This window comes from Armigeres subalbatus, chromosome 3 (assembly GCF_024139115.2).
Source record: "Armigeres subalbatus isolate Guangzhou_Male chromosome 3, GZ_Asu_2, whole genome shotgun sequence".
Taxonomy (NCBI): domain Eukaryota; kingdom Metazoa; phylum Arthropoda; class Insecta; order Diptera; family Culicidae; genus Armigeres; species Armigeres subalbatus.
Window position 1 is genome coordinate 188,307,644 of NC_085141.1, and position 136,700 is coordinate 188,444,343.

General features: G+C 40.8%; 3 protein-coding genes across 4 annotated transcripts; 2 read left to right on the forward strand and 1 right to left on the reverse strand.

Annotated features, from left to right (window-relative positions):
* The first annotated feature begins 10,547 nt into the window (after positions 1-10,547).
* On the forward strand, positions 10,548-23,003 carry LOC134227239 (major facilitator superfamily domain-containing protein 6). The gene is made up of 11 exons (XM_062708588.1): positions 10,548-11,106; positions 11,234-11,497; positions 17,635-17,868; positions 17,942-18,077; positions 18,137-18,472; positions 18,535-18,693; positions 18,768-19,037; positions 19,209-19,305; positions 19,368-19,451; positions 19,508-19,716; positions 19,781-23,003. The coding sequence occupies exons 1-11, from the start codon at positions 10,964-10,966 to the stop codon at positions 20,000-20,002; spliced, it is 2,154 nt and encodes a 717-aa protein (XP_062564572.1). The 5' UTR covers positions 10,548-10,963; the 3' UTR covers positions 20,003-23,003.
* Positions 23,004-23,449: 446 nt separating this feature from the next.
* Positions 23,450-71,173, forward strand: LOC134225872 (glycerol-3-phosphate acyltransferase 3). 2 transcript variants are annotated; one of them, XM_062706291.1, is made up of 7 exons: positions 23,450-23,986; positions 56,509-56,802; positions 56,866-57,114; positions 60,193-60,429; positions 61,731-61,846; positions 61,920-62,060; positions 69,853-71,173. In XM_062706291.1, exons 1-7 carry the CDS (start codon positions 23,834-23,836, stop codon positions 70,148-70,150), a joined length of 1,488 nt encoding a protein of 495 aa, XP_062562275.1. In that variant the 5' UTR covers positions 23,450-23,833; the 3' UTR covers positions 70,151-71,173. The 2 variants fall into 2 exon arrangements, with proteins under 2 accessions (XP_062562275.1, XP_062562276.1); XM_062706292.1 differs by lacking the exon at positions 60,193-60,429 and adding an exon at positions 61,317-61,550 and having other exon boundaries at positions 23,455-23,986.
* A 7,430-nt stretch (positions 71,174-78,603) lies between these two features.
* LOC134228074 (uncharacterized) lies at positions 78,604-107,976 on the reverse strand. Its single transcript, XM_062709851.1, has 4 exons — positions 107,796-107,976; positions 107,500-107,659; positions 81,917-82,037; positions 78,604-79,247 (listed from the first exon to the last, which is right to left on the reverse strand). The coding sequence occupies exons 2-4, from the start codon at positions 107,642-107,644 to the stop codon at positions 79,049-79,051; spliced, it is 465 nt and encodes a 154-aa protein (XP_062565835.1). The 5' UTR covers positions 107,645-107,659; positions 107,796-107,976; the 3' UTR covers positions 78,604-79,048.
* Between the last annotated feature and the right edge of the window lie 28,724 nt (positions 107,977-136,700).

Sequence of the window (136,700 nt, forward strand, 5' to 3'; positions counted from 1 at the left end):
TTTCTTCGAAAATCCCTCGAAATTTTTTAAAAATTTCCTAAGAAAAACCTTCGGAATTTACTCAGATTTTCGGGAACATTTCGGAATTTCCTCGAAAAATCATTCGAGATTTCTTCTGGAAATTTTTCGAAATTCCCTTGGGAAATACTTCGCTAGTTTATCGGAGCGGTTCGAAATTTTCTCGGGATTTTTTCCAAAAATTCCTCGGAAAATGCTTCGGAATTTTCTTGGAAAACTCATCGGTATTTCCTTGAGAAACTTTTCGGAATTTCCTCGGAAAGTATTTCGGAATTTCCTTGGAAAATTCATCGGAATTTCCTCGGTAAATTTCTCAGAAGTTCATCGATAAATGCTTCGGAATTTCTACGGGAAGTTCTTTGGATGTTCGTCGGCAATTCTGCGGACAATTCTATGAAATAACGTCAACGAATTCCTCGAAGTTTCCTCATTACATTATTGCATGGTAAATTCTTCAGAGATTCCACAGGAAAATAATTGTTAATTGTTCGGAATTTCTGTATATTATCAACAGGAAATTTCTAATCCAGCGTTGTGATAATGTAAGTTTTACTCGTAGCTTTCTTCCAGTAAAAGCTCAACCATGATGCGAACGAACAAACTAAAAAGATTGACCAGCAGCATGTTTTTTTTTATCTGGTCAAAAGCCGCTATGTAGATACCACAGACTGATTCTGGGTGTCTGTGTAGATAACATCTACTTAAGTCTTGCTTTCTATAGCATACACGCATGTGCTCGTAAAAAACCGACCGGTCTTCCTAGCATAACACCATGCTTATCGGTTGAGATGTAGTTCATCGATTTATTAAGAATCACTTGCAACTTGGACGCAGCTGATAAGCTAGTAACTAGAGATTTAATGATTTCATTATCATTTAGTATTCAGCCAATAGCTCATTGCATAATTTGGAAATGTGTTGTTTTTAATTTTTGCTTCTTTAATGGTTCTAAATTCCAACCTGGACCTAACCCGAATTTCAACCTAGTGTTCCAACCACATTTGCACAGTTATTAACTGAAAGCATTGTTATGCCCACCAATTGCATGAGTATGTATGTACATCCAAGAATTGAGGTACAGGCCTTACAGTCGATAAGCGTTACAAAAAGTCTATTAGCTCTTTTTAGATATGAAACATGCTCGTAGTAATCATTTGAACCAAATTGTACTTGAATTGAATGCATGTTCCATTCCAGGCCACCCAAGATTTTCTAGAATTGGAGTACAGGTCTCAAGGTCAATACGCATAACGAAAGATCTATTAACTCCTTTCAGAAATTAACATGCTGTTAGTAATCTGCCTTTTCTTATTGGCAAAACATCACTCACTGGGACATAACCGCCTCGCAGTTTGATGTTCATTATGCACTTTCACAGTTATTAACTGCTAGGTTTCTAAGCCAAACCTAGTAACCATTTTGGCATTCGTACATCATGATGTTTACTCATGCAATGGCGGGCATAGACAAGTTTTCAATTAAAAACTGAGGAAATGCTAATAGAAAAAGTTGAAAAGCAGGCCAAGTTCCAATTGGAATATAGAGCCATTGAAGAAGAAGAAGAAGAAGAAGAAGAAGAAGAAGAAGAAGAAGAAGAAGAAGATATCATGAGGCTGACACGATGATACTTTTACGTCCAGGGAAGTCGAGAAAATTTCCAATCTAAAAATTTCCTAGATCGGACCGGACCGGACCGAGAATCAAACCTTCAACATGGTCTTGTCACGTCTTGCTTTGTACCTAACCGCACGGCAAAGGAAGGACCCGCTGTTAGTGATCATTTGAATCAAATTCTTCTTTAAGGCTTTTGATTATATGGATCACATAGAGCATGAAGATCTAACAGCCAACAGTATACTCAAAGAAATTTTCGGAAGACCAGGAATAACATAATTTGTAAGGACGTATCGCTTTTGAGTTCTATGGATTACAAAGCGCATTATCCTTTTTGAAAAAGAGATAACAGTCGTTTGGGGTCAACCTTGCGAGCAAAGGCGTAGGATTTCCAATCCGGAGATGCATTTGATGAACTTATTGATAATAAAAAAATCCATGATAATATAGATAAAAAAATCCGGAGATGGCGAGTACGATTCTTGGTCCGGTCCAGGGCTCGGTTCGGGTGGGAAACATTTTCGACTTTCTGAGCATAGGTATCCATTGTAGTTGATACATACATAGCTTTCAATTAATAACTAAGGAAAAGCAAATAGATTACTAAGTTGAAAATCAGGCCAAATTTCAGTTGCAATGTAGTGGCATAGAAGAAGAAGCCGTTTGAGTACGCGTGCAGACCTTAAGGCCTAATCTCCAGGGAATTCTTGAATGAACTGAAATAGAACAATTGTTGAACGCCTATCCAATTCAATTATATGGACCACAATCAGCATATAAAAATTGCTAGCAGCTCTCAAGGAGATCAAGGGCTAAATTAAAGTTAGGGAGGATTGATAGATGTTTTTAAAAAGAACCAGTATTTGATTTGAAGAAACCTATCTTAGCTAAAGAAACCTATAGGACCCTAGTTAGCCCCTGTTAGCCCTAAAAGTCCTAACCAAGGACCGATGCCCACATAGCGCCTTTTCAACGCCATGCTGCTTAATCGCTGGTTTATCACTTTGTTCCGATGCACATTTGCGTTTTTTTAACGCAGCGTTGAAATGATGCTACGTAGGTGTCAAGCCCAAGCATTTTATGGCCTGCGTCAATGCTGCGTCAGCTGTCCTGATGCTCGTTGCATTCATGGTGTCTGGTCTGCAACGTCTACATCTTTGCTGTTGTGGGTTCGCAAGTGCGGGAACGGTGTTGAAGTCCGTAATGTAACTTCGTCGTCTTCTATATTACAGGGAATTCTTGTATGAACTCGTAGAAACGCGTAGAGGGTTACGGCAAGGTGATGGTCTTTCGTGTCTGCTATTCAACATCGCTTTGGAGGGAGTAATACGAAGGGCAGGGTTTGACGCGAGTGGTACGATTTTCACGAAGTCCGTCCAGTTATATGGTTTCGCCGACGACATTGATATCATGGCACGTAACTTTGAGAGGATGGAGGAAGCCTACATCAGACTGAAAAGCGAAGCTAAACGGATTGGACTAGTCATCAACACGTCGAAGACGAAGTACATGATAGGAAGAGGCTCAAGAGAGGTCAATGTAAGCCACCCACCACGAGTTTCTATCGGTGGTGACGAAATCGAGGTGGTTGAAGAATTCGTGTACTTGGGCTCACTGGTGACCGCCGATAACGATACCAGCAGAGAAATTCGAAGGCACATAGTGGCTAGAAATCGCACGTACTTTGGACTCCGCAAGACGCTCCGATCGAATAGAGTTCGCCGCCGTACCAAACTGACTATCTACAAAACGCTTATAAGACCGGTAGTTCTCTACGGACACGAGACCTGGACAATGCTCGTGGAGGACCAACGCGCACTGGGAGTTTTTGAAAGGAAAGTGTTGCGTACCATCTATGGTGGAGTGCAGATGGCGGACGGTCGGAAAGACTGCGGTGGGCCGGGCACGTAGCCAGAATGTCGGACAGTAACCCAGTGAAAATGGTTCTCGACAACGATCCGACGGGAACAAGAAGGCGAAGTGCACAGTGGGCAAGGTGGATCGATCAGGTTGAGGACGATTTGCGGACCCTCCACAGACTGCGTGGTTGGCGAAGTGCAGCCATGGACCGAGCTGAATGGAGAAGACTTTTATGTGCAGCACAGGCCACTCCGGCCTTAGTCTGATAATAAATAAATAAATCTTGTATGAACTGGGATGCAATAAATGTTGAAGGAATATCCATTTTTTCTAATTATTCATGAAAATTGGATTACGATCCGTTGCGTTTATTATTTGTCTTGCTCGAAAGAAGCTTAGGAAACGAAAAGATTCTGGATCACTGTATTTGAGCGACGCGGAACACAGAGTCGGGCAAAAGTCTACCCCACCCTCCCCCCTCTCCCACAACAAAATTTTATTGCTACCCCACTGATTTACCGGCATGTTATCTTTTTTTAAGGAAATTAGATTTTATTATTGGTGACAAACATTTCACATAAAATCACAAATTGAACCATTTGACACATTACTGGTACCAAACCAGGAAATTCTCCTCAGTGTTGAACCTGATTTCTAAATCGACAATAAAGATGTAAAAAAGGAAATCCTTCTGGTTCCACTTTAAGGATACCGTTTCAGAAAATTTTCTTCTCCCGGAATCCTGAAAAATTCATATTTGGGATTCTGGGAATTCCGCCATCGGAGATTCTTTCTGCAGGAATTTTGGGGGATTACACTTCCAAGAATTCTGTAGAACTCTCACTCAGAGTAATTTGAGGATTGCTCATTTGCAACAAGGGCTTGGCGATCCCTCCCCCGGCCATCTGCGAGTTGTGGGGCTTGCCTAGGATGTGCTGGGGTTTGACAGTGGGCCCTGTTAAATTCCCATAAAAAGCTGTATGTATCCGAAAGTAGGCACCACCAAAGTGACCGTGTGCCGCTTAAAGCGCACAAGCCCAAGTCCTGGTGTCAGATGGGACACAAAATAGACCTGACACGACGGCCCTCCGACGGGACAGGAGGTTTCCGCAGGTCCAATAAGCCGCCTGTAAAACCAATAATTACGAGAAATATAAGAGATAATTCGACTCGATATAATCGGCAAAGATCTAGGGGACGAATAAAGGATCACGATTGGAAGTTTGAAACATGGAACTGCAAGTCGCTAGGTTTCGCAGGTTGCGACAGGATGATCTACGATGAACTACATCCCCGTAACTTCGACGTCGTGGCACTGCAGGATATTTGCTTGATAGGACAGAAAGTGTGGAAAAGCGGGCATCAAGTGGCTACCTTCTACCAAAGCTGTGGCCAACGAGCCAACCAACGAGCTGGGAACCGGCTTCATAGTTTTGGGTAAGATTATGTGGAACTCCCCACACGATACACGGTGTAAAAAAATGAATTATTATCGAAGTTTCATGTATCTCTGATTTTTGCCACAGAAAGCCAGGCAAGGTCATTAGAAATGACGTACAGGGTGTTTTAAAATATTTCATCGGCGATTTTTTGAAAAAAGTGATTTTTATTGTTTTCTTCTCTAATATACCGTACAAAAAGACAATTGATAACCCAGCATTGGATCAATCATTGTAATTAATCCTCAAAATTGAAAATGTACACATTTGTAGACTAAATATTTGAAAAATATCAATTTCTGTAATTCAAGCCTTCCTAAACTATGTTTTTATTAATTATTTTGTTTTATTTTTGCGTTATTTTCAATTTTTTTTAGCAACTATCATCTTTTTCAAGCCCAAATATGGTTCTTTATTGAATGTTGTAATCACATTTCTTTCATCCGACATTCGCACTATGCAACCAGCCCATTGTTAGTCTGCCATATTTTAAAGGGTTCATATTTTCCTCTAGATACAGTGTCTCATCATTTGTGGGGTACATACCATGTACAATAACCTTACCGAATATTGTTCGCAGCACATTTTGCTTGAAAACCACAAAACCTTACTGGCCTGCTTCTTATAATTACCACGCTTCATGTCCGAAATAGGCTATTGGATGGAGTTATACAGAGCAAACTCCATTTCCGGTTGCATGTTGCGAAAGCTATATTGTTGCTACAAGCATATCTGTCTCACATTTGTTTGATTCCATATTTGTGTGGGTCATTCATACTTTTATGAGCAGTAATCTGGTAAGCTGTAAAAAACCATTTTTGCACCCAAGTAATAATTATGATATTATAATGTTTTTGAAGATAACGATTTACTCTTAAGGTGTGCTATGAAACCGTTATACATAAGTAGCTACTACAATGTTACTAGGGATCATTATCCCATTTCACAAGCATTCCAATGTGAAGTATTTCTTCAACGCTTCCAATCATCTCCTGTACATCCTCTTATTTTTATTTCTATACGTAACAATGTACTACATACTGGTATGAGAGTGGATATGTCCTTATCATCTCTATCTTCAGTGAAACAAAAGTCTCCACCACTACTCTGCGATCGTTTCACAAGTAGCAGATTTCATCTGCAAAACCTAGGAGCATATGCATAAGCTCTACCAAGATGAAGTACATGGTTACATGCAGAGACAGAGATAAGCTTAGTATTGTTTGTGCTAAGAAAGTAAAGGGGATATGTTTGAAGATGTATACACAAAATTAACCTTTGAAATGCTGAAAACACTGACACACACTAACAATATTGTAAACACTGGCAATGACGTCTGTTTTAAGACTAAGTTAGGTCTCGTACAATACAGGTGAAGAAAAATAATTCAGATGGAAACTACATTCGCTTTTTATAATTTCTCAATTCTTCGTGTGGGCAATTACGGACATGAAACGTTAAAAGCAGCCTAGGATACTGTCAGATTTTTCTAGCGAAAGAAGCAGCGTGCAATACTCGGTGAGAGACCAAAAAAAGACATGTGGCTCATACGCATGAATTCCAAGCAAAATCCATCATCAAAGGAGAAAACATTCTGAATCTCATATATTACGGCGCACTCCAGTGGGCAGGTCATCTGATAAAAGTGTCAGAAGATAGAATTACAAAACCAATATTCATGAGAGAATAATATAGATGCCAAAGATAGATTATTGTTTCAGCAAAAATTTCAAATCATAAAAAATAACACTAAAAATACTTTAGGAACGCTTGAACTTTAAAAATGTTTTTCAATATTTTATACTCGTGTCAAGATAGGTTAACTATATAGATACGAGATAGGCAAAAAGTCTTCAAAATGTGTATATAATAAATTTTGAGGGGTGAATTACAATGACTGATCCAATGTTGGGTTAACAATTGACTTTTTGTACGGTAGATTAGAGAAGAAAACAATAATAATCACTTTTTTCAAAAAATCGCCGATGAAATATTTTAAAACACCCCGTACTTCATTTCAAATGGCCTTGCCTAACTTTCTGTGAAAAAAAATCAGAGGTACATGAAACTTCGATAATAATCCATTTTTTTACACCGTGCGATAGGAGACCCGACGACGAGAAAGAAGTGTTCTACGCACAGCTGGAGCAGACATACGAAGCAAGGGAGGAAATGTGAGACCGGTCATCGGACTGGATAGTCTGCACACCGTATCGAATGATAACGGCCAACGATGCATAAACTTTGCAGCCTCCCGCGGAATGGTGGTCCGAAGCACCTTCTTTCACCGCAAAAACATCCACAAGGCCACATGGAAATCACCTAACCAAGAAACGGAAAACCAAATCGACCACGGCAGTACCAGGCGGGTTTTATGGGCGAACGCTCCACCACGGACCAGGTGTTCGCCAAGTATTGGAGAAATGCCGCGAATACATTCATCGACTTCCAAGCCGCATATGATACAATCGATCGGGACCAGCTATGGCAGCTAATGCACGGACATGGATTTCCGGATTATATTACTTGGTTGATCAAGGCGACGATGGATCGGGTGATGTGCGTAGTTCGAGTTTCAGGGGCATCCTCGAGTCCCTTTGAAATGCGCAGAGGGTAACGGCAAGGTGATGGTCTTTCGTGTCGTGCCGACGATATAGATATTATGGCAAGTAACTTTGAGAAGATGGAGGAAGCCTACGTCAGACTGAAGAGGGAAACTAAGCGGATCGGACTAGTCATCAACACGTCGAAGACGAAGTACATGATAGAAAAAGGTTCAAGAGAAGACAATGTGAGCCACCCACCGCGAGTTTGCATCGGTGGTGACGAAATCGAGGTGGTAGAAGAATTTGTGTACTTGGACTCACTGGCGAATGGCGACTGCCGAAAATTATACAAGAAGAGAAATTCGGAGACGCATAGTGGCTGGAAATCGTACGTACTTTGGGCTCCGCAAGACACTTCGATCGAATAGAGTTCGCCGCCGTACAATCTACAAAACGTTCATTAGACCGGTAGTTCTCTACGGACACGAGACCTGGACGATCCTCGTGGAGGTCCAACGCGCACTGGGAGTTTTTGAAAGGAAAGTGCTTGGTACCATCTATAATGGGGTGCAGATAGCGGACGGTGCGTAGAGGAGGCGAATGAGCCACGAGTTGCATGAGCTGCTGGGAAAACCATCCATCGTTCACACCGCGAAAATCGGACGACTGCGGTGGGCCGGGTGCGTAGCCAGAATGTCGGACAGTAACCCAGTGACAATGGTTCTCGACAACGATCCGACGGGGACAAGACTCTTATGTATCGCACAGGCCACTTCGGCCTTAGCCTGAATAAATAATAATAATCATTTAAGAATTTAGGGGACTTCCTATTTCTTAAATTCTGAGAAAATCCTCCCCAGGAATTCTGCAAAATTCGTTCTCCAGGAATTCTTCTAAACTCATTAATTACAGAGTTTCAGAAAGATCTCAAGGAAAAATTATAGAGTTATTCCTTCCCTAGGAATTCTGGGGAATTCTTTCCTAGCATCTCTGAGTACTTACCCCTTCAGAAATTATGAAGAATTCTTCCTCCAAGGATTTTCGGAACTTTGGCCCTTGTAGACTGTCATTTTTCTTGAATGCTGAACAAGTTGTTCCTCAGGAATTCTAGGAAATTCTTGCTCCATGAACTTTATGAAACTCATTTTCCAATTAATATTTAAATTCCACCAAATTATTACTGCAGAACTGCAGCTCACCCGTCCATTCAACCCAGGTATTCCTGTTTTTTTGGAATTCTTTTAAAATACTCTCCTCAGATATTTTGGGGAAATTTATATTCAGGAATTCTGGGAACTCGTTATACAAGAATTGAGAAATATTCTTACTTTGCTCCTCCAGAAACTCTGGGAAATTCCTCCTACAAGAATTCCTTCTACAGAAATTCTCTGAAACACCTATTCTGGAATTTTGGGGAATTGCTTTTCCAAAAGATCAGGGTAACTCCTCTTTCACGAATTTAGAGAATCCAAGAATTAAGAGGAATTCCTCTTTCATGAATCTGGAGGAATTCATCCTTCGATGATCCGGACGAATTACTCACCTCAGCTCAGAAATTCTAGATAATTCTTCTCTCTGACAACTCTTGAGAATTTCTCTTTCTCGAATTATGAGGAAAACTTTTCCCATGAATTATAGGAGATTTCTTTTATTTCTATTCTGAGGATTTCTTTCAACCGGACTTCTAAAACAATTCTTGTGAAATTCTTTCCCAAGAGTTCTGAGAGGAGGGCGGGGCTATTCTCCCAGATTTTTAATTCACTCTAAGAACTCCTTATCTAGGAGCTATAGGATGCCCTTAGCCAGAAGTTCTGAGGAATAAACAATACGTGTCCCAGAAAGTACCAACAATAACCTAGACCGTACCATGAATTGAATCCAGTCATGGCCTTGCTTTGTAGCCGCCAGTCTGAGGAAGGCATAAGACTGAATTTTGGCTAGTATTTTCCCTAGGAATTACCCACCCTCCCGGATAAACTATAGAAGAAATTCATGAAGAAATTTCAAGAAAATTTTTTGGAGGAATCACTGTAAAAGATCTATTTTCAGAATTAACTCTGTCTCATGAGTTCTGAACATAGTTAGATTGCGAGAGATCGGCTTTGTGCCTGGTGCTTGGAATTTTTGCATGAGTCGCGTGTCGCGTCGAATACCACGTCGCGCTCACTCTGTCGGGCACCTAAGCAGGACGACGGAGGTCCTTCGTACAGCTTAGTAGGGAAAGCACCTGTTTAGCGTACTGGGGACGTGGGATCAATCCACACAGAAGGAAGTGGTTACCATCCAATACATTTTTTGCATAAATTGAGTTTCAGACATAATAATTAATAACCACTTCGGTTGGCTTAATACCCGAAATATGGGCAATTAACTTTGATTGAATTATACATTATACAGACATACATTATACATTATAAAAAACATTATACTGTTCTCAACCAACACTTATCCTTAAATCCACCATAAATTAACGGTTCTGTCCTACCTTTGAAAACCCCAGAATATCTCCGGATTCCAAAGACTATACGTTCCATAGACATATCGTTGCACTACATAAAATTCGTGTTCAGGCATCCATTTGAATCGGATGATAAAGGACAGAGTTACAACATATCTAATTTCACCCAGAATGTATCTATCCCAGTTTTTTTGTGCATTCCAGGACATAAAACATGATGCAGGTTGCAGGACATAAAACATGATAGTTATTTCACTCTGTTATATATTTCACTAGCAGACCCGACAAACTTCGTTTCGCCTAAAATTGATTTATTCTCTGAATATTTTTCAAGTTATGAAGACATAGTAATAATTGTGCTTATTCTATGTCTCGTGTGATATGAGGCGTTTCGAATGAAGTGACAACTGTCGATACTTCTTTTCATATGCGTCTCCATCAAATTGATAACCGCCAATATCCTTCTCACGTGTGTACCTAACATGCTTTTAACGGAAGCCTCGCCGAAAACGGTGGAGCGATTCCTAGGCATGCGCGGGCCAAACGATAAGATGTAGGTTTTTATCGATTACGGGAAGCTTTTTCTCGTATTATATTGTGCTTATTGATCCTGTTCACTCGTATTTAGTGCGGTTCGGTTTTTCACTAGCTTCACGGAACAAATTCGCTACAGTCTCGAGAAAATTGGTGTTCTACCCCATCGAGCACATCGAAAAAAGGTCTTTCGATTAAAATAACGAGTGGGGCGTGTAAATTCGTTGTATTTCATATATAAAAGTAAGGTGTTCCTGGTAGAAATCGCATATGTTATGTCACTGTGGTGAATGAAATTAAGAGTGATTCTTTCCACCAATGAATGCACTCTAGGATAATGATCGGTTCTTACAGTATGAAATAAAAGGTTGGCTGAAAAATTCATACGTCTCGAAACTAACGTGCATCGGTACAAAAAAAAACTTTTTGGTTGAGTTCAATAAAAGTAAATTCGCGAAAGGCCGAACTGAAAATATTGATTGTCGTTCATCAAAATGCAGCAATTCTCGAACAACGACTACGGGGGGAATGAGTATGGAAATTATGACCAACAGGAGCAGAACATTCCGATGCGTCCGCAAGGCGTCGCCAGACCTATGGTCGACCCAGAGGCGTTGGGAGAAGTCGATCCAAATCTGTGAGTGTTTTCAAGTGTCTTCTAGCATTGCGTAGCAAAATGAAGATAGCTTTACCAAGGGATGAAAAAATATTGATTGAATTAATGTGTGTTTTTTTTTGTTTGCCTTCTATGTCAACCCCCACAGCTATCCTCAGGCTAAAGAATCAACGCACAAAATTAGAGGCAAATCTGATATTTTGGAAATGCTGTGCGGATCGGTGGATCAAGAACTGCTACCCGTGAAGACGTTCTATTTCTTTTTCTATGCAGCATTCGGGTCTCTTTTTCCGCTGATGGGAGTTTACTTCAAGCAAATGGGCATGAACCCTGGCCAGTGTGGATTACTGATTGGTACCAGACCGTTTGTCGAGTTTCTATCCGCACCGTTTTGGGGAAGCTATGCTGATCGGTAAGTTTTTTTATTACTAAGGAATTAAAAATTTTCACAAAATTCCCAAGAAAGAGAAACAAAGCGATTTGTGCTTCAGTTCTTTGTTTTCGATTGTAATTGATTTGAGTACATTTTATGAATCAAGGAGCGGTTACTCTACTTGACGAACATAGATACTTAACTTTTTTTGGAAAAGATGTTTAATTTTGAAACACATAGTTAAGTTTGCCATTTTAAGGTGTTTTTATGAGATATTGCGAAAAAAGATTCGGCTGCCGGTGGGACTTGAAACCACACCATTCCATTAAGTACACTGACGTATTACCAATTATACATCAGCTGCCCTTGCAAGAAGTTGTTCCATAACCAGCTAATAACTATGGGATATCAGTCAATTCCCCGTATCCATGGAATCTACTTTGGCAACATTTCACACCCTTTTCTCTCTACCCAACTATGTGTATCATAATTGAACAACAGTCGGTTGCGTTTGATTCGCAATATCTTATAAAAACACCCTAAAATGGCAAACTTAACTATGTGTATCAAAATTAAACATCTTTTGCAAAAAAAGAAAAAATCTGACTTCCCTCACAAGTCATCAATCAAGAAAAAGAGAAACGATGATACCCTGCAGTATCACACACCGCAGCTGGTCGGACGCTCGGTGGCAAGCGATCCTCTATTGTCGTTACAGAAGCAAACTCGCCTCAATACGACAAATAGAAACTCATGTTTGTGAAAACGCGAGAAGTGGGGAATGAGCAAGGAAATGAGATAATTCTCAGATCTAATAAACAATATAACGTGAGAAGTGAGAAGGGAGAAATGAAAAGGGAGAAGTGAGAAGTAAAAAGGGAGATGAAATGAGTAAGAAGTGAGAAGTAAGAAGTAAGAAGTGAGTAATGAAAAATGAGAAATGAGAAGGGGGAAGTGAGAAGTGAGTAATGAGTAATTGTGAAATTATTATTCCTCCCAACTCCTTTTTTCCTTCTAATTTCTCCCTTCTTCCTTCTTTTTCTTCCTTCTTACTTTACTTTTATCTTTCTATTTTCTATTCTTTCCTCTTTCTTTTACTTTCTTCCTTTTTCCTATTTCTTTTTCTTTTTTTCCTTTTTTCTGTTTCCATCTTCCTTCTTCCTTTTATCTTTATATGTAATGTTTCATGATTCATGAGCCATAGAAGAAGAAGAAGACGAAGAAGACGCACTTCTCTTCACTCACTTCCCATTATTCACTTCTCACTTGCTACTGCACACATCAGTGAGATTCAGTACTTACTTCCATTTTTTGGAACTCACTTCGAACATCTCTTTTCTCACTTCTTATTTTTCACTTTGCACTATGTATTCACATCGAACGTCTCACTTCTTACTTCACTTAATAAGGAAACAAATTTTAATTTGGCATTCAGCCAAACAACCCTAAACCATATTTATACATGCTATAAAAATTGTTTGATATTGTGTTCCCTAACTCGATGGTCCTTCCAACACAGAGAACAGACGTTCATCTTCATTCGCGTAGTTGTGTAAAAGTGGCAAACGTGTGTACTGGGAATTTTTAAGTATGTCATTACGCCTCCGTTGCGCGGTGCTAGTGTGCTGATGAATATAGATGAATATGGGTAAAAATTGCCGTATTTTACTTTTTAGCGCTAGTGTTCATTCCGAATCGCTCCTAGGTGGCAGCACTACATTGTTTATGTAGTGTATGCCAACGCCATCACTTAGTGATATTATATTATGTTATGAGTTTTTATGTCGGGCAGCCTGCGTTGGCGGCGCTGAGGTGCGATTTAATTCTTTACACACGAGCTTCCATGTCTGTTCTCTGTGCCGTAGCTGCCATATAGGACACTGCACGGACTGCTTTGTCTCTTTCTCGCTGCAAAGAAATTAGAAAACAACAAGGCCAGTAAACGTCAAAATTTATGAGGAACGAAAGAGAAAGAGATGTTTCCGTGCAGTGCCCTATTGCAGAAACTTTTAGGATTAGAGCGATTAGTAATCACCTGACCGAACACCACGCAGTCGAGATCATTCCCAAGATTTCCGGAGTGATTTGCGATTTGGCCGAACATGTTTTTATAAACAAACGTTTAGAATGTAAATTTCTGCCAAAGCAATCATTAGGTATCTGTGAAAATCACGGTATGTATCCGACAAATTAAGCTTTCCTTTATTAGATACGGAAATTGATTCCGGAAAAAACGTTACCATAACCCAATGTTTACAAACGCAGGTACGTCCAAATCGCAAATCACTCCGGATATATTTCATTGCCGGTGTTAAAGAACGCAAAGAAATGCTGAATCTTGAGAATCAAGTCAACCACCTTGAAGTTGAACAAAGCTGGATCCGCTAGTTGCACGGCTTGTGGAATCTTCCTTTGAATGCTTGTCGTTGGGAAGGCTTGTCACGAACTCGAGAAAATCAAAATTTGACAGCCTTGTGTTTGATCCGCATATTGAGATGTCCTATGCTAAACGCCTTCGTTGGAAATTCAAGGTAACACAATTTCTCCGTTATAAGTTTGGTGTTTGCCTATGACTAAGGATGCAGACTTACCTGAATATCATCCCAGGGATTGCCTAACCTACAGGTTCTGCCAATAAGCCGGTCCCTAGCTACAGGATGGTGAACTCCGGGTTCACCCTGACCTTCCGAGCTGCACTGACACACACTGCACTCACGGAAGGTCGAGAAATTCCGTTTTGGGAATTTTTTTTAGACACAGATGTTACTAATTAAGAGTTCCACACTAAGTGACTCAATATTACTGCCTCATTATGTGATTGAATACCGCACTAGGAGTCCTGGCTGTCACTCTCGTTTATCGCCAATTCACCTCGGTCAACGTGGTGAGGCTTACAAGAGGCCTTCATTTGTTCACACGCGGAACATCATAGACCTTCGGGCTTCGCGGTTACCGGCAATCGACGTCGTACTTGCGGTATTTGATTCATCCTATGTTGATGTCTTCGATGGGGTGCAGCTCCATCACCCCTGTCCGACAAGCAAAGCATTTCATTTCCTACAAACGAAGTGTGAGAAGCACTCGGAAACTTTATGTCCACTACGAAGGCAATTACGGCACGGCAGCGAGTTATTGGTTTATATCGACCCGACAAAGTAAGACGTTGCAAAGTTGGATATTGGTACAGCTGTTGAGACTCTGGGCAAGCCACCAGATGCTTGAACCGCGCTATGACTTGTTCGCGGGACTACAAACATCTTCTTGGAAAGACCTGCCGATTATCCCTCGGGACTAACAGGTTTAAAAGGTAGTGAACCTAGCACACGAACTTGTTTTTGAAGGAACTCCGTTGAACCCTTGATGGAATGATGTTCTTTAGAGGCTTAATACTTTTCCCACTCTCGACGTGTGACCGGATCTAGGTGGGAACCGAGGATGTTCAGCTATAACAAATCCTTGTAATCCTGGTGTTGATAAGCTGATCCAGGTTCTGAACGACCTGTTCAAAGCTTTTCAGCAAGGACTGAAGCTCCTAGCCTAACTCTTCAGTCAACACTACCCAGCCAACACAATGTCGCATGGTAGCAAATATGGTGGAGGTGGAGGTGATATAGACGCATGCCTCCATTTGACTGCATGCAAAGTGTACGTATATGGCCTCCACTTTGTACATTTATTCGCTAAGATATACGATCTTGTGTTTGTTAAATAGTATCTCTAGGAAAGCTTGAACATGTCGACACCTCAGGAGGTTGGTGCCATTATACTGTTTCTTCGAAGTGTCCAATCTGGGTGTTTGCCTTAGTTTTGAACCGCGGCTCTTTGAGAACCTTGGATAAACCTATGCGACATCCATTCAGGTAATGAAATGTCTCGACGTCCGGGAGACCGGTCTTCTACTAAATTAACGACATGTACAACGAGGAGTTAACGTGCATACTGGTGTACTGAAGGTTTGTAATTGGATTTGTGGGAGGCGGACATGTTCCAAAGTAGGCTGCTACTGCGACATCTAAAATGTCCCAAAAAACGCGTCTGGTCAATGTGGCGTTATCTAGCTACGTTGCCTTCTCCATCAATGACGTCTTGAACAAAACATACCGCGTCACAAACTGATTTTACCACATTACTCTTCCTTTTTACTAGATAATCCAGTAATTGAACTGCTTCATAAGTTAGTAGACATAATATTAAACAAATTCGTATGGGAACTAGTTCTACAAAAAGTCGCCAATTCGTGGGCACGTAGTTATTTTGATACCAGGGGTTGGGTATTACGACAGTTTTAGACACCGGCTTAAAAAGTGATGTGCCAAAGTCCTGAAGCGACGTCTGGCGGCATCTTGTAAAACCCCACAAAATCAGCCTCGTACGCTACGTTCCTCGATCGTCTGCGACGAGTGGTTAAATTAAGGACGGAAAAAGTGAACTTGACCAGTAAGCTTTCAAAAAGTGGTAAGTTGTCTTGTGAAATTGAATGAAAATTAAATGAAATATTTTTGTTTTGACCAAACTATCTGCTCATTCTGATGTAGCGCTTCAATTTCCGGACGCTGTATATGTGTCATGCGATCCTACCTCGTCTATAGGCTCTCTAATCGTTTCGCATAGCTCCTCTAACTTATAAATTCTAAATGACACCTAAATTTATGGGAAAACTTGAGAATATCCTCAACTACGCTATTCCACAGGAATATATGTCTGCAATCGATCAGCGGAAGCTAGGTTTACGCGTATGCAATCTCATTCAAAAGATGTTCATTCCATCATCGCAGTGAGGAAAAAACATTTATGTAGTAAACAATAGAATCCCTCGCATCTGACCATATTTTAGACTCATAAATTTTGTATTCTTATCTGGATTTGCAGAAATCGCTCTCAATAGATAATGAACAAATGTAAAAGCAAGGTCAAAAACTATTCCGAATCATAACAAGCCATGATAACAAATATATCTAACTTGTATACCTACCTGGATACCTGGTTGGTTATAGCGTCGATACACCTATGCCTGGCGTATTGTAGAGCTCCATAATCGTCGGTCTTGGGCGATGTTCCTCCAGTTTCCTCGAACGTTCAGGGTCCCCAGGTCCAATTCCACCGCATGCAGCCAGCGTGTTCGTGGCCTTCCACGAAGTCGCCGACCCCTATCTGGTTCTCTGTTGAATATTGTTTTCGCTATTCTTTCTTCCGACATTTGCACTAAATGACCAGCCCACTGAAGTCTGCAGTATTTTATACGATTACGATTCGAACTTGTATACAAGCGCGAAAAACAAAATCGGATAGGCAGCCTCCACAGAGAAGTGATGATTCTCGCTTTGTTCTCGCTCATTTTGTGTTGGGAACCGTACGGCTGTGTAGAACAGATTGAAATGCATCATCGGAACCAGTGCTCTCCGCGTTTAGAACTTTTCAACATTTCTGTTATGGACTAGCCCTGCATAAGCCATAACATACTCAGTTATTAAATTGAATTTCAATACCAAATGCATAGCCAATTATTATTCGTTTGGTATTAAAATACCTAAGCATGTTATGCCTCAAGTATTCTGCATATAAGTTTTTGGTATTATTTCTTGGTATTTTACCTCTTATGCAAGGCTACTTCATACCAAATTCTGTTATCGAGGTCGTCGCTCCTGCTTGGGAAGGGTCATTTGTTATGGAAAATGCAGCCCGAATGCGGCTGAAAAATGCATTAGCTGCGTTCGACGGTTGCTAATCAGCTGCGCCCGTATGTACTTCCGCAATCAGTTGAGTAGATGGCAGTAGTGGGCCAACGTATATCAATTCAAAAGTTTTCACAGGATTTTCAACAAAATTTGTTCTAGCCTAAATATCTGTTATCTGTGGACAACCCATCGCTCAATTACTTTACCACCACTTCACGTGCATACACTGCTTAAAATAAAGTTTAGTACGACAATGTCAACGGACGGCGTGTGAGTATCAAACATTGAATTTAAAACGACGTATGTTTGTCTGGGAGGATATATAACGACACGTTGTTGGTTTAGTCTCCTACGTATTGACCCTTGACGTTGACCTTCCTCAGGGATTTCAGGGCTGCTGATAAATCCCAGAAAAATTCCAATACTACGTTAAGCACACAGTCTGTGCTTCAAGATACTATGCCCTTCGACATATTTCTTGAGATCCAACTTTCTTTGCAGATGTAAAAAGGGAAAAATGCTGCTGCTTGCCTCATTAGCTGCCTGGATTATCTTCACTTTGCCACTCGGATTCATCCAGCCACCGGCCACGAGCTGTATTGAACGAAAAAATGCGACCGATTTCGAGCTGCGTACGCCGCAAGTTCCTCGCATTCTGAAACGCTCTATCGACCCAAGCCTGCTGGAAGAGGTATCCTTCGGGAAACACACCGTACCTGAGAATCATTTTGTTAGGTACGCCGAAGACATTTCGTATTTGTGAAGCTATGAGTTTACTGTTTATAATCATTGATCGAATACATTCCAGAGTCGAACGATCTGCCAGACCGATTTCTGCAGCCGGACAATCCCCACTAGGTGTTAGTTATGCGAATAACTTCAACGAGAAGTTGCACAGTGATTGGGTGTCGCCATTGTTCTCGTCCATCGTTTACAGGACTGCGGTAATTTCATTTATTGAATATTAACAAATAGTGGCTCAAGTTGGTTCTGTCTGTTTTAGGATATTCAAAAAGCCTTCTTCCTACTTTTACTACTGGTTGTGATCGGAGAATTCTTCAGTGCTCCGGCTATTACGTTAGCAGACTCGGCGGTTATTACCATTTTAGGAGAAGATGCAGATCGCTACGGCCACCAGAGAATGTTCGGATCGTTGGGATGGGGCTTGGCCATGTTCTTCGTGGGCATTGCGTTGGATCATTCAACCGCCTTCCCAGATCACCCGTGTGGACCTGAACAGCAAGAGAAGAATTATTCAATATGTTTCGCGACATTCTCAGTTTTGATGGGTGCAGCTTTGATTTCAGCAACTCAAATAACCTTCAAGTACGACTTTTCGGTATGTTATAACGTTTTTGGTATCTCGTTTGTGCATGATATCCTGAAGTCCATATTCAATAGGAACCACAAGAGCCTCAGATACAGGTCGTACAACAAGCTCCAACCAAGGAAGAGCAGATGCAGAATCAACTGGCTGAACAGCTTCAACTGCCCGCATTGGCTGCTAGTGGTGGAGGTATAGGTGGTGCAGCTCCTCCACCTCAAGCTCTGGGGGCACAGGTACGCCTAAACACTATTTGAAGATCGTGTGATCAATGAATAGATAACATGATATTTACTTTATCGCTTTACAGACGAAAATCTTCGCCCAGACAACCCGCGAGATGCCGGAATGGGTAACGGTGCTGAGACAATTCAAGGACATCAAATGTGCCTCGTTCCTATTTGTGGCCTGGTTCATGGGCTTCGGCATCGGGTTGATCTTCACTTTCCTGTTCTGGCATCTGCAAGACTACGGAGGATCACCGACACTGTTCGGCGTAGCTTCAGTGATAAACCACATATCAGAGATTTTTGCCTACTTTTTCAGCTTTCGACTAATCACCCAGATTGGTCATGTAAAGGTGAGTTAATATGAGAACGGAAATAAATGTTTGCTTCGCTTTTGGCTGATCTTATTATATGTAACAAGTTTTAATTACGGGTTAGGGTATTCCTTTGGGTCAAAAGCACCAATGTTTTTTTTTATTTATTTTTTCGCCGCGTACTTAATCCTATTTTTTCATGTATTACAGGTTCTCTGTCTTGGATTAGTTGGCAACATTCTACGGTTCTTGTACATCTCGTATTTGAAAAACCCGTGGTGGGTCCTTCCATTTGAATTTATGCAAGGTAAACATCCGCATCAAGCAAATAAAACATTATAAAACTATACAAACGCAAATGTGTTTTAGGGATCACTCATGCTGCCGTCTGGGCTGCCTGTTGCTCATACATTGCCCATAATACTCCACAACACCTAAGGTCTTCAGCTCAAGGTAATTTTGAAGTCTGTTTCACAGTTCAAAGTATTTAATATTTATTATCGTAACAGGCGTCCTACAAGGCTTACATCACGGATTGGGCAGAGGTTGCGGAGCAGTGATTGGAGGCATGTTTGTCAACTACTTCGGAACGACGGCCACCTTCCGCGGATACGGCATTACCTGCATTTTGGTCCTAGGTGGATTCATATTCATTAACTTCTATCGAAAAGAGCAAGGATTCATCTCGGAGATTCCCACCACGGAGGATCCTCATCAAGTATGATAACGCGGGGATGAGCATTACAAATTTTTTGAACTAATACAATAATGTTCAATTTTAGGTTGCAGAGGAAACAGCTCATTTGGCCCCTCACGGCGTTCCGAGTAATCCCATACCGCGGGCGTTATCCAGCACACGTCTCAACGAGATCGGCACTCAGAATGGCGACAACGGTTATGGAACCTATCAAACTACCGGAGGAGCGCTGGATGTTCCCGGTGGAGCTCCGCGGAATCCTTTCGCTGCTCCGCAGAATAACGGATACAGTGGCAATCAGTACTAGATGGTTCAATTTCGGTAGTCAAGCCACGTGGTAGGATAGGTCAGGGCATTATTAATACGTGGTTTTCATAGTTCTACTAGCAGACAAACGTTACACTCTTGTATGACATTCAACGCAATGTACGAAAACCATGAACAACGCATTTCAGTCGAAGAAGTGACATTCAAGGTAGCCGCAAAATGTAAACTTCACTGGATTTGGGTGCTAATGGTAAGCATCATGCTGCTTGGAATGAATTTATGACTTTATGAGGAAACTTCCAGGCAGCTGTTTCGTTCAACTCGATTTTTAGCTCGATGTGCAGCTTCAGGCTCTTTTCCCAGAATGTTGGCGACATCTCAAATGGAGAAGTCTATTTGAAGCAGCTGGAAATCTTTCTGATTTCAGACAAGTGTTCCAAAAACAGTTAACTTTGTCACAACTATCGATCACATCATATTGGTAAGCAAGGAGTCCATATTTTTCGATACGCGATCAACATTTTGATGCATTACCCCTGTTACCACGACACCATTGTGAGCAAATGCTACACGCACACTTACCTATTCCAAGAGGTGTCCAGATTTTTTAATGCACGATAAGAAGTGCGCCAGGTCTGCAATCAAAATACTTGAATTCATACCATCAAGTTTTATCAATCTCGCCGGAAAGCCATTTTCGGATATCAGATCTCTTTAATTAAACTGCTGGTTTGTCACGCTCTGGTTAACATATACTCTTCTCTCCTCTGCCCTTACCAGATTGCACCGTTTTCTGTTAAGCATGGTACTATTCGACTCCTAGCAGCATTCTGGTTGTCCGTAAGTGGTACTATTCGTTAAACCAACTATTTTGTTGGCGTCGTTGTGCAGTGCCTAACGCTTTTGCTCTGCTGTAGTCACTGTTTCATAGATAATCTCTCATTTATAAATAATCTCCCGTACTTCCTGACCTCTTTTCGTGATAATCCCAAATTTGAAACTTTGGAATGACCCCCCTATCTTACCGAAGGACGTAATTCTACGTCAAAAATGGAATACGCCAGGGCTCGTTTAGGTAGATCTTACTCCGCAACAAACTACGCAAAAGTGATCTACCCTGCATTACGAGGAGGCCTTTAGGTTTATTCAAAAATTGAGTTGATTCCACAAAAAAAAATCACACAGAAATCGTAGGAACTTCAGGGGGGTTTTAAAAAGCAGTGGAAATCATAAGGTTGACCGAGAAATTGATAGAATCTAACCGCGTAAAAAGGGACCCCAGTGTAGGTACACAAAAAAAATGTTCCAAGTCAATGTTCGTCAATGTCAATGCGCTTTGTGCTGCAGCGGCGCGCAATATTTTAACAGATTGAAACGACGTTTGAAAGATTCAAAAATCGTGCTATTAATTGAATTTATTTAATCAGGTTATAAAAACATAACTCCGTGACAATTGCGTAGTATTAAGAAAAAAAATACGATTTCATACAAACAGTTTACGAAATATACCAATTAAAGATATTCAATTAAAAATAACTGTTAGATCTGAGTATCTCTTTAAGTTTATAGCAAGATTCATATGATCAAGACGAAAATTTAGAAGATCCTTTATTTATTTATTTAACTGAATGCACTTTGTATTTCACTGGTTCGACTGAAATAATCGTTTTCATAACCGCTAACCATTAGTTGTACCCCACCTACATTGACTTTCTAGTTCATATGACTGCGAACTTCACTCTCTAAGCAACCAAGCATATTTTACTATTTGTTTCCAGCAATATATCGAAATTTATCGAGCAAATATGAGAAATAACGCTAGCTCTAAGCACGCTTATTATTCCATGGATAAAAAATATCAATCTTAGTATTAAGCCTATACTTCTTAACTCTCAAGGTAAACCGTGGAAAAATATTGGACATTCTGGATGAGTATTACTTTTGACATTATTGGCACAAATTAATTTTATGTATTTGATTTTTGCCCATATAATATAGCTGTATGTGTGTTAAATTTAATATTGTTTCAATATTTATAAAATTAGTTGAAGTCTTTAAAACTTAATGGCCATTTTGAACTGTTAAAATTATGTTAATAGATTCGTTAACTGTTGTAGTCTATTTTCTACCTATTGCACTGAACCGTTTCAATCGCATGCACAACGAAAACTATCGTCCGCCTAAATGGCATGTTAAAAGTTTTATTTCCGTCAGCATAGGTTTCTTTTAGCGGATTAATTCAAACAAGTTTTAAATTAATACAATGTAGATGGCTAATTGTTTAGCAATGCCTGCAGAAGCTTTATTAAAGAAAATCGTACCGCATATCAGTTTTAACTACAAATTTTACGAACGAAGACATAAGATTATTTAAAATATTTATGCAGATGTGATGTTAAGTACTATTTACCGTATTTACGAACATTGAAAATGTTGAAAGGCACCACATGATAAGAAAAAACAAACAAGCTGAAAACTGCTCTTGAAACAATCTTCTCCTATTGTTCTTAGGAACATAATGCTAAACTATCATTATTATTGTTGTTTTTTTGTAATGTATACATTAATTTCCACATTCGTCGTTATTAAACTCTTGCTTAATCGTGAAATTTAGACAAACTGGATACAACTATGTGTAAAACAAAAAAATAGCTAAAAACCATTTAATAATGCATGCATCGTTGTCATCTTTTGTTATTATAGTGTTATAATCGACTGATTGAAACAAAAACAGAGGTTTTAAGTATCCAAATATAGCTCTAGCAGCAGAAGGTAATTCTATTACAAAAAGACAAAAAAGTAAGTATTGATGTCATTAAAATGACCTGAATGGATATAGTATAGGAAAATAAAGATCGTATATGATACATAGTGAAACACATCAGTATGCAGATAAAAGATAACCGAGGAAACTGTACAGCACTGATATTAATGTAAATGATAAGTTCACGACTATACTAAAATATTTGCACTACTGAAATGGAGTACATTAAAAACGAAGATCGTCGGTGAAATAAAAAGACATAAAAAAGAAACAAAAACATTGTTTCGTTTAATTTAAACAGAAATGCAAAAACAATATCACCTCTTTGGTTGTCATGTTTTTTATTCATCTTACCCATAGTGTAAGCAAAACTTGATGAGCTTTCGTACAGCTTTTCTCTTGTTAACCCCCCGAAGGGTATAGTCTTTTTCAAAACCGTTATGTTGACGGTTATGCTGTGCAGGGGGCATATCGATGAGCAGCGAATGTAGCATAAATTTGTTTGATATTTTCAATCATGATATTTTCAATAGATAACAATGCGTACTGTAGTATATATAAATTGCCAAATTATATGAAAATTAAAAACAACTTTTTCCTAAACATCAAAAGTAACATTAGAGGAGCTTTATTTACATATAAATCAAAAAACTCTGTTTTCATTTTGTTGATGGTTTTAGGTTTCGAGTCAATAATGAGCCACCCCTCGGCGCACCCAACGACAGCTGGTCGCGGTTGGTGACGAAACTCGCTTCGCCTTTGTCGCGAGTGCGAGTCAGCAGCCGAGCAACAGCAACGCAAAAAGTTCTGCTTCTGTCAATTTGTTGATTGCGCTTGTGATTAGTGGATCTCGTTTCGGTCGGTCTCGTCGGGAATTTTAATAAACGCTGCCGCGGTCATTTTTGGCGTAGTGAAGGATACACTCGACGGATTTATGGAGTGCACAAACCGCGTAGTGCTGGTGATGGTGGTGAAGTGATTATTCTCGGTGGAGAAATATAATTATTTTCTAGTGACGCTCAAAGGTGTAGTTCAGGTGAATCCCGGAATCTAATACATTACTGCTTGGAACGGGCACCTTTACCGAAAAGGTGAAAAGAAACCAGAATGGTCCTGCTGGCTTCGGTTAGTGCCGTCCTGTCGATGATTACATTGGCACCGATTCTGTCGTTGATGTTTTTCATCATCTTCTTGGCCTCGATGGGCAAATCCTTGGGCGTCCGTCGAATGTACGTGGAGCTGCTGGTGAAAATTTTCGAGGTATGTGCCCTTCTCCAGAGCTCTTTCTGTGTTTAGTTACCGAGGAAGATTATGCCTGCGTGTCAGGAAAGGTCAGTGTCAGTCAGCCGTCTGGGAGGAAAAATCAATATCATCTATAACCTCAAATGGGACGTTTCCGGATTCCTCTGGGAGAGTTTGAACCAAAACCCTAATGGAATGTATCAGCCTCAAACTTTTAGGAGTTCATGTGCCGGTTTAACTAATTTACATAATCGCTTCAAGAGAATAACATTCCGTTCAAGTAGTGGTCAGTCGCATTTCTTGTTATGCAATAAAATCATATTTTCACTCGGCCAGAACATTCCACACCGGTCAGAAGATTTACATTCATTCATAAAATAAATAGTAAAGAGGCCAATCATGCTTCTCAGAGGGCCACACTGCACATGTACGCATATTTACCTTTCGTTTGGTTCGCAGATCGACGATAATATAATAGGGTGAACCAAAATCGGTAGAAAAAAATTATATGATGGGAAGTTTATCAAACAAACTTGAATGAAAAACACCGCATTGAACGTAGGAAGATGTAGTAAAATATTTAGTTACAATCAAACCTTCACAAGTCGATATTAAAGATAGCATCGATTCATGAAAATATCGATATGTGGAATAAAATACTTAAAATGCAGCTCAATCGGGTTGTACGGAAAGGTGACGTAGGACTACGTAACTGGATGTAATGGATTTTATTAGTACATAGTAGCACAGCGGACCCTGCATTTCTTAAGGGTCTGCAGTAAATGTTACCTACCTGGATACATGAATAGCTAACAGCGTCTGTTGTAGTCTAGCAAACCCGATTTCTTTGGAAAAATTCTTTAAGCTGTTGGGTATTATTTAATAATTTTATGCACTACGATTTCGCAGTTGATTCATTCTTAAAACTTATCTGCTCTTGATCTCGGCGTTGAATTGCTTTGTTCATTAGTAGGCTGACCATACGTACCGTATTTAACGGGACAGTCCCGTTTCTTAAACCCAATTGTGCTGTCCTGTCGTTATCTAAAACATTTTCAATTTGTTTCGGTTTTTCATTGATTTTTCCAAAGAGCTCCGAAATATTATTCAAACAAATTCAGTATTTTAGGCAGGAATCTAAAATCAAAGACATATTGTTTTTTGTGTCTCTATTAGAGAAATTACCGAGCAAAGCTTGAGAGCAAATCGATAACTTGTTTTGATGTTGTGAAATCGCCGATTATGACTGATTATGATTAGTGTAAACTTTTTAATAAAGCAAAAAGAACCTCGAATTGGACTCCGTATAGGAGTGCACTTACTGAGTACAATAACGAAATAAGAAAATCCAAAAGAAGATCTTGGGTTGAAACGTATGAAAATATTAGCAATACTCCAGAAGTCGCGAGACTTCAGAGGGCACTTGCAAAAATCATGCTAATGAACTAGGGAATCTGAAAAAAAGGATGGATTTTCCACAATAACTTCTGGTGAAACATTAAAGTTGATTATGGAAACCCATTTTCCAGGATCGATTATGTGTGAAGGCCCAACAACAAGTGGTTCGTTTGAAAGTCAAAGATGTTCAGCAAGAACAACTAAAATGTGTGATGATGCGAAAAATGTTGCACAAGCCTTGGCTGACGATATCTTTACGTAAGCCAGGGTAGAGAATGCAGTGAGATCTTTTGAGCCTTATAAATCTGCCGGACCGGACGGAATAATTCCAGCAATGCTTCAAAATGGAGAATCAGTGCTGATTCCGCCGGTAATTGAGATTTTCAAGGCAAGTCTAAGACTCAATTATATTGCATCTTCATGGAAGAAAGTAAAAGTTATCTTCATACCAAAGGTAGGAAAGCGAGATAAGACGCATCCTAAATCATTCAGGCCCATTAGTCTTTCATCAGTTCTGTTGAAAACTATGGAAAAGGTGTTGAGTGATTATATCAACTCAAATTACATGATTAAACATCCACTGTCTAAGTTCCAATTTGCTTACCAGTCCGGTAAGTCAACAATTACGGCACTTCATACAGTGGTAACTAAAGTGGAAAAAGCGTTTCGGTAAAAGAAATAGCACTTTGTTCTTTCTTGGACATTGAAGGAGCTTTCGATAACGCTTCTTATTCGTCAATGGATCGTGCCATGAAGAAAAGAAACTTCGACACGAACATTATCAAATGGATTCACACCATGCTTGCAAAAAGAGAAATCTCTTCAGAGCTGGAAAGTTCGTCTCTTACAGTATGGGCAACAAAAGGTTGCCCTCAAGGGGGGGTCCTCTCACGACTAATGTGGTCCTTAGTTGTAGACGATCTTCTAGGAAGCTTAGAAGAACAAGGATGTTATCGATCATTTAGTAATCTGCGTTCGATCATTTAGTATTTTGTCAATAACTCATTCCAGAGGCCTAATTTCAAAATGTATTGTATGGTGGACTTTTAGTTCAAAGGTTTTTCTACAAATCTTATTAACAGGTCGATGTTCGAATTCCATTATTAAAGGAGTTACGGTGCTAGTTGCTATACTTATACTAAATGATAACAAAATGTGTATTCAAAGGCAACTAGTGTCTTCTGGATATGCTCTAAAACATTTGGAAGAAAATGGGGCTTAAGACCAAAAATGATGAAGTGGATTTATACTTCCATTATTCGTCCAAAACTGACATATGCTGCTCTTGTATGGTGGCCAAAAACAAAAGAGGCTACTGCACAGAAGAAGCTGACAAAACTGCAAAGGTTAGTGTCCATTGCTATAACGGGAGCGATGCGTAGCACTCGTTAGATGCAATTCTAAATCTGCTACCATTGTATGAATTCGTGCAGTTAGAAGCGGAAAAGAATATGCAAAAACTTAAACGATTGAAGTTATTCAAGTCAAGCGATTTAGTGGGCCACTTGAGTATCTCACAAAAATTTCAATATGGGCCAGTGATGAATATGAGTGGAGACTAGATGAAACCTGTGGAGAACTATGATATTCCTTATAACATACGTGAGCCATCACGTATGGACTGGGAAGTCGGAGGTCCCACTGTTCGGGACGGTCCAATAAAATTCTACACAGATGGCTCAAAAATAGGAACAAAAACGGGAGCAGGAATCTTCGGCCCTGGGATATCGATCTCAGTGGCAATGGGAAACTATCCAACGGTGTTCCAAGCGGAAATTTTTGCTATAATGAAATGTGCTAATATCTGAAAAATGCATTTTGAAAAGTAGTACCGTGCACGCACCCAACTTTGCGCAGCTCCTAACTTTGCGCATTTTGCGGTTATTTTTGTAATAGAATGCGTTTAAATTGAATTTCGAAATATAATTATAACTTGTCAGCACAATATACATGGTATCATAACAGTACCTGCATTTTTTTCGCTGTTAAATGACACATTTTTCATTTTAATAGTCGAAACTTGTACTGACAACAGTGGCGTGTTCTTAGCACAAATAACAAGTGACGGTCTACCCGAAAAACTGTATTTTATGTAAATTTTTACATTCGCTGACAACTGATTACACATGGACTCAATAATTATAATATTGTTGAAGCCATCTCATTAGAATTTGGTTTGTTATTTACATTTTTCGTTAAAATATATAATGCGCAATGTTAGGAACAATTTTTCAATACAGTGTACCTAATTTTGCGCACAACTCGTATTTCTTCGATATTTTCAACATTTATGATATACCTCGTCGGAATAGGGTTTACGCAACAAGAACTTTTGTTAGCTGTGGCCAATGTACATAAATGAGGCTGTACATACACCAACAGACGTGAAAACATACTAAGTATGTCAAATCATAAGAAAATAATGCTGGGCATCCTCATATTCTCAAATATGCTCAAATATGCCTACAAATGGAATGAACATGAATTGTAATAGCAGTATTAACTGAAAAAAAAAATTGGATGAAAAATTGTATGATAGACGCTTGCTTCGTGTTAGAAATTTTCCAAGTTATGTGCGCAAAGTTAGGATTATTATAAGGGGTCTGCTTTGAAGTTCAATTTACTATTTCTCGCGCTTAGTTTTATAGGGGCGTAACTGTATTGATCGATTTCTTTTCGTCGATGTTTTCTTTTTATTATTGTAGCGAATTGCGCTAGTTTGTCGATGATTTATTGGTTTGGTGCAATAAAGGATGAATGTATTTTGCACCAGAATCGATAATCACGGTTGCAGCTTTTGAAACAATTGAGTTATTAATAAAATATAAAATCGATTAAGAGAAATCGATCAATACAGTTACGCCCCTAGCGCGAGATTTATTTCAAATTTTTGTACCAAATTTAGTTCTTAAACAATAATATGATAATAATGCTACAGCATGGAAACTATTTCAGGCAGATAGCTAATTTCTGTAAGTTGTACGAGTTGATTCAATTTTGCATTTCCTTAACTGCACAAAGTATGGTGCGTGCACGGTATTAAGCATTGATTGAATCAGAATGTCATCTGTTTCAGCTTCTTCCACATAAAAAATATTCACGTTTCCTTACATGTGCAAATGCAAAAAATGACGAACATGGTATTGTTTGTCAAAATGTTAGCGTTTTTATTTTACTTCATTAGGGGACAGCTTTTAGGCATTACTGTTTAAATAAAATAACGTGGTGATGGATATTTAAAATAAAATGAGGTTTGAACTTGAAATTATGTTCCCGAAAAAAATGATCAAAAGGTTCGGCATTCGAGCTACAATTAATATTTGTTCTGCGCGACCCACCAACAATCCGCTCGCGACGCCCCTGGGGGTCAGGACCCACAGTTTGGGAAACCATGGTCTAGAGAGAAAATATAGATATGCAAATATTTGTATCTCCACAGATAGTCAAGCAGCACTCAAAGCATTGAGTAGCTTTAAATGTACATCAAAACTTGTCTGGGACTGCATTCTTTCATTGCGAAAAGTGTGCCAAGAGAACTCCGTAAATCTGTACTGGGTTCCAGGACACTGTGGCATTGAAGGTAATGAAAAGGCAGACGAGCTTGCAAAACGAGGTTCAAACACACAGTTTATTGGTCTAGAACCTTTCTGCGGTATATCATACTGTACTATAAAAATGGAATTGAAATCCTGGGAAGCACAAAGGTTGATGACCAACTGGTTGGTTGCCGAAAAGTGTGCTCAATCAAAGAGATTTATAATTCCCAATGTTAAAGTAACCGAAAAGCTCTTGGAGCTCAGCAAGAGAGCTATTTGCACCTTCGCTGGCCTGATGTCCGGTTATCAACTGCCCGAGCAGATATCACTTGAAAAATATTGGCCAGATTCAGAATGATATCTGTTGTTTCTGTAACATGAAACGCGAAACCTCGGAACATCTGCTTTGCAGTTGTGATGCATTGTACAAGGGTAGATCTAAATTTCTAAATAGTGGCTTTATGCAACCAGGAGATATTTGGACTGCAAATCCTGGAAAGGTAGTGGGTTTTATTAACTCAATTATACCGAACTGGGAAAAGACGCGTCTTAGGTTGTTTACTTGACAAATGGTGATCAACCTACAAGATGCGAATACATAGTTAAGGGTAATCAGGGGTATACAGCAAAAGTTCATCTCAATTTACGCAGTGGTTCTACGCCTCAAAAAAAAAAAAGAAAAAAAATCACTAGTGTCCAATCTACGAAGTACACCGTAACTAATAACTATAACTATAACTAACCTAAGTAACATTTTTTTCATGAATTAATTTGAATAGCGCAATCAACAGAACAACATGAAAGCTTTTGATTGCAGTACTCCAATTCATTCATGAAAAAATGTTACTTAGGTCCTTTTGAAAAGTTAAGCGAGATTTGATTCTTTTCGAAATCATCTACTGAAAAAAACGACGGAATGAAAAAAATAATTTATAGGGGAACGGTTCGCCACTTCATCTCATAGCTCCTATTTCCATCCCATCAAAAACAAAGCAATGGAAAGGAATTTGGTTTGTTTATTATTTTTGTGATTTTTTTCAGCAGTGAGCACGCATGTTGACAAAAAGAAGCGACAAATTTAGTGCCGTATTTCTTTGTTTAGCGATGAGATGGATATATGTACAGTGAGATGGAGATCGGAACATTTCCCCTACATCAACTAAACAAAATCGAGTTTAAGGCAGTTTCAAACCGGGGAAAAATTTGGTCGGATTAAAGGCTAGATATAAGATCCTCACGTTCTTCGAGACTAGTTTACACATCAGGAGCTTGTCCGCAAATTTCGCTCCCATGTATGTGAACGGGATTTATGTGATTCCGTTATGAAAAATTAGAAATTCGACTCGTTTCAAAATACAATCCGGCGGAAATCTCCGATAGTCCGAGCTGTAAATCAGACTTCGCCAGAATTTTTTTTAACTTTCGCGCCGAAATTGCATAAGTCCTGCTTTTTTGGGAGCACATGGAACAAATTAATGTACAAGATTCCCGAAGTGTGAGGCTACTTTTATCGTCATTTAAATCAATTTCGATCAAAAAAGACTGTGAATTGATTAGATTTATCATCTGTTCTCATGCACCAACTTTATTCATGAAAATAATTTAAATTACATTTTATTAAAGTTCTTTATTTATTTCCAGAAAAAAATATATTAAGCTCTTTTAGTGGAATGTATTCAACCGTCTAAGACGAATTAAGTACTGTCCATTTAATTCCACCAGTTAATTTTCGTTATCTTTGCAGATACGTATTTCGACCACAACTGTGTGGTCGTCTTCAGTGTATTATTTATTTGTTGATATTTTTGTTATTCTTATCTGCAGATTTTTTCCTACTTTTATTCATGAAAAAGGATTTGGCACGGGAAATCAATATTCAATATTTACCCTATTGCTCTGTTCACATTTGTCAATTGACTATTTTTTCTTAGCCTTCTAATGATCACAACCGGCCTCAGACAGGCTTTGTTGTTTTCAATTGTTTAGTATTTGAAAAGTTTTTATATTGGTCAATAAAAAGATCCTCAATGCATGTTTTAAAGTAGATTAAAATAAAATTTCAAAGTTCTGTTCCTTGGTGTTTTTGTTCGTGTCCTCTTTGAAGAGTGAAATATTTGTAGTTAAGTATTTTTCCATAACTAACTCAATACAATAGAAGGTTATGGTGGTCAAAGATCCACTGTAAAATATTTCTAATTTCTTACACGGAAAATTAAAATTAAGCCCATAAATTTTGAAATTTCCACAACTCTTGAATTTTATCACCAGGTTTTTGACATGTCCTGTTTTGCATGCGCGTTTGTTCCGTTTTTTCACCGAAATGATCTGGTTAGCCTATTCATTAGGCACTTTATAATTAACTCCGGACGTCCATAGAGCGTTTTCAAGGTTGCCATGGTCTGTAGTACAGACGCTGGACAGTGAAGATGTCGTCGGACTGCCTGCTTCGCATTCTCTTCGAGGTGCTTTGAGGCATCGCTGAAGATTTACGTCGTTAGAGTACCCACACATATGCGTCAAATTGTTGTAACTACTCGCGAACAATGGCCAGTCTATTGGATCACCCGAAGGCTCAGGAAACAGAAAACATAAACAGGAAAGGAGAATTGAGATATTCACCATCTCACCGCGTTCCAGTTCGGCATATAACTTGGGTTTGATATGGAGCTTTATGTATTACAATGAGTAGCATAACTCTGAATCTAATCTATATACTTGAAACTAGTGTATCTATAGGGTAACTAAATCGGAATTTGCTTTTTTCTATTCCACAAACCGCCTTGAACGGGACAGAGCTTGACGTACCTGTAAGTACCTGTTGTAACGTTCAGACTAGAAGATACTATATTTAACGCTGTAATTCGGGCTGGACAGGGATATTGACTAGACGTCATTCGTATGAAGTTGACTAACTGCTGCTGCAAATCTCAAAGCTCTCCCTCTATATCTGCTCTAGACTTTTCACCGACTTGAGGAGGCGATATATGATCCGCTGTATTAGACGACTGCCACATATTCTCAGGGGTACAGGATGTTTTTGGTTGAAGTGGCGCGAGCATTTTGCCACTCATGTGCTATAGAGTATCATTTATTATAATTTATTATAATTATTTTATTTTATAATAGTTTTGTTTAGTTTATTTAATGTATATATTCAGTGTTTGTGTTTAGCCCTTGACTTGAGTCGAGTCAAGTACGAGACACTGAAGACGGCCTTACTGTTGAGGTCAAAATACGTATCTGTCAAAGATACAATAAAGTAGTGGAATCAAATGGAATAGTACAAACTCGTCTTTATTTATTTACTAGCAGACCCGACAAACTTCGTTTCGCCTAAAACTGATTTATTCTTTGATTAGTTCTCGAGTTATGCAGAATTTTTCTGTTTCATTTGTATGGGACCCCCTTTCTAAAGGGGGAGGGGTCTCGAACCATCTTAAGAACCTTCTTCGGCCCCAAAAACTTCTGCATACAAATTTTCACGCCGATCGGATCAGTAGTTTCCGAGTCTATAAGGGTCAGACAGACAGAAATTCATTTTTATGTATATAGATTAGTCTGGTAATACTAAGGTCGAAGTGGCCTGTGCTGTACATAAAAGTCTTCTCCATTCAGCTTGATCCATGGCTGCACGTCGCCAACCACGCAGTCTGCGGAGGATCCGCAACCGCAAATCGTCCTCCACCTGATCGATCCACCATGCACGCTGTGCATCTCGCCTTATGACAAGTAAATACATTCGACTAAAAGCTTAAAATAATTGAGATTAATTAAGATTAAAATAATTAAGATTTCCTCATTTATTAATTGAAAGCTTTCTATGCCCGCCATTGCTGCACAAGTATGTATCTTGTGTGGAGAGTACAAAATATTTGCATCAAAATAAACGTAAAATGTTGAGCCTGCGGATGAACCTTGATCAATTCCGGAAGTTGCGTAATCGCCATTTGTTAATTCAAGACAAAATTTTCCAAACGACTTATCTGCTTTTGTAAACAAAGATTCAAACGACGATTTGACGAATCTGATAGCTCTCCCACGCAAACCAACACCATCAACAGGTAGCGGAATCCTTCACCTACCTATCGATGGTATTGGTTTGCGTGGGCGAGCTATCAGATTCGTCAAATCGTCGTTCGAATCTTTGTTTACAAAAGCAGATAAGTCGTTTTGAAAATTTTGTCTTGAATTGATTTCAGATTCAGTGAAAAAATGAGCTGGGAAGATAATGTCTAAACATGGTTTTCCGGCGGAGTTGACAATTACAAAGGGATCAGTCTGTGCCCTTTCTTATAGATTGGGCATATGAGGCCATCCACCATTCGTTTTCACCTTCAACAAATCTTCGAAGTGCTCCATCTGGCTGCCATCATAGTCTTGGCTGTTAGCAAATTCTACTCTCGGTGTCAATGCACATGGCGAGGATTGTCGATGTATTTATCATGCCACATTGACATTAGAATTGGCGCAGTAAATCCTCCGCAAATCATTTCTTTCCATGTTCTCCTGCACTTCAGTTATCACACTTTCTTCGTGCTGCCTTTTCTTTCTGCGGTGGATTCGTTGCTGTTCTGCCCTTGCTACACTGTACCGTTCTCTATTGCAACGGGTACGAGCCACTAGCATTCGATTTCTAGCAGCATTTTTCTTGTTCGTCACTCGCTGGCACTCCTCTGAGAGTAAGATTTTTTTTTATTCTATTTTTTTACTAATTTTGTTTGCTAATTATCTAATACATGCATTCATCTCTTAGACTAGGTGTTCCGTGTTTTCATAACACTATTATAATTATTTGCTATGTTACATTTTTAGTTATTATTAATAAATTTAAATTGCCTCTGGCAGTTAGGATTTTTCCTTTGGTTGAATTGAACCATGTAGGAATTACAATGTTTTCTACTTAAACTAAACTTAACCTAATTTAATCTAAGAGTACAAGGAGCTAATCGTGGCAATAGAAGATTGCAACGATTTTAGTCTAAAATTGGAAATTATTTTGTTGGACATTTGTTGCAATGTCTCAATATTAGAAATTCTATGAAGTTCATTGGTACTATACCACGGAGGCAACTTTAGAATCATTTTCAAAATTTTATTTTGAATCCTCTGGAGTGCCTTCTTTCTAGTATTGCAGCAACTAGTCCATATTGGCGCTGCATACAACATGGCTGGTCTAAAAATTTGTTTCTGAATCAAAAGTTTGTTCTTAAGGCAAAGTTTTGATTTTCTGTTTATAAGTGTCTACACTTAATCAGTGGTGGAAATCTGTGAACCTTGCTCTCACAACGAGAAGTAGGCAATGCAAAATACTCGCGCTGGCAAGATGTCAGAAAAGACAAATCCAAAGGAAAAAAGAAAACTCGCGAACACTTGTTTTGCCTTTTTCTTGCCTACCTACTACTCACAGAGAAAACAGAAAAACGAACCCCGAAAAATGTTCGTGAAGCTTCGCGAGTCATTCGGGTTAATTTTCAAAATGTCGTAAAACAACTTCGGAACATGTTTATCACGGATGTTCGATGTGTTCGAGCAAGAACACCTTTGTTTATAGTTATTGTGTTTATCACAATGGAAATTTATCCATTGTATTCGAAATAACCACAAATACTCGCGACCGTGATTTTTACTCCCGAACAAAATACTGCCCTGCTTTTTTACTTTGCTCTGCCCTTTCTCGCGAACAAAGCAAGCACCAGAAAAATGCAGGTAGTAGGTTCGCGCGAGTGTGGCATTTTTTGTGGGCCCAATTACACTCTTTTCTTACTCGTGAAGCGAGTATTTCCACCACTGCACTTAATATATTTGTTACATTTGGCTTGAATGCCTTCAATGTCATTTTTAAAAGTTAATTTTTGATCTAGCAGTAGTCCTAAATATTTAGCTTCGCTAGACCAATTAATTGGAACCCCATTCATAGTGACAATATGTCTGCTAGAAGGTTTCAAATAAGAAGCTCTTGGTTTATGTGGGAAAATTATAAGCTGGAAGCATTCGGGGAAATTTTCCATTTTCGCAAGTAAGTGGCGGAAAGGCCCGTGTCATCTGCAAACAAAGATTTTTGACACCCTGGTGGCAAATCAGGTAAGTCAGAAGTAAAAATGTTAAACAATAAGGGCCCCAGTATGCTGCCTTGGGGAACACCAGCTTTTACAGGTATTCCATCAGATTTAGAATTCTAATAGTTTACGTGAGCGATCTGATAAATAATTTTGGATCAGTTTAATAATGTACAGAGGAAAATTAAAATTCATCAATTGTTGATTGTAATCAACGGGGAATTCTCTTTCAAAATTATAATCCTCTTCGTACAGACGGCTGTTCTTGCGGTTATGTAGTAGGAACGAGATTATAATTTTTCTATAATGGATTAGGGCATAAATACATAGGTATAAGTACTTTGTCATGGTTATGGTCAATAGATATGAAGTCTGGGTTTAGTCAAACTTACGTTTAGTTCCCTGTAATCAAGTTGAAGGTCGAGTTTGTCTAGCAGGTCGTTTGGTCAGATCCTAATGTGTGTTATATGTTCTAATTTAGCATAAATTTTAATATGGAATTGTAATTCATTACCTTGTGAGTAATAGTTAATTACTTGAGCAACGTGGTTTCGACAAATAGCACTGTCAGAATGTTGGTGTTTTACTGCCTAATAATATTATTGATTATTTAATGTAGTTCATTTACAGAGTTCACTAAAGCCTTACCAATTTGTGTATAATTTTAACATTAGTTATAAGAATTTGGAAACTAATTCGATAATGGATAATCTTAGGTTGAATTCACTTCGTGCAATCATAGGGTTTGTTATTATTCTATCCTTCGTATACACTCACCCGTTTGTCAAACCTATACCTGACACTAGCCATCAATATGAGTAGCAGACGAAAGGTGCGCTGGTCGCCATAATAGGGTCGGCCAACACTCCCCCCAGGGTACACCAACTTCGTTTGGTTTATCTCAGTCGCGCCGTACGTCCAAAATCGCCAACTTCGTCGTAGGTCGTTCGTAAACTCCGGATGCAGTTTACAGGGTAGCAGAACGAATTTATAGGCCCTTGTTTACTCGTACGTTGATAATTTTCCCTTTTGGACAACAGTTTCGGGGCACGATGACTGCTATATCGCCTACGGCAATTGGTTTCGTATGCTGGGACCATTTGGTGCGGCGAGTAATTTCCGGTAGATATCCAGTGATCCACCGCCGCCAATACTGGTTAGCCAGGATCTGTGATGTATACCAGTTTTGCACCAGAGCGGGCCCTGTTTCGGCTAGGGCTTTGAACCGTCGGATGAACCGAGAAGAAAATGGTTAGGCGTTAGAGCGGGGGCGAGTCGTTATCGATCGGTACATGTGTTAACGGGCGGGAATTCACCGTATTCTCAATTTCCGCCAGTAAATTACGAAGGACTTCATCAGATAACCTCCGTGTTGAGCATACGGCCATCAAGTTAGTTTTCACTGTGCGTATAAGCCTTTCCCAACTACCACCCATATGTGGTGATAGGGGAGGGTTGAATATCCATTCCAGCTCCGGACTAGTAAATTCTCTCATCATCATCTCCTGGCTCAGCATACTCTCCGTTTCTTTCAGATGTCGATTAGTTCCAACAAAGTTTGTCCCACGGTCGCTATAGATTTTTCTTGGTGTTCCGCGACGGGCGATGAAGTTGCGGAGACCCATAATACAAGAACTTGTACTGAGAGAGTTGACAACTTCAATGTGAACTGCGCGTATTGTTAGACAGGTCACTAACATCCCCCACCTTTTTTCTACACGTCGTCCAATTACTATTTCAATAGGTCCGAAATAGTCAATGCCAATATATGTGAACGGACGTGAAAATGCTGCTAAGCGTGCTGGTGGAAGATCGGCCATGATTGGAGGTTGGGGTATAGCACGGTCATTTTTGCAACGCTGGCATGCTTTTCGTACTTGAGAGATACAGACTCGTAAGTGTGGGATTCTATATTTCTGCCGAAGTTCATTTACGACTGTTTCTTGATTCAGGTGGTGGTACCGCTCGTGGTAGTGCTTTATAATAAGGGTGGTGGTGTGGTGATTTCTGGGCAGAATTATGGGATTCTTGGCATCATCTGAAGCATATTGACATGCGCCAATTCGTGTCCTCATTCGCATAATTCCACGATTATCTAGCCATGGTGCTAGTTGGTAAATAGAGCTGGTCTTCGGGAATGCAGTAGAGTTACTGATGTTGACTCGTTGTAGGGTGGCGACTTCATTTGCGTACCCTTCAGATTGGGCCCGACGCAGGATATAGCCTTCAGCCGTACGAAGTTCCTCGCTAGACAGTGGATCTTTGATTATTGGCTTTTTACGTAAGTGCCTAAGCGCAAAGTTTTTCAGGAAACGCTGGATATAGGCGACGATGTTAATCAGTCGAGACCAGCTGGAATAGTTCTCCAAACAGATGGCTTGGTCTGTTGTACGGTGAAGTGCTAAGAACATCGGACGAAGCTCGGTGTTGGTCGAACGTGTTAGGTTGGATTGTTGTGGCCACTGGCTTTCTTTGCGCTGAAGAAAATCGGGTCCTTTGAACCAACGGCTTTCGGGAGACAAATCTGGCAGGCCACTCCATTTTGTAGCTTCGTCGGCAACGTTTTGTTTACTTGGAACCCATCTCCATTCAGTAGCTTCCGTTGACTCTAGTATCTCACCGACCCGGTTCGCGACGAACTGTGTATACCGTCGATGGTCTGAGCTCAACCAACAGAGAACGTCACGAGAGTCTGTCCAATAGAACTTTTTTTTTGGTTCAAGAGATAGCGATTCACAAACTGTTCGAGCCAATCTTGCTCCGATTACTGCGGCTTCAAGTTCCAGACGGGGAATAGATGTGAACTTGATCGGTGCCACGCGTGTTTTAGATGCAACTAATGAACATTCGATTTCCTGTTCTCTGATGATTCTTAACATCACATAGGCAGCCATGGCGTTTTCACTTGCATCGACGAAAGTGTGAAGTTGAACTTCATCAACTTCATTTGCAGCTATTCGAACTCGGTAACATCGCGGAATCTTTACTTGTTCAACGTTTGGGAGAACCTTTAGCCAGAGGGCCCATTTCTGAAAAGCTTCGTCGTTGATAGTTTCATCCCAGTGAATCCCCGAACGCCATATTTCTTGGAGAATAACTTTTAGATATGTGAGGAAGTGCGCAATCAGTCCTATAGGATCATAGATCGTCATCAATACGCGCAAGACCTCTCTTTTCGTGGGGTACCGCTGACCTAGCAATAGGGCGCTATCGTAGCGACTCCATCCAACCTTATACGTGAACATATCTGACGTTGTGTTCCACCACATCCCCAGGACCTTTTCAGTGGACATCTCTGCGGTGAGGTCCAGACTTTTCTCTTCAATACTCGATCCATTCAGCATTGCCAGTACACTCGTCGAATTACTTATCCAATTTCGGATCTCAAACCCTCCTTCTGCGTGAACATATCTCACGTCTTCAGCTAGCTGAATTGCCTCTTCTTCAGATTCAATGCTTACCAGCATATCGTCTACATAGTGAGCCTTTGTTATAGCGTCAAATGCCGCCGGAAATTGTTCTTTGAACCGTTCTGCGTTTATGTTTTTGACAAATTGCGCGCTACTCGGTGAACAGCAGGCTCCGAACGTCATAACCCTCATAGCATAGATTTCGACTTCGCCAGTTCTTCCTTTCCAGAAGAAACGCTGGCTTGCTTGATCTTCCTCCTTTATGAGCACCTGGTGAAACATCTCGCGAATATCTCCAGTGAGACCGATGCGCCCTTCTCGGAACTTGAGCAGGATTGTAAACAGGGAGCATGTTTGGTCTGGACCTTTGAGGAGTGCAGAGTTGAGCGATTTGTCGAATGCGGTAGCTGCCGCGTCCCACACCAATCTCACTTTGCCTGGTTTATTCGGATTAGTGACGGTGAAAACCGGCAAGTACCATGTACGCGGATGATATTCGTCTATCTCCTTTTTTGACAGTTTCCGTATGTATCCATTGGCTTCGTAGTCTGCAATTTTTTGACTGAGCAGCTGTGCTAGTTCAGCGTCGCTTGACATGCGTTTCTCCAGACAGTAATGTCGACGCAGAGCCATGTTACGACTATCCGGCAGTCTAATATCGTCGTACCGCCAGAGCAAACCGGTTTCATAGCGCCCCTCTCGACGATGAGTTAGAGACTGGAGGAGAGATATTGCTCTTTGATCTTCGTTAGAAAGCAGAGGCATATTAGGCTTCGTGACGCCGAGACTATCCAACGAAAAGTAGTCCTTAATTATTTGGTGGAGGTTTTCATCTGATTGTTTGTTGCAGGGACAGATGTGGAGATTGAACCGTAGTGATTTGGTTGAACTGGAACCGTTTCCGCCACACACTGTCCAGCCAAGCAGAGATTTCGCCGCAATGGGTTGGCTGAGGTTCCCTTCCCGGCTTTTTCGTACCATACTCATTTTAATGTTTTTCATGCCGATCAGAATACGTGGACTGATTTTTTCATAAGAGTCTATCGGAAGGCCTCGGAGATATGGATACATGTCAGTTAGCTCATCCATGTTCAGCGTCTGTAAAGGCAATGTCAGGTTTTCAACGGTCCTCACTTCTTCCAAGGCGAACTGTTTGTCCCGATTTTTAACTCCGGCTATCCGCAGGCTCACTATTCGAGAGTTCCGCTCAAAGCGTTCCATTCCGCCCGTCCATCCTAGGCAAATTGGGTCAAGCGGGCCGTTTAGGTCTAACTCCTCCGCGAGATCCTGATTGATTAATGTTGATTCTGCACCTTCATCGAGAAACGCGTATGTGTAGATCATTCTCTTGTTTCCATACAGAACTACAGGAATGTAGCGGAACAATATCGTGTTCGTTTTAGTGATGTGTGCATTACATCCTTGTTTAGAACCGCTTGTTCCGGAGTACTGCAGACTGCGTATCACTTTCTGCAGGAGCCGTCGGCTTCTCCTTTTGGTCTTTATGAAGTAGCTCATTGTGCCTGAAATAACAGCCATTTTTTCCGCATGGCTTCGCTCGACAAATTCCTTTGTGTCGACGTAGGCAGGTCCGACACAGTCCAAATTCGCACTGCGGCCCAGCGAGAATCCCGAGAGAGCTCCAGAAAGCGCGTGCATTTGTCTGCTGACTTACAATCTCCTTTGCAGATCGGACAGTCCTCGCATATTTCTGTGGGATATGACTCCTGTGGGAGACTGGGTTCGCCTTCTTCGTATGTTGATGCTTCGGAATGTGCGTTCAAGAAAGTCGTACTTTTCTTCGTTCCACGATTTTCAACTTTTGTTTGTTTAGTTAGCTGATATGTGATCGGAAGGGTGACAGAGCTTGCTGCCTCTGCCAATGAGTAGATCCATCCGCTGAAAGTCGCCAGGTTGACTATTGGTTGTGTCCTCTTATGTTGGCCCCAACTGAGTTTCATTGAGGATGGTAGTTTGCAGACAAGCTGGTGCAGAAGCGTGATATTATACATGTACTCCTGCATTCCGCACATGTCGACCATTGCACAAAAATTTTGCACGCTTACTGCAAAATCCACTAGTGTATCAAGCTTGTCCTCTCGAATTGCGGGAAGAGAAGCGATTTTATCTATCAAGGAGTGTACGATCGCCTCTGGTTGACCAAACATCATCTTCAAGGTTTCAATGATTCCAGGAACGTTTCCAGGATACATAAGACGACATTTGACTGATTCATACGCCTTCCCTTTCAGACTCTTCTGCAAGCGCACTACGTTTTCTTCATCAGTAAACCCACACATAGCTGTCGTACTATTGAAGGTAGAAAGAAAAATGGGCCATTCTTCCGGGTTGCCAGAGAACGTGGGCAGATCCTTTGGAACAGCCTGACGAGCTGCTATTTGTGATCGAGAGAGTTGAAATGGATCGAAAGGTTCTTGTTCGATGCCTGGATTTATGCTATGTCCCGGAAATTGGCCAGAGATGAAGTTCGCCGGGGGTGTCCTTCTATGACGGTAGAATTGATCGGTTGTCTGGATTGACCCGGTCGATGTTGACTTGTTGGTAGGCGAGACGGAATTGTCATCATGCTGGTGCCCGTTGTTCGTACTGGCATAGATGGCGGATTAATATTTGCAGACGATCTTGGAAGATTTGACGTATGATCGTGGAAAAGATTTATGACTCCACTTGACGCTGTTGGTTGACTCGGTCTTGCAACAGAGTGTTGAGGTAATGAGCTCGTATCGAATCGGACGTGATTAGCAGCTACATGCGAACAAGGTAACTCCGGATGGTGTCGGTTTGCTTCATCTACCCAATTGCCAACTCTACTATTTTTATCACTGGTGTTGGAACTTATATCACTATCAATTTCTTCAAGAAGATTGTACTTCTTGTCCAAGTACAGTTTGTAATTCTCAGCTTCACGTTGAGCTGCGATCTTACGTTGCTCCGACTGCTGTATTTCGAATACACGTTCTTCTTCCAGACGCATTAATCGTAGTTGTGCTCGACGACGCAGTGTCCTTTGTGATGAAGTACCTGAGAATTCTGATGTTGCCTTCTCCGTTTGCATCGGTGCGTTCTGCTTCGATGATGCTTGCTGTAATAGTTGCTCATGGTCGATAGAGCTGGGACTGGCTGGAACAATTGTGATACTTGGAACGCGAAACGGTTCATTTTGCTTGCTAGATGTTTTTGCCGATGACTTCACCTCAACAGTAGGAGTAGTTCGCTGGATCCATTTGGCTGCTACGCAGCTGGTACATTTCCAGCTCTGGTTCCCGACTTCATCCGACACACCGACGCACACAAAATGATGCCACCCACTGCACTCGTCACACTGCACCATACCATCAGCGTCAGGCCCTCTACATGTCCTACACGAATGGCCTTCAGCGGTCTCGTCCGCGCCAATTATATGTTCCACATCATCACCACCACCCACAGCACCGTCTTCACTAATCTGTGCACCACTATCTTTTGCCCGCGATCGTGTAGCGACACCGTTTTTACTACTCGTTTTCGAACCACGGTTTGACATGACTTCGACAATGCCAATAAACAAAAATTATATTATGTTGATTGTAATCAACGGGGAATTCTCTTTCAAAATTATAATCCTCTTCGTACAGACGGCTGTTCTTGCGGTTATGTAGTAGGAACGAGAATATAATTTTTCTATAATGGATTAGGGCATAAATACATAGGTATAAGTACTTTGTCATGGTTATGGTCAATAGATATGAGGTCTGGGTTTAGTCAAACTTACGTTTAGTTCCCTGTAATCAAGTTGAAGGTCGAGTTTGTCTAGCAGGTCGTTTGGTCAGATCCTAATGTGTGTTATATGTTCTAATTTAGCATAAATTTTAATATGGAATTGTAATTCATTACCTTGTGAGTAATAGTTAATTACTTGAGCAACGTGGTTTCGACAAATAGCACTGTCAGAATGTTGGTGTTTTACTGCCTAATAATATTATTGATTATTTAATGTAGTTCATTTACAGAGTTCACTAAAGCCTTACCAATTTGTGTATAATTTTAACATTAGTTATAAGAATTTGGAAACTAATTCGATAATGGATAATCTTAGGTTGAATTCACTTCGTGCAATCATAGGGTTTGTTATTATTCTATCCTTCGTATACACTCACCCGTTTGTCAAACCTATACCTGACACTAGCCATCAATATGAGTAGCAGACGAAAGGTGCGCTGGTCGCCATAATAGGGTCGGCCAACATCAATTTTACAATTAAACCTTCATGCCAAACACTGTCAAATGCTTTCTTTATATCAAGAAGAGCAACTCCAGTCGAATATCCTTCAGATTTGTTGAGCCGAATTGAATTCGTTACTCTTAATAACTGATGGTTGAAGTGGTTGAATGCCCATGGCGAAAACCAAATTGCTCATCAGCAAAAATAGAATTTTCATTAATATGTGAACCATCAATCTATTTATTCAAAAACATTCTCTAGATTGAGAATGATTGATTTAGCATTATTGAGCATTATTCCATGATCGTTGTTTGGCATTGAAGTCACCAATTCAAGCATATTTTTTCATAACGACGTATGTAACAATTATGAGGATTCGAAAAATCCTTTGCAGAAAGTTTGTAAAAGTTTTTCTAAAACTGTTTAAAAACTAAATCTTTTTTCGACGTAATAAGCGTGCTTCAAGTCATAGCTCAGTAAATTCAAATTCCCTGTGAAAAACGATAAAATTACACATACACCGGTATGCTGTACATACGTCGATGTACATTGGTCGGTTTTCCATAGTGCACGATTGACGCAACTGCAGTTTTGTTTTGCTTTTTTTGGTACATAGGTCGCACTTAGTTCCCATATGTTAAAGCGACGTATGTAACAGTGAGACTTCAAAAATAGAAAATTTTACATACGTCATTACGATACGTCGAATTTTAGCATCTAAAATCAGTAAAATCGATGCGTATTATATAAAGTCGCGTGTGATTGTCATGTTGGATTTAAAACCTCGTTTTGTTTACTTTTGTTACATACGTGCTTATGAAAAATTATGCTTGAATTATGAAAAAATGGATTTGTTGCGAGTTAGAATTTAAAGATCAGCTCTCAACAAATTCCTTTGCTGCCCATTGTATTGGAAAGGCAAGTAGGCAGCAATACAAGATAATTCACTAATAAAACGCGACGCGAGACAAGACATAACACTTATCGTTTTTACACTCGTCAACTAAGATTTTTTAAAATTACCTTTTAAGTCGACCGGTTTCGGGCGCGATGTTGCCCATCATCAGGACTATGTCCAACTGACTACTTTTCGTACGTTGCTCGTACACGTTCGGTTGCAATTGTTGTTAGGGAATGTTCTTTTCGGTCAGCCCGAAAAGGTTGGATACGATGGGTGGCTCGTCTTCATTCATCAGCGGTTCCTTGGAGTTTGTGATGAACAAGATAATTGTTCAAAATTTGTTTTAACAGAAACTCCCAAGGTTTCAAAAACTTTGGTTTCAAACGAAGAATATAATTAATCTATTAATGGCAATGGCGATCCCACCACAGGCGCTGTCAAAACGATCATTTCGGTAAATAAAATAATTTGAATCTCTTATGATAAAAAGACCAGGTTTTAAATATGTTTCAGTTATAATGGCAATGTGCACATTATGAACTGATAGGAAGTTGAATAATTCATCTTCCTTACCCTTTAAAGAGCGGGTATTCCAATTTAAAATTTTCAAAGATTTTTTTGGAAATTGAAACGAAGTCCAATAACAATTCTTTGAGTAAATTTGATACCAACCTTAACAGCTTCAGTTTTGGTATTTGCTTTGAACATTGCATCAATCATGTGATGCAATTGTTAATTTAGAAAATCAAAGTCGTAAGCAGACATGCTACATGAGTCGTCAGAGCGAACGTTATTTTCCGTTGAAGAATGGGTATGAAAATCATTCATCGTCGGTAAATTTTCTGAAATGAAATTTTGCCTGCCTGCAGCAATGCTTGCATAGGTGGGCGTGTTTGAAAAATTAGAATTCGACGAATTGTTCGTTACTCTGTGAATGTAGGAGCAAAATTTGTTCGTTGATTGTGGTGGGTATGAATTGCTCGACCGGCAAATGATTACGGATTTTGAGCGTTTGAAATATGTATACCCGGCGAATCTGGGATCCTATTGGAATTTCCCGTCATCAATTTTGCACGGGCATTCAAAACTTTTTTGCGTGAAGGGCATTCCCAGAAATTGGATTTATGATTACCCCCACAATTTGCGCACTTAAATTTATTGGAATCTTCCCTCGCAGGACATGCGTCCTTGGCGTGAGAGGTTCCACCACAAATCATGCATTTAGCATCCATGTGACAATGTTTGGTTCCATGACCCCACTTTTGGCACTTACGGCACTGGGTGGGGTCTTGAAATTTCCCCCAGGCTCAGTGGAAATGTTCCCATGTAACACGGACATGGGACATAATATAGGCCTTTTTCCAAACTTTTCATATTATTTAGTTCACTTTTGTTAAAATGAACTAAATAAAATTCTGAGAAATGCCCTCTGGGAAGTACCAGAGTGGGATTTCTTTTTCATCTTAATTACTTGGACTGGTGAAAATCCAAGTAATTGAGAAATTTCAATTTTAATCTCATCCAGTGATTTATCATCACTGGGGAGACCTTTCAAGACGACTTTGAACAATCGCTCAGTTTTGTCGTCGTATGTGAAGAATTTATGGCGCTTCTCAGTTAAATACTGAAGAAGACGTTTGCGATCATGAAAGGATCCTGGCAAAACGCGGCAGTCACCCTTTCTGGCAATCTGAAATGAAACCTTGATCCCCTGAAGGTTGCTCAAAATCTCATTCCTAAAGCCAGAAAACTCGGCAACAGACGGCAAGTAGATTCGATTTGCTCAATTTCGTCATGAATCAAATCGAACTGATGGCTCAGTTCGATAGGAGAAGAATCATTTTGAATGTTAGAGTTAGAAGGAATATCTGAAGTCTCCAGCTTCCTTCTATTTTTTCCGCGCTTTGGCAGGACGGTCTTGAAACCTTGTTTTTAAAAGGAAGTGGTGAATTAAGCGACTCCCCTGCCTCTTGTGTTCATTAATGCTCATTGCTGAGCGCTTCTAAGAGGTTTTTCCCCAGAACGGTGTCCCTGCAGCATCACCACCGCTTGTCGGAATTTTACTTCCGCAAACGGGTCCAACGTAAAACGAAGGCATGGGTCCAAGCAAAGATCGTAACGGGATCATGTACAAATAGCGCTGAGAAGCACTGTTGAAATTAAAATAGCTTCGGATATTATTAAAAACTTCCTTCCGCAAAGGGGCAAAAGAGCCGCACAGCACGAAAGCACGATGCGGTATCACTGAGAGTAAGATAATTTAGTCACAAGAACGACGTTCATTAAAAGCTATACTCATTAACGCTTTGGTCCCATGGCACCGAAATGGTATTTCTCAACACCACGAGAAAGGCAAAACATTGATTTCAATAAGCTTTGAAATGCAAAGATTTTTCTATTATTGTTCGATTTTTGGCAATAATTTGAAAAAAAAAATGTGACGCAGATTCATAGGTAATCTTTATCGCGAGAAGCTGCAACAATGTTATCAATGTCTACCGATATCATGCAGTGACTGTTAAAAATACAATGATGTGATAACAGTTTGGTCGAAGCATAACGAATTCCGTTCCAATGATAGTTCGATTCGAAGCCATTGCGACAATTTTTATTCATTTTGCACATTTTTTCGTCTTTTCGGTAATTTCACAATTATTGAATCACAATTTCTTCTTCCTTTTTTTTACTTCCAGTACAATTATTTGTGTCAATTGTAATAAACATTTACGTATTTCGCTTCGATACGTATTTCTTTTCCTGAGATAACCGCTTGTGTAGTTTATAAAGATATTAAAAACGGAGATTGGCTGTACATTTAATCTATCACGATTCGAAAGTCCGCCCATAAGTCGCAAGACGAGCTCGGTGGTCAAGTTGCTACTGCTTCTGCCTTATAAGCAGGAGGTCGTGGGTTCAATTCCAGGCTCGTCCCTTTCCTACTTTGTATTTCTATCTTAGTTCTTTCTGTGTTTCACGTTCTACCAAAACGATTCCTACTGTTATAACCTTCCACACAAACCCAAAACCTCCCGTGGCATCTATGAGAGGTCGTAGAGTTCTCTGCATCTTTCTTAAGTAGGTGTCCAACAAATAATCCTTCCCCTTCCTCAGCATTCGCAAGGACGTGGCCAGGACAGATCTTGACTATTAGAGAGTGCATTGCTTCCATCTAAGAGATAATGATTAGTCCCAAATCAATATCTGTGGTAACGGATGAAAGTGATGCTACTCTCATACAATAGTCTTGGCTTGTACCACCTACGAATTTGTGCGAATTGCTCAATGCTAATGCTAATGCTAATTCGAAAGTCCGCCCATAAGTCGCTTCCAAATTCACCATTTTTCTGTGCTTCCTAATTTTGTATAAACAATTTCAGATCACCCTAAACTTATTGACATCATATATTACTTTCGGCTGAATCATAGATATAACATTGCAACCGGTAGATTTCGAAGGCCAATAACGTGTTCCGTGTGCATCGACCAACGTTTTCTGCTGCCGCAGTTGTTCTTAAATGATTCAATTTAACTTGCTATGAACGCCCAAGCGCGACTCGAGTCGCGTCCTTCATTTCGTTGTCGTCGTGATTCAACCCGAGCTCAAGCGCCAACGTAGTGTGGAATATAGCCTACGTACAATCAATTTGTTAGTTTGATACTCTACAAACAAACAGGTCAGTAGCACTCAAAGGTAATTAGAAGCCTCAGTAGTAAACGATCTGCTGGAAAGACGGAAATTTGCGTGTATTTCTGCCACTGCTGTTCTATAACATCCAATGAATGCGCATGCAAGATACAAATATTCGTCTGAAGAACTTTGGGTACTACATTGCTTTTTGCTGTACAGAAACGATTTCTTCTGTTGGTTGCTCTGCCCCATACGAGCATAGCTGTCCCATTTTTATATGATTTACTTTCCATATGGGCCAGTCATGCTTTAATGGACAGTGATGTCGTGTTGGTTGTCAATGTTTTGCCAAAAAATAAGACGCACTCTGCAGAGTCCATATTCGTGTCGATGTTTATTATACATACTTCGGAAATTATCACATTATCGGTTTTTATCATACACCACAAAAAAGATCATCATCGTATAGTGCATGTAGTTGCACTTGTAGTTTCGCTATACATAATTTGAATGCTATCTGGACACTTTCAAATGACGTCTTTTATAGATGTCTCTTAATACTGGCAGGGTGTTTGTTGGTACAGTGAAGTCTCTCTTACTCGATCCCCTTCAATATCGAGTTAGGGAAGTTTCAAGATAGGGAACATATTTATATAGGGGAACGGTTCGGCAATTCATCTCATAGCTCCCATTTCCATCCCATCAAAAATAAAGCAATGAAAAGGTATTTGATTTGTTATTTATTTTTGTGATTTTTTTCAGCAGCGAGCACGCATGTTAGCAAAAAGAAGTGACAAGATTGGTGCTGTATTTCTCTGTTTTGCTATGAGATGAATATATGTTCAGTGAAATAGTAAACGGAACAGTTCCCCTATATATTTTTTAAATATCAAACGCCTCAATTCAAGAGGCTCGGAAGCCATTTTACAAGGGGCTCGGAAGCCTCATTTCAAGATTGCTAAACCTCCTTTCAAAAGGGTTGGAAGCTTCTTTCCGAAGGCTCGGAAGCTTTGATTTTTTTTTTCAAGTTTCGTGGAAGCCTCCTTTCAAGATGCTGAGAAGCGTCTTTTCAATGTTCTCAAAAGCCTCCTCTAAGAGGCTCGGATGCCTCATTTCAAAAAGCCTTCTATCAATAGGATCGGAAGTGGCTCGGAAGCCTCCGTTCAAGATGCTTGGATGCATCGTTTCAAGAATTCTTCTTTCAAGGGGCTTGGAAGCCTCTTTTAAGAGGCTCGGAAACCTCTTTTCAAAAGACTCGGAAGCCTCCTCAAGAAACTCGGAAGTCTCCTTTCAAGAGATTTTGAAGCCTTCTTTCAAGAGGCTCGGAAGCCTTCTTTTAAGAGACTTGGAAGCCTCCCATCAAAATGCTCGGAATCATTTTCAGAGGATTGGAAGCCTGCTTTGAAGATGCTGAAAAGCGGCTTTTTAATGTGCTTAGAAGCCTCATTTCCAAAGGCTCGGAAGCTTCCTATCAAGAGACTTAGAAGCATCCTTTCAAGAGGGTCGGAAGCCTCCTTCCAAGAGACTCGGAAGCCTCATTTTAAGAGGATCGGAGGCCTTCTTTTAAAAATCTCGGAAGCCTTCCTTCAAGAGGCTCGGAAGCCTCCTTTCAAGGGGCTCGGAAACCTCCCATCAACATGCTTAGAATTCTTTCAAGAAGCTTCGAAGCCTTCTTTAAAGATGCTGAGGAGCGTCGTTTAAATATGCTCAGAAGTCTCCTCTTAAGATGCTCGAAAACCTCCTTTCAAAAGGCTCAGAAGCTTCTTCAAGAGGCTTGGAAGCCTCAATCACACTTTCAAAAGGCTTGGATGCCTCATATCAAGAGGCTTGGAAGCTTCTTCCGAGCACGTGAGCTCGGAAGCCTCCAAAAGTCCTCACAGTCTTGTGGGAATCATTAATGGGGCCATCCACAAAGTACGTCACGTCTCAAGAGGCGGGGGGGGGGAGTGGTTCTGAGAAGCGTGACGCTCCATACAAAAATTGTATGGCATTGTTACAAAAAGTCAGACGAAGGGGGGTGGGGGATTTAAAATCGCCAATTTTCGGGTGACGTACTTTATGGATCTCCCCAATATTATTTCTCATTCTAAGACCGCTGTGACCTACCTGTGCAGTAAATAAAAGTCTTCTCCATTCAACTCGGTCCATGGCTGCATGTCGCCAGCCACGCAGTCTGCGAAGGGTCCGCAAATCGTCTTCCACCTGATCGATCCACCATTTCAGACATTTTTTTAGAAAGCCATAGGGTAACTGTACCCTTAGTAGAGGTAGCATCAATAGTGGAGGCAGTGGGGTTTGAAAGAGAGAAAAATGCAAAGTTTTTTAATAGTTTTTCGTTTCATACAAATTGTACGGAAGTTGAAAAAAATACAAATTGTCTGTGAATTTTCACATTTTTTTTAAAACATCGTACTAACTTTATCAACATATTGCCGCAAAGTTCAAGAACCAAAGAATGTTTTACTGTAGTCAACTTAACTTTGACTAAAATGTTACTTACACCCCTCTGCTTCTAACCCTCTCATTTAATAGTTGTTGATGTTAAATAGCATCAGTCTCATTTTCCTTATTCAATTTATTAGATTTTCAATTGACTAAGTTATTAATGCTGTAAATTTTCCATGATTATCGATTTAAAAAAAATCTTTTGTAAACCTCATTAATAAAGATTAAAAAAAAAATCTTTTGTAGATCTACTAACACCTCCATTATTGGTACCCTAACCCTATATCCCGTTTGTTTTCTGGTCTGTTTTTAATAGATCCTATGAAATGCGTTTATTTTCATTTACAGCGATAAAAATAGAGGGTACCTTAATGAAACCATAAGTTCGAAGGGTCACCTCTCAAGAAAAAGGTTTAGAACCGCAGCTCTAATAGTGGTTCAGCGGATGCACCATCCCACTGCCCACACGTTAAAGTCGCCCGCAATAATCAATCGACCTACCAGATGGGGCTTAGCAGCTACAGTAGAACAACTTGTTTATTCTAGCTTTCACGAAGCAAATTGTGGACGTCATTTTTTAATGTCCCCTAGAGTCTACTACCAGTTCCGAGCATCATTGAAGGCTGTTTGTTCGGGATTTGGTCGTCAGCCGTTCTAATCAGCCTTCGGCTTCTACTCTGTATATGATTGATGCCAACACGCATGGAAGACTGCGTGACTTGAATTGATCAATTTGGCAAAATTGGTCCGCATCACGGTTTTCCGTTCTTCCTAAATTTCGGATTCCAGTGTCAGCCTGCTGTCGCTGTTCGAGTTGAGTGAAAAAGTTTCGAACCTTCACGCAACAAGCGTTAAGAAGCTATTGCAATTTCAGAGTGCCCGAACACTTTAGAAAGGTTACGTCATGTTGCAGCGAGAGAAACATTGCAGGAAAAAGACATAGGGCTTGAGCAAGGAAATGCAGATATTTAATTAAATTTAATGCAACTGACTGGGACATTGATTCCTCGCAACTTGGTATTTCTTTATTAATCACTTACAAAGTTGATAACTGCGACGTTTCCTAAACTATGAAGCCATCGCGTTGTACGTGACATTTTAGAGACGGAGGCTGTCATAGCATTATGATTCACATGTTTTGTAAATATCTTGTACAAAAAAATGAGGTTTTGGTTGCGGGTAGAAAATTAAGAGTATTATTCACGATTATAATTTATAACTTCGAATTTTTCACTTCCAATACTTCTTGTATGGAATTTTCAAGTTATTAATTAAACCTTGCCTGTTTTTCTTTTGCCCCTAAAGTATTTTTGAACAGGCTCGTTCACATATGTCTGCCATGTGACCCAAAGATGTCAAAACAATTGTTTATACCTGACCGACATTCAAATCCAGCTATCGACCACATCATGGTCTGCTGTAAAGCCGCGCACATGAACGGGAGGCTCCACCGTTTACTCTGAAAAGACAGATCGAACGGCTTTCTGAACAAGTTAAGAGAACGACTTATCATTGCATAGTGCGTAGAGGTAGTTAGAATTACTAGACACAGCGTGCATAGATTTGACCCAAGTACATCAAGTTAACTGCACGCTTGTTTCCAATCTGCCGAGTATAATTTGAGCGGGCAGTTCCAAGAACATGAAGGTGTGTAGCGCGGAAGTTGGGAAATAATTATCTAACCATTATCCTAACCGATAAACTGTGCTGCTGCATGCACACGTTGCGGTTGAGTTATTTCGGGCCAAAATGGGAAAAACCCAAGATATCGTCAATAATCAGATTATTTCAAAATTTGTTTTTGTTTTGTAAGTCCCCCCTTTGCTCAACAAGATTAAACAAGATAATAAAAACAAAACATGCCCCCATTGTATGGAGACTCGAATCCCGATAGGATTATGGCTCCTTTCATGACACTGACGTTAAAATGCATCGATTTGCAATTTCACTCGTGCAATTAGCATTCCATCAACGGATTTATCATTTGCGTACTTATATAGTCAAAAGTAATACAAACAGACGAGCCAAAGATCATACGACCCTCTCACACTTCAATTAGTTTTTGTCGTCGTATTTTCAGCGTCACAGAATGATAGGACGATTGTTACTATAAGCACTTTACCCTCAGACTTGTTGCTTGAGGTTGATCACCGAGCGTGGCGCATTTGTAAAGTAATAAATCTCTTTACAGTTGTGCTTAACTTATCTTATCAGTCCTGACTCTCTCTTAGCTGGACTGGAAATAGCGTCGACAGTACACCTGTCAAGCACAAAACAAAAGTGTGCGACAATCGAACAATAATAAGCGGCGATATTTGATAAAATAAATATGTGATCGTCACAGCATGATGACGGGAAAAATTGGTGCGCAAGAGGCGAAAACGTCAACCAGCTTAGGGAACCACTTAGCAGATATGAACGGCAATCAAGGGTAATAAATACGCAGTTTTAGGTGATTTAGAAATTACTTCTGAAGCAACAAGTTAACAAGACTAAAGTGGCAAATGAAAAAATGTTCATGATATGCAAATTTTTGCTTGATCACTGAAAATCTAATAAAAATCAGTATCTCCGTCTTCTTCTTCTTCAGCGGCTCTACAACACTCCAACTAGAACTTGGCCTGATTTTCTACTTAGTATACTATAAATATTTGTCTCATTTATTGATTGAAAGCTTTTCTCTGCCCGCCATTGGCGAGTATGTTTCTTGTGTGGCAAGTACAATAGAGCCGAGAATGGTTCCCACCCAACAACATCCCAAGACCGGATCAAGAATCGAAATCGTCATCTCCGACTTGGCAATCCTACGCCTTTGCTCGCAAGGTTAACTGGAAACCCAGTCAATATGATTCATTTCAATTTTAGAGGTGCTACTACTTCCACGAACTGGAAATAACGAAATGCTTGCTACACCCAACTATCAATTCTGTTTGAAATGCTCAATTGTTAGATTCCTATACAAGAACAATACAAAATAGTGATATAGTCACGGGAAGGAGGATTATTAGTAGCTACTAGTAGAATCTCTAGATGGTAGCATGGTTGGGTTGGGTTCGTTTTTTCAACCGTGTTTTTTTTTTTCTTCCCAAGCAATGGAGGGGGAATCTGCTCAACAGACATCCTGGGTTGTCCAGGAAGTGCGGGGTTAGGGACTACCTCCAACAGCAAACGAGGGAGGCAGGACTACATCCCCGACCCGCTAAACCGTTTCCATTGCCGCCAAGCCCATAGTCCCTTCGGTACAACCAGAAAGTAATGCTTCAAAGGGGGGCCAGTGCACAACGCACCCTCGAGGTTAGCTGCGTGTCCTTGCAGCATCGAACATCGTGACTCGCTTTTTTAGAAGAACACCATGGTATCGTGCCAGCGCATTGCCGGCTTTCCAGGTGGCCTTACCACGCCCTATGTCCTCGGAAGGTGGGAAGGGTCGACTTCGCGCCTGCTTCCCTCTGCACGACTGGTATCAAGAATGATGATGCCGCGTGCACCCCAAATTGACCTCTCTGCGATAGGGTCTATTCGCCAAATCAAACAATTGGGGTGGTTCGTGCAGCGTTGTGCCTTATGTCCCTCCAATCCTATCCGCAGCGTCGACAGAGCTTGCTTCTGTCAGGGCATTTGCAGTCCCATTGCTTGTGCTCCAGTTTCAGGCACTTGAAGCAAACTTCAGGTTGCTCGTATATGCCCACAGGGCACACCGACCATCCCACCTTGACGCTCCCTAACTTGACTACCTTGGAGGCATCCGCTGCAGATAGCCGAACGGCTGCGGTGGGCGTCTTCACTTCACACTGTCGCCGCAGTGCCGTGACGAGCTCTTCGACTTCGGTGATCTCGTCCAGGTCTTTAACCCTTAGATTCACCTCACCTTGACCGTCTCGCCTAGGACTTCCTCCGCCAACTTCTTGTAGGCGGTGCCCTTTTGCGAGACGCCCCGCTTCAGCTCGAGGATCATCTCGCCCATCCGGTTACGTCTTATTCGACGTACGTCGGCGCCGAGTTCACCGAGCTTGACGTCACTCCTCATAGCCTTAGTACTTAGCCTCGTCCGTCTTGATGACTAGGGCATCGCCCCTGGAGCGATTGGCGCCTACCCTAGACTTCTTGCTACCCTCATTCGCCTGAGCCTTCCTTTCGGCCCTTGACGTCTTCGGTTTCCTCTTGTTCTTGACCAGGGTCCAGGAGGCGTAGTCCCCCTCTAGTTCCCTGGTCTGGGGCAGCTGAGAGTTCTCAGCCTGCCGTAACCCCTTGCCACCGTCTTTCCAGGGTGGACTGACCTTTACAGGTCCTTCCTCCCCCGGTTTGGGAGGTACCTGGCCGGGGTTCAGCTTCCCAGCACCCCCTACCCTTGTTCGGGGTAGTAACCTTCCGCGTTTTGGAGCGGCCCCCAGGGAGCTCATCGCCTGGAGACTGTCTCCCCCGTTTTTGTGTCTGCTCCGTTGGAGCAGTGACCCCCGACGTGCCCGCGAATACTTGGGCCTCAGTCTGGGTAGACCTCGACTCCACGGATTTCACGGGTTTACACTTGGCCGTCCCGACCGCCCTCTCCAGCTTGGCGTCCAACATCGACTTTCGAAGTTTCAGCAAGCTCCTCTTGAGGTCCTTACTGATATTATGCTTTGATGACGAAAAGTCGATGATGGCGTCCAGCTGTTCCATCGCCACCTCGAAGGCCGAAAGCCCATCGCGTTTGCGGTTCATCGCCTTCACAAGCCATGGGCCGTCTATAACCTCTACCGGCGTAACCTGGTTGATGGTTAAGTGACCCACGCTGACGCTGCGCAATGAGCTGCCGACTATTGCCTCTGGCCTCCTAGGCGGAGACCTGAACAACCCACCTCTTGCGAAGGGGTTGTCGCCTACACTACTACCACTAGTTGAAGAATTGACTTGGTTTTCCATTTTGGTCCCACGAGTTGCTCGGGAAAAGCGGTCCACCACGCCAGAGCCCAGCATGACGCGGTAAGGGACAATTACTGTGGAGGGTGCCCAGGTACCCCACAGGCTCCGTTAAAGGCCTAGCCCATTATTTCACCCCCCCTGGCCATGCATCCCCTCGGCACGGGTCGCTTAACGCCTTGGGATTAGGGGTTAGGGACAATGGTCCCTTTGGTCGCACCCACTCACTCTAGCTGATGTCAGAAGGACAACAGTGCCCAGGCTGCACTACCAGCTAAGTACAAAACCCTTAGCTGGCGGTCGATTGTCATCGGAAGACCCGTGAAAGCGTGAGATTGGAACTTGTGACGACCAGAGCTGTGTAGGTCGCTCCTTCCCAGATGTCAACTCACCATTTCGCAGCCCCTTTTTCAACCGTGTACCAGGCCCATATGACATTACACTTCTTAATATTTTCATTGAAATTGTGCCGTCATGCTCGTTTGGAGACACGTTTGACAGTTCGTTTGGATACAGAGGATTTATCTTCACTCATCTATATGTTCCACTATCTATTAGTAGCTAGTAAACATATTCAGCTTCTAATAACACACCAACCTCCCTCCTGCTCGTGGCTAATGATTATTTTATTGGATACGTAAAAATGAGTGGTTTTCTAAATTTACAATAACGCTTACTACACATCTATTGATAGATAAGTCAGATAAAAACACATTATAGCGAATGAACACAAATCTAATGTATTAATTCACTTTTAAACGAAATAAATTATTTGAGCCGTCGGAAATTTAAGTAATATATGTACTGCTCCAAATTAATTCATATTTTCATTCATCTGTGATAAACTCTATTTCATTTATGTATATCTAAAAAAATGGAAATCGCCAAATTTATTCCTATTCGTTGATAATTCGTGATTTGCAAACTCACATCCCCGGCATGAAATATGGTCAGCACCATTCGTTGCGTTATTCAACAGCATGTATGTATATAAAAGGTACAACCGCACTTATCAAAATTGACCCTGAACTTCCTCTGTCTCTGTCACCACCAGTTTAATCCGCCCAGCCAAGTATTGAGTGAATTAAGTGCGGCAAAGTACGTGCATAGCAATTGCTGCCATCGGTAAACAAATGCGTGGCATATGAGACTACTGCTTCTGTTTCTTTGGATTTTATTTTGAGGAATAATGAGATTAGACAACGTATGTTCTTTTCAATACTAATACAGAGGACATACTTTATAAGCACGACATACTAACCCTATCGGTAATTCACTTTCACTATCAATTACATTTTGTTGTTATAATAGCTGCTATAAAAATTAACGCATGGAAATCGTACGCATGTTTAGTATTGCTTGAAGCTAATAGTATAGCATGAGGCTGGCTCATGACCTGCGGAGAGCACAGGTGCTTTTCGCAGTTCAAGCAATGTTAACATTGTATACAAACATTTCGAATAATCAGACAAATGATAATTACAAACCTAGTATTATTTGAAGCCAGCTGCATAGCATGTGACTGGCTCATGACCTGCGTTCAAAAGATTTTTAACATTGAATACAATGATTTCGAATAATCAGTAAAGATAATTCCTAATCTTTTATTCTAGCTTTATTTTGCAAAAAGTCATTCAATTACAAAAGCGTGAACTGCAGTTGAGGATCAGAAGGAGTGACCCAAAATAGTCAGAATAAAATCTGAACACCGGAAAACAAATAAAGCCGGAACAAACATTAATTTCTTCTTTTGTCTGATTGGGTGGGAAATCAAAAATAAATAAAGAAATTGATAAAATCGAAATCTCATCAGTTTCCTTTAAAAAAATCTATACAAGTTCAATACTTTATTAATTTTCGATAAAACTTTGAAATTCCCCTTCAAATAATTTAATTTAGCTACGAAATTGTAAGGGGGAGGAGACAGAAAAAGATAGGGAAATTTAAAAAAAAGTTAAGAAATTTAGATTAAAAAAATAATTACCCATGTCACTTATGTTATCAATGTAGCTACAATATGTCGTTTCCCCAATTTTATATTTCAGTATGGTCGACAGAATATTGAACACATCCGCAAAACACAATATGCCAATCTGAACACATCGGAAACCGAGGAAAATCAACCTGCAAAAGTCGAATCAAGTGAAGATAGTACCGATAAGGCAATCACTAAACCGAATGGAACTATTGCGACCAACGGAGACGCAACCAAACCCCTACAGAATGGAGACATTCTCAATGGGGGCAATTCGGTAATCAGCCGCGTTGAGTCGTTAATCCTACTGCCTGACGTTGACGGAGCTCGGAGCAGGAGTCGAGAATCCAACCATGATGACGAAGTTGGCACACCACACCAGGGCGGTATGTTCGTGTTAAATTAAACATTATTTTTGTAACTTCAGGATAACGATTCATTGGAGTTCAATCTTACCAATTGCTTGGATTACGTTAAATCCGGCATGGAAGCGATCATCGAAGACGAGGTGACCAGCCGATTTGAAGCTGAGGAACTGAAAAACTGGAATCTTCTGACCAGGACGAATCGACACTACGAGTTTATATCGTGGCGACTGACGGTTATCTGGGTAATAGGTTTCTTTATTCGGTACGTCATTCTGATGCCTTGCAGAGTATTCATATGCTTCGTCGGGGTAAGTTTTTGAATATGTTTCGAAATTTTATCTTATCTTTCAGTTGGTTTAAGGATTATTTGACCATTTTTACACTTTTTACGATAGTTGATTTCAGAAGTCCTTTTAATAACAAGTCGTTTACATTTACGTAATTGGAATTTATACACAAGGTTTACGTTTATCAGTAGATATATTTTCAATGTTCATTGAACCACAAGGATCACAATTGGAGAACTTTTATTGTTCGACTCCGAACCATTAGGTCAAAAAGAAATGAGAATTGGAAGATGGGAAAGGATGAGTTACATGACATTAATGATGGTTATAAAGTTACACGGCTACGATAATCTTAAATGGCAAAACATATTTATCTTTTTACTCATTATATCTCTTTTCTTCCTATGACTTTCAAAGATTTCATTGAGAAGGAATCAGGATAAAAATTCTAGAACTTTGGCATTGCCGAAATTAGTGGAAAACGACAAAACTAAAGTCTTTCATTTTTTAAAAGATTCGATGAAAGTTGAAAGGTGTAACATTTAATGGTGATCTACAACAGCTACCGCGGAAAGGAAAAAGTTAACGAGTTGATCAAGTAAAGAACTTTGGCATAGGGCCGCTGATATCACGGGGTCAAGGAAAACGATTTAACGAAACGAAATTTCATAAAAAATAAAAACGGATCGACAAAACATATTATTTTATTCAGAAAACCAAACGTTCGTTAATTTCGAATATTACGCACTGACTCACTCTACTTCTCTCGATGAGTTTTTCCTCCAAGTGGTAGTTTTGCCACTAGTGTATTGTAGACAGCCCTCTCATATTCGTCTTCTTTTTTCTTTCTTTTTGCACTTATTTTTTTTCTTCTTTATTTTTTCTTATTTCTTCTTTCTCCCTCCTTCCTTTTGCTTCTTCCTTATTTTTTTTCTTCTTCCCGTCTTCTTCCTTCTTCAGTCTTCCTTCGTTTCTCGCTTCTCACTTCTCAATTGGCTTAATGATCCTAGATGAACATGACTGACTAAGATTTACTATTGGGCGTTCAAATGAATGAGACGAAATTTATCCAGTTTTGGAGTGATTCTATATATAGCCTTTGTGTACACTTAGTAGAAATTTAAAAAACATGACACCAAATAGATACATGTTTTAAAATCAAGAGGGACAAAGATTATAGCGCTAGATGCAGTAATCTAAACTAAATGATTGAAGTTTTGTTATCATTTAGTATAAGTAACTGCAACTAGCGCTTTACCTCCGTTCTTAGGAGGTTCAATAACGAACAACGAACCATTAAGCAGAGTTTTAGAAAAACCTTTGCACTCGAAGTTCACCATACAACACATTTCAAAATTCAGCTTCTAGAATGAGTTATTAATAAACTAATAAATGATCGAACCCAGATTACTAAATGATCGACAACATCCTTGATTGCTGCGTTGTTTTCTCCGCTGACTTCTGAGGGAACAATTAACGTCCCGTATTCCTGTGACATTGACCATCGCCAGATGGTAGCCTGCTCTGCTTTCATCAACTAGTACACTTCGCTGGTTCTGCTGGACAACGAACTCCTTCCATCTGCCATCTGAACCATCACACTCAAAAAGTAATCTAGGAAGTGATATGATTCTGTGTAGTATGCCCGGCTTATAACTACTTTCAACTTTTCTGCCAAATTTCGTTCAATCATTCATGCTTCTCAACATCGCATCGTTAAAAAAAGTCCTATCTCGCATCAAATATCCGATTAAAAATAGATAACTGGGAACACGCGGTGCCTTCTCGTGATAGTTTTAAAGTGCGCCCTACACTTCATTTGCTCCATCACAATCTCTGATTTATGTTGGCTCCGATCAACACACAACGCTATAATTGCATCAGCATTTCTGTCGGGTTTTTCCCCACGCTGAAGTCTTCAGTTTGGCTTTTATTCTGTCACAACGTACTAGAGGTCAACTACCCCGAAGAAACCATATTTTAACGCCTCTAAATTGTCTTAAAGTTTGAAACAAAAAAACGAAAATGTTCTGTTCAATCAAAGTTAATTGCCTATATTCCGGGGATTAAACCACCCGACTTGGACATTAATTTACTATGTTCTGAAAACTCATATGTAAATATGTACATTATGAGGAAGATATTGATTTGAAAAATGTACTGAGGGTCGTGGGTTCGAGTCCCATCTAAGGGAAAGTGGTTACCTCCAATACATTTTTCAAATCAATATCTTCCACGTAATGTACATATTTACGTATGAGTTTTCAGAAAATGTTCTGTTTTCTAGGTTTGGCCCAACATTCGTCTGATTCGGACCAACATGAGACCAATTCTTCAGACCTGTTCACATGTGCAGCACTTTTTCAGTTTTTGTTCTTGATATTCAAAATACTTAGAGGCTTCAAAAATATAGATTCTTTGAAAATGTTGATCTAAAATAAATCAAAGAATTGAGTGAGACAATAAAACGAAATAAAATTTTTGACGGGAATGGTCAACTTGTATCTCGTTTTGTTGTCTCAGTCGATTATTTGGCTTATTTGAGGTTATCTTTCCCGAAGAACCCTCATTTTTTAAAGCCTTTAATTATTTTAAAAAGTGCTGCACGTGTGAATCGGCCTGAAAATTCACCCGATGTTTGTTCAAAATCAATTATGATTCGTTAACTTGGCAATCGAGAGCTTTTTCGCAACTGCCATCTTTCTACTGGCCAACCAGCCGTTCTTCGCACCCAAAAAGAAAAACGTTTAAAACATGCGATTGTCGACCGAAAACAACTCTAATCATTGATTCTCCAGTGGGCCCGGAACCTGTTGGACCAACTCCAGCCATCAACTAGCTAAACTCAGTAAAACTCCCACGTTCGATGATCGGATATAAGGGGATACTGGTTATTTGTTTTTGATTTGATTTCACTATCATTTTTGTCATGTAATTTTACTTTTATCCCCCTGTTTGTTTTCAACTGCAAAATCAAAAAATTCTGATTAAATGGTTCGATGAACATTTGGGAATTTGACTTATTTTACCCCTCTCCATTATCAAGACTACTTCACAAATATTTAACAAGACCCAATACTTCAAACTTTGCTCTACTAGGTCGTGTACTGCGTGATTGGATTTGCGTTCGTAGGACTTGTGCCCCGTCGTTCATTGCGAAGAAAGGCAAACGATTATGTTTTCAAGCACACCTTCCGCATAATTTGCCGTTCTCTGTCGGCAGTGATTCGTTTCCACAATTTAGAGTACAAACCAAAAAATTGCGGTTTTTGTGTTGCCAACCATACGACACCAATTGATATTGCGATTTTGTCAACCGATCACTCCTACTCCTTGGTAAATGAATGCAAAATACGTTTAATTATCCTTGCCTGGCGTATGATATAAAAAATATAACGATTGGATGGTTTGGCCATACTGCTCACTTCGTGACGTCCTATTTCAATCAATTACCTGCCATAAACATACGATTGCTTCAATTATCGAATAACTTGCAACAATGGAGTTAAGCTCCGAGCGCATCCTGTAAATATTATCACGATATACAATATAGATAGATGCATGATTGATCATCCTGCTTTTACACTTGTTTATACATAACGTCTGCGCTAAATCCTATTATAAAATACATTTTTCTGCTTTTAGTATTTCTTATTATCATTTTCAGCCCCGAGAGAATCGAAGAAGTATAAGTAGACAAGATCGTCATATGACAATAGCTATTTCATTGACTTTTTTATCCTTAAAAAGAAAATAAAAGCTAATAATTTGATATTATTTATTAAAAGCTTACTATGGTTTCCATAGTTGTGGGGCTATCGAATAGAAATGAAGTCAATTTAGTTTAAAAATTTTCAAGGATTTCTTTCCCTACTAAGCGATCTTGTCCTAGTTTTTCCTACAAAAATGAATCAAATCTAAATACTCTTAATTTACTTTAAAAAAATTATATAATATACAAGTAAATAAAGCATTTTGATCAACATGCTTCCTTATTACTCAACTGCAATTTACCAAACCAAACACCTGCATTTGACGGAATTTCGAATGAAAGCATTGTGATTGTCCTGACACTCAATAGTACACTATCTTTCCTTTCCATACATACATCAAATATACACACTCACAGACATATGCAGCACCTCTGTAGAAACTATTCCATTTTTCATTGTAAATATTACAAGAACTCTCTTCGTCTATTATGAACGCCATTGCTCATTCAGGTCATGTGGTTGACATTATGCACGGCACTGGTCGGTTGCTTGCCGGAAGGACCCACCAAGCGATGGATGGTGAAGCTGGTACTGATTCAATGTTTCGGCGTGCTCTCGAGCGCATTGTCATCCGTTGTCAATTATCATAACATTGAAAATCGCCCATTAAATGGTATCTGCGTGGCGAATCACACCAGTCCCATCGATGTACTTATGTTGATGTGCGATAATTGTTATTCGTTGGTGAGTAATTCCTCTTCCCATAAGCATACCCTCCCTACATTATGTACTGCATCGAATGCTTTGCTTGAAACTTTATCAGAAGAGTAGCAAGATAATTGGCCGTTGCTTGCAATTTGTTATCATAAGGAAAATCGTAACTGTGTGTTCTGTCACGTGATTTATTTTATAATTGCAAAATAGATTGGTCAAAGGCATGGTGGATTCTTGGGAGTTCTGCAGAGGGCACTAGCGAGAGCTTCTCCTCATATTTGGTTTGAGCGTGCGGAAGCCAAGGACCGAATGGCAGTTGCGAAGAGGTAGTTATAAGATGTTCAAAATGTGTTGAAGACGTTTGTCAGGAAATTAATTGTTTTTGTTTTAATATTTTAGATTGAAAGAGCACGTGTCCGATCCTAACAACCCACCAATCCTTATCTTTCCTGAGGGAACCTGTATAAACAACACATCTGTGATGCAGTTTAAGAAAGGAAGTTTCGAAGTAGGCGGAGTCATTTACCCAGTGGCTATCAAGTAAGTACATCTCATTACCTGCATATTATTACTTTGAAGACTATCGAGATAACTCGGCCTATGGCCGTAAATAAAGATAGTCATAATACTTTGAACACTGGGCTGCGAAACTGCTTTCATAGAGATTGGATCTATTTGTACTGATAATCGATTTTCAATTAATTGCATATTATTAAATATCTTGGCAGTGCATATACACACCACTGATACGAAATTTGCGAAAAAGAATCCACGTGTCTTGGAGGGACTCGAACCCTCAACCTCATACTCTCTAGATAAACGTGATAACCCCTACACAGCAAGACCACTCAAGGACATAGTTGGAAGAGTACCACGATGGCAGTCAAAATTGCACCGGACCCTTAACGGATCAACCCCACACCTCCCCTACCCCTCTCCCACCAACATTCGAATACATCTAATAGCGACAAACAAAAGTGTAATATTCAAATTACTAACCTGTGCACCGTATTTTTAATTACTTTCCGTGACAATGAACATATATCTTTAGGGAGTACTACGTATTTCAGCTCGCATTATTGCATAAATCAGCACTTTCGTTCCAATTTAATAGCCCTTCGCGGTTTGGTGGACTCATCGCTGCATCACTCTCCTCAAAGGGCGTCGAAAAAACAAATTTTTTCTCATTCATCCGCACAGGAGTAGCCAGGGATGTTAATCTGATGCAAAACAATCTTCACGTTTTGATAAAAGTCACTTATTTGATGCAAAACTCAATAAAAACTGCTATTTTTGCCAAAAAAAACTGTAAATGTAATGTAAACACTCGCACAGGAAGCAGCAAACTAATAATCAGGGTGGTTCAAAAAATTGATTTAGCTCCGCCACGCTCAGTCGATTATCTTTCATGTTTAGGTGTCGTCCGATGGTTTGGGCTGATTTGAATAAGTGCTTACCGTGTACAGGCAGGCAGGCGTGGAGGGATTGGGTAGTTTTTTTGAAACACCTTGCTAATAATTTTTGTTTTCATAAATACGACACCACGACACACTACTACAGTATATGAAATTTCTTTTTTTATCATCAGACTAAGGCCGGAGTGGCCTGTGCTGCACATAAAAGACTTCTCCATTCAGCTCGGTCCATGGCTGCGCTTCGCCAACCACGCAGTCTGCGGAGGGTCCGCAAGTCGTCCTCCACCTGATCAATCCACCTTGCCCGCTGTGCACCTCGCCTTCTTGTTCCCGTCGGATCGTTGTCGAGAACCATTTTCACCGGATTACTGTCCGACATTCTGGCTACGTGCCCGGCCCACCGCAGTCTTCCGATTTTCGCGGTGTGAACGATGGATGGTTCTCCCAACAGCTGATGCAACTCGTGGTTCATTCGCCTCCTCCACGTACCGTCTGCCATCTGCACCCCACCATAGATGGTACGCAACACTTTTCTTTCGAAAACTCCCAGTGTGCGTTGGTCCTCCACGAGCATCGTCCAGGTCTCGTGTCCGTAGAGAATTACCGGTCTTATAAGCGTTTTGTAGATAGTCAGTTTGGTACGGCGGCGAACTCTATTCGATATATTTCTTATATTTTTTTATTTTATTTATTTTTATTTTTTTATTTCGTCAACCAACGTAGACTAGTACATATACATATACATGTTTGTTTTTGTAATGCTATAGTATAATTAAATAATAGGTTTTTTTTAGTAAAGTGATGTATAATTTTGATTTTGAATTTATATTGCTGAATTTGTAATGTTTGTTCTTTGAAAATACTGTCTAATGTTATGCCGAGACATTGTTAAGTCAATAGTTTCGCAGTGTTGATTGTAAACGGCCATCATTCGGTTGAGAGGCCCAAATTTGGCGTAATTTGTTCGGCAGTGGTTGGTTAAAAATAATGTTCTATGTCGAAGTAGCCGAGAAGGTATGTAAAAGTTAAATTTCGATAAAATTTCATTTGAATCAACGCGTTGAGAAACTATATCGTTAACAAATGAAACCGTTGCACATTCTCGACGCTCTTTCAAAGTTTGTATATTTATAAGCATGCAACGTGCTTCATAAGATGGAAGAGGAAATGAGGTCCAACCTAATTTACGAAGAGCGTATAATAGAAATTGTTTTTGTACTGACTCTATTCTTTCTTCATGTGTGGTTGTATAAGGCGACCATACAATGCTACAATATTCCAGTATAGATCGTACATATGAAATATATAATGTTTTGATTGTGTAGGGATCCTGAAAGTTGAAGCAAAAACGCTTGATAAAGCCTAGCATATTATTAGCTTTGTGGATGATTGTGTTATAGTGATCAACAAGAGTTAGTTTTGAACCTAAAATCACTCCTAAATCCCTAACTCTTTCGTGTCTTTCTACAGTATTGTTCCCTAATACAATTTGTGTATTTGGTGTTATTCTTTTTCTGCTGAATGATATTATGTTGCATTTCTTAACATTCAGTTGCAATAGGCTTTTTCTGCACCATGTATAGAACATGTGTATTTCATTCTGGAATATGATTATGTCGTCTTCATTTTTTATTTCCATAAATATTTATATTTTTGAGAATGAAGGTAATGTCATTTACATATAATATAAATAAAAGAGGGCCAAGATGAGAGCCTTGTGGAACTCCTGAAGTGACTTGAATGGGATTGGATTTCTTTCCGTTAAATTTTATTATTTGTTGCCGGTCTGTGAGATAAGATTCAAGCCATCTAAGGAGTCCTGGCTCAATTCCAATTTTTTGCAATTTGAAGAGTAACATTGGAATGTCAATGCGATCAAACGCCTTGCTAAAGTCAGTGTATAGAGCTTCCACGTAGTTACCATTATCCATTGCATTAAGAGAATAGTCAATGAATTCTATAAAATTTGTAGCGGTAGAGCGACCTTTGAAAAATCCATGCTGCTTATTCGTAATTCTGTTTTTAAGTTGTGAAAATAATTTTTCATTGATAATGGATTCAAAAAGTTTGGGAATGCAAGAGGTAATGGCTATTCCACGGTAATTACGAATGTCAGATTTTTTGCCTGATTTGAAGATAGGCACAAGATAGGAGCTTTTCCATACCCTGGGAAAATTTCCGGATTCCAATGACAATCTGAAGAGCCAAAACAAAGGTGCAGTCAGCTCTTTAGCCAGACTCTTCGTCTTGCGGAGTCCAAAGTACGTACGATTTCCAGCCACTATGCGTCTCCGATTTTCTCTGCTGGTATCGTTATCGGCGGTCACCAGTGAGCCCAAGTACACGAATTCTTCAACCACCTCGATTTCGTCACCAAAGTTACGTGCCATGATATCAATGTCGTCGGCGAAACCAAATAACTGGACGGACTTCGTGAAAATCGTACCACTCGTGTCAATCCCTGCCCTTCGTATTACTCCCTCCAAAGCGATGTTGAATAGCAGACACGAAAGACCATCACCTTGCCGTAACCCTCTACGCGTTTCGAAGAGACTCGAGAATGCCCCTGAAACTCGAACTACGCACATCACCCGATCCATCGTCGCCTTGATCAACCGTATCAGTTTATCCGGAAATCCGTTTTCGTGCATTAGCTGCCATAGCTGGTCCCGATCGATTGTATCATATGCGGCTTTGAAGTCGATAAATAGATGATGTGTGGGCACGTTGTATTCGCGGCATTTCTGCAATACCTGACGTATGGCGAACACCTGGTCTGTGGTAGAGCGTTCACCCATAAATCCCGCCTGGTACTGCCCCACGAACTCTCTTGCAATTGGTGATAGTCGACGGCATAAAATTTGGGAGAGTACCTTGTAGGCGGCGTTCAGCAATGTGATTGCGCGGTTTGGATTGGAGCTACACTCCAGCTTATCGCCCTTTTTGTAGATGGGACACACGACACCTTGAAACGAAGCTATTTGTACCCACTACCGTTCAGCAGCTTATGCGCCACTCCCGCGACAGGGGAGACTGCTGACGTGCGTTTGAGTCCGGCTGAGACTCTTCTCTAAAGGCGGGTCAAAATGGTTCAAACACTCTCGATCATCAGCATCATCCAACTTCCAGGCACAGTACACAGGTGGAAACCCTTTAAACCCAAACGGATTGGTATCAAATTAACCGGAAAATGGAAAAAAAGAAATATTAAAACATTTGATCAAAGATACTAGATAAAAGGACTGGGTGTGATTGTATTAATACGAGTTTTCTCTTTCAGGGATTACAAAGCTTTAGGAAGAGGTCCTTACTACTATCCTACCGTAATTCTTCTTCTTATCTTCACTCCGGCGAGGAGCTTCCACGTCGCTAGGTCGAAGTAGGTGGCAGGTTCGTCGTTCGTTGGCGATCGCTTTTCTCGAATAGCTGGTGCTTACAGTCTTGCAGTTGACTACGCCTAAACCCACACTGGTAGAACCCACGGCCGAAACCACTGGTTGAAACGAAGCTATTAAAAGCACTCGGTCAGTTTCGAGCACGCCAGATGAACGGGCGTAAAAAGCTTTTAGTCGACTAGATTTTCCTGAGTGACCACCCTCGGGGTGGAAAACGCCGGATGAACGTCGTGTCCAGGCGATCGACAACTGACTAGGACCAATTTCGAGTGACGTGCGCGTGAAGACGTTTTGTGCATACGCTAGTTCACGCTAAGCTTTTCGAGCACGTGTTGGTCTCCAAATAGCACACAGGAATCGACAAAGGTCGTTCGGCTAGGCTGTAGGGGTTCGTTTGGACCTGAACTGAAGGTCCCAAGCATTCGGGGTCGGTTCGCAGTCCGAGTTAAGGCTCTGGCAGACTAAGCACGGGGTGCACCTCCACAGCTAACACCGCTCAAGGCTGGGTGCATCGAATCGTGTCCGCACCGACACCCCACGTCGAGTAGGGGTTCCTATTCAACGGGACTATTAAGATTCTTCCACTTTGGTTCACAATATTAGCCTTACCTGAGCCTAACTGGTTGTAGCCTAACACGTGGATTATTGAAACACGTGGATGATTTCAAAATACAAATTGTTCTGAGCACGAGAACTAGAAAGGCAAAGCTTAATTTACTAGGTTTTAGAAGCTTTTCTTACGATTTTACCTGCTCAAGTTGCTACACGGTATTTATTTGCTTAGCACACTTTAGGTATCTCACTATTAGATAACGCTTCACAAGTTTTAACGACCAATTCGTACTAATCGTCCGATACTATCGACAATCTCTGGTCAAATGCGATTATAATAGTCAAAGGGACTATTGTACCCCTCTGTATAGGGAACTCATCATAGGTAGGAAAAGACTACTCGGTGGACCGAGGATTAAAAGATTTCCTTTTGAAATTTTGAATAATAGCATTCGATCCCTCCTTGCAAACCGTATTGCTCGAGTATAATCAAACGCACGTTTTAAAATATGCCTTTGGATGATCGGATGACTAGATGAATCGTTGTGAGTGGATCTCAATACAGTGCGCGAAACTTCAGCTATCACAGTTTCCCTATTAGCCGGTAGGTGGCAGCACAAGCTTCCTGAAAGCTTTTAGTTTTATCTTTCCATGTTTCAGATAGTTTTATCCATGAATGAAATATGAAAAGGTAATTAGGGTATGACAAATTTTCGTTACAACCTTCCATCCACTCCTGCGGCAGAACCTCATCCTCCCAAACCTTGGTAATCACGCAGTGCAGCGCTCTAGCCAGTGCTTCACCACCGTGTTTAAACAGCTCTCCTGGTAGTTGGTCAACTCCAGGGGCTTTGTTGTTTTTCAGCCGGCCGATCTCCTCCTGGATTTCCTGGAGATTCGGAGCCGGAAGTCGCATGTCCTGCGCGCGTGCTCCTAGGTTCATTACCATACCGCCACCGTCACCGTTGGCTGCCATATCGCCATTCAGGTGCTCTTCGTAGTGCTGCCGCCACCTTTGGATCACCTCAAGCTCGTTCGTAAGAAGGTTCCCGTTTATGTCCTTACACATATCGGGCTGTGGCACGTGGCCCTTACGTGAACGGTTCAACTTCTCATAGAACTTTCGTGCGTTATTAGCGCGGTACAGTTCCTCCGTCTCTTCACGGTCTCGATCTTCCTTGAAATTTCTTATTGTATCAATACTCGATCTTGAAATTTCTTATTGTACCAATACTTTCAAATTTTTATTTTGGGTACTCGATCCACTTTCACCTTAAAGGCCCCGTTTGCAGAAAAGCCATCAGAATCCGAGTACCAACCTCCACCGCGGTTCGCTCTTTTTTGCAAATTGAATATCTTTCGGGTGCTTGATTTGCTCAATCGTCACATGTGCTTTACTATTGTTTACTGTTCACATTGTTTATTATCGAGAACTTCACACTCTATGCCCCCAACAACGAGCTTGGCGGATTAGTATATAGTCCGTTTGTATCGTGCCCCATTCGTCCTCTTGTGGTGTTGCAGCAAATAACTGCTTACATTCGTCATTTCTCTTATCCAGGCGCACCGAGCCTAGTGCAACGGTTGCAGACCTATAGCAATGGCGAAACGAATATCTCTCAAGCCATCTGCAAGTGAAGCTGCTGCGCGTAGTCTTGGGCCAGTCTACCGTCTTGTAGCCGACAAGCGTCAAACCGCGGCGTTCGACTTCAACGCTTGTTGTATACCGTCGAGAGTTTGGAGCGCAGGCATACCCCAACGAGGTAGTATTCGGATTCTATATTGGCACTGCGGTAAGTGTGTCTACACTGTCGTGATGTCGGAGAATAATTTACCGTCGAACGTGGTTATTTTTCGTTTCTTGGTTACCTAACCAAGATCACCTGATCTTCATATGGCCCTGTGGATATTCTTACGAGGGAAAAATCTTCGGACTAACATTCTGCGGGAGACAAGAATGTGGAACGATTGCTGTTGCATTTGATACGGTATGCAGACAATCCGGTCCGATCAGCGGTCTATACATTTCCTGCCTTTCTACCTGAGTGTTTATATCGCCGATGGTGGTTTTGATGCCCCGCAGTGGGCATCCACCGCAGTGCCCCGCAGTGAGCTCCAGTTGGGCAAATTATCTTTCTATTCCGACGTCGGGTCGCCCTTTGTGTAGATACTGCACATTGATGATGCCATGCCATAGTTGAAGAAACTTTTTTTATCTTCCACTTGTACATCCTTGCTCCAAATGATTGCCACCCAATCACGCATGGGCGCATCTTGTCCAGCACTATGAAAACGGTTCCCAGGTTGTTGGACGTGCTACAGCTTTGATAGAAGGTAACAGCTTAATGCCCGCTTTTCCACACTTTTTGTAGGGCCAGCAAATTTCCTGTATTACCACGACGATGAAGTTACGGGGATGTAATTCATCGTAGTTTATTCTGTCGCAGCCTGCAACACCTAGCGACTTGCACTTTCGTGTTCCAAGCTTCGTAATTATTTGTTTTACAGGCGGCTTATTGGGCTTATTTTCGTGAAAAATTTCCTCCTTAAAACTACACCCAGGTTTTTTTTACACGGTTTGGTTTTGGTCGTTTAAGACCTTCAGGGTCAATGAAGCAATGAGTTAACCCCACCAAAAAAATCACAAAACATCAAAGAAAATTCAGGGGGTATTTGAAAAGCTGTAAAAGTTCAGGTTAACCGAGAAATTAAAGAATTCCAACCGCGTAAAAAAAACCTGGGTTTACCTAGACCGCTTTGGGACTCGAACTCCGAACTTTAAAATAGTCTACTTTGACAAAGCAATACGTTTTATCACTGAGCTACGGAAAGTTCTCTGACCGTTATAAAACAAGAAACTTTGTATCAGAACGATTTAAGGCATGAAGATATCTTATGATATAGAAAGGGAAAAAAATGAACCTTTTAGATGCATGAACAAATTTACTCAAAAGTTTGCTTTTTCTTCAGATACGACGCCCGCTTCGGTGATGCATTTTGGAACAGCTCGCGGTATTCAATGATGCAGTATTTATACATGATGATGACCTCGTGGGCAATCGTGTGTGACGTCTGGTATCTGCCTCCGATGACGCGCGGCGAAGATGAGTCAGCCATAGACTTCGCCAACCGGGTGAAGAGTGTCATTGCCAAGCAGGGCGGTTTGGTCGACCTGGTGTGGGATGGCCAGCTCAAGCGAATGAAACCAAAGAAGGAGTGGAAAGAAAAGCAACAGGAGGAGTTTACAAAACGGCTAAAAGGCGAATGATGTTCACCTTCATCGACAGCTGTTGATACGAAATGTGCGACGACATCGTAAAGATTGTCCTGGTCTGTTTGATGCATGGTACTAGTGTGTGGATCGTCTGAAAGAAGTGTGCTAATTGAAGAGATGTGTGGTAAAAACGAACGTCTTTGGAACCAACAAGGATCAAAATGATGATGCTCTAGTCTGCGAAAGAAAGACAATTTACAGATTAACTGATAAAATAACAGCCAAAATTATGGGTGAATACTACTACAGATAGATATAAATGTTACTTTTACATTTAAAAGTGAGAAAAATGATATTTATTGCATCCACGGTAGATCTATAGTCTAACTGTACAGATAGCAATACAACTTACATTAGTTTCCGTAAAAAAGATTATGACTACAAAGAAAATACTAAACCCATCGTAGTCTATTATAGCCAACATACCAGATAAGTGGAAAAGAACTCTAATTTCAGCCTTCGCGACCAGACATCAAACGTGGATTGCACTAGGAAAATAAATTGTCCTATGTATTATACCAACACACAAACACTTTACACTGCTTTAAAAAATGAATGTTATACATTAAGTAGACAGTAGGAAAACTACTAAATAAGACTGAAAATCTTGTAATTTTTGTCTATGAGTGAAAGAACAGATAGACAAGAGATTAGCAAGAGGAAAGGAATGACCAATAGTGAAGCGTGTACAGCCAAAAGTGATGAAAGTGTTAACAAACTATTCGATTGTCCTACAATAGCATGTTCCAGTTGTACAATAAAAGAAAAACTAAAAAATGTCAATTTCCATACAAGCATGTTGAACATATGGGACAATCATCGACGATAAAGAAAAGCTGAGAGAATTGTAGCTTGTAGTTGCAGGTATGTTCGTGGAGTAGAATTTTGCGAATCGCACAAAGAGATCCAACAACCGTAAGATTATCGCAAAACTGCTCTACAGAGGTAACAAACTGTGAATAAAAATCATTTGTTTATACCATTTGAAAATGTCGAAATATACACTAAATCACTCAATTTCTGCACTGTTCTATTTCCGAAATGCCACCATGTCATAAAAATGTATTTTTTTTTCTGTTTGATGATGACAGATGCGTAAAAACATAAGCCAACTTTTCATACCTATAGTACGCACAGATTTTCTTAAAATTAGTTGCATTCGATGGAGAATAAAACGTAAATGATCACTATTGAATTTCATAACTATACCCAAAAATAGTTATTATCAAAATAGTGATGGGGGACGAAAGATGCCTAATACATCTATGAAATACCAGTTGCCTACACATGCCAAATTGGGTTCCATTTCCTTTTGCTTTTTACACAAGTTATTTACAATTATGTTGTTTATATAAACACTTAACTTCCTTAGCCTGCGCTAAAATGCGCGGCTACAAAGCAAGACCATGCTGAAGGTGGCTGGGTTCGATTTCCTTTCAGGTCTAGGATTTTTTTAGATTTAAAATTTTCTCGACTTCCCTGGGCATAAAAGTATCATCGTGTTATTCATGATATTCTTCTTCTTTTTTTTATTGGCCTTACATCCCCCACTGGGACATTGCCGCCTCGCTGCTTAGTGTTCATTCAGCACTTCCACAGTTATTAACCGCGAGGTTACCATTTGCATTCGTATATCATGAGGCTAACAAGATGATACTTTTATGCCCAGGGATGTCGAGACAATTTCCAAACCGAAAATTGCCTAGACCGGCACCGAGAATCGAACCCAGCCACCCTCAGCATGGTCTTGCATTGTTGCCGCGCATCTTACCGCACGGCTATGGAGGGCAACCTCATGACATAGCCTCATGATATACAAATGCAAAAATGGTAACCTGGCTTAGAAACCTCGCAGTTTATAACTGGGGAAGTGCTGCGAGGCGACAATGTCCCAGTAGGAGATGTAATGCCAATAAGAGAAGGAGCCCTCATAAGATCCTAATTAATGTATATTCCATATACATTCCGAGTTATCGGAATTGAATGTGTAACTCAACAGACAGTCAGCGCTGCAGGCAACACTGCTGTCTGCTTTGTTTAACTAAATAAAACCGAATTGAGGTCTTCTCAACTCGACTCTCGAACAGTACACAAGTGTTTTATTTATCTCTCCCGCGAACACCCCAAGTCTCAGTAGGTACATTCGGTAGAGGAATCACAAGTTTATAATACTAATCTAATAGGTCATTGTTCTAAATCTGAAATTGGCGACGTGAGAGCCAAATTAGTGTCAAATGACATTAATATCATGACATTTTTTAAATTTCGTTCTCATGCATCACACTTTGTATTTAGAACAATGATATGTTTGACAAAGTCCTAGAATCTTTCTAGCATTACTAACATGTCAATCATAAAAAGTTAGTTCTTAAAAGGTTAAGTTATTAGCAAATTGGTAATAGCAATTCCATGATTGTTTTTTTACATTTACCATCACTGATTACAAGTCGGTCGTGGAGTTCCTCGAGGTCCACAAATATGAAATCTACACTCATAACGTCCCCGGCAGGAAGTCGCTAGGGGTTTTGCTGCGAAGACTCCATCACATGGAAGAAGCAGAGCTCATGAAGGAACTGAAAAGAAGTGGACTCAAGCCAGTCGCGATACGAGTGCCTAGCGATCAGTGCGAAATTATGGAGGTGGCCAACTGTGGCGACAAACAACGGACCACCACCAAGGGCTGTCCGAAGCGGGCGAAGTTGTTGAAATCTGGAAGATTTCCACCAGTACCCTGCCGAAGAAGAATCGTGTTCCTGCGCTCAACGAGGTAAACTATCCGGTCATCCCGATCGCCCTTGGAGCAATTCCAGTTACCGGAAGAATCTGGTCCACTCTACAACCCGGAGCAACTGATGCCAATCTTCTCGCTGCTCGCCACTGGGCTGTGCGGTTGTCAAGCCCGATTCGACCACTACCTTGGCATGTTCATCATCGAAAATGGCTGCTAGGATGGGCCTAGTCATCTGGAACGCTTGCTCGCTTAAGAGCAATACCATCGAGCTGAAGGATTTTCTGGAGGAGTAGGAAATAGACATGGCGTTCATCACCGAAACGCACATGAAATCGGAGGTGAGCGTCTACATCTACAGAGTTTCGCATCGTGCGACTCGACCGACCGTCCAGGGAAGGTGGTGTGGTCATCGTTCTTTGCTACAACATTAACTGTCGCTGCCAAGCTTCTAGCTGAGTGTCATCGAGCCCATCGGTATCGAAGTTACTACCTCTGTCGGCACAGGGTATACCCCATTAGGCATAAGTACGTTAGGCATAAGTACGTTAGGCATAAATACGTTAGGCATAATGAACTTTAGGCATAATGGACGTTTGGCATAAAATTACCCAAAGAACAGCCCATGACGTGAAGAAGGCAGAATTATGCCAAACATCAATTATGCCTAACGTACATTATGCCTAACGTCCTTTATGCCTAACGTCCATTATACCTAACGTACTTATGCCTATCGTCCTTGTGCCTACCGTCCTTATGCCTAACGTCGCGGACCCGTCGGCACAATCACGCTCATCGCGGCATATTGCCCAATTCAAATCAAAGCCGAAAATGGTTCATTGGCCGCCCTTCGGAGCGACATCGTCAAGCTAACGCGGAGGCAAGGTCAGTCCATCATTGCTGGTAACCTGAATGCCAAGCATCAAGCCTGGAGGAACAGTCGTTGCAATCGAAACGGAACCATCTGGAGACATGGAGAAAGGCCTCTATTCTTAACCCGGATTCCCCCACTCAGCTGAGTCAGTCCGACGTCTTTTCCACAATAGAGTCGTACATCACAAACAGCGACAACATCTCGCAGCCGGTCGTCAACCAAGAGCCGGTGGTGGCGGAAGTGGCCACGGGTCTGCCGGTGACAATAGACCGCCAGTTAAGAGTTGCGTACTTAGCTGATGATGTAGCCTGGACACTGTTGTCATTCTGACATTAGCTATAGTGGACAGGGGGTGAACTGGGGGGCCTGTCTAGGATGTAGCGAGGTTTGACAGTGGGCTCTGCGTAATTTTCGTAAAAAGCTACATACATCCGCAAGAAAACCCTACCAAAACAACCGTGTGCTGCTCAAAGCGCACTACCCTAGTCCTGAAGTGGAGGACTTAAACCAAACCTGCATAAGCGTCTGTTCCTAGTGTTATGGGTAGTCCAGAACAGTGTCTGACCCGTAGCGGGTGGCTGAACAAGATAGTAGCCCCATCACGTGGCTAGGTATCGCAGCCCTGGTAAGTGGCATACCGAAAAACCGACAATCAACCCCGACATATGTAATCGAAAATACAGGATTGAAAATACTCGCTCTGTATATGTGTATGACATTTCAGCACGCCCGTTCTTCCATCTATACCCGTTGCTGCCGTACAATTGCCCGCATGCGGGACGGCCAGCTGCTTTTCAGCACTTAAATTGCGGTGTAATATGGTTGCGATCTGTGATGTCGTAACGTGGCTGACCCTGCATTCCAGTTATCAACGATGCGGTACATTCTCTGGGAAATGTTCTCCGCTGTTGTGTCCCTGCCGCATGTATTCAGTGCTGTGCCCCCGTTATATATCGCAGCAGGTACATGCAAAACGAACATGGTCTGCCATCTTGTTATTGCACAGAAAACGTTATTGTACGAGATGAGAAAAAGTGTTCGAAAAATAGTAGGGAAGACTGGGGAAACTGAAGAGACTTTATCCCCTTTTCTGGTTTCCGATGTATCACAGCCGAAATACGTACACGCGATTGTCGCAAACTTTCCAAGAACATCTACCTTAACTTTGCTGATATGTGACAGTCTGTAGATTGTTGTTATTGATACACAATCTAGTTTTGAACTGGGGGAATTTATCTATCTCCAAGAACTTGCTTTTCGCGGTGTGAACGATGGATGGTTCTCCCAACAGCTGATGCAACTCGTGGTTCATTCGCCTCCTCCACGTACCGTCGTACCACGAGCATCGTCCAGGTCTCGTGTCCGTAGAGGACTACCGGTCTAATGAGCGTTTTGTAGATTGTCAGTTTGGTACGGCGGCGAACTCTATTTGATCGGAGCGTCTTGCGGAGTCCAAAGTATGTAGATTTCCAGCCACTATGCGTCTCCGAATTTCTCTGCTGGTATCATTTTCGGCAGTCACCAGTGAGCCCAAGTACACAAATTCTTCTACCACCTCGATTTCGTCACCACCGATGCAAACTCGCGGCATCGGCATGGCTCATATTGTCTTCTATTGAACCTCTTTCTATTATGTACTTTGTCTTCGACGTGTTGATGATTAGTCATATCCGCTTGGCTTCCCACTTCAGTCTGATGTAGGCTTCTCCCATCTTCTCAAAGTTACGTGCCATAATATCTATGTCGTCGGTGGAGCCAAATAGCTGGACGGATTTATTGAAAATTGTACCACTCGTGTTAATCCCTGCTCTTCGTATTACTCCTTCCAAAGCGATGTTGAATAGCAGACATGAAAGACCATCACCTTGCCGTAACCCTCTACGGGTTTCGAAGGGACTCGAGAATGTCCCTGAAACTCGAACTACGCACATCACCGGTTCCCTCGTCGGTTTGATCAACCGTGTCAGTTTATCCGGAAATCCGTGTTCGTGCATTAGCTGCCATAGCTGGTCCCGATCGATTGTATCATATGCGGCTTTGAAGTCGATGAATATATGATGTGTGGGCACGTTGTATTCGCGGCATTTCTGCAGTACTTGGCGAATGGCGAACACCTGGTCCGTGGTGGAGCGTTCGCCCATAAAACCCGCCTGGTACTGCCCCACGAACTCCCTTGCAATTGGTGCTAGTCGACGGCATAAAATTTGGGAGAGTACCTTGTAGGCGGCGTTCAGCAATGTGATTGCGCGGTAGTTGCTACAATCCAGCTTATCGCTCTTTTTGTAGATGGGACACACGACACCTTCCATCCACTCCTGCGGCAAAACTTCCTCCTCCCAAATCTTGGTAATGACCCAGTGCAGCGCTCTAGCCAATGCCTCACCACCGTGTTTAAATAGCTCTCCTGGTAGTTGGTCAACTCCAGGGGCTTTGTTGTTCTTCAGCCGGCCAATCTCCTCCTGGATTTCCTGAAGATCTGGAGCCGGTAGAATTATGTCCTGCGCGCGTTCCCCCAGGTCCATCACCATATCGCCATCTTCGTCTGCTACATCACCATTCAGGTGCTCTTCGTAGTGCTGCCGCCACCTTTGGATCACCTCACGCTCGTTCGTAAGAAGGTTCCCGTTTATGTCCTTACACATATCGGGCTGCGGAACGTGGCCCTTACGTGAACGGTTCAACTTCTCATAGAACTTTCGTGTGTTATTAGCGCGGTACAGTTGCTCCGTCTCTTCACGGTCTCGATCTTCCTGCTGACGCTTTTTCCTCCGGGAAATCGAGTTTTGTCTGTTCTGCGCCTGTTTATATCGTGCCTCGTTCGCCCTCGTGCGGTGTTGCAGCAATCTCGCCCATGTTGCATTCTTCTCTTCTACTAACTGCTCACATTCGCCGTCATACCGGTCGTTTCTCTGATCCGGGGGCACCGTGCCAAGTGCAGCGGTTGCGGTGCTACCAATGGCGGATCGAATATCTCTCCAGCCATCTTCAAGATACGCTGCGCCTAGCTGCTCTTCCATTGGGAGTGTCACTTCCAGCTGCTGCGCGTATTCTTGGGCTAGTCTACCGTCTTGTAGCTGCCCAATGTTAGCCGCGGCATCCGACTTCGACGCGTGTTGTACACCGTCGAGACTTTTGAGCGCAGGCATACTGCAACGAGGTAGTAGTCGGATTCAATATTCGCACTGCGGTAAGTGCGGACGTTCGTGATGTCGGAGAAGAATTTACCGTCGATTAGAACGTGGTCGATTTGGTTTTCCGTTCCTTGGTTAGGTGATCTCCATGTGACCTTGTGGATATTTTTGCGGGGAAAGAAGGTGCTTCGGACTACCATTCCGCGGGAGGCAGCGAAGTTTATGCATCGTTGGCCGTTGTCATTCGATACGGTGTGCAGACTATCCGGTCCGATGACCGGTCTATAAATTTCCTCCCTTCCTATCTGAGCGTTCATGTCGCCGATGACGATTTTGACGTCCCGCAGTGGGCATCCATCGTATGTCTACTCCAGCTGTGCGTAGCACGCTTCTTTCTCGTCGTCAGGTCTCCCTTCGTGTGGACAGTGCACGTTGATGATGCTATAATTGAAGAAACGGCCTTTAATTCCTCAGCTTGCACATCCTTGCGTTGATTGGCTGCCACCCAATCACGCGTTGGCGCATCTTACCCAGCACTATGAAGCCGGTTCCCAGCTCATTGGTGGTGCCACAGCTTTGGTAGAAGGTAGCCGCTCGATGCCCGCTTTTCCACACTTTCTGTCCTGTCCAGCAAATCTCCTGCAGCGCCACGACGTCGAAGTTGTGGGATGTAATTCATCGTAGATCATCCTGTCGCAACCTGCGAAACCTAGCGACTTGCAGTTCCATGTTCCAAGCTTCCAATCGTGATCCTTTATTCGTCGCCTAGGTCTTTGCCGATTATATCGAGTCGCATTATCTCTTATATTGTTCGTAATGTTTGGTTTTCCAGGCGGCTTATTGGGCCTGCGCAAACCTCCTGTCTCGTCGGAGGGCCGTCGTGTCAGGGCTGTTTAGCGTCCCACCTAACACCAGGACTTGGGCTTGTGCGCTTTGAGCGGCACACGGTCACTTTGGTGGGGCCTACTTGCGGATACATGCAGCTTTTTATAGAGGTTTAACAGGGCCCACTGTCAAACCCCACCACATCCTAGGCAAGCCCCACAACTCGCAGATGGCCTGGGGAGGGATCGTCAAGCCCTTGGACATAGTAATACGAAGTGGTGGAATTAAATGGAATTGTGCTTAACTCGTCTTATGACAGTACACCCGATTCTTTTTTTACACGGGGGATGCGTCCCGTGTTAAAAAATCCGTGTAAAAATAATCCGTGTTATTTCGAGAAACCGTGTAAAAATAATCCGTGTTATTTCGAGTAACCGTGTAAAAAAAGCCGTGCAAAAAATATCCGTGTAAAAAAAGTAACTGGGTCTTTGTTAATATCGGGGATGCGTGCTGTGTAAAAAAAATCGTGAAAAAAATCCGTGTTATTTCGAGAATCCGTGTAAAAAAAGCCGTCTAAAAAAATCCGTGTGAAAAAAATCCGTGTAAAAAAAAAATCGGGTGTACACAAAACTACTTTGGTACTACAGGTGGGATAAAGACTCCCAAACGAGCAAGTCTCTTCACCTTCCCCTATTGTTTGCTTTATCTCAACAGTGTAAGTTATTTATATATATAGTGTAAGTAAGTTATACAAAAGGAACCGAATTCGTACTCCTAAAGATTATAATGTTGAAAACCAGCGGTATCGAGTTTATCGTTGTTCACGTCAGTCACCAGAATTAGCTGGGAATGTTGGGATTTTTTCGGATTCATTAAATATCGAAACATGTTTACTGAAAATGAGAACTTTTTTTATAAAATCTGTAGTTTTTTATGTGACGAAACAAAATTAAGTATTAGCAACATCGAGAGAAAAGACTGTTTGAGTATAAATCAATTTGTCCATATTTGGGGAAAATCGGCAAACTGCGCAATCCTCACTCCAACAGTTGGGTAACGAAACATTGTGTTTTTAAAATAGTACTTTTTCAGATAAATACATATTTCTAATATCACATACTTGACTAATAGGTATATGGTGTGTTCCTTGTTCGATAATACACTTTTTTCTGCGCCATTTTCTGAGATTGGCCTTAAAATAGTCTATACGTTCGGTATCGGTACAAAAATGAAAGCATACCGAACCATGCAGTATCGCTTGAGGTTGGGTGTTCACAATACTCTGATTTGATATTTGTTCTCATGTTGTTCGGTCGGTCGGGGTTCGGCTTTGCTTAATTTTTCTTGCTGTCTTCTGAGGTGGACTCTTCTGGACTCTTGACGTCCGGGTATTCCAACTTGACGCCAGGCTCACAGGTGAACTTCGGGCAGCAGTACGGGAATGGAGCGGTTTTGTTGGTCTTGTCAGCGTCCAGTTTGCACTTGTCGTTGGCCAGGGGCAATGGGCCGCAGTCTTCAACCAACTCCAACAGTCTGTGGGGGAGAAATAGTAGCAAAGTTACAAATCATGAGCATAAGATAAAATATAATTAAAACTATAGTCGACTCTTTACATCTCTTTGTTCTAAATCTCGATATCGGTCCCTATGTTGATGGTTTCCTCGATCCTTTCAATCGACATGCATGTGGGCTAGACTGGCCCAGGAAACAAAAAGTTGACAAATTCCACGGGCAACCCCCAGGATTGTGTCCTTGGGTGAGCAATTCAATCTCTCAAAATTTCAGCTCAATCGCTTGTTCCATAAGCTGGCGCAATTGATTTGAAGTTTGAATGGGGATTTCAGTCAAAATATATAGGAAAATACACCTTCGTCACTCATTCGATCTGGAAATTAGTTCTGATTGCTCGATTGAGCTCAGAATTACAAAAACGGCAGTTGGTATGCTACAGAACAATTTAACAGAACATCTCCGTGGGATTTACTCTCCTTATATCGATACGTTCAAATTTTTAGGCTACTAGACCTAATTAGGACCAAATAGAACAATAAAGAACACATCAACGCTGCCGTAATTTGAAAAAGTAACGTATACGCCATTTTCCAAAAATGGTGTTTACGAGTACTACTCATCGAGCTCTTTAACATAAAAATGGAAAACATGCATGTTGTAAAATGGCTGTTACGTCACTTTTCCAGATTACGGCAGAACGACATGAAACGGCATTTGTTTTGTCGTCGTTTTCCATAGCAACGAGCTATTTTGGATCTCGATCTCTCCGTATTCCGATAGAAACAACGAGTTTCCAATCAAATTGACGGAAATTTCATTTAAGATAATCTTTATGATCATGGCGAAAACTTTAGAAATTATAGTAAGAATGAATTCCATATCCCGTTCTTCTATATGATGAGACGCGAATGCTTCTTTGACGACGCTAAGTACACAGCAACGAATACATAGCTTTGATATATTTCATTCTAAATTGATAACAAATTTTAAAATTAAGGTCTATTAGTGTGAAGAGTAATTGAACCCTGCACGAGTCGACAAGTAATGGACATTTACACTATTTTCACTCTCAGAGCCCAACAAACATTCACTAGTTGAACTAACATCAGTGTGATGATTTAATTCAGCGCTGTGTTGAATTATGTCGGTACTATTTCTTATCACAACTTCTGTTCAAGCTTTGTTCACACAATTTTGGCGAAGTTATACAACTACAATATCTCATTTTGAAAAACAACTTTATTAACTGATTCGTTAAACCTTTAATAAGCATTTTACTAAGCCTCAATTCAGCTACATGTGAATTCTTCGAAAATAATAACACATAGAAGGTAACAACATTAAGATCTCCAATGAACGTATTTTAAAGCAATTGCTATTTTCATATAACCATTTTAAAATTTTCCTAAATCGGGTCTCGAACTGCTGTCATTTGATCATCTGCCGGTAACGTTGTCATCCGCGCCATCCTTGATTTGTTAGATATGGCTCACTCAATGCATAACATAAATAAACTTATTGCTGAATATGAATCATAATTGGACTCTTATTCAATAAGTCGATTTGTCAAACTACAGTTTGTTAATAACTGTACAAGATTTTTATTTCAACCATTGTTCAGCCAGTCATAACCATCGCACACTAGGAAAAATACGTAAAAATAATGTCGATAAACGATAAAATAAAATCCGTCCCCAATGCTATTTATGAATTTATGAAAATAAAATCAATGTATATTCGGCCTTCTTCAGAATCTCTTGAAAAACGGTTGCGATATGATTGTTAAATGCTAAGATTATTCCAATTTCATCAACATCCATGCGATAATATTGGGATTCCACACATCAAAGATTCAATAATTTTCCGACGTTATTCAACGGCGTTATGTCCGGCTTTTAGTAAATTTAGTTGCGCATGAATGCATGATTTTTTCATTGCTCCAGCAGTTTTGTTCGTTCCGACAGCTTAATAAATCACGAATATAAAAAGCATGTCTTGAAAATAATTCATTATTTTCCTATAAATCAAATTTTCCAGATCTAGAATCCAGATTTTCTTTCAAACTGAAAAGCATAATGTTTTTTACCACTGTGCGATAGATCAGATAAATGTGAAATCCAATGGCTAAGAAGAACAACGGTTAAGAAGGATGTCTAATGCTTGCTTATTAACTTACTATTCAAATTCAATTCGACCACCCTTTCAGAGCATCACATCATAGTCGAAGACAGAACTTTAAAAATCATTAGTTCAGCATATTGTTAAACTTCCCCAATATGCTGAAATGTGATGAAACGAAAACGTTAGTTCGACTTCAAACAAAGGTAGTAAACAAATAAATAGGCCATGTCGAATATTAGTTAGATTAAATGCTGAAATGAAATCTGTCTAGCGAATTATTCAGCATCCATTTTATTCAGCTACGAAGATCACAAATAAACAATAATTCAACCTAGATGCTTATTTATAGCTTGTCGTTGTTTGTTGGGAGAGCACCTTTTTTTAAAGCAGGTCTCGCACCGTGTATCATAGACGCGTAGCTACAGTTTTCCGAGATTTTTCGCATATTAGAGTTTCTTTGGATTGAGTCTACAGGTCTGTATCAGTAAAATAATCAGTGTGATTATGATTGATTTGATTCACCTCCATGCAGAATCGGAATTGAATGCGGCTAATAAAAAAATACTTACTGAGATGGGTTGTTCTCCGAAACTACGCAGGTTGATCGTCCACAGAATGGAGCTAGATCCCAGGACTTGCCCGGTTCGATAGTAGCACAACGGGTAGAAGCGAAGCACATTCCGGGGAAATCTGTAAATAGATTAATCAAGACAAACAAGTTTAGAATAGTTGATTATAAGGACGAACCAGTTCACGAGGTAGTTGTTATTTGATAAATTTGAATTTAATTGGCTATTTACTATAAAACTAGGTCAAGCCCGATGTCCCATTTATAAATGTGCAACATGAGACACTCTGAGTTATGACTTCCAGGTAAAATCCAAACTGACTACAAGGTGACCGTATCAGTGTAGCTCAATATTGGTGTCAGACTTGCAAGATCACTTTTTTAGCCAGTGCAGCACGATCGAGCCATATAGAGATGGTGCGTGGTAGGTGTCGTCAGCGCTAAGCCAAGCCTACGTAGGATCCGTTTTGCGATCGCCCAGAGCATGTTATGCAATTGTCGGTACGAAAGGCACAGTGTGCAAAGACACGGTTTATATAGAGAGCGAAAGGAGCCCAAAGAAACTGGTTTTCAAGGGGACTGCAGTTCGTTTCTACAGATTACGATATCGAACTAAGGGGATGCGCAAGCTCACAAAAAAGGACGCGGTCTCTTTCATTGTACTCAATTCACGCTGCTCTAGATGGATTGAGCTTATGCAATTCGTGGTTAAGACATGCGCTTGGTTTTCTAACTTACGTAAAATCTAATCCTGCATAATATAAATGCAATTTCTTAACTTCTACAAATTACCTACTGGCCGAATGACATCATTGCTTTCATAACAACCGTTTCTGTATCAATATGAAATCATGAATTTACAGTGTACTGCATATATAACACACTATAAAATAGAGTTGATACTAGTCTAATATGAGTTAGTCAAACCAGTGCAGTGGTTGCCACTTCTATTTAGCTTTCATGCGGTTTTTAGAGAATAGCATCCCATCTTTCAATCCATATCAGTATGCGATGTACTACAGTACATGGTTCTTCTTTTTCTTGTCAACATTACATTCCCCACTGGGACCTGCCGCCACGCAGCTCAGCGTTCATTTATCATTTTTACAGTTATTATTTGCGAGATTCCTGAACAAAGTTACCATTTTTGCATTTGTATATCATGAGGCTAACACGGTGGTTATGTCTAGGGAAGTCGAGAAAATTTCCTAGACCGGACAGGAAATCAAACCCAGCCCCCTCAGCATGGTCTTGCTTTGTAGCCGCGCATCTTACCGCACGGCTAAGGAGGTTACAGGATTTAAATAGGCAATGTATTTCTAAACGATTTGAAAATGATTTTCAATATTGGACTATTCAATTTGTTGCAATACTTAACTCCAATTCAATTATCAATAGTTTAACCAGTCGATGTTGGCTGAAGCTCACATATATTTTTATTTTTTCACCATTCAAAATGACCGGAAGACATCATGTACATAGAAACACATTAGATTCATACTGCATAGATGAAATTCTCGTCTTGTTCAGTAAAGTGGTAACGATGTGAGCATTTATCTAATTACCCTATATCGAGCCATCACCATCACCATCTTTACTAATTTCATCACTGTGTTGTTGGTTCAAACTGCCAATGGCCAGTATACGTTCCATTTCACCGGTTTACTATAGGTAGGCTTCGTCAGACTTTAGCATCCCGTACGACTTCCATGTCAAACGCCAATTTATCATGCATGTCGACCGTTTACTGAACTTGACCGTAGTATGGTGGGACGGAACCCACATAGCCATTCCGCAGTGCGTTGTGCCAATACAGGCAAATTTACATATGTGGATGACTTGTGAAAAGCTTTTTGACCTTATGGCGGAAATTGTCATGCGATATTTACAGTAATGGAAATTAATTATAAAAACAAGTTATTGCGAAACCTTGTTACGAGAGATGGCATATGCCACAAATTTCCGCATGTGCCCCAGCAAAGGGTGATCATTTCCTTTAGAAAATCTATATAGCCATCATTTAATTAACTGTCTTTATAATATTTGGGGACTAGTGCATTGTGAAATGGGACATGAGAACGACCAAAATCGGAGATTTCTCCTAGGTTCGCACAATACTTGAATCAATTCAATCAATTCAACTTCATTCATTCTCCTCCTTAAAACGCATGTTTTCGATTCCCAGTATCGTTTTCCACATAGTAAAAAGTAAGACGAAAGTCGATAAACTCGCAACTAATACGTCTACTTCTAGAATTTCTTCAGAAACTTTTTAAGGAATTGCTTGGAAAATTTCTCATTTAAGTCCATCGCGAAATCCACGTGAAAATCATTCAAGAATTTATACAAAAAATTCTGCTGAGTTTCAAACCAGGAATTCCTTTGCGAATTTCTTCAAGAAATATTTCATGCATTACTCATTGAAATCTTCCATGAACTCTTTCAGATATTACACCAAATTCTGTTGTGAATTATTCATCAAAGAGGAATTTCCCAGGCTTCCGAAGGAATTCCCGGAGGAACTGTCGAAGGAATTCCAGGAGGAACTTCCGGAAGAATTTCTAGAGGAGCTTCCAAAGGAATTCCCGGAGAAACTGCCAAAGGAATTCCCTGAGGAACTTCCAAAGGAATTCCCGGAGAAACTTCCGAAGGAATTCCCGGAGGAACTTCTGAAGGAACTGCCGGAGGAACTTTCGAAGGAACTCCCGGAGAAACTACCAAAGGAACTCTCGGAGAATCTTCCGAAGGAACTCCCGGAGATACTTCCGAAGGAATTCTCGGAGGAACTTACGAAAGGAGTTCCCGGAGGAATTTATGAAGTAATAAACGGATGAACTTCCGAAGTAACTTCATGAGACATTCTCGGAGAAACTTCCGGAGGAATTCCGGGAGGAATGACCGGAAAAACTTCCGAAGGAATTACTGAACGAACCTCTGGAGGAATTTCCGGACGAACTTCTGGAGGAATTCCCGGACGAACTTCCGGAAGAACTTTCGGAGGAATTGCCGAAGGAACTTCCGAAAGTATTCCCGGAGAAACTTACGTAGAAACTTCTGGAGGAATTCCAAGAGGAACTTTGGAAGGAAATTGTTCGTAATTCTCGGAGGAACTACCAGAGGAACTTCTGGAGGAATTCCCGCAGAAATCTCCGGAGGAATTCCTAGAGGAATTTTCTGGTGGAATTTACGGAGAATTTTGTGGAAGAATTTCGGAGAATTACTAATGCATGAAATAAGCTCACGCCAACCCACGTGCGCCGTCGCGCCGCCGCTGGCTGAAAATGATCTGTCACGCCGCCGCCGATCAATTTTCAATCGGGGTACAGGTCTAACCTGAAGACATGATGCCTCTTTTTTTCATATTAACAGTTTACACCAAATAATACCTTTATCCTTGAAACTAACAAATTTGGGAAATTGTTGCTGTATTGTCTAACCAGAGAACAATGTAACGCTGTCAAACACTGCACATTTGTGAAATTTTCAGTAACTCGAAATAGAAATCCAAGATTTTTAGACGCTTGTGAAGAAATGTAAGCTGTTTGGTCCTTGAGTGTGATCTTTCAACCAAGCAAGACTTTCGAGTCTTTTACGGTTGTATCATTTTGTAACGTTGTATCAACAATTATGTAACCGAGTTACATGAGTTTAAAATCATCTGCATAAAAAACATTGAAGCTTTTGATAGCTTTATAGAAACAGGCCCTATTCTCTCATTAGTTTAAACGATTTGCCTTCGTTCATATTTCGAACAGACAAAAATAGCTCTTTAACAACAAAACATGATCTTCATAACAAATCATAATATGAACAGCTTTGACATTAGCTACTATAAACCGAAATTAGTAAAATTTTCACCGAAATAATCATGAACAACCCAGATTAATCCACCTAGCGGTGATGGACCCTTCTCGTGTGTTATAAAAATAGTATTTTGGCCATAACTTCCGATCCCATAGTCCGACCTGGCCAATTTTCAATAGAAAACAATGGAATAGAAGTCTGCGTCGAATGCAACTTGTTGAATCGGTTGAGGATAAGTGGCCGAAAAATGAGTGATACTTTTTTACGCGATTATTCCGTAAAAAAAAGTATTTTGGCCATAACTGGCCAATTTTCAATAGGAAACAATGGGACAAGATTCTACGTCGAATGCAATTTGCTTATTGCGAGTAAATCGATTAAGGAGTGCCCGAAAAATGAGTGACACTTTTGCTACATTTTGGTACGTGGGTGCGCACAGACACACACATACACACAGACATCACCTCAATTCGTCGAACTGAGTCGATTGGTATATAACACTATGGGTCTCCGGGCCTTCTATAAAAAGTTTGTTTTTGGAGCGATCATGCCTTTACCGTATACTTAGTATACGAGAAAGGCAAAACATATTTTAAATTATTCCACATCTCGAGCCATTATTTTGTTCTTATCTATAGTAAAACTTTATATTTTGATAACATTTTTGTGCAAAATTTGTGTTATTTGTTCACAATAAGGGCCGATGTCCACGTAGCGGTTTTTCAAGCTGCGTGCACGCCGCGTCAACACAAGGTACCCAGCATCAAATGGAGTAATGCATACGTATACGTGTGCACGACTACATTATTTGATGTTGGTAGATTACGGAAATTGTGGTGGATGCAAGCGTCATTTTAATTATCTGTCGTAAGCTATAAGAAGAGCTGAAGAGCTCCGAATGATTCCATGATTACGCATGTGGTTTTATAGTTTGACCAACATGGACTTTACCCAGCGATTACTCGAACATCCACTCGAACAGGACTCGAACAATAAATTGTTCGACCAATAATATCACTCCCGAACGACTGAAGTATCTTGAGCATCACCAATCAAAAATATATGTCAGTTTGTGATACTGCACTGCACACATTCAGTCATGCTTGAGTACCCTTGACTCCGCCCGACAGCTCAAATCAAAACCAAATCGGATTGTTTCCAACCAAGCCGCCAGCTGTCAAACGGTTGTCCGAACAACTTCACACACGGTCAACCAAAGAAGCAACCGAAGCATGTCGTTGAGATGTTTTTTTTTTTTTTTATTTCTTTATTAGAGTGATTTTTTAATATTTGATTAAGTTCATCACTGCGTTGAGATGTTGTCAATGTTGGACAAACATGTTTGAGCGGGTGTACGCTACATGAAGCACTCCCTCTCGAACATGTTCGAACTTGTTTCGGGCGAGAGACCGAACATCCTCCCTCGGTTGAGGAAACTCAACATTCCTTGGACGACGAATTCGAAGGAAGATTAAATTCAATCGGCAATACAAACTTTCATTTGAAAAGACATCTACTGCACATATAAGGCCATCGGGTCTATGGTAGATGGCTGTGATGCGACCCAGCTTTCATTTGAGCGGTGGTTAGTACCGATCCTGAAGGAACATGATCATATCTTCATGAATGTTGGACATTTCTTGTTGATTCTTTTTCCTTAACTGAAGAGTAAGAGTATTCAAATAACCTCGACTCCATGAACGCCAGAATTGTTGACGTATAAGTTGTAGATGTTATCGTGATCAACGGAATTTCTTCACATTCTACTGGTTCAATAAGCGGTCGTCCAATAAAATAGCGGGCTGGTGTAATCACCAGCTGGAGATGGTAAACAAAGTCCGTGCATTAAAAAGCGCTTCAATTTCTGCCAGGATTGGACACAGTTACTTGAACATTAAGCTTGAATTCCCAACAAGAAGCTTCATATGTGTTTTGGCCACCTTCCCATAAGCCACCAAATTCTAATGCGTCCGGCGGATAGAAATGCCACTCGATCTCGTGGTTGTGGCAAAACGATTCGATAGCTGTAACGGACTGTTGGTCATGACGTTGCTGCTACAGTTCGTGATAAGCACCGCGAAAATTGGTCGCATATTAAGAATGAATTTCGTGAACCATCCTACGACGCGCGACGAATCTTCGAAGTGATACCAGAAAGGAATCGCTACTGAAGTCGGTGACACCTTCTAAATGGACGGCTTACCAAGCATGCATGCACGGCAACTTGCAGTTGCACTGCTTTCTCCAAATAGGCTAACGTAATCTATGCCAATAAAAGCGCAAATGCATGACGACACCAATATTTAATTCTCGATTTGAATAGATAAAAAATTCCAGGCATTGCAATATCATCTGAGCAGCATCTTTGTTTACGGAGCAGATAGTTTATTAAGATGAATATTCCATCTTCCCACCAGTTTCTTTGCTCAGAATATCAAATGATAGGGCGGTTTACAATGACTGAAATATTCATTTTCAGAGGCATAAATTGGACATTAATTTGAGAATAATAGCGATGATGTTTTCCATAGGTCCCCAATAAATAGGTAAAATAAAAAATAATCAGTTAACATGATTTAGCTTTTGATTACGATGCAAACTAAATTTAGAAAGTTTAAAATTCTTTTTCATGGTTTCCGGTCACTGTACGACATTCTGAAAAAAATCCAGCCCCCACACATAAAAAAGCATAGGTATCTGACTAAAACCCCGGTACCTAAACAACCTTCATCGATGAGAAAATAAGTCTACCGGTTTTGAACCTAGTAGGCCGTGGCGGTGGCGACACGAGCACGCCTCTCATCATCGCCACTAGTGTTCAAGTTGATGCATCGGAGTTGAAGCTCAAGGTTGCAGAGCGGTGTGGAAGGTTCTTTAATCTACGGACAGAAATCGCGGAATTGATTAACATCGAATCATGGAACAATTGCTGCCACGCTGCTGAGCAGAATCAAAGGCTGTTTTCCACGGCAATCAATCCAAGCCAGAAAAGAACCCCCCTGCGATATAAAATGCAACCAAGAGTAGCGAGAGCGAATGTTTGATGACGAATGAGTCACTAGGAACCGGTCAGCCAGTCCACTCCGTACTAAGATTTAGATAGCCAGACGCGTTCACTCGAGGCGGCTTTTGATTAGCGGAAAGGGAAACCATGACAGAGAAACCGAATCTAGTTAGACTGTAACAAATGGTTAATGAAAGGGAAAACTTGTGATTTAATTATCGTGCACAATTATGCATGACGTGATAGAAAAACTTCTGAAGCACGTCACGATCGCCCGCTATGGCAAACAAATAATTATATAATTCTTTCCTTGCTTGATTCCGGAAACCGGTAGAACACAATACGCCAGTACATATTAGCCCAAGAAATCTACCGTCGAATTAATATGCAAATGGCCCTCCTCTTACTCTCATCATTCCATTGTGCAAACAATTTATAGCTGCATTTATGATGTACGGCTTCGAGACACGATTCTGCGACCCATCAGACTTGATCGCCGTGCGAGGGAATAAATTTAATTAACAATTAACTTAATCGGCTGCTAGCTCAGTAAGTACCGACAAGCCTTAAAAAATCAGTGTAGCACAACACGATGTGAATTATAGCGAGCTATCTGATAATGGTAGCCACTTCGTGAATCATTTGTAATCTGTAATACATGCAGGCATAGCGCACTGGTATGAGGTCTAAGCAGTTTGTGCATATATTAACCGCCCTCGGCATTAGCGTTATTACGAGTAATCGAAGTTTTTTGCCAGAAAAACTGAATACAGGCGCACGGCTTTTTACGGTGGAGAAAATTTTGTTACGATCCGTTAAAATAAAAAAAAGTAATAAAAGATGGAAGTCGAAAGAGAAAATAATAATTTTGGTCATCCACGTTAGATCTTGATCAAGTTTCAAAATTGTGATGAGTTTGACTTTAATTTGCTAAAAGTTTTTTTTGTATCTATGGCTCAGGGAAGTGTTCCTGAAGAATTCAAATTTTGTTTTCATATAACTTCGCTGAAAAATATGATTTGGCAAGCGATTATTTGCAGCTACCCCTCAAGGTATACAATGGTCGTGTAAATTGTAACTCCAGTCGAGAGACATATTAGTGGTACCGTTACAGTAGGGTTAATTTCATCGAAAAAGATCTTAACTATCCTAACTTAAATATTAGGTAATTCTTGAGCAGAAAAGGCTGGAAAAGTAAGTCGGGATGTTGCTGAAATATAGAAAAGATCCGTAGGTTGACGAACAGAGTGTTCATAAATCACGAGAGGAAATTTTAAAGGAAGATTTGTTATTTCATCAGAACTGAAAGAAATAAAACTGTTCAAATTTTACCCTAAAAGTGCAATAAAAATCATTATTTTGATTAGGTACCAAACTGTCTATTATTTTATCAAAACAATAAAAAAGAGCTGATTTCATGCATCCCTCTATTAAGTGAACCGTGTTTTAATCCATCTTCTAATACTTAAACGCTTAAAATTTTCTTAAAATCGTCAGCAAGTCATCTTTTTCCTTCTTTTTTGCCTTTCTCGTACAACAAAGTTGTATCGAAAGGCAGGCTATCATTTCACTCCAAAATCGAACTTTTCATAGAAGGCTAGGAGATCTATGTTGTTATATACCAATCGACTTGGCTCTTCGCGCTGAACGAATGTCTGTCTGTCCGTGTGTATGTGTGTGCGCACACGAACTTTTCATATAGTTATTAGCCGCAACAAGCTGCATTGGACGCTAGACATACCGTAGGTGATAACTACTGAAAATAATCACAATCGATCATTGCATTCCAAAGTTATGAAGAAATTGGTATGTTGAACCATATTGGGTGGTTGGTTCAGCGTTTGCTCGGTTCTAGCAAGGTAGGCTATTATTTATGATATGTGTCACACTATGACGAAACCAAACGATTGAATCCAGAAAAGCATCGACACCGCTAGGTGATGGGTTTTTATTTATCTTTCCTCTATCTTCTTCTTCTGTCTATCAAGGCGAGTTGTGAGGAAACCCAATACAACTACACAAAAATTTATCTACATTGCGGAGTTGCAATTAACTTAGTAATGGACATTTTGATCGCAAAACGTAAAGAGAAACCCGAGCAACGCAGGGTACGTTCTGCCATTGTTCATATTGGGAACTATTTTAGGTTTCACCTCGCCTGCATAATCCGAAATATTACTTTATGAATATTAGTGTAATTCTATGGTGAATTTTTTTTCCGTTACATAAAGATTTGCAATTGAATCAAAAGTATGATGAAGAGTAGTCATTAAAAAAATTGCCCCCTTTCTCCCTCTCGTAACACTTTTTGAATGGATAATTTGTAGTATTTGTATGAACCGTAACACTTGAACTGCCTCCACCCTCTCCCTACATACAGCGTTACGTAATTTGTTAACCGCCTCTAATTACTTTTTAACATTAGGATTCATTCGTTCAGAAAATCGTTGTAACTAAATGTTCAAATGGCTATATCTCAGTCGTTTGTCAACCGACTTGCTCAGATTTTTCCCCAATATCTTAGCCATCTCTTTAAGTTTCTGAGCATTACAAAATATTGTGTCTAGGAGCGTTGAATTTTTCGCTATAGTTGTGGGAGTAATGCAACGGATTTAGAATAATTGCAATTTAAGTGATATCTTAATATTTCACTACCGAAACTGATATCTATCCATCTAGTGATGATGGAGATATTGGCGTTACATATAAAGACATCACCTGGAACATAGGAACCTAGGAGCATCCCTATTATGCATACGGAGATAATTCGATGCCTGATGAAACCGCCTCATACTACAGGGTGTTTGAAACTACAAAGATTATTCTACAGCAGCGGTTCTCAACCTTTTTCTTCAGAGGTACCCCTTCAAACTATTGCATTAATTGCGGTACCCCCTCCTGAAAGTAGGCGTCCAGGTCTCTTGGAAGGACAATTTCAAGCCCTTGAATCTCTTAAAAGTAGGCTTCCGCACCTTGATAAGAGGCTTCTGAGCCTCCTGCATAGCTTTCGAACCTCTTGCATGGCGGCTGTCGAGCCACTTAAAAGGAGGCTTCCTTTGCATCTCGAAAGGACGCTTCTGAGCCTCTTGAAAGGAGGCTTCCGAAACTCTTGAAAATAGGCTTCCGAGCTACTTGAAAGTAGGCTTTCGAGCCTCTTGAAAATAAGCTTCCGAGCCTTTTTGAAATAGGCTTGCGAGCCTCTTGAAAATAGGCTTGCGAGCCTCTTGAAAACAGGCTTCCGAGCCTGTTAAAAGGAGGCTTCCAAGCCTCTTGGAAGTAGACTTCCGGGCGCCTTAAAACAAGGCTTCCGACCTCTTGAAAAGAGGCTTCCCAGCCTGTTGAAAAGAGGCTTCCTAGCCTCTTGAAGGCAGGGTTCCGGGCTTCTTGGAAGACGAGCCTCTTGTAATGAGGATTTCGAGCCACTTGAAAGTGGGCTTTCAAGCCAATTGAAAATAAGCTTCCGAGCCTCTTGAAAAAAGGCTTGCGATACTATTGAAAATAGGCTTCCGAGCCTTTTTGAAATAGGCTTGCGAGCCTCTTGAAAATAGGCTTGCGAGCCTCTTGAAAACAGGCTTCCGAGCCTGTTAAAAGGAGGCTTCCAAGCCTCTTGGAAGTAGACTTCCGGGCGCCTTAAAACAAGGCTTCCGACCTCTTGAAAAGAGGCTTCCCAGCCTGTTGAAAAGAGGCTTCCTAGCCTCTTGAAGGCAGGGTTCCGGGCTTCTTGGAAGACGAGCCTCTTGTAATGAGGATTTCGAGCCACTTGAAAGTGGGCTTTCAAGCCAATTGAAAATAAGCTTCCGAGCCTCTTGAAAAAAGGCTTGCGATACTATTGAAAATAGGCTTCCGAGCCTGTTAAAAGGAGGCTTACAAGCATCTTGAAAGGAGCCATCTGAACTTTGTGAAAGAAGGCTTCCGACCATTCCGAGCCTCTTGAAAGTAGACTTCCGGGCGTCCTAAAACAAGGCTTCCGGCATCTTGAAGGTAGTTATCCAAGCCTTTCGAAAAAAAAAACCTTTCGAGCCTCTTGAAAGGAGTCTTCCGAGCTATTTGAAAGAAGTCTTCCGACCTTCTTAAAAGGGGGCTTGCGAGCCTATTGAAAAGAGAATTCCGGGTATTTCAAAGCGAGGCTTCCGAGCCTCTTGAAAGGAGGCTTCCAAGCCTCTTGAAAGGAGATTTTCAAGCATCTTGAAAGGATGCTTCCAAGCCTCTCGAAATAAGGCTTCTAAACATCTTGGAAGGAGGCCTACGAGCTGTCTGGGTGAATCCTTCCGAGAAGTAAAGCGCTTCGATCGAATAGACTTCACCGCCCTGCCAAACTGACTATCTACAAAAAGCTCATTAGGTGGGATGGTGGAGAAGGCGAATGAACTACGAATTGCATCAGCTGTTGGGATAACCACCCATTGTTCACCCCGCGAATATCGGAAGACTGCGGTAGACCGAGCACGTATCCAGAATGACGGGTAGTATTCTGGTGAAAATAATTCTTGACAACGATCCTACGGGAACAAGAAGCCAAGGTGTTTGGCGACATGCAGCCATGGACTGATCTGAATGGAGAACACTTTTATGCACTGCACAGACCACTCCGGCGTTAGTCTGAAAAATAAAAATAAATAATGCATATTATGTACAAGACAAAGTTTTGAAATGAAAAATACACAATTGTCAAAACTTTATTAAAGTCTCGATTCTAATTGTAATCAGTGGTGCGAATTCTCAATTTCAGTGACTGAAATTTATAGGATATTGATACCATTGCCTCTTCACACTCACTTCCTAGCAGTGAAAACTGAAAATGGTTAGCAGCAACAATCAAAGATAAAGTAAACAAAAGACCTCTTTTCTCATTGCACACGCACCCCGCAGTGACAGTCCATTCAATTCACTCGCTGCTGCGTGAATGTGACGGCCCTATATAAATGCATGGGTGAATACTATCACTTGAAAGACAAAGACAGGAAATTTGTGCCGAATGATCATCAGCTTCAGCCCGCTGTTGGCCAACCGAGTTGGCTAAGCTACTCCTACTTTGTCTTTCTGACTGAAATGCACCGTCATAGGCAAAGAGGAGCAGAGAAAAATACAAAACAAAAGAATCACACTCAGCAGGCATTGCTGATAAATTGCACCACTGATTGTAATACGTCCGCCATTACGCATTTTTGTCCGAGGTACCCCCTAGGGTCAGCGAAGGTACCCCCAGGGGTACATGTACCCCCAGGGGTACATGTACCCCCAGGGGTACATGTACCCCAGGTTGAGAACCGCTGTTCTACAGCATGTTATCTTCTGTGATTTTGTTGAATTGAATGATAATGTATAATAATAAACTGTGAGGTTCTAGGATCTCCGAGTTGTCCTGAGTTCAGGTTAACCAAGAAATGAATGAATTTCAACCGCGTAAAAAACTGGGTGTATACACGATATGTCCTAGTTCGAGAGCATAACATTAGAAAAAGCCCTTCCGTTCTAATTGTGTGCCTGGTGATAATTAACATACCGTGGATGACAAAAATCTCAATGTATGCGGAACTTAGTCGGGAACTTGCAAAGTTAAACAAAGGGACACACTCCATTATTAGCAATGGCATTAACGTAACAAAAAAGAGAACAATTAGGTGGAAGAGAGATACGAGTTCACGGTCTGTTACCCAGTACGGTACCAACCGTATTATGTAGGGGAATTTGCCCGGTTATGGACATTACCCAGTTAACTGATTTCGGCTGATTTATTAGGAGCTGATTTGTGTATTTTTGGGTTTTTTGATCGAATCGCATCAGCCGAAACCTATATAAAAGTTCATTTAATCATCATACAATGTTCTGTGAAATTGTTCTGTAGCATACCGACTGCCGTTTTTGCAATTCTGAGGTCAATCGAGCAATAAGAACCAATTTCCAGGTCGAATGAGTGACGGAGGTGTATTTCCCTATACATTTTGGCTGAAATCCCCATACAAACTTCAAATCAAATGCGCCAGCTTATGCAACAAGCGATTGAGCTGAAATTTTCAGAGATTGATTTTCTCACCCAAAGACACAATCCTGGGGGGTGCCCCGTGGAATTAGACAACTTTTTGTTTCCTGGGCCAGTCTAATGTACATCATAATAAGTGGTATTTTTTTTTTTTTTTTTTTTTTTTTCAGACCGCATCGTGCTTTCGTGCTGTGCGGTTCTTTCTCTTGCGGAAGGAAGTTTTAATACTACCCGAAGCTATTTTAATTTCAACGGTGCTTCTTAGCGCTATTTCTACCCACTGATCCCGTTACGATCTTTGCAAGGACCCGTGCCTTCGTTTTACGTTGGACCCGTTTGCGGAAGTAAAATTCCGACAAGCGGTGGTAATCCTGCAGGGACACCGTTCTGGCTCCACGCTCAGCAATGAGTATTAATAAAAACAAGAGGAAGGGGAGTCTCTGAATTCTCCACTTCCTTCAAAGAAACAAGGTTTCAAGACCGTCCTGCCCAAGCGCGGAAAAATAGAAGGAAGCTGGAGACTTCAGCTATTCCTTCTAACTCTAACGTTGACATTATTCCTTCTCCCATCGAACTGAGCAATCAGTTCGATTTGATTAATAACGAATTTGAGGAAATCGAATCTACCTCTAGCCCAGGTGATTCGATTCATGCGAAGAAACAACGGATTCCGCCAATTGTGGTATCTGTTGCCGAGTTTTCTGGCTTTCGGAATGAAATCTTGAGTAACCTTCGGGGGATCAAGGTTTCATTTCAGATAGCTAGGAAGGGTGACTGCCGCGTTTTGCCGGGATCCTTTGACGATCGCAAACGTCTTCTCCAGTATTTAACTGAGAAGCGCCATAAATTCTTCACATACAACGACAAAACTGAGCGATTGTTCAAAGTCGTCTTGAAGGTCTGCCCAGTGATGACAAATCACTGGATGAGATTAAATTGAAATTTCTGAATTACTTGGATTTTCACCAGTCCAAGTAATTAAGATGAAAAAGAAATCCCACTCTGGTACTTCCCAAAGGGCATTTCTCAAGAATTTTATTTAGTTCATTTTAACAAAGTGAACTAAATAATATGAAAAGTTGGAAAAGGCCTGTATTATGTCCCATGTCCGTGTTACATGGGAACATTTCCGCAGGCCTGGGGAAATTCAAAATCCCACTCAGTGCCGTAAGTGCCAAAAGTGGGGTCACGGAACCAAACATTGCCACATGGATGCTAAATGCATGATTTGTGGTGGAACGTCTCACGCCAAGGACGCTTGTCCTGTGAGAGAAGATTCCAATAAATTTAAGTGTGCAAATTGTGGGGGTAATCATAAATCCAATTTCTGGGAATGCCCTTCACGCAAAACTTTTGAATTCCGTGCAAAATTGATGACGGGAAATTCTAATCAGATCCCTGATTCACGGGTAGAAATTTTTCAAACGCTCAAAATTCGAAACCAGTTACCGGTCGAGCAATTCATACCCACCACAATTCATGAACAAATTTTGCCGCTCTTCAACGGGTAGCAAGCACTTCAGTAAATTACAATTTTTCGAATGTACCCACGTATGCAAACATCGCTGCTGGTAGACAAAATTCTCTTCTCAAAATGAGGTTTATACCCATGTCCCAACGGAAAATAACGGTCATGTTGCCGATTCAGGTAGCATGACTGCTTTGATTTTTTAACTGAACAATTGCATCACATGATTGATGCAATGTTCAAAGTAAATACCATACCAGAAGCTGTTCAGGTTGGTATAAAGTACACACACAAAATTGCTATCGGACTCCGTTTTGATGGATCTAAATAATTGTGTGAAAGTTCTAAATTGGAATGCCCGCTCTCTAAAGGGTAAGGAAGATGAATTATTCAACTTCCTTTCAGTTCATAATGTGCATATTGCCATTATAACTGAAACGTATTTAAAACCAGGACTCTCCATTAAAAGAGATCCAAACTATTTTATCTACAGAAATGATCGTCTTGACAGCGCCTGTGGTGGGGTCGCCATTGTCATTAATAGACGTATCAAACATAAATTATTTTCTTCGTTTGAAACCAAAGTTTTTGAAACCTTGGGAGTTTCTGTTGAAACAAATTTTGGTCAATTTTCCTTCATTGCAGCCTACTTGCCTTTTCAATGCAATGGGCAGCAAAAGAATTTGTTGAAAGCTGATCTTCAAATTCTGACTCGCAACAAATCAAAATTCTTCGTAATTGGTGACTTCAATGCCAAACACCGTTCATGGAATAATGCTCAAAGCAATTCCAATGGTAAAATTTTATTTGAAGATTGTTCTGCGGGATATTATACTATTCAATATCCCAATGGACCAACTTGTTTTTCTTCCAGTCGAAATCCTTCTACAATTGATTTAGTTTTAACGGATTCAAGTCAGCTGTGTGGCCAATTGGTAACTCATGCTGACTTTGACTCTGATCACCTTCCTGTGACATTTGAAATCTCACAAGAAGCCATTTATAATCCAATCAGCTCTACTTTTAATTATCATAGAGCTGATTGGGATTTATAAAACGTATATCGATAGGAATTTTGATGTTGATATTCCTCTCGATACCAAAAGTGATATTGATAATGCTCTCGTATCTTTGACAAATTTAATTGTCGAAGCCAGAGGCATTACAATTCCTAAATGTGAAATTAAATTCAACTCCATTATTATTGACGACGATCTTCAGCTACTGATCCGTCTTAAAAATGTGAGGCGAAGGCAATACCAAAGAACTCGCGATCCTACTTTAAAAGTTATTTGGCGAGATTTGCAAAATGAAATTAAAAACGTTTCGCTATTCTGAGAAATACCAACTTTGAGAATAATGTCTCGAAGTTGGATCCCAGTTCGAAACCCTTTTGGAAATTAACGAAAATTCTTAAAAACCTCAAAGCCAATTCCAGCGCTTAAAGAAGGAAATAAATTTTTATTAACAAATGGCGAAAAGGCTCAAAAACTTGCTCAGCAGTTCGAGAGTGCCCATAATTTTAGTCTAGGTCTCACTAGTCCAATTGAGGATCAGGTTACACGGAGCTTCGAAGACATTCTCAATCAAGAGAATGTTTTTGACCCTTCGTTGGGAACTTATTTGGATGAATTGAGATCTATTACTAGAAAATTTAAAAATATGAAAGCCCCGGGTGATGATGGTATTTTCTACATACTTATCAAAAAACTTCCTGAGAGCTCTTTATCCTTTTTGGTTAATTTATTTAACAAATGTTTTCAATTGGCATACTTCCCAGATAAATGGAAAAACGCCAAAGTTGTTCCAATTTTGAAGCCGGACAAAAATCCAGCTGAGGCTTCTAGTTATCGCCCAATCAGTTTGCTTTCTTCAATAAGCAAACTGTTTGAAAAGATTATTTTAAATAGAATGATGGTTCATATTAATGACAATTCTATTTTTGCTGATGAGCAATTTGGTTTTCGCCATGGGCATTCAACCACTCATCAGTTATTAAGAGTTACGAACTTAATTCGGCTCAACAAATCTGAAGGATATTCGACTGGAGTTGCTCTTCTTGATATAGAAAGCATTTGACAGTGTTTGGCATGAAGGTTTGATTGTAAAATTGATGAATTTTAATTTTCCTCTGTACATTATTAAACTGATCCAAAATTATTTATCAGATCGCTCACTGAATTCTGAAGAATTCTAAATCTGATAGATTACCTATTAGAGCGTGTGTTCCCCAAGGCAGCATACTGGCCCATATGGTATAACATTTTTACTTATGACTTACCTGATTTACCACCAGGGTGTCAAAAATCTTTGTTTGCAGATGACACGGGCCTCTTAGCCAAAGGGCGAACCCTTCGTGGTGCTTCGTGTCATTATTAGTAGATTGCAAAAAAGTTTGGATATTTTCTCCACTTACTTGCAAAAATGGAAAATTTCCCCGAATGCTTCCAAAACTCAGCTTATAATTTTCCCACATAAGCCGAGAGCTTCTTATTTGAAACCTTCTAGCAGACATATTGTCACTATGAATGGGGTTCCAATTAATTGGTCTAGCGAAGCTAAATATTTAGGACTACTGCTAGATCAAAAATTAACTTTTAAAAATCACATTGAAGGCCTTCAAGCCAAATGTAACAAATATATTAAGTGTCTATATCCACTTATAAACAGAAAATCAAAACTTTGTCTTAAGAACAAACTTTTGATTTACAAACAAATTTTAGACCAGCCATGTTGTATGCTGTGCCAATATGGACTAGTTGCTGCAATACCAGAAAGAAGGCACTTCAGAGGATTCAAAATAAAATTTTGAAAATGATTCTGAAGTTACCTCCGTGGTATAGTACCAATGAACTTCATAGAATTTCTAATATTGAGACATTGCAACAAATGTCCAACAAAATAATTTCCAATTTTAGACAAAAATCGTTGCAATCTTCTATTGCAACGATAAGCTCCTTGTACCCTTAGTATAAATTAGGTTAAGTTTAGTTTAAGTAGAAAACATTGTAATTCCTACATGGTTTAATTCAACCAGAGGAAATATCGTAACTGCCAGAGGCAATTGAAATGTATTAATAATATCTAAAAGCGTAACATAGCAAATAAGGATGATAGTGTTAAGAAAACACGGAACACCTAGTCTAAGAGATAAATGCATGTATTAGATAATTAGCAAATAAAATTAGTTAAAAAAAAAAAAATAAAAAAAAAAAAAAAATAAAAAAAAAGTGGTATTTTTTTCTCTTTACAATTTCGAATCGATTTTTCCATCAGTAGTCTTCAGTAGGTCTTAAGCTTTTCATTATTATGTTTATGTCTATATAAATATTTAATTCAAAAAAGTTTGGGAAAAATAGCTAACTATGCCCACAACCTAGCAACTTCTTTTATATCGCTATTATTTAGTGTTTGAACAACATAGGAAATTTACTTGAAAAGTAGTGTTTTCAACGCTCAATTAGATGATGATTTTGTGCAGTGTTGTCCTACACTCAGTGCGAAAAAATCTGCTCTTTGATTTTACTCCATCTAAACGATTTTATAGTCTCTACTAAGTAAGTGTAACTAATAGAAGGATATTTGAATTTTCTAAATGTCATGTCAAACTGTCAAAAAAATGCACGCCAGAGCAACAGGAGCGCGCGCGCTGAAAATACACTCCAGTGAAAACACTCCAGTGTATTTTCAGTGCGCGCGCTCCTTTTGCTCTGGTGTGCATTTTTTCAATAGTTTGACATGACATTTAGAAAATTCAAATATCCCTCTATTAGTTACACTTACTTGGCTAAGATTATAAAATCGTTTAGATGGAGTAAAATCAAAGAGCAGAATTTTTCGCACTGAGTGTAGGACAACACTGATTTTGTGAATAATTTCTATTAAATACTATTTTGAAAACGTCCGCACATCTTCACAATTCAGATTTAGCGGAAATATCATAGTACGAAGGAAGAAGATAGGTTAAGTATAAGCACTTATAAAATAATTTTCCTTTGATGGCTAAATTGATTAGCAGTTGGATATTTTACAAGCGCGTCGCCATCAGCTCTTGTGATGTCACCCACAGTAAGGTATACTTAGGAAATTAACACGTAAGTGTTATGACCCATTCAAGCGAAAATTGTGTATCCATCGCCATCTTTTCGTATTGAACAATAATCCTTACTTTGCCTTGGTCGAATAACAGTGACCGTTCATTGACGTTTTAGCTCTGGGTGCGCTATTTCGGTACTGAACACTTTGTCTCTCAACCTTAATTAATTGAAAGATCTAGAAAACTATGCAACCGGTTTATATGGATTAACATGCCTGCCTAGTATCTATCATGTCACGAAGGAGATTGCAACCCAAGATTGTACGGGTAACAAACCGCGTTTACTTCACCAGACTACTAGCTAGTGTAGTGGTTGTTCCACTAAACCCGGCCCGTTGTCTCTCCGTATTTTTTTATTCTGTGAGTTGCCTTTGACAGATTTGATAATTTATAACGATTACCATGTAATAGCCTCGTCAACGCAACGGCAACATAGCGGACAGCAAACAACAGAGTGTGAGCTCCGAAGGCTATGCCTCTCTTCGAACGAGTGACACTAATAAGTCCTGCATGCGTTTTGTCTCCAGCCAAACCTTGCCTTTTTGATGTGGAGTGGTGTTTTTTTTTTGTACGCGCATAGGCTCCAAGTATTGTGCACTCAAGTATTAACGTGTGCATGACTGATTGCATGGAACACACTTCACTGGCTACAGAAGCTGCAATTTGTACATTCCGAGTTGCATTATGCTGGAGTGAAGCGAGGAGAGGCCCAGCATGAGTTTGAGTTTTGCAGGGGTTTTCAGCGCCTGTTTTTGATGGCTCAATGCAATTGCAGTTAAATTCACTTATAAGCTGCCCCATAGGCTACATATCATTTTTATTTTGCAAAATTTCGGTAATATTTTGCTGCTGTTTGAATCCGCAATAAATCCAGCAAAATATGTTTGAAAATTGCAATATAATAAAGCAATGCGTTTCGACAGAAGCGAAGATAAATATTTCCGATTTTTCTGTTGATACAGGTACAACGTGGCGGGTCATATAATCTCAACGAATAAATTTAAGTGTTGAACAGCAGCACTGCTAATGATTTTATTTAGCAACATCAAAGAATTGTGGGTTTTTATATTTTTCAAAATCAACTTTGCTGAAGTCTTGGCAAACCGATTGCCACTGAAGGTAAAATACTATTGGCGTAGGATTTCCAATCTTGAAAGGGCGAGTTCGATTCACGGTCCAGTCTAGGATGGTTTCAGGTGGGAAGCATTACAAACTCCCTGGGCATAGTGTATCCATTGTACTTGTCACATAAGATACATTCTTGTGCAATGGCGGGCATAGAAAAGCTTTCAAATAATAACTGAGGGAATGGTAATAGAATATTAAGTTGAAAAGCAGACCAAGTTCCAGTTGAGAGAATGTAGAACCATAGTATAAGAAGAAGATTGCATCTTAATAGATTGCTTTTTTTATAAATGCAGCAGAATGCAAGGCAATATGCCCAAGCTAAGCAAATCCTGCTTCCGGAAAACTCATGGAGGCAAAACACCTGTTTGCTGGCAATCCTACCATCAGATCTCTCGTTTCGGTATGAACCGTACAGAAATGAGTATGGAGGCGCGTGGTACTTCACAGGTTAGTGTCGGTGGGGTGTTGTTTCCAGTGTTGAGAAAAACTCAAAATTTCAAAAATCATGAACGATTCAATTCACTCGTGAGTTGAAACGCACCCAACTCAGCACCTAAAAAATGATGGCTGAGTTGAATAATCCATTTGAATCATCGTAGGTTTTCTTTTGTTCTCCTTCGTAAAATAGCAGTAAACTAACATTCAACACATATAACAAGGGATACTCTTGCGTGTGTCAACAATAAATTGCCCCAAATTTTATTATAAACACTTTTTAGAGCAAAATGATTTTTTTGGGAAATGAGTTGAATGATCCGTTTTAGCATGAAAAACTCAGACGTGATTATTTTAAAATCGCAAATGAGTTAGTTCGCGTTGGAGCGCTCAATGATTGAGTTTTATGAATGATTTTATCAACACTGGTTGTTTCGCAACAAAATCGTTGGATAGTTCAACCAAATGTAGAAAATTTGCAGCTTTCCACACGGAGACGAGCCAGCCTAGGGCTAAAAGTCTCCTTAATAAAGACACAAAAAAAAAGAAAAAAAAAAAGCTTTCCCCACCTTGTTCGCTATTTCAATACTTTTGTCACACTTGTCACACACACTTTTATATACACTGTCTTTCTAAGCATTAATGTCCTATGGCATTTTTAACAATGCCATTCCCTAAGTGCTGGCGGTGGAGCTTTTGCCCAAACAAGTTGTATCTGTGAGAGCCTTTAACTTCTCCGAAATAGCGATTCAGAGGGATGAAAAACTTGCTTATTGCAAGTTACCCCACATGTGGGGTTATCATCTTTTGACATGTGGGGTGCCAACTTTTCAATTACGCACCCTTGTTACTCTCGTTTAAAGTCTTTAACTCTTATTAGGCCCCAGTGTAAAAGTCAAGTTTCTTTCACTTTCAAATTTCTGGTATGCTGGAAATGTCGCTGGGTCAAATGCGGCCTTAATAATCAGTAATTTGTCTGAATGTGACACGCCCCACTTCAGTCCTCTAAACCTCTCTAAACCATGACCTTTTCGAAACCTGCGGGAGAAAGCGTTGCCAAATACCCAACTCTCAATGTCACTATCTACCCTGTCAATTGATCGAAATCTCCGGTTGATGTATGTATCATCGAAAAACAGGAATCATCGAAGACGATTTGTCGCTCGTAAATATTACCTTCTATACTTCAGGTAGAAAGATTTAGTAGCTCAATGCTTTCCGTATTCCTCTTAGGAGATATACTTAGATTTTATGGTAAATGAAGAAATGTTCGGTATGTTTTTTTGAATGTCTCATGTCTCAGTTTTCTCCGTAGAGAATTTGATACCCAGCTCAAACCAAGTAGACAAATTGTACAGAGTCCAGACATTTATCAATATCTCTTAAATAAAAATTGTGTAACGTGACCAAACGTGCCGGATTATGCGGGACAGTCCCGGATTTAGACTTGTCCCGCATTACCAGGGATTCTGGAAAACGCCCCGCATTCCATTATGATTCTGTATTCTGGAGAAACTATGGAAGTCGTTGGAAAAGGGATATCCTTAAAATTTGTAACAGATCAGAAAAATCAGAAGGAAAGGGGACTTTAGTATTCTAGCTAGAGAGTCCACTAAACTTGGAGAATTAGGGTTTAAATAATATTCACTTTTTCTATCTGTGAATATTATTTAAACCCTAAGTTGTTGAAATTTACACGAAAGTAATGCACATAAAGGGAATGCAAAAAAGTGTGTAAATTTTAACGATATTATCGCCTGAATGTATGCAATTTCTATTGCATTATGCTACTTTTCATATGACTAATGCTATAGCAATTGACATAATGCTATTATAGAAATTGCATACATTTAGGGCGAATTTGTTGGAAAAGAACCATATACGCCCAGAATACTGTAATTTTCCGCGTCCTTATTTTTTACGCGCTTATTAGTTTTCATAATCTTTTTCTGTGTTGAGTATCTTACAAATTCCCGTAGGTATTAAAGAAAGGAGGGCCCTCCTTCGCCGTGCGGTAAGACGCGCGGCTATAAAGCAAGACCATGCTGAGGGTGGCTGGGTTCGATTCCCGGTGCCGGTCTAGGCAATTTTCGGATTGGAAATTATCTCGACTTCCTTGGGCATAAAAGTATCATCGTGCTAGCCTCATGATATACGTATGCAAAAATGGTAACCTGGCTTAGAAACCTCGCAGTTAATTACTGTGGAAGTGCTTAATGAACACTAAGCTGCGAGGCGGAATATTAAAGAACCTTAGCTTTACAGAAATCCAAGGAATCTGAATCATTGAAATAAAATTAAAACATCTGAAGGTATTCTGGAGAATCTGGAAAAATAGAATTTCAGAACATTTTTAAGGTATGGAGCAAATCTGCAAAGTCAGAAAAACGCCTGAAACATCCGAAGATTGAAAAACACAATTTCACCGTCTTCAACCAATGGTCGTTCAGACTGAACGACTGTGTTAAGCAACAACGGCCAATACTTAATATAATTTGTGGGCTTCGTTGACGTGCGGTTAGCGACGTCCATCGTCTAGACGCATGTGCTAGGAAGTGTGGGTTCGATTCCCGCCCCGGTAAGGGGGAAACTTTTCGTGATTGAAAAATTCTCCACTGATCCACTGGCTGTTATGTGTCCAGTCCATTGTCTCATGCTAGGTATTAAGTGTTCAGTCTGTACGACCTCTGGTCAAAGACGATGTTCTTGTTTTTTTTTATAATTCGAAAAGTTTCCATGACTGGAGCGGGAATCGAACCCTCGCTTCATAACACACAACATACTACACACTACGCCCAAATGACGTCATGGGTAGTAGCCCATTCCAGGACAGCATGGAATATTATAGGCAATTTGTAAAGTGTCGAAATAATTTACCCCTAGTAACCCAATTTACCCCGATTTGATTGCAGGAATTCGTAAGGACTGTATTTGGTCATACATAAGCCACAGTAACTCATTTACGACCAAGGTGCTGCTTGGGACCCAAATTGACTATAAAGACGTGGCTGGCATCGTTATTGATCTTGAATTAATGAAACTCCCAAGCATGTACAGTGAGAATAGTTTTCTAATCCCAAGAAGACTATTTAATTGTTGGGCTGTGTATATTTGTTGTTTCTCGGCCAACCACGTCTAGCAAATACGAAGTGTATAGTCAATCAAGTTAAGCTAAGCTATTGAAGACAGCGATTTACTCTTCAAGTGTGATGTAAACCCACAATAAATCCATCGATGTTACTAGGGTTATGCAATTAACTCAGTTAAATTATTATCTGGGCATTTGGAATGTTGCTGGAGTTGCTGGCGTCACGCAGTTTGAGTTGTAATTATTAAGCACTGATTGCATTTCTTTTTAGCGCTACAATTCCATCCGGGCATTCACATGTGGAAGCGTTGTTTTGGAATTTGGAATATGAGTGCTTCGACTATGGGTTCGATTTTTGAATCTCAGGCTCATTCAGTAACCGCTAAGTTGCGAAGGCCGATGGAGGTCCTTCGTAGCTTAGTTGGTTAAAAAGAACCAGTTCAGCGTACTGAGGGTCGTGGGTTCGAGTCCCATCGAAGGAAAGTGGTTACCTCCAATACATTTTTCAAATCAAAATTTTCCCTATATTCATATCTGAGTTTCCAGAACCTTTTAAATTAAGGTTTATTTATTTGTTTTTCGAAAGGCGCTAATGCAGTTTCTCAAACCAATAATTCATATCTAGACCTATTCATGTTTTCAAAAAGTATCAAAAATTGAACCGGTTTGCTCAAAATCGCAATTCTTATGCTAAAATAAGCCTTCTGTCAAATTTTCAGCTCATTCGGATAAAATTTCAAGGTTTTTGGGTTATTACCAATTTTGAAAAATGAAGTCTAACAAGAGATATAAACTCCAAAAATCAGCGCAACAACCTCAAAGTCTCTACAACCTCTACAAGTCTTGTGAACATTGCTATTCGTTCCGTTCACGTTTTGACCATTTATTTATTACCAGACTAATAGTGGCGGGAGGCCTGTGCAATACATAAAAGTCTTCTCCATTCGACTCGGTTCATGGCTGCACTTCGCCAACCACGCAGTCTGCGGAGGGTCCGCAAATCGTCCTCCTCCTGATCGATCCACCTTGCCCGCTATGCACCTCGCCTTCTTGTTCCCGTCGGATCGTTGTCGAGAACCATTTTAACCGGATTACTGTCCGACATTCTGGCTACGTACCCGGCTCACCGCAGTCTTCCGATTTTCGCGGTGTGAACGATGGATGGTTCTCCCAACAGCTGATGCAACTCGTGGTTCATTCGCCTCCTTCACGTAAACGTTATTACACAATAACGTAAAACTTTGCTCGAATGAATCACAAAATTTCTTAAACAAAAAACGAAAATATACGATTTTAACAGATAAATATAGTATAAAATTAATCCTGTTTAGTATTGTATATTTTTCACATTTAACATAACAGGGAGTTTTTTTTTAAATAGCAAATTAAATTTAGGTATGAAATGACTATATAATCGATTTGTTATATAGCAGTCTTTCTCGAATAGCGTCAGGAGCCATTCTACGACCTTTAATTTCAAACTTCAAGGTCTTTGGCTAGAAAATAGCGAAGTAACACATTTAGTAAAGTGTCAATTAAGTAAAACATCTCAGTCCAAAGGAGGTTGTTTCTTACATGGGAATTAACTTACATGGTGTTAACTTTCAATCTCACACTGATCTCATACACTTTAATCAATTTTTGCACAGCAAGTTCCAAGAATTGGTTGATGAAACAAAAAGTGATAAACAGAAAGTTGTATTACTGTCGAAGGTTTTGCCTGACATCCAAAAAGACATTACCACCACTAGATGGATAAATCAGTTTTCCCTTTCTCGTTCAACATAGTTGTACCGAAAGGCTATCATTTCATTCCAAAAACAAAAATTATAGATGGCTCAGCAAATGTCTGTATGTCCGTGTGTATATATGTGTGTATATGAAAAGATTAGTGAATTCTTCATGCAGTTATGCTTATCTGATTCTCTCGCAACAATTTTCATTCGAAATGAGACAATGCCTAGTTGATCCCTACTGATTTTAATAACGATCGGCTGTTCAAAACTTATGAAGAACATGGTAGTTTGAGCCAGAACAGTTGGTGTCTTGGCTAAATACGAGAAAGGCAGTATCACTACTAGGTGATTGTTTTTTGCATTGTTCATGCATGAAAAAATAAAACTGATGGATAGCCTAATCCTCATTGTTTAGGTAAAATCCACACTGTCGTTGTTAAACCCGAGATTGTTAACACTCATCATTGACTCTTTTAAATTGATTTCAGTACATGTGTTCCGTCAGCCGCCGAACCTAAAACCCCTTCACTTCAAAAAATTAGCACAACACCGTGTTCAGATTTGCTGCAACATAGCTTCACTATTAAAGGTACATACTACATGTCTCCGCTACTCGTACCCCAATCAGTGGGTGTGTTAACAACCATTAATTGATGATTACTATTCGTTTGAATTCCATCTGCTTTGGCTTTGGAAATCGACGTTCCTCCTACTTGGTGGATTGTAGAATTTATCGTTCCACCCGCCACTTAGATAGACCATCCATGCATTCGGTGCGAATAAATCGTTGCACTCTGGCACCGTTTCGTAAAGAATAGTGATTGTTTGTCCCTTTCGACACTTACCTCTGAGCACGTCGGCTGGGATGAGTCGCTTGTAGATTTTGACCGTCTCTTCGTCGGTGGTATCCTTTGGCGCTTCATCGGCACCGAACACGTTGGCCACGCAGAAAACGGCCGCGATAAGCACTCCGAAGGCGAACGGCTTCATGATTCAAATATTACGCTGCAAAATCACGACAATCACAAACAATAATGTAGCTTGGGACACTAAATTCGCACTGAATGGTAACGTAATTTTCCAATAAAGTTTTAATCAAATTGTTGATCTGCTGCTAGAGCACAGTTTATACGAAACTTACTACAGGAGGATGAAGACGACACTGAAAAACTACTGAAAGGTTCAACGAACAACGTTGCACAATCCTTCAAGGACACGATAATCTCCGATATATTTTGGGGATGGAACCCGCCACTACGGCAAAACCTTTGTCAGCACGACGACGTTAGCACAGTGAAAGTCCGTTTAGAAGTGTGTTCGGGGATGAAATTACCACCCGTATTTATAGCAAAGAAAGGAAAAGCCGAACCGAACCGTGTGGTGGCTGGAATTGAAACGATCAGCCCCCTATGTAGACTCCATTGGAGCTGCTTGTTCTCTCTTTTTAGTATCGGAATCGGGTACTAGATAGAGGCTTGGTCTATGCAGTATACTAACTTCATCAGCGTTTCTCGATCAACGAATCACAACCTAATGAAAGTGTTTTTTATTTGTTTTTACTCGCAAGCTCGAACCAGCTGGCATTGCATACATATTACTGGTACTTAGTTCATTTAAGCATACACAAATATTTAATCAAAATTATGATCTACTGGTCTCCGAAAGACAAAGGAGGTGGGAGATAATAAAAAAAAAATATTTAAATAAAAAATAAAAACAAATTCCTCAAATCTGTTGAAGAATGTTTTGAATATTCTCAAAAATATCAGTTTTTTTGTTACCCCCTCAAAATATTATTTTTGGGCAAAAAAAATCCGGGAAGGGAGGAGACATAATTGTTTTTCGTTTAATATTTGTATCGGCCTTATTAGATATACGCTTTCGAGTAAACCTCGTTATATCCTCCCAAATCTAATAGTTCCTGTATCAATTTTGTCTTGTATATTGTTAATAACAGTCTCTCAATAAATCTCAATGAGTCACCGAATCAAAACAACGGCACTACTATAAATAAGTATGTCAGAAGCACAAACAGAGCTGATCTATGGTTTGGTCCGAATCGATTGAGAAACATCATTCTCAGCCATATAGCATATTAACTCTGTCGGGTGGTAGTAGGGGATATACTTCTATCGGTTCGGTTATGCGTAGGTACAGTATATGTGCGTCTAAAGTAGTGAGCTTAGCCGTGACAATCGAAGCTAAAACATAGGACTTCCTGTGATGATGAGAATATGACTTTGACAAGTTATTAAAATTTCGAAACTAACAAGTAAATACCATAAAGATTGTACTCTTCTACCGGAAGAAGTGGTTAAAACGGTACATTCTGATATAATTGATCGATGAAGTCAATCGAAAAAAAATATTTGATTCGATTTTAGATTCCATTGCCTGTTTATATGATACAAGCATGGAGATGCAACTAAATACTACACCGTTCACGTTAGGAACGTTAGAAAACGCCTTCGTTTGCCAGCTCATTTCAACTGATAAACAAATCTATTAAATCTGTTTGTTAGATGTTGAAGTTGCATTTTTTAGTCCCTCAATTGTATTTGTGCTAACAATTTTAAGATTTATCTTTTTTTCTTCAGTTGTTCCCGTCGTTCCACGAAACCGCACGGTACATTCAAATGGTAATACCCGACATTTCCATACAATAGCACCGATGGTGCTATGTCTTATGCCGAACTGGTTACACCTAATATGTTGCATGATGAACCCTGATCCAAAAGTGCAAGCAAAAAGCACGACTGGATAGGAACGTGGAAAAAGCATGCAATAACGCGGAACGGAACATTTGAACTTAACACAATAAGAGATGGTACTTTTGTAGTTAGGCAAGACGAAAGAAAGAGTGAAAACACGTTTCCAGTTGCATTTATTTACGATTATTTAAACCGCCAAAGCATCCAACGTGAAGGGAACCAACGTCTGGAGCTGAGTCAACCTTTTAGCAATGCGATCAACACACATGCCAAACTCGTATTGTAACTTACCTGTTTAGTGATCGAGAAAAAAAAAACTTCTTTTTACCCTTCTAGCGCGTTGAGAAGGGTATTTGAACCACTTCGAAAAATACATGTTTTTTCTGGATTCTTTTCTAAATTGGGCATTTCGTTATAATAATAAAACTAAAATGGAATAGCATGTTCTGTAGAGTGTGAATCTTGATTATTTTACTTCCCTACTCGGGTAAAAATCCGTAAATTTGTTGCTTTATGACCACAAATTAAGAAATCATGACCTAAACGACGATTATTTTGAATAGAAATAACCTTATTTCATAAGCTAAGGTCATGGGCGTCAAAAACTTTATCACAAAAACGATAAACAAAATATAACGACGCTGATTCAAGGTCATGGAATCATGACGCAGGCAAGGCCGTAGCATGAACTTTCAGCCATTGGTTAAACCTTTTTGGGTGCCCATTCCTTAGTAAAATAAGGGGCAAAATAAAATATAAACTGCATATGTTCAAATTGAACCATTTTATGTGATGTATTTTGTGAACTAGTTCAACTTCTAAAGCTTATGTTCAAATATAGAAGTAGTAAGTAAGGACTACCTCGCAACACCGCACGAGGGCGAACGAGGTACTATACAAACGGGCGTGGAACAGACGAAACTCGATTTTTCGGAGGAAAAAGCGCCAGCAGGAATATCGAGACCATGAAATAATAACGCACGAAAACTCTATGAGAAGTTAAACCGTTCACGTAAGGGCCACGTGCGTAAGGACATAAACGGGAACCTTCTTACAAACGAGCGTGAGATATTCCAAAGGTGGCGGCAGCACTACGAAGAGCACCTGAATGGCGATGTGGCAGACAACGGTAGTGGTATGGTAATGAACCTAGGAGCACGCGCGCAGGACATACGACTTCCGGCTCCGAATCTCCAGGAAATCCAAGAGAAGATCGGCCGGCTGAAAAACAACAAAGCCCCTGGAGTTGACCAACTACCAGGAGAACTGTTTAAACATGGTGGTGAGGCATTGGCTATAGTGCTGCACTGGGTAATTACCAAAGTTTGGGAAAATGAATTTCTGCCGCAGGAGTGGATGGAAGGTGTCGTGTGTCCCATCTACAAAAACGTAGATTGTAGCAACTACCGCGCAATCACATTGCTGAATGCCGCCTACAAGGTACTCTACCAAATTTTCTGCCGACAGCAATTGCACGAGAGCTCGTAGGCAGTATCAGGCGGGATTTATGGGTGAACGCTCCACCACGGACCAGGTGTTCGCCATTCGCCAAGTACTGCAGAAATGCCGCGAATACAACGTGCCCACACATCATCTATTCAACGATTCAAAGCCGCATATGATACAATCGATCGGGACAAGCTGTGACAGCTAATGCATGAAAACGGATTTCCGGATAAACTGATACGGTTGATCATGGAGGACAAACGCGCACTGGGAGTTTTCGAAAGGAAAGTCCTGCGTACCATCTATAGTGGGGTGCAGGGAATCAATATTCGAGCAACGCCTAACAATATTATTTATTATTTATTTATTCAGACTAAGGCCGAAGTGGCCTGTGCGGTATATAAGAGTTTTCTCCATTCGGCTCGGTCCATGGCTACACGTCGCCAACCACGCAGTCTACGGAGGGTCCGCAAGTCATCTTCCACCTGATCGATCCACCTTGCCCGCTGCGCACCTCGCCTTCTTGTACTCGTCGGATCGTTGTCGAGAACCATTTTCACCGGGTTACTGTCCGACATTCTGGCTACGTGCCCGGCCCACCGCAGTCGTCCGATTTTCGCGGTGTGAACGATGGATGGTTCTCCCAGCAGCTGATGCAACTCGTGGTTCATTCGCCTCCTCCACGTACCGTCCGCCATCTGCACCCCACCATAGATGGTACGCAGCACTTTCCTTTCGAAAACTCCGAGTGCGCGTTGGTCCTCCACGAGCATCGTCCAGGTCTCGTGTCCGTAGAGGACTACCGGTCTAATGAGCGTTTTGTAGATTGTCAGTTTGGTGCGGCGGCGAACTCTATTCGATCGAAGCGTCTTGCGGAGTCCAAAATATGCACGATTTCCAGCCACTATACGTCTCCGAATTTCTCTGCTGGTATCATTTTCGGCAGTAAAAAGAATTTGAAACATTATTGACATCCAAAAGTAAGCCTATAAGAAGGCACTCTTAGAAACCCAAAGAACAAAGTAGATGCTTTGTATACACATCATTTGCCTTCAACAATTGTTCCGTTCCAGGTCATCCAAGAATTTCCTGGAGTCTACACGCGTAACCGAGCACCTAAGGTCTACAAGCGTAGCGAAAGAGCTGTTATCTCTTGTAAAAAATGGTTTATGCCCAATTTGATATATTGAACCAAATTCCGTTCCAGGTCATACAAGAATTCCCTGGAATATAGGTCTTGAGGTGTACCCGCGTAACCGAAGGGCTGTTTATTAAAAGGTTCATGCTCTATATGATCTATTAAACCAAACTCAATATGCCTTAAGCAGCCGTTCCTTTCCTGGTCATCCAAGAATTCCCTAGACTCCTCAGCCGCGGATTCATCCCAAATATGTCCTCCGAGTATTTGTCTTTAACTTGCATCTCAAATGTAGGCATATGAGTTATTCTAAGATCTCCAAATTGCCCTTGAGTTTGAATCAAATGGTCTGCCAAATCAACCGAGGCTTTCATGATGTCCCAAGCCGCGGTATCAACCCAATTATGTCCTCCGAGTATTTGTCTTTCACTTGGGTCTCAAATCCAGACATATGAGATATAGTAAGATTTCCAAATCCTCCTGGAGTTTGAATCAAATGGTCTGAAGAATCAACCAAGGCTTCCATGATGTCCATAGCTGCGGTATCAACCCAATTATGTCCTCCGAGTAATTTTCTTTCACTTACTTCTCAAATCCAGACATATGAGATGTTGTAAGATCTCCAAATCGTCCTGGAGTTTGAATCAAATGGTCTGCCGAATCCACCAAGGCTTCCATGATGTCCCAAGCTGCGGTATCAACCCAATTATGTCCTCCGAGTATTTGTCCTTCACTTGGGTCTCAAATCCAGACATATAAGATGTAGTAAGATCTCCAAATCGTCCTGGAGTTTGAATCAAACGGTCTGCCGAATCAACCGAGGCTTCTATAATGGCTTAAGCTGCGGTATCAACCCAATTATGTCCTCTGAGTAATTTTCTTTCACTTGCGTCTCAAACCCAGGCATATGAGATGTAGTAAGATATCCAAATCGTCCTGGAGTTTGAATCAAATGGTCTGCCGAATCAACCAAGGCTTCCATGATGTCCATGGCTGCGGTATCAACCCAATTATGTCCTCCGAGAAATTTTCTTTCACTTACTTCTCAAATCCAGACATATGAGATGTAGTAAGATCTCCAAATTGCCCTTGAGTTTGAATCAAATGGTCTGCCAAATCAACCGAGGCTTCCATGAGTTCCCCAGCAGCGGTATCAACCCAATTATGTCCTCCGAGTATTTGTCTTTCACTTGGGTCTCAAATCCAGACATATAAGATGTTATAAGATCTCCAAATCGTCCTGGAGTTTGAATCAAATGGTCTGCCGAATCAACCAAGGCTTCCATGATGTCCATGGCTGCGGTATCAACCCAATTATGTCCTCCGAGAAATTTTCTTTCACTTACTTCTCAAATCCAGACATATGAGTAAGATCTCCAAATCGTCCTGGAGTTTGAATCAAATAGTCTGCCGAATCAACCAAGGCTTCCAAGATGTCCCCAGCTGCGGTATCAACCCAATTATGTCCTCCGAGTATTTGTCTTTCACTTGGGTCTCAAATCCAGACATATAAGATGTTATAAGATCTCCAAATCGTCCTGGAGTTTAAATGAAATGTTCTGCCGAATCAACCGAGGCTTCCATGATGTCTTAAGCTGCGGTATCAACCTAATTATGTCCACCGAGTAATTTTCTTTCACTTGCATCTCAAATCCAGACATATGAGATGTAGTAAGATCTTCAGATCGTCCTGGAGTTTGAATCAAATGTTCTGCCGAATCAACCGAGGCTTCCATGATGTCCCAATCTGCGGTATCAACCCAATTATGTCCTCCGAGTAATTTTCTTTCACTTGCGTCTCAAATCCAGACATATGAGATGTAGTAAGATTTCCAAATCGTCCTGGAGTTTGAATCAAATGGTCTGCCGAATCAACCGAGGCTTCCATGATGTCCTCAGTTGCGGTATCACCCCAATTATGTCCTCCGAGTATTTGTCTTTCACTTGGGTCTCAAATGCAGACATATAAGATGTAATAAGATCTCCAAATCATCTTGGAGTTTAAATAAAATGGTCTGCCGAATCCACTAAGGCTTCCATGATGTCCATAGCTCCGGTATTAACCCAATTATGTCCTCCAAATAATTTTCTTTCACTAGCGTCTCAAATCCAGACATATGAGATGTAGTAAGATCTACAAATCGTCCTGAGGTTTGAATCAAATGGTCTGCCGAATCAACCAAGGCTTCCTTGATGTCCATAGCTGCGGTATCAACCCAATTATGTCCTCCGAGTAATTTACTTTCACTTGCGTCTCAAATCCAGGCATATAAGATGTTGTAAGATCTCCAAATTGTCCAGGAGTTTGAATTAAATGGTCTGCCGGATCAACCAAGGCTTCCATGATGTCCCATGCCGTGGTATCAGCACAATTATGTTTCCAGGGTATTTGTCTTTCACTTGCGTTTCAATTCCAGGCATATGAGTTGTTTTAAGATCTCCAAATTGTCCTGGAGCTTGAATCAACCAAGGCTTCCATGATGTCCCCAGCAACCCCAGTAACAACCTGAGCAGCACAAGTCAGACAATCATCCCAAGGAACATTTTTAGTTCTATAATGGTCATGAAAACCATTATTTGCTCTACATGACTTCGGTAAAATCAGCATAAAACTAAAATGTTTGTAGGGATGGGTCTAGCAATTTGATTGTGACTAAATTCGGCAATTCATATGGGCCATGCCCTTTCTGATTCATAGAACCAAAGTGAATACGGTTTCAACTATTTTTCCATTGCAGATCATCCATGAATATCACCCATCCCTGAAATATAAGCTTTACGGTCAACACGCGTAACCAAAAGACTGTTATCTCTTTAAAAAAAACTTGCTCATACCCGTTTTTATCCATAGGACTAAATACCTCTTCAACTATTGTTCCATTCCATGTAATTTAAGAAAGGCATGGAGTACTGGTCTTTAGGTCTCCAGGATTATTATTTTTAAATGGTTCATCCCATTTTGATCCATAGATCCATATTAGATACGCATTCTACAATTATTCCACTCCAGGTCAACGAAAAAATATCTGGCCTTCGTGGCCGGGGACATAATGGAAGCCTTGATTGATTCGGTAGAAAGAAATCATGAAAGCCTTGGTTGATTTGGTAGACCATTGATTCAAACTTCAGGACAATTTGAAGTTCTTACAACATCTAACATGCTAAAATTTGTGACTCAAGTGAAAGACTAATACTCAGAAGACAAATTTGGGTTCACACCGTGGTTGGGGGAACCATGGTAGCCTTGGTTGATTCATTAGACCATTTGATTCAAACTCCAGAACAATTTGGAGATCTTACAACACCTCATATGCCTTGTTTTAAGATGCAAATGAAAGAAAATTATTTAGAGAACATTTTGGAAATTATATCACGGCTTAGGACATCATGAAATCTTTGGTTGATTCGATAGATCATTTGATTTAAGCTCCAGGACAATTTGGAGATCTTAGAATATCTCATTCCTGTATTTGAGACGTAAGTAAAAGACCAATGCTCAGAAGACAAAATTGGGTTTACACCGCGGCTGGGGACATCGTAAAGGCCTTGTTTGATTCGGCAGACCATTTGATTCAAACTCCAGAACAATTTGGAGATCTTAAAACATCTCATATGCTTGTATTTGAGACGTTAGTGAAAGACAAATAACCGGAGGACATAATTGGTTTAATATCGCGGCTGGGGGCACCATGGAAGCCTTGGTTGATTCATTTCACCAATTGATTCAAACTCCAGGACAATTTGGAGATCTTACAACACCTCTTATACCTGGACTTGAGACGTTAGTAAAAGACTACTACTCAGAAGATAAAATTGGGTTGACATCGCGGCTCTGGACATCGTGGAAGCCTTGGTTGTTTTGAGACGCAAGTAAAAAACAAATACTCAGAGAACATAATTGAGTTGATACCACGGCTTAGAACATCGTGAAGGCTTTGGTTGATTCGATAGACCATTTGATTCAAACTCCAGGACAATTTGGAGATCTTACAATATCGAATATGCCTGTATTTGAGACGTTAGTAAGAGACCAATACTCAGTAGACAAAGTTGGGTTGACATCGAGGCTGGAGAGATCGTGGAAGCCTTGGTTGATTCTGTAGACGTTTTGATTCAAACTCCAGGACAATTTGCAAATCTTAAAACATCTTATTTACATGCACTAGAGACGTAAGTGAAAGACAAATACTCGGAGGGCATGAGTGGGATGATACCGCAGCTGAGGACATCGTGCAAGCCTCAGTAGATTCGGTGGACCATTTGATTCTTTCTCCAGAACGATTTGGAGATCTTAAAACATTTCATATGCTTGGATTTGAGACGTAAGTGAAAGACAAATAATCGGAGGACATAATTGGGTTGATACCGCGGCTGGGAGCACCATGGAAGCCTTGGTTGATTCATTAGATTATTTGATTCAAACTCCAAGACATTTTGGAGATCTTAAAACACCTCATATACCTGGACTTGAGACGTTAGTAAAAGACTAATACTCAGAAGATAAAATTGGGTTCACATCGCGGCTCTGGACATCGTGGAAGCCTTGTTTGATTCTGTAGACCATTTGATTCAAACTCCAGGACAATTTGGAGATCTTAAAACATCTCATGTACCTGTACTTGAGACGCAAGTGAATGACAAATACTCGGAGGGCATGATTGGGATGATACCGCGGGTGGGGGCACCATGGAAGCCTAGGTTGATTCATTACAAAATATGATTCAAACTCAAGGACAATTAGGAGATCTTACAACACCTCATATGTCTTGTTTTGAGACGCAAGTGAAAGACAAATACTCAGAGAACATTATTGAGTTGATAACACGGCGTAGGACGTAATAAAGGCTTTGGTTGATTCGATAGACCATTTGATTCAAACTCCAGGACAATTTGGAGATTTTCCAATTTCGAATATGCCTGTATTTGAGACATTAGTAAAAGACCAATACTCAGAAGACAAAATTGGGTTGACACCTAGGCTGGGGACACAGTGGAAGCCTTGTTTGATTCTGTAGACCATCTGATTCAAACTCCAGGACAATTTGCAGATCCAAAAACATCTCATATATCTGGTTTTGAGACTCAAGTGAAGACAAATACTCGGCGGGCATGAGTGGGATGATACCGCAGCTGAGGACATCGTGCAAGCCTCAGTAGATTCGGTAGACCATTTGATTCCAACTCCAGAACAATTTGGAGATCTTAAAACATCTCATATACCTGGACTTGAAACGCAAGTAAAAGTCAAATACTCGGAGGGCATGATTGGGATGATACCGTGGCTGGGGGCACCATGGAAGCCTTGGTTGATTCATTTCACCATTTGATTTAAATTCCAGGACAATTTGGAGATCTAACAATGTCGAATATGCCTGTATTTGAGACGTTAGTAAAAGACCAATACTCAGAAGACAAAATTGGGTTGACACCGAGGCTGGGGACATCCTGGAAGCCTTGGTTGATTCTGTAGACCATTTGATTCAAACTCCAGGACAATTTGCAGATCTTAAAACATCTCATATACCTGGACTTGAGACGCAAGTGAAAGATAAAGACTCGGAAGGCATGATTGAGATGATACCGTGGCTGAGGACATCATGCAAGTCTCAGTAGATTCGGTAGACCATTTGATTCAAACTCCAGGACGATTTGGAGATCTTACAACTTCATACATGCAAGAATTGAAGACGGAAGTGAAAGACAAATAATCGGAGGACATAATTGGGTTGACACCGAAACTGGGGACATCATGGAAGCCTTGGTTGATTCGGTGGACCATTTGATTCAAACTTCAGGACGATTTGGAGATCTTAGAACACCTCATATGTCTTGTTTCGAGACGCAATTGAAAGACAAATCCACGAAGGACATAATTGAGTTGATAAAACGGCTTGGTACATCATGAAGGCTTTGGTTGATTCGGTAGACTATTTGATTCAAACTCCAGGACAATTTGGAGATCTTACAACACCTCATATGTCTTGTTTCGAGACGCAATTGAAAGACAAATCCTCGGAGGACATAATTGAGTTGATACCACGGCTTGGTACATCATGAAGGCTTTGGTTGATTCGGTAGACTATTTGATTCAAACTCCAGGACAATTTGGAGATCTTGTAACATCTCCTGGATTTGGAAAGATCTTACAATACCTCATGTAAGTCGCAAGTGAATGTATTTGAAAGTATCCTCACTATCAATAAATTAAGTGAAGTACTAGAAATTTTAGCAAAAATTCTTTTTACGTCACATTCCGTTTACGTCCCCCCAATAAGTGACGTAAAAAGAGGGTTGAGTGTATCGTACCTCGTTCGCCCTCGTGCGGTGTTGCAGCAATCTTGCCCATGCTGCATTCTTTTCTTCTACTAACTGCTCACATTCGCCGTCATACCAGTCGTTTCTCTGATCCGGAGGCACCATGCCAAGTGCAGCGGTTACGGTGCTACCAATGGCGGATCGAATATCTTTCCAGCCATCTTCAAGAGACGCTGCGCCTAGCTGCTCTTCCGTTGGGAGTGCCACTTCCAGCTGCTGCGCGTATCCTTGGGATAGTCTACCGTCTTGTAGCCGCCCAATGTTAAGCCGCGGCGTTCGACTTCGACGCGTGTTGTACACCGTCGAGAGTTTTGAGCGCAGGCATACTGCAACGAGGTAGTGGTCGGATTCAATATTCGCACTGCGGTAAGTGCGGACGTTCGTGATGTCGGAGAAGAATTTACCGTCGATTAGAACGTGGTCGATTTGGTTTTCCATTTCTTGGTAAGGTGATCTCCATGTGTTCTTGTGGATATTTTGCTGGAAAAGAATGTGCTTCGGACTACCATTCCGCGGGAGGCTGCGAAGTTTATGCATCGTTGGACGTTATCATTCAATACGGTGTGCAGACTATCCGGTCTGATGACCGATCTATCCATTTCCTCCTCTCCTACCTGTGCATTCATGTCACCAATGACGATTTTGACGTCCCGCAGTGGGCATCCATCGTATGTCTGCTCCAGCTGCGCATAGAACGCTTCTTTCTCGTCGTCGGATCTCCCTTCGTGTGGGCAGTGCACGTTGATGATGCTATAGTTGAAGAAACGGCCTTTTATCCTCAGCTTGCACATCCTTGCGTTGATTGGCTGCCACCCAATCACGCGTTGGCGCATCTTTCCCAGCACTATGAAGCCGGTTCCCAGCTCGTTGGTGGTGCCACAGCTTTGGTAGAAGGTAGCCGCTCGATGCCCGCTTTTCCACACTTTCTGTCCTGTCCAGCAGATTTCCTGCAGCGCTACGACATCGAAGTTGCGGGGATGTAATTCATCGTAGATTATCCTGTCGCAACCTGCGAAGCCTAGCGACTTGCAGTTCCATGTTCCAAGCTTCCAATCGTGATCCTTTATTCGTCGCCTAGGTCGTTGCCGATTGTATCGAGTCGTATTATCTTCTATGTCGTTCGTAATAGTTGTTTTTAAAGGCGGCTTATTGGGCCTGCGCAAACCTCCTGTCTCGTCGGAGGGCCGTCGTGTCAGGGCTGTTTAGCGTCCCACCTAACACCAGGACTTGGGCTTAATAACTTGGGTTAATAACTGTGGAAGTGCTTAATGAACACTAAGGGCCGATGCCCACGTAGCGTTTTTTCAAGCTGCGTGCACGCCGCGTCCACGCAAAGTACCCAGCATCAAATGTAGTCGTGCACACGTTTACGTGTGCATTACTCAATTTGATGTTGGGTACCTTGCGTGATCGTGGCGTGCACGCTGCGTAAAAACAGCTACGTGGACATCGGCCCTAAGCTGCGAGGCGGCTCTGTCCCAGTGTGGGGATGTAATCCCAATAAGAAGAAGAAGAAATATATAGAATGGGTTTTGTTCCGTACCTAAATAAAGTAAAGCTGTAGAGGCGCAAATTGTTTCTTGATATTACGGATCATGTGAAAAAACTCATGATCTTTTTACAGAGTAAGTATGGAAAATTAGAAGTAGGGGATGAAATAAAATACTCTCTCTCCATTGCAACTAAACATGACATGATAGTTTGTCCTTCTTTCTTTAATAATATTTTGAGAATCTCAGAGCGCAAGTGCCTGTAAAAACTCATGATCACGTGGAATTTCCTTAATAAAAGTATGCGTGAGTCTAGGGGGCCGTACACATATTACGTATGCCCTTATGGAGGAGAGGGATCTGTCGTTTTACTTATGAATAAAAAACCATTTGTATGTAAGAAATCTTACATGAAGGGAGAAGGAGGGGTTGAAAAACCCAGAAATGACGCTTACGTAATAAGTGTACGACCCCTAGACAACTTTCAGCTGATGTCGCACCATTGTAAAGGGGTAAATGAGAAGTAGAAGGAGGAGAGAAAACATATTGTGCGTTGCTATATTGATCAAAATTGATTGGCAAGACCGAAACGACCACACGCAAAAAAAATGCGTTCCTGAATTCGTGAACCAGCAAAAATACACCGTGATTTAATTCATGGATTCGGGAACACCAGTCACGTTTTCCAGAACGTTCCAGAAAACGTGACTGTATTCCCGAATCCGTGACTGTTGTTCACGAAAAAATACACCGTGAACTCGTTAGTTCACGAATTCATGAACGCTTTTTTTGCGTGCACTGTCAGTAAAACCGAAATAACTGAGGGTTGGATTCCTGACAAAAAAATGAAGCTACAGTGTGAATTTCATTGATGGGTACCGATGGGTACCTTTTTGAATTTCACGATGAAGACAGCAAGAAGATAATACAATAATAATTTTATACATAATAAAGACCAAGTACTTTCTGCGCGATCAAAAATAATTTACGAACGTGTATGCCTGTCTTTATTACTTTTAGGACTACACTTTGTAATGGTGCCAAATGTAATAGGTTTGGGCGATGTATACGTTGTGGCCAACATATTGAAGCAGTTAGATAAATGTTACAAGATTTAACAGAATTAAAAATCGACAACATGCTCAACTTGTATTGTCTGTAAAGGTGAGATCCATTCGATTAAAATGACTCAAAACAGTGTTAAGGCTCAAGACTCCGTCACAATATTTTGAACATCAATAACTGTATCACTTGTTTGTAATAGTGATGCAATTGGTACGGAAAAGTGCAGCAGCGATGCATAAATTTTGTTTACAACTGTGGTGGGTGGAAATGGGGTGTTAAAAATATGCCATCTGATGCATAATGATGCCAGACTTGACGAATTGTTTATTTTATATCATAACACATGTTCACGTTGTATCAAATATATGGGTATTTACCGGTTTAAAAAATTTTATACACCACTTAGAACCCGAGCAACACACATGTTGTAAATCAGTTTATGATACTCATATATGACCAAATTTGGTCATATATGAGTTATTGCAACTAAATCAACGTGAATTGTGCTGCTAGGGAATGTAATAGAAGCTTACATAACATGTTTAAATATTTATTTTTGTTTTTTTTTTGTTCAATCCGACAAACAGCAATGATTTTTTCCAATAAATACATCTGGCAACGGTGAAGAGATGATTATTTTCTTGTGTATGCACATCTTCGTTTGCGTGTTGGCTGGCGTAAAGACACTATATACAAAGACGCGAAATCTGATCCCTGAGCAAATAATTCGACAGGCAACCCTGAATGCGCAACACTGCTCACATTGCATAAAGTTTTCAAATTGGTGTAAGTGACTTTCCTAATTTCAAAAAAAAAATTAGTAATGCTTATACCCACGCAAATCAGATAACAACTACAATATAAACAAGTTGAGAGTCATTTTCTACCACTTGTAGGGGTTTATTAGGCTACATTGATCCAAAAATATTACAACAATAATATAAACATGTTTATTTGCGGAAGTTATATTAGCCCTTACCAAATGTTCTGCGTGATTTTTTGGAATGACAGATCTTCTGCTCGATTGGAATAGCACTGACAGTAAATTTGGAATTCCAATTGGAACATTTCCCGTCTTTGTTTATAGTGTCTTTAGGCTGGCGTATACGTTGTATTGTTCGGATTTAATGAAGTTGCATCGCGTAGATTTTGTACTCACCATTTCACTTATTGCGCTAGTGAATTTGAGTCTTCCGCATTTTATTGCATTCACAATACGGTCGTCAAATTTGCCTCTCACTTCGATTTTTGGAAAGCAGTTTTCGACAGTTTTTGGACGTAAAGTGAATTAATTGGTAGTCAAGATTGAAGAAAAATGTGAAACTCAGTTAGTGGATATGTTTTAAGAGTGATAAAATCAAGGAAACAGTGGGAAAAGATCAAGTGAAAAATCAAGTGAGTGTGTATGTGTTTGATCTGAACGTTCGAACGTTAGTATGCGTTCGATGAACATCCGAATATCGGCCTAGGAAAAACGCAGTTTTCAGCGTTTTTCCAGCAATTCCTCAGTAATTGCTAGTTTTGACAAGTGAAAAATTAATATGGAAATGCCATGAATATATTATGATAGAGGGTAAGTCCGTAAATAGCCCCAAAATATTGAATTTAGTTCAAAACTTTATTAGTATTAGTGCGGATTCGAATAAAATCATCGTCATTATCGGATTGATTACGGTTTATAGAGCCTTAACATCATCGTCAAGTATTCTACTAACAACCCGTAACCCAAGTTATTAATTTGGATCACTTTGAAAAAGTGGCTTTTGACCGTCTTTCTGAGGATTGGTCCTACTGTGGGACGGTACGTGGAGAATGCGAATGAATTACTAGTTGCATCAGCTGTTAGGAGAACTATTCATCGTTCACACCGCGAAAATCGAAAGACTGCGTGGACCGGACACGTAACCAGAATGTCGGACAGTAAACCGGTAAAAATAGACTTCGTGAAAATCGCATCCCTTATGTAAATCCCTGTGCTTCATATTACCCCCTTCAAAGCGGAGGACACAGCGTCTCAACAGATTATGTAGAAACTTCAGCGCTGGTAACGTCTTCAACAAAACCAGCTCATGCAGTAGAGACTACTGTGATGCAGTGAACACCATGCTCACCCCGACAACAAAAACGTTGCGGATGGGGTGCGGTGACCTCCGTATGTAGATATAGAGGTCATTGTGGCTACCGCTTGGTTTTTGCGGGGTGCTCGTCTCATAACGCGAGCTTATGATACAGACCGAGGTTACTATCAAAGCTTGTGGTCGACGGGTGGTGAGGTTACCACCCTTAAAGTCGATGGGTAAAAACGTCGAGTGCGTTAGCATAGGCGTGAGAGTTCTCCATAGTCCTCCCCTGATGTATTGCTTAATTGCGGGCCGGGGGATACGCGCTGGCGAAAGGGTATTGGTTTTAGTGGGTCGAGTGAGCCCATCCCCACACTACCTGAGTTAACCTTCTCAGGTGTCTGTTTGCAGATTTCCGTGTACCCGTGCTCAAGAAAAAAAAAGCGATGTTGAATAGTAACGAAAGACCTTCACGTCGCCATAACTCTCGGCGAGTTTCAAAGAGTTTCGAGAGTGTTCCTGAAACTCGATTTACGCACATCATCCGATCCATCGTCGCAACCCCAGGGATGGGGTAGGTTGGCCGAGTTTGTTGAATTAAGTGAAACATATTTAATGAATTAGGGGCCCTCCTTAGCCGTGCGGTAAGACGCGCGGCTACAAAGCAAGACCATGCTGAGGGTGGCTGGGTTCGATTCCCGGTGCCGGTCTAGGCAATTTTGGATTGGAAATTGTCTCGACTTCCCTGGGCATAGAAGTATCATCGTGCTAGCCTCATGATATACGAATGCAAAAATGGTAACCTGGCTTAGAAACCTCGCAGTTAATAACTGTGGAAGTGCTTAATGAACACTAAGCTGCGAGGCGGCTCTGTCCCAGTGTGGGGATGTAATGCCAAGAAGAAGAAGATGTTTAATGAATTATTGGAAAATGTGTAGAAGTGAAAAAATATTAGGCATGTAAAAAATCTCAACTCTTTACTCTTCAGTCTATTTTAACATCTTTAGTGATTTTTTTCAACTCTCGCCACTTTCCTTTTCTTCGCCAGCGTATACTTCCATTTGAAATCATTTTGGCTTCCTACAATGTTGCTTTTATTGGGGAATCAGTCAAAATTGGTGTCGATTGGCATTTTCTAAATTTTCAACTCGATCAAGCAGCTCACATAAAATTCGCCCACTGGATGTTTTCGAGAGCAATGCAAATTAAAAAGAAACACAAAAGTAAGGTTACCCTGGAAACTGTTATACCTACCATTTTGCAAGCATAAATTTACTCACTAGCTCCGAAATAGCTAAAAACGTGCTCCTGTGCAAACAAAACACATATGGCAAGATTTGCAAAATGCGCGTAGAATCTTCAAGTTTCGGATTTTTCTTAATCAGAGGATTAGCAATGGAAATAAAATATTCAAAAAGGCCGAACGGCCACAAATTTACACCATAAATAAACCTTTGATACGATGCCCGCAGGGCCGACTTTCATATACCAAATAACTCAGCTCGACGAATTGAGGTGATGGCTGTCTGTGTATATGTGTATATATGTAAGTGCCCGCGGCTTTCCTTAGTCGTTCGGTAAGATGTGCAGCTACAAAACAACACCATGCTGAAGGTGGCTGGGTTCGATTCCCGATTGGAAATTTTCTCGACCTCCCTGGGCATAAAAGTATCAGCTTCATGGCATGATATAAGAATGCAAAATTGATAACTTGGTTTAGAAACCTTGCTGTGAGATGGCAGTGGTCCCGGGGGAGGGGGGGGGGGTTGTAACAGTTTCAAATATGCTACATGCTATATGCCGATGCGGTCCTCACTCCTCAGAATAGAAAGTGTTCATCCATTATCATCCACAAGAAATCCCTGTAGTAAGGTCCCAAGCTCTACCCACATAGCCAAAGGCTATTGCCCAACTTCAAATACGGCGCATGCTCTTTGTGGTACTTAGCATGCAATTCATTCGCAGTATATGTTCCGGATGAAATAGAAATGTCTACATAACTCGAGAACAAATCTAGCAAACCGATCCAAATTTGGTGTTAGGTTTTTGAAGCCAAGAAACTTGTGAATATAAAAAAAAGATCTGAAAATAAATCAATTTTAGGCGAGACGAAGTTCGTTGGGTCTGCTAGTTTAAAATAAATGCCGGATATCTTATTCGTACTCTCGCTAAAATCAAATAACACAAATTCTGCGTGGTATTTTTTTAGCGTTTGTTGGATATGCTCACAAATACATTCTCACGCTCTATTCCGAGATGTGCCGAAAGAAATAAAAATTGTTTTTTAGTCGCGATTCTATTTAGTATAATATAGAACAAATCCATGACATAAAAATAAATTTGTCTGTCTGAGCCTTATAGACTTGAAAACTAGTGAACCGATCGGCGTGGAAATTTGTATGCATGTGTTTTGGTGCCGGGGAAGATTTTTAAGATGGTTAAAGGCCCCACCTCTTATTCTATATAACTCGAGAACTAATCAAGCAAATGGAACCAAATTTGACAAGTGGAGGTTTTTGAAGACAGCAAATGTTTCTATGTTGGTTCGAAACCCCTAAAATTCCTAAAGGCCTTATTGAAATCGAATCGCTGATCAGATGTCAGAACTTAAATTGTGAATACATAATTGTTTGTACTAACTAATTAATTTTGGCCGAGACAAAGTTCGGCGGGTCAGCTAGTATTGCATAAATTTGTTCCTTCTGGTGATAATCAAGTGGTGATAAAGTGTGAAAGTGGTTTACACCAAACATTTGTATTCCCGAGTAGACGATAATGGCTCATTACCAGTAAAACGTGATATTGATAACGAAGCATTATATTAACATGTTTGAAATAAGAGTAAAAATAACAAGCGAAAATAACATAAAAATGCACCGAAATATCATAAAAATATCAGGTTTTGTCATTAACAAGAACTTATAAATATCTTGAGCTATTAGTTTGTTCTTGTTAATAGCAAAACCCGATATTTTTATGATACTTCGATGAATTTTTTTGTTATTTTCGCTCGTTATTTTTACTCTTATTTCAAACAAGTTAATATCATGTTTTGTTATCAATATCACGGTTTCTACCCGGGATATGCCATACACAATAAAGAGGAGATACAGGCCAAGCAGGAAATTCGCTCAATAATACCTAATTCAGTTATTGATGCCATACTCGGTTATGAACTAGCATAAGAGGTAAAATACCAAAGTGATAATACCAAAAATCAATATGCACAATACTTGAGGTACTTGATAACATAATTCTATTTCAATACCAAATGCATAACCAATTATTATTCGTTTGGTATTGAAATACCTAAGCATGCTATGCCTCAAGTATTCTGCATATAAGTTTTTGGTATTATTTTTTGGTGTTTTACCTCTTATGCAAGGCTACTTCATACCAATTTATTATTGTTATTGAGGTCGTCGCTCCTGCTCGGGAGGCGATCTAAACAAGTAAGTAAAATTTTGCTATTCGTGCACATGTGCTGTTCTCTTTAGCAATGCAATAATGGTGTATGTTCGCTGGATTATATAAATATTGTCAAGGGTGTTAACAACCGTCGCCGTCTTCTACCCTACGAAGTTAATATGCTAAAAATTTCTTCACCTCATATCACCAAGTGCAAAATTCCACTAAGGGGGTCCATTATTTGGACATTTTGCCCAAATAAACCTATTATATTAGATGTTTGCAAGTGAGATAATAATTCAGTCACCCCATAAGTGGATTAATTCATTCTCTCCGTTGTGCACGATCTTGTTCGACCATCATGGAAGGAAGCGCGACGTTTTATAAATTTTGGAAGCGTCACAACAACCATATTATGCTGTTGTCTATTCTTCAGTCCTTACCAGTAACTTCTCAATGACGTCATACGGATTTACCCAAAATGCCATGTGACAAAAGAGATGCTGTAACCTCCGCGGCGGTTTAGCGATTATGATTATTTATTTATTGGAAGACACACTTTTTTACCCTCTCATGAGTCATAGTGGCCGTGTGAGAAGAATTCGACGAAATGCTACTTTAACATACGTGCTAACTAGCTAAGAGTATAAAAGGCCATAATTTAACCGATGGGGCTGAGCTGGGCACGATACGGCGAGGGATTCACCATGAGGTTCCTATTTGTTCGTGCAACAAGACTTGTAGGTACATGAAATGTTCAATTCAATGGCATGAACTTGTGGCTCAATTAGTATTTGTTATCGCATAAAGCAATCAGGACCCTTTCAGGACGTCATCGCTTCAGTTTCATCGGTGCCAATTCGTTTGACTGGAAGCCATTTGGCCGAATACGAGAATATTCTTAGTGTCGATGCACTGATTACGTAAGAAAATTTCACCTTTTTTAACACCCTTTCCCCATAGTAAGATTTTCTCGGTGCAAATCAAATGGACCCTACGGAGTCCATTATTTATGTTCGAGAAGTTTCTGTTCAAATATTACGTAACGTTGTTTTTAAGAAGCCCCCACCCCCTCGTAACAATCTGTAACAATTTTCAAAATTTGTTTTGATTTCAAATATTTTTCGCCTATGCATTTATTTTGTCACGAATAACAATACTTCGAAGGACCCCCACCCCCCATATTTTTTGTAACAAGTCGTAACAAAAATGAAACAACCCCCACCCATTATTGCATTACGTAATATTTGAACAGGCTGGTTGGATAGCCTCATTGCCCAATCTATAAGAAAGGGCATAGACTAGAGTGTGTCAATTATAGAGTTATCACCCTTCTGAACTCGGCATACAAAATTCTGTCGCGTATCCAGTTTAACAGACTGAGATCGTTTGAGGAGTCCAGGAAAAACCCAGGCAGGTTTTCGTGTGGACCGATCAACGACGGATCAGATGTTTAGCTTGCAGATGATCTTTGATAAGTTCCGGGAGTACAACTTGCAGTACGATTCAGTGAAAAGAAATGAGCTGTGGCAGATAATGTCCGAACATGGTTTTCCAGCGAAACTGATTAGACTGATACGTGCAACGCTGGATGGTTCGAAATCAAGTATTCGGATTGCAACCTCGTTTGTGACCTTAGACGGATTGAAGCAGAGTGATGCACTTTCGAATGAAGAATTTGTTTACCTTGGAACGCTTGGGACATGTGACAATGACGTTTTCCGTGAAGTGAAAAGACGTATTGCTGCTGTGAATAGGGCTTTCTACGGATTACGCAATCAGCTTAGATCCCGCAACATGCAGACGGAAACAAAATTTGCTCTATATAAAACTCTGATTCTACCAGTGGCCATTTATGGACATTTTGGGGCTTTACAATACGCCAGGCATAGGTGTATCGACGCTGTAGCCAAGTATGTATCCAGGTAGGTAATATTGGAGTTATATAAGAATAGTACCTCCATATTCCACGTTTGACATGTCTCCTGGTCATTTTGAACGCGCATTTGTATGGAACTGACAGCTGATTTTGTTCCAATTTTGACACTTGACGGGACTGATATCATAGTCACTGTAGGTAATATATTTGAACAGACCCTATGGTGCTTCTCTTAAATAAAAGATCGGAAATGTGGAGCATTAAAAGAATACATAAACTATTGTGTGTAGTGGAATTGAAAACTGTATCTCAATCTAGCGAAAATTGGATGTACTCCTTCTTTCATGGTACTGCATGAGAAATGCGCACTATGGCGCATGTCAATGTTTTTTTTACTAATTTTATTTGATAATTATCTAATACATTCATTTTAGACTAGGTGTTCCGTGTTGGATTAACACTATAACCCTTACTTGCTATGATACATTTTTGTTATTTTTTTTCTCCAAGTTCGTTTATTTGGTTGGTTCAGGCATGTCTAACACTTTACGGAGACACGGTTCATTGTAATATGTACAATCAAAAACTCGGTACCTGGAATGTCAGAACGCCAAATGAACCTGGACGAGTGAGCCTTCTAGCTCCTGCAGAAAGTTGGAGTGAATGTGGCCGCTATTCAAGAAGTCCGATGGCCTAGATCCGGAGAACGTGAATTCCGAGCCGGTGACCCCACGACCAACACTGCATTCGAATATAACATCTATCACAGCTGCGGCAGAAAAGCAGAGCATGGAGTTTGTTTTGTAGTGATGGGCAAGCAGATGAAGTGAGTGATGCGGTGGAAAACCATTAACGAACGAATCTGTGTGTTGAGGATACGGGGCAATTTTTTCAATTACAGCCTAATCAACTTTTACGCACCGGCAAACGATAAATCCGACGGCGTGAAGGACACGTTTTATGAATGTCTCGATAAAGCCTATGGAGAGTGCCCAAAGCATGACGTGAAAATTGTTATTGGAGACGCTAACGCTCAGGTCGGTAGAGAGGACTTTTTCCGTCCCACAATCGATAGAGAGAGCATTCACTCCGCAACTAATGACAACGGCCTACGGATAGTAAATTTCGCTGCTGCCAGAGGGATGGCCATCAGTAGCACCTACTTTGCACGAAAGAACATCCGAAAGCACACCCAAAGAGAGACATCCAAATGGTGAAACTTGTAACCAGATAGACCATGTTCTGGTGGATGGGCGCCATTTCTTGGATGTTATCGATGGGCGAACATTCAGAGGTCCGAACATTGACTCTGATCGATACCTCGTTGTCAGTTAAATTTGATCACGGTTGTCAACTGTATTGAACGAAAGATCACAGCGAACGATGCGTTACAATATCCATCGATTGTCGGCGGAGGAGTATCAGATGAGTACCGCCAGAATATCAACGAACGGATAAGTGCAATCAACGTTAGCGACAACGTCAACGATCTATGGAGCAGAATGATAGGCAGGTCAATGGCGTGCGGAGAAATACAGCGCCATCTCCCGTCATGTGCAACGACCAACAAGGGAGTTTGCTGACAGATAAAACCGAAGTGGCTGCCAGGTGGAAGCAACACTTCGAAACTTTGTTGAATAGTGAAAGTGACGGTGCATCGGTGAACAGAATAAATATTAGCGACGATGGACAAGCTCAGGACTACACTAAATGAGGTTAAAAAGGCTGTTAAAAGGCTGAAAAACAATAAGGTTGCGGGGAAGGACCAGCTCCCGGCTTCTCAAACATGGCTGTGAGCAGTTTTATGAAGTTCTGCACCATATTATGTCGAAAATATGGGAAGACGAGGAATTTCCTGCTATCTGGTTGGACGGCCTCTTTTGCCCTCTCTTCAAGAAAGGGCACAGACTGGAGTGCGCCAATTACCAAGGAATAACCCTCCTTAATTCGTCGTACAAAATTATGCCCCTGGGGGGTCCCGTAGCGTAGTTGGCTACACGTTCGCCTTTCAAGCGAATGGTCATGGGTTCGATTCCCAGCCCCTCCACCAAAACCCTCGTCAGTCGCCGGATGCGCAGCCTATGCGGTGGCGTATTGGGGTGCACGCCGCACTGCACTATGGTCCATGATACAGATTTACGCGGAAAGATGCATTTTACTCCAAAACTATATTTTTTAGAAAAAACTGTTGTTCTACAAAATTGTTCGAAATAGTAAGGCCATCATTATGGTTCTACCGAAAAATAGGGTGGCCCATCATTATAAAAAAATTAGAATTTTTTTTTTTATTTCTCGGAATATTGACATGTCATATTCTACAAAGTTGTAGCATAGCTTATTCCAATCAATTTCGCTAAAAAATTTTTTTCTGTGGCTCTTAAGTTGGCTGATTTAGAGCAATTTTACCTAATTGGATTAGGGTGTACCTTAAAAAAACAGTATTTTTGATCTACTTTTTTTGTTTTAGATTTCTCGAATTATGTAGCTCTCAAGCTCACTTGTTTAGAGTAATTTTACTTACCAGGATTAGGGTGTCCCTTAAAAAACAATATTTATGATCTGCTCATTTCAATTTTTATTTTTCACGTATGTCACCTTCTGAAGACTTTTGGGGCTTTTTAAAACGCGTGTTTTGCTATAAGAATATGGTCTGTATCTTCTTCCGTTGTCGAGTTAAATCAATTTATTTGAAAAAACATAATTTTAGTAAAATTGGTTAAACTTGAGATAAAAAAATAACATATCCCCAATTTGTTGACACAATAAAGAATGTGAGTTCCTCTTTCAGATGCCGTATGAATATGTTTTTTTTTGGTCTGCCCTAACCGGAGATATCAACTTATGAAAAAAATGTAATTTTGACAGAAAAACGATTATAACTTTTTATCGGAAAAATATATTGACCATATTTACCAATAAAAAGTTGCATTTTTTTGAGCTCTAAAAGTCACCTGAACACGACAGAGAGAGAGATACACCCTAATCCAATTAGGTAAAATTGCTCTAAATCAGCCAACTTAAGAGCTACAGGAAAAGTTTTCTTAGCAAAATTGATTGGAATAAGATGCGCTACAACTTTGTAGAACATAACATGTAAATATTCCGAGAAATAAAAAAAATATTTTCTAATTTTTTTTATATGATGGGCCACCCTATTTTTCGGTAGAACCATAATGATGGCCTTACTATTTCGAACAATTTTGTAGAACAAAATTATTTTCTAAAAAATATAGTTTTGGAGTAAAATTCATCTTTCCGCGTAAATCTGTTTCCTGGACCATAGTGCACTGTCACGGCTGCCTGATGACGACTGACAACTTGTTCTTCTCGGAGGCATTCCTCCAATGTTACCCGGATAAACGGCAATCGGACAATGCAACGATCATTGGATACACGACATGGACAAAACGAAGACAATGGACTCACGACGAGATGGACCAGCAACGACAACAACAATGCATAATGGAAAAATCTAAAAATAGATTCTGTGTGTCCTTTGTCGCCGAATACCAAGCAGGTTTTCGTGAGGGCCGTTCAACGACCGATCAAATGTTTTACCCTGAGACAAATCCTTGATAAATTCCGGGAGTACAACTACAAGACACATCATCTGTTTATTGATTTCAAGGCGGCGTACGATTCAGTGAAACGGAATGAATTATGGCAAATTATGCTTGAACATAGTTTTCCGGCAAAACTGATACGGCTGATTTGTATAACGTTGAACGGATGGAAATCAAGTGCAAGGGTTGTGGATGAAATATTGACATCATTTCTTACCTTAGATGGATTGAAGCAGAGTGATGCACTCTCGAATCTGCTGTTCAATATAGCGCTCGAAGGAACGGTTAGGAGAGCTGGTGTGCAAAGAAGCGGTACCATTATCACAAGATTGCATATGCTCCTGGGATTTGCGGACGATATCGATATTATCGGGATTGATCGCCGTGCCGTGAAAGTTGCTTTTGCGCCTTTTAAGAGGGAGACAGCGAGGATTGAACTCACGATCAATACCAGCAAAACGAAGTACATGGTCGCTGGCAATCAACGTGGGTTCATTAGTGGTGGTGGTAGTGAAATGGTGCTGGATGGTGAAAAATTTGAAGTGGTGGAAGGATTTATGTATCTTGGAACATTAGTGACATGCGATAATGATGTTAACCGCGAGGTGAAAAGAATTACGGACTTCGTAACCAGCTCAAGTCCCGTATACTACTCTGATTCTTCCGGTGGCTTCATACGGCCATGAAACATGGAAGTTAAAGAGACTGATCGGAGAGCTACTCGGCAGTAAACAGGAGAGCGGTATCTGACGGCGTCGCATGAATCACGAGTTGTACCAGGTATATAAAGGGCTGGATATTATTAAGCTTTTACAACACGGCAGACTATGGTGGGCTGAACACGATGTTTGTATGCCGGAACGTCAAGTGAAGATTATTATTATCGTCTTTATTAAAGAGGTTTTCAGCCCTTGGCTGGCTCACCTCTAAGTTCAAGCGAAGATAATTTTTAGTAGAGAACCCGGAAGAGGCCACAGGCTTCGTGGAAGGCCGCGTACACGATGGCATTTTGCAGTTGAAGACGACCTGAGGGCGCTCAATGTTCAGGGCGACTGGAAGCGATTGGCCCAGGCCAGGATCGAGTCCAGTGGAGAAGGATACTCCATTCGGCGTAGGTTCATCGAAGAGCTGTAACCCATCAAGTAAGTAAGTAAAAGAGGAACATAAGTCAACGTACTCGTGGTGACTCGAGGTTAGGTATGCAATATTTAAGGATGAATGGGCGGGATTCGGGATCAGTGAATTTCGACTTGTCATCAAGGCATTTTGCGTCAAGGACAAAATGGTGTGTCGTCGTGCTCGAGGAATGGTTCGACTGGGAGCATCTTCCAGATGGCCAGAGTAACGGAGATCAACGCACACAGAAAAACATATTGAAGAAACAACAATACTCTGAATTGAATCAATATTTGGAAATGCATAATGATGGCAGACGGAAAGAAGACCCAAATCTTGGGTGAAGGAAGTGGCATTGTGTACGGCGTCGACCGATCCGACGAAATGATCAAAATTGACATATACGAAGTGAAGTTCGTGCCCGGGCTGTCCACAAATTTGATTTCGGTCTGCAAATTGGCGAAGAAAAATTTCCGTGTAATGTTTGACGGTGATGGTTATGGAATCGTTGATGCTAACGGTGTCGTTGTTGCCACGGGACTCCGGCAGAATGGTTTGTATTACCTGCGTGTAGCAGAAGCATCGCTAGCGGCAGTAGAAGGCCGACACAGAGTGGACTGCCAGCCCCAGTGGCACCGGCGGCTCGGCCACCGCGACTGGACAGCTGCGGAACGGATCACGAAGGAAGATTTGGCTACCGGTTTCAAGGTGAGTGATTGCGTGTTTCAATTGGTATGTGAGTGTTGTATGGAGGGGAAGTCGGCAAGAGCCCTTCACTTCAGTTGTCAAACGGAAATCGTCCCGAATACCTTTATGGACCGATGGACAACGAAACGCCAAGTGGAAACCGATGTGCAATGACTTCAGTCGGTTTACGGTCACATACCTTCTGAAGCATAAGTCCGAAGCTGTTGGAATTATAAAAGAGCATGTCAGCTGAGTCAACAATCACTTCGGAGTTCGATCGTAAGCCGAAGTTATACGTTCTGATGGAGGGAGAGAGTTCATTAACTATGAGCTGAAGAACTACTACAAGCAGCAAGGAATCCAATCGCAACACACCGCTCCGTATTCGCCGCGTTGCGGAACGCAAGAATAGAACGCTTATCGAAATGGCAACCAGTATGTTGGTCGATGTGGGGATGGAAAAGTGGTTCTGGGGTAAGGCAATGTTAATTGCCAAATACATACAAAACAGATTGCCGACGAGGACCATCAAGAAAACGCCTCACGAACTTTGGTGGGAAAGAAAACCCGATCTCAGCCATTTTTGGATCTTCGGTAGCCAAGCTTATGTACAAGTGCCTGTTGTCCGGCAAGAAGCTAGACAGCAAAGCCAGAAAGGTGACGTTCGTCGGCTATGCGACACAGCAGAAGGCCTATCGCTTTGTGGATCTTCAAACGAATCTAATCACGGTGAGCCGCGACGCTCGCTTCATCGAGTTGGACAACGGATCGACAACGGTGGAAGTGTCACCTGCAGAAAAGAAGAAAAGTGAACCAGTGAAGGAAAAGGAAGAAGAAATTGAACTGATCCCCTTCAAAGAAGAGAAGGAAGAAGTGCCTGAAGAGTTGGCCGAAGATGTATCCGACGACTACTACGATGCCGAAGAACCTCAAGAAAATTCAACTCCGAACCTACGTCGTTCATCCAGGCCCAACCTTGGCACCCTGCCTCAGCGTCTAGAGGATTATGATGCAGTGGGTTTCGCCGCGGGTGCTGTTGAAGGCCCAATCGACTTCAAAGAAACCCTGAAACATCGCGTATAGCATGACGCTATGCTAGAAGAGATGGAGTCTCATCGGCGGAATCAAACGTGGTGGCTGATTCCATTACCAGAAGGGAAGAAGCCCATTAGTTCGAAATGGGTATCCTTAGCCGTGCGGTAAGACGCGCGGCTACAAAGCAAGACCATGCTGAGGGTGGCTGGGTTCGATTCCCGGTGCCGGTCTAGGCAATTTTCGGATTGGAAATTGTCTCGACTTCCCTGGGCATAAAAGTATCATCGTGTTAGCCTCATGATATACGAATGCAAAAATGGTAACCTGGCTTAGAAACCTCGCAGTTAATAACTGTGGAAGTGCTTAGCGAACACTAAGCTGCGAGGCGGCTCTGCCCCAGTGTGGGGATGTAATGCCAATAAGAAGAAGAAGAAGAAGAAGAAGGGTATACGAAGAGAAGCGGAATGAAGAAAACCAAGTCGTGAAACATTAATCCAGGCTCGTAGCCCAAGGTTTTGCACAGCGCTCCGGAGTCGAGCCAGTCACGTGCCAAGCAACATTCAGAACATTCCTATCGGTGATGGTAAAGAACAATATGTTGGTTCGTCACCTGGACGCAGGGCCGGATTTATGGGGGGGCCGGGGGGCCGTGGCCCCGGGCCCCCACAAATCTTATGTACCAAAACCAACCTTTTTTGTACATTTTGGGGCCCCCACATACCGTCGGCCCCGGGGCCTCCTTCCGGCTAAATCCGGCCCTGGCTGGACGTAAAAACGGCCTATCTCTACGGTTCGCTGCAGGAAGAGGTGTACATTTGTACATGCGACAGCTGCCATGATTAATCGTTGCTGGCAAGGAACACATGGTATGTCATCTACAGCGAAGCATCTACGGACAGCGTCAGTCCGCTCTGTGCTGGAACCGGCGACTTGGTGAAGTTTTAGTGCGAATTGGATTCAAAGCGGTCGTGGCGGATCCGTGCTTGTACGTTGGTGATATTGGCAGCGTGAAAGTGATGTTGATAGTGAACGTTGATGATATGTTGATTGCGTGTGTCAGTGGATCGCAAATTGAGATGATCACTTCAAAACTGAAAGCTGAATTCAAACTAACACCTCTGGGAGAAGTGCGTCACTTCCTTGGGGTAGAAGTCAAATTAGAAAATAAAGTGTTCAAGTTAAACCTACGTGACTACATAGACAAGTTGCTTGAAGTGTCCGTTATGGAACAGTGTAAAACAACCAAGTCGCCGATGAACGCTGGTTAACTGAAGAATGGGGAATGTGGTGAACCGTTCAAAGATCCAACTAACTACCGTTGTTTGGTTGGCGGACTTCTATATTTGGGCATTGTCGCTCGGCCGGGTATAGCAGCAAGTGCAGCGATCCTGGGAAGAAGATTTACCGCTCCTCGAGACTGTGACTGGATTGCGGCGAACTGTTTGCTCCGCTATCTGTAATGTACAAGGTGCTATCAGTTACAGTTATACGGAGAACAACAGCTAGGTCTAATCGGTTTCTCGGACGCCGACTGGGCCGGCGATATTGAGAGTCAGCGATCTACGTCCGGAATATTATTCAAGTTCGATGGAGGTTGTATTATGTGGGCGAGTCGTCGTCAACCATGCGTGACGTTGTCATCAATGGAGGCTGAATACGTGGCGAAAACACTTTGTGACGTTTCAAGTCACAAACCGATGCCAGGGAAATTTTCAACAACTTTTCCAGTGTTTTTCCAGAACACCTTGTGACGTTCCAAGTCACAAACCGATGCCAGGAAAATTTTCAACAACTTTCCCGGTGTTCATCCAGAACACTTTGTGACATTATAAGTCACAAACCGATGAATCACACTTCATGTCTCCGAGAGAAAAAAAAATCAATTATTTCCACAATCTGATGTCTAACAGAATAAAATCATTTAATGCTCTGTTTTTTTTTCACTGATTAGAAAATACACGTTTTTCTTGTGTATTATTTCATTTATGGTAAAACCGCGTGGTATTCCTCAAATCGTGGAACAAATAACAAGATAAAAAAGCACTGAAATTACCTGGCAGGATCGCCAATGTGGAGTTTGCCAATCCGCCGGTCCGTATTCGGCTGGTCACTGGTATCGGAGCGCGAGGTTGG

Coding starts and splice junctions, on each gene's coding strand:
- LOC134225872 (XM_062706291.1), top strand. CDS start 23,834: ATGGTCCTGCTGGCTTCGGTTAGTGCCGTCCTGTCGATGATTACATTG. Junction 60,430..61,730: donor CCGATCACTCCTACTCCTTG/GTAAATGAATGC, acceptor ATTGCAAAATAG/ATTGGTCAAAGGCATGGTGG. Junction 62,061..69,852: donor ATTTACCCAGTGGCTATCAA/GTAAGTACATCT, acceptor CTTTTTCTTCAG/ATACGACGCCCGCTTCGGTG.
- LOC134228074 (XM_062709851.1), bottom strand. CDS start 107,644: ATGAAGCCGTTCGCCTTCGGAGTGCTTATCGCGGCCGTTTTCTGCGTG. Junction 82,038..107,499: donor CCCAGCCGACGTGCTCAGAG/GTAAGTGTCGAA, acceptor ATCTATTTACAG/ATTTCCCCGGAATGTGCTTC. Junction 79,248..81,916: donor TCGGAGAACAACCCATCTCA/GTAAGTATTTTT, acceptor TCTCCCCCACAG/ACTGTTGGAGTTGGTTGAAG.
- LOC134227239 (XM_062708588.1), top strand. CDS start 10,964: ATGCAGCAATTCTCGAACAACGACTACGGGGGGAATGAGTATGGAAAT. Junction 11,498..17,634: donor TGGGGAAGCTATGCTGATCG/GTAAGTTTTTTT, acceptor CTTTCTTTGCAG/ATGTAAAAAGGGAAAAATGC. Junction 19,306..19,367: donor TCCATTTGAATTTATGCAAG/GTAAACATCCGC, acceptor AATGTGTTTTAG/GGATCACTCATGCTGCCGTC.